Genomic DNA, 103,603 nt, shown 5'->3' with positions numbered 1-103,603 from the left:
TGTAACGGCCAACAGCTAATATTTCAGGTTCTGTTCCCTTTCATTTTAGGTTCATCAGTTTTAATTCTTTTAATCTTTCTGTTAATTCTGTAGCCATGTAAACTTCACTAAAGCTCAACAGTCATTGAAGTTGCACATGGCACTACATCAGAATAAGCTTAAGCAATCTAGCCCTAATGTCCATACAAGCTTTTTCCATACAAATGTGCAGATTTTTTCCAAGTGGAATTTGTTCCCCATCTGTTTGTGTCTGGCGTCCTCCTGCAGTCCACACTCAATACTGGTAGTTGTACGAACGTATGCATGAGTGGTTGTCTGTCTTTCTGTGTTAGCCCTGCAGCGTACTGGTGACCTCTCTGGATGAAGCTTACCCTTTTCACACTCTGTCAGCTAGGAATGTCTCCAACCCTTCCACGGCCCTCTAAAGGATGGTTGATGTCCAATTTGGGATTGCGCTCTTTGGTAAGACATAAAATGGCTACTTTGTGAACTGACATGGTGGGACAGTGAATAGCACTGTTGTCCCACAGCAATGGTGTTCCACGTTTGAACCTGCTCATGGACTGAATGTGTCTTTATCAGTTTCTATGTTCTCTTTGAACTTCATGAAGGTTCAGCATAACTGGTGACTAAAGGTAAATGTATGTGTGGGTAATTGTGCATCTCTCTGTGTTAACACACCTTCATCCTGTCCCAGTTCAGAACAGCTTTTGTGATCCCCTCTGGATCAAGCACATCTTTTAAACTAGAATGTCCCCGTTTTGAGTCCGGATTAGGTCTGAGGGCCTCTGCTTGCACGATATTCCTGTTCGTGTGTGTGTGTGTGTGTGTGTGTGTGTGTGTTAGTGTGTGTGTGTGTGTGTGTGTGTGTGTGTGTGTGTGTGTGTGTGTGTGTGTGTGTGTGTGTGTGTGTGTGTGTGTGTGTGTGTGTGTGTGTGTGTGTGTTAGGTGCTGTGTTTGTTTTGTATTCTCTTTTTTATTGTCTTCAGCGATTTAAGTATGATTCATTTACAACTGTTTGTTTTCAGTTCTGCGTTGTTTTAACGATTATTCATGTGCAACATTTTGATTTTAGCCGTGGTTGTTTTTCAAGTGCTATAGAAATAAAGTTGAGTTGAGTCAGCTCCGTACACTCTGATGAAATACTGCAGGAAGGATCAACAAAAGTTTGTTTCATTATTTTTTCCTGATTTGAAAAAAAGACAAATTTTTGTAGCATTGACACCCTTAACAAAAAAACCCCTAAAAAACACATTATTACAGAGCGGTGGACGGGGGACTGAATGTACACAGAGAAGGCACAAATAAGCAGAGCAGACCTTTTACACCTCTTGCAGCTAGAATATTAATTTATTTACCAGAGGTGTATCTAGAATGTGATATGCTCTATTACATAAAAGTAATTGTCAGATCAGAAACATTGTTAACTTTTTAGGTTCTGCTCGTTCTTTATTTTATTTTTTTTTCAGATGTGCAAAAAAACAAAACAAACTAAAGAGTGCTCCAATGCTGGCAGCAGAAATGTTTTGAGAAAGAAATATGGCATGTAAGAGTAGCTACAAGATGGCTTTTGTAAAAATGTGAAGGAAAAAAAAAACACTCTCAATGCGTCGTTATCCTCGAAAAACGCTGAATGAGATTATGACTGAGATTTTAGAAACACCACTTGTTTGATAACCGTTTCAATTTAGTCCCGTGTTAAAACAAAAACCCTGATGGGATCTAATTGGTATTATATGACGAGGATATGTAGCTGAAAATAACCACACTGTGGATGGCTACCTGAAATACTTCTAAAGATAAAATTAGCTCCACAACTTCATATTTTATTTATGGACCTCAATATAACAACACTCTAGGTCTTAAGATTAATAGATTGGACTGTTTTGGGCATCGTGGCTAAAAATGACATTTAAACAGCATTGTTTGTTTAACCCTCCTGTTGTGTTCGGGTCAAATCTGACCGATTTACAACTTAAAACACTCATAAATATTGTGTTTTACATCTGATTGCCTCAAGGCCTTATGATATCCTCCACACCATGCACTTGAACATATAAAAGAGATGATGACCTCTTTCATTGAATTTTGAGTGTTTTAATCAACCTTGTTACACCTGTGGTGTTCCCGGTCAAAAGTGACCGCCATAGGAAATGAATGGGTATCCAGACTATATTCACCCATAGTGATTCTCCCACGTGAACCAACTTCCAGACTAATCAATGTATCATCTTTACACAGACCCCATATATATAACTTGATGTTTGCCTTGCACTCCTTTGACTCTGAGCACAATGAGTAGGCGACTGACCAAGCGGTTCTCTGTCAAAGAGGTTCTGGTCCAGCTTTTTGGACAAGATGAAGAGGGCACTGAAATTGAACCAGAGATGGAGGAGGATGGCTTGGAAGTGGAAGACAACACAGATTTTGATCCAGACTTTGAGGAGATTGACCAGTCAACAGATGGAGAGGCAGAGGCACCTGAAGAACAGGCACCTGAGGAGACATTCCAGTCCAAGAATGGACACTTGCTCTGGTCTTCATCCCCCCAGGACAGAGGAAGTAGAGCGAGAGTGGAAAACATCATAAAGATGACGTCAGGGCCAACACAGTATGCGACATCTCGTGTGGATGGCATCAAGTCCAGCTTCCAACTCTTTTGACCAGAGTCTATTGAGGGAATTATACTGGAGAGGACAAACCTGGGGGGGAAGCGTGTGTTCGGGGACACCTAGAGAGAAATCGACCTTTTAGCAAATGACAGCCCTCTGGCCAGTGGCACTGTTCCACACCATCCTTGATGTGTCTGCTATCAGTGCATATGTGGTGTGGACAGCCATCAACCCAACCTGGAATCAGGGGAAGAGTTTGAAGAGGAACCTTTTCCTAGCAGAGCTGGGGAAAGCTTTGGTGACTCCTCTTATTCAATGGCACCAGCACATTCCCCGCACACCAGCCTCTGTCTGGTTAGGAGTGTGTGAGCCCCAGCCCCAGCCCCAGCCCCAGCCCCAGCCCCAGCCCCAGCCACTGCCCTGGCTGCTCCCCCCCAAGAAGGACATGGGCAAGAAAAGAAGCGCTGTGAGCTCTGTGCCCCGAGAGAGAACAAAACATGCCTGAGTGTTGAGTTTGGTCTTCCATTTATCTTTTACATTACACGTTCATTTTGTAATCCATTTTCTATAAATTTTTGGCCTATTTGTATTTTCACTGCAGTTATTTTATGTCTAATTCTATAAATTCATGTTAAACACTACTTTAAGACATTGTTCCCAGCTAAAGAATGTTGACTTAAAAATTTTGTGGTGAAAAATGTTTTTTTGTGGTAATTTAAGAGCAGTTAAAACAGAACACTAAAGTAAGGGGCGGGAGGCGAACACAACCGGAGGGTTAAAAAACAAAAGAGAGAAAAAAAAGATGAATCCAGAACTTTTATAGTAAATTCATATTTCACAATCGACATTGAGATTTCGGTTTCCTCTGCACCACAAACTTTTCAAACCTTTCTCTGCCTTCGACAAAGGTTGCGAAGTCTGAAGTGGAATTACAGTTAAAGTTTATTACTTTTCATTTAAAGTTGCAAATATGCTGATTGAGCTGTATCAACTGAATCAATGCACGCCTTGTGTTCATGTTCCCAAGTCAAAAGAAAAGGTGTGCCCAGTTGAAATAGATGTTTTCATGTGTAACTCTTGCTGGTGTGTAGTACAGATGAAAACTTTCTCAGCCCCACACACTCTTTTCTTTTTGCCCAGGGTTTTAGCAGGTGTAGAAAAGTGCCTTGGGCTAAACAGCAAGCACAGCCAATTATGTGAGATCACAGCAGGTAGCTGCAGTGTGTTGAGGTTTTTGATGATGATACAGTGACGACCTGGGAGGACGAGAGAGAGAGAGAGAGGACAGAGGGACACAGGGAGAGAAGGGTTGAAGAGAAAGAGAGATAATTAACGAAAGGGAGACCATCGGTTTAGGAACGAGAATCATAGAATGAAAGAAAAACAGACATGGCTTAATCAGAGGACAAGAAAGCGAATCAGAGGAATAGAATCATATAGGGAAAGAGAGAAAAAGAGAATCAGAGAGAGAAAGAGACGGTTTGGAGAGAGGCTTTGAGGAGTATTGGTTGCTGGGAGACTGTTGTCAAGGAGACGAGGAGTCCTAGAGTCCTTTGGCATCTGAAATGTCCTATATTTATGTAGATTTTTCTTCTTTTTTTTGTTTGACTTGACTTTTCTCTCACCCGGCCGGTGATTAAGAGATCGACAGGCGATATGCACAGACGGAGGAGGCAACTCCTCTAACTGGAATGATACACAAAACGTTTCACAGAATGAAAAATGACACATGAGGATTTGAGTACACTTAAACAGGTCAGATAACTGTCATATAATAGCATCCTTGTGACAGCGACACAGAAGCCCACAGGAAAAAGGACGAGGGAGTTGAGGAATATATGATAGAGTTTGTCTCTGTGACGCCCTGTCAGTCTCTCAAATCCTGACAGCTATCCTCCCTCTCTGTGTCTTTCTGTCGCTGACTCATTCTGCAAGCATTTACTGTGATTTTCTGCAGAATGAATACTTGTAGAGAGCAGGGGGAAGACAGAGGGAGCTTAATAGACGATAAAGGGGCCTATTGTGTGGCAGTGAAAGCCTGTCGAACTTGCTCCTCGCTGCACTAAAAAAAGACTGTTTTCTATCAGAGCTGGTGCCAACTTCAGGTCAACTTTGGGCTTTCTTCCAGCATGCTTGCTTACTCATAATTTTGCAATTTTTTTTTTTATAAGAATTTGAATGATACGAATGGGATAATTGAAGGGGAAAAGTAACATTTATTATATCAAAACTGTTAAGAAATACATTTGAAATATGTATATAATTGTATTAATCACACACATGATGGTGTCAGGTTCTACAGTGGCAAACTCTAAATAGACCTTTTGACAGCAAATGAGAACAAAGTGTTAACTTACTTACTAATAATGCCATTATAGAGAGATAATCAATGTTATTCACTTCACCTTATAGGCGTTTGTTAGTCTCGCACTCAACTGACTACTTGATGCAAAGCATTGCAGGTGTGGTGGATACCAGCAGATCAACATCAATCACATTCCCCTTCCATCTGGATCCACAGTGTCTCTACTGGTAGTGCCGGTGAGTGAAATGATAATCACCTTGTCCTTCTATGATGTTACATTTGCTTGATTACTGGTAGCATGGTGTATTTGACTCAACGATGCTGCGGGAAGCAGAGGTGTCGTGCTGTAATATACAGCTCCAACCGTGAAGTTCATCTGTGGTATCAATCTATCTTCTGCCAGTCACTGGCTGGAATGAAATGCAGCAGAATGTGCTCTGGAGTGACGGATGATACTGTGGGTATATGACGGTAATGTCAGTGACAGGGCACATGCATGCAGACACACACACACACACACACACACACACACACACACACACACACACACACACACACACACACACACACACACACACACACACACACACACACACACACACACACACACACACACACACACACACACACACACACTATGACAACTAGACAGTGAGTGACATTGGAAGGAAGCTTTTGCTGAATCCCAGTGGAATCCATGTGATTTGTTTTTAAGGAGCTCATTGTAACCCAAAGGTCATCGTTCCCCCGTGTGCACAGAGCCGATTATACATGCATGGAGCTTTAATAACCAAACAACAAAAGAGAGCAAAGAATGAGCCCAACCACAAACTGAATATCGAGCTTGGAGTGAAACATTTGTTATCAAAGGTAGTTTGGTGGAATTGAAGAGAGGCCGGGTGCTCCATCCAATGGTGCGGATTAATAGCAGGTCAAAAGTTGGTAGCAAAGACTTGTGCTCCATAAAAGATGATGAGATTCAATAATCGACAGTGAGATTCGTTTTGATATGACCGACAGTACAAAGTAAAATATGAGCCACAATTAGCTGGCTTTAAAAGGATTGTTTCTTAATTTCAAACAATATTTTAATTCATTTTATTTCCGATATTAGACATGATAACAGAAAACCTTAGATGAATAATGTTCACTATAATATTTTTAATTACCTTAGACAGACAGACAGACGGTAGAGCAGGTTGTTCTCCAGTCCCACAGCTTGTTTTCAACCTCTCATGCTGTCCATGTGTCGATGTGTATTTTGGCAAGACACTTAACCCCAAGTTGCAACGAATAGTGTGCAAGCACCTCGCGAGGCAGCTGCCATTATCTGTGTCTCAGTGTGCATGGCTGAATGCGAATCAAGTAGCAGTATAATGTAAGCGTAAGGTTCACTGAAGACCCCAAACAACAGACATGTTGAAAGCTGAATATTGTGCAGAAAAGCTCAATTATTTTCTTGCTTGTCTATGTTGGTCTGATTCTAGTTTGCCAGGTGCATCACCGGCTTCAGAGCTGCGTCACTCCAGACCACACAGACCGGCCAGGAAATTATGCGGGTTTATGCAAGATGGAGCAAGAAAAAAAATATATATGTATTGATAAAAATGATCTGCCTGCTCCAAGAAAATACTAAAACTCCATTGTTACACAAAGTTGTGGTCATAAGCAGGAGTCACCAATTGTCCTCACATTATCCTCTTGTACAGGGAAATCATGCAAACCCCAGAGAGAAAGGCCCAGAAGCCCGATTTGAACTGGGGACATTCTGGCTAAGAGGTAAGAGAGCTCAATACGATACAGAGGGGGGGGGGGGGGGGGATCTAAATAAGCCCCCACTCGAACACATTAGCCTGTTATAGAGTTTTATATAATACGGAAAAAAAAGTCTACTAAATTGTGTCTTTTTATTTAAATCAAGTGCTCAAGTCGCTCCAACGTGCAACACTGGATCTTTGATTCTGACCATTTGGTCTTGTAATCATAATGAATAAATATGCTGTGAACATTCCAAAGCAACCAGACCTTTAGACTATAAAATGTGCAAAGTCGAAAGTTTTGACTTTCTGTTCTGCCGGCACAAAGATCAGCAGGGGTGACCTAAAAACTTTGGCCCTCTGGAGACTGTTTTAAAAGCATAATTTCAAATCACCTCAGTTGTGCGGATGGGTGTTGCATATTAAAACTACTTTCCTCATTTACGCGGACTTCCTTTATAGTTGCATGCCATAGAAATGTGAAGAACATTGAACTAATGAAGGTTAAAAAGAATATTTGTTTACCATTTTCCATTAGTAATTTTTGCCTCTTATTGCTGAATGAAAATAAACAAACCGAAATGATGCAGTACAATACAAAACAAATAATTCCTTGACTGACAATAACACACACAACATACCACCTGCTCACACTAATGTTTAACTGATATTCAATCATTTTCAACATTGCTTTGTTCATCCTGGGACTCGGGGTGCTTGAGCCAATCCAAGTTTACTATGGTTGAGGACAGATTCCACCGAGGACAGATCACCAGTATATCTGGGAGGACATGCAAACTTCGGAGGAAAAGGCCCCCTAGTCCAACCATGACTCAAACTGAGGACCCTCTGGCTACGAGGCAATACTTTAAACAATTACCTTTCCTGAATTAATGTCCTTATTTCATAGGTTATACCTGCATTTTGTTGTTACTTTGGCATCACCAGCTCAGTCTTGCTCATGCTGCAGTGTACCTTCTCAGTCCCATGCTGTTTCTCCACAGAGAGGCACCGGCCAGATAAATGTCTCCTGTCAGATCAATAGATAATCAATGACTTGTGTCTCCAACAGGCTGTACGACACATGCTGCTCACTGCTTAGAAAGACTTTTTTTTTTTTTCATTCTGTTTCCATGAATGAGGAAGAACGACGTTCAGATAAACTGAATTCCAGCTTGAACGATGTTCTGATAATTATAAGACACACTAGGAATTGGGGTTAGGCAATCAAAACCGCTTTATGGTCCGTCTTTATCGTTAGGATCATTATTCAGTAATACCAGCTACAAAGGAACTGGTTGAACGCTGCAACAGCTGTAAATTTTCTGGTCAATGTTTCTGTGTCTCATATTGTCCCACATTTCAGAGTTGCCATCCTCAATTTAAGACCTGGGCTTGAAGGAGAGAATAAATGTTCCTCTAGTGGCCCCTACAGGCCGAGCTGCTTCTTACGTTCAGTCATAAACAATCAGTACATGATGAAAAAGTTATTTTAGATTTCATTTTTATTTTTTTATTGAATTACAAAAAAAAAAAAAAAAAACTAAACACTGATAGATAATACGTATGTGCACATTTTATTCAAGAATGTCACTGAAAAGCTTCCTCTTCTTGGACTCGCCGGTCTGTATTTCCTGCCAGTGGGCTCTTCTGTGTACAAAGTGGGAGAGGGCGAACTTAGCCCACACGTGACGGGCAAACTGATCGGACCTCAGCTGGCTTTCACTGGGAACTGGAAAAGGGGAATGAACGTCACAAACGAGACTGAGCAATTAGGAACTTGTACAAGAGAGAGTTCATGTCAGTGTTACCTAGTTCCTGTGCGATGTTTTGCCTCTGACTGACCGACGCGCTGTTCCACACAGCTTCGAGGACACGGCTGCCCAATCTGGCGCACGCCATCTGGACATACTGACCCTGGAAGGATGAAACACATCAGTTAATAATTCATAAACTACAGTTTATCAGTTCCTTCCAAAGTTACTCTGCAAATGAACAATGTACAATCAATTTGGCTCTCCAGTAAATGTAACCCATGTACCTCCAGTCTCTTCAAGATTTTGCCCCTGCCCTTGTCACTGGACATGGTGATAAGGGCCTGAAGGACGTGGCTGCCTGCGGGGTCAGAAGCCAGCGTGAGGAGGTCAGCCGGGCTCAGAGTGCGAAGGCTGCTGAGGAGAAGCGAGCGCTCCTTGAATCTTGCCAAGGCCTGGACCAGGCGTGAGCCGTGGTAACAGATGGAGGTCAGTGGGACCTGGATGGCAAACATGATTAGGTGTGCTTCAGTGATCGAGCAACTGTGACCCAACATCTATTCATTAGTGCAGAAAGCCGTTTTAGGTAGTGGCCTGCACTGCTGATTCAGCTGAAAAGTCCAGACTACACACAACATTCAGCCCTACATAATCCGGTTACATTTTTCGGCTGTTTACCTCTGTGTCGATGTTGCCATCTGCTGTCTCAGAGTGGTAATACACTTCATAGGTTACCAGGGACATGAAGAGAGGCAGGCAGTGAATGTGTCGAGAGCCTGGCTCAGCGCAGTGAAAAGCCTGTCAGGCAACAGCAACACGTCAACACAGTTTCAATTATCTACAAATCAAACACTTAACAGTGGATATGCACCACCAAAATTTCAGTCATAAAGCAGATAGACTGACTGAAAATGAGGGTGGTGGGGTATTGATTTGATATTGTGTTTCCAATGAAAGTTTGAAGCTTACTTGGAGCAGGCACTGCACCATATCGCTCTGTTTCTCTCCACTTTCTGCGCAGCTTTCGGCCAGCTGAACGATCACACCCATGTGACCTGCAGCCAGGATGGCCTCCACACCCGTGATCAGCTCATCGAACAAACTGAGGAACTGTGGACAAGAAAGACAACAACAAAGGCGACGTGAAACACTGGGGGGGGGGGGGGGGGGGGGACAGTTCCTCCCTTCGGCTCAACCTACAGGTGAAACCCTACCAGCTTGTGTTTGGCCGTGGCCGCTGTGAGTCTCTGCACGGGGAAGTTGGCGATGGGATGGACCGCGAGGTCGACCAGATGACCCTTGAGATGATTCTTGTAGATGTCACGGAGAAGTGATTTGTGGGACAGCTGTACTATAGTCTCTATGAGGTGACTGGAGGCTTGGTCCTTCAGAAAGACCAGAAGTGGACTGGTGGGGGTGAAGGAGCATAAACAACACATACATTTGAGTAATAAGCCAAAAAGCATCTTTAACAAAATCCAAACCAATGAGGCACATGCGAATGACACAGACCTAACTCCGGAAGCAGCGCTGCGGCCTGTCAGGTACTCCATAATGCGTTTGAGGAGCTGTTTGCAAAGTTTGGTTCGTTTTCTGTGACACACAGTCAACATGGCTTGAAACACTGCACTGGCAACCGCATCCGTCACGCTTACTGGAAAGAAAACAGATGCCTTTGTAAGAATTCCTGCGGACTTTAAGATGTCACGTGTCAAACAAAACCAAAGCAGCACTCAGGAAACCTACACTTTAAAATAACTGTGCCGCAAACATAAACACCCAATACAAAAGTATTAAATAATCCAAAGTATTCTAACAGCTTCCTCTGCACTTTTTGGTTCTGATGTAGGTTGAGCACTCGGGACTTTTAGCTGTATGCCGGGATCAAACTGCCTCACGGGGGTTTAGGTTTAAGTCAAGTGATTGTGGAGTTCAGTTGGTCTAATGCAGCACTTCATCGCTGCTACTTGGTCAAACTGCTCCCACAGAATGAATGAGGAAAGCAGCTGCTAGGTGTATGAATTCCCAATATTTAATAGGATTCACTTATATGATGTATGCTAAATTGAAATTTAATAGCTCCCACAGTGCCAAGATTTCTCCACTTCCTGGTAAGATTAATGGGGTGGCTACAGTTTAGAGCCTATAGTTTAAAGCAGAGCGGGCATGTGTGTTTTAATAAAATGGACATACCGAGGACAAAACAGAATCTTTTTCTGTACCTGTGCCAGCGAACTACGCTAAAAGCCACTTAGGTTTTTACCCCCCCCCCCCACACACACACACACACACACACCCCGAGGTGATTTATCGACCGTTTTGTTTTGTTTTGTTTTGATAATGAAACTGCAAGGCCAACTCTGTCATATATAAATTCTAAACACAATCTACACGGCATCCTATTTTAAAAAGCTGCCCTTGAGCACTTCCCTTTTGACACTCCTGTGACTCCCCACAGGAGGTAAATGAAGCCAAAATAGCTTTAAAAATTACTCGTGAAGTGTTTTGGTAAAGCAGACGTACTCCATGCTGTTAATTTTTCAGCACGCCCAGGCAGGCTTGTCAGGAATAATCAAAAACATCACTTATTTAAAAACCCATACCAATAAATGCTTGAATACAGTTTTAAAGTTCTCTAAGTTGAACCCTCTGTTAACTTACTCATTTCTTCTCGGTTTTTCTATACCGACAATAACGGGTTAACGACAATCACAAAAGATATGATGAATATTGCTGTGGCATATGCGTTTTAAATATCTGAGTATTTTAACAAACCAGGACAATTCTGCTTTGAACTTTTCATGTTTTAGTCCTTTACCTTGAAGGCTAATTCGTGCTTAGTGCACAAACACACCTGAGCGATCAACTATGAAAGACTCTGACACCGTCTTTAACCACAGAACCCTTGTTGCAAGTAACAATACTCATTAAAACATACTTAGCACTCACACGGCAGTGGCATAAGCCACTTTTTGAAATATTATAGAAATCCAGTCAACAAGAAGCATTTCCACGCCATAAAACATCAAAGATCAGCATTTTTACCAGATTTTATAACAAATAAAGAGGACATCCTGGTTTTAATCTTTTACTTTAAAATGTCACGGCTGAAAGTCGACCATTAACAAATATTCTTTGAATTGAAATATTCCACTTCCACGTGAGGGTTAAAATGTGAGCGCCCACGTCTCAGGCCTACAGTGCGAAAGCATCGCAGTACAAGCAGTTTTATGTTCGATAAAACACTCAAGACATTCAGTCAATTCAATATGGGGAGAGGAAGGCTGAACTGCTGGAGTTCAATAAAGCACGACTCACAGTTTACGTTTTCCATCAAGGTCTCGGTGAGGTTTTTCATCTCGTACCAAAACGAGGTGGGAATCTCAAAGTCTGTCAGCTGAGGAGCGACGCTTCGATCTTTCACACCTGCGAGAAAACAGGAGTCGCGAAAGAGGGAAGATGACACAAACACAAGCCTGAAGTGACTACGCCTGCAGGTTTAGAGTTTCCTCATGCAGCACCTGAAAAGCAACACCGAAGAAAAGTCAAGAGATCAGAAGATGCACTCTCTCCTGGATGCCTTGTAGGAACATCAGCTTGAAGAGACAAACCAAGCTAAATGGGAAGAAATCACATACTTTCTCAAGTAAACTGCCTCCCAGGGAGCTGTCACTGCTTTTGATCATTGTCAGCCAGTCTGAAGGCAACTGAGCTACTTTAAAACTTTTTGCTGCCGTCAGTGTCGAAACTTCAACTCCTTTGTAGTTTTAACTGTATCATTTTGAAAAAATAGAAACGTTAGACTCTTATCATCTCAATTCTGCGCCACTGACAAAATCTTAGTAGAAATAAACAAACAGGAATCCATAAAAATTACAAGCTCATCTTATCCAGGAACTTTTTTCCAGTGTGAATGTGTTGCAGTGACAAACATTTTACTTTTAAGGATGAAAGAATGTGAATAACATGTACTGCTTTGTATTGTAAGAATTGTATTGTACCACAATACTGTTGTTACCCGGAGTATCTCATTTTAGGGTTTTGTTTGACCTCCTTTGGAGGCTTGTTTACCTGGACGGGCGTCAGTGCGAGGCGGTCCGACGCAGCCTCCCAGAACATGCAGGAGCGTGCGGACCACATGCGACCCGTGAACATGTCTGATGAACTCCGCACTGTTGTCCCTCACCACCCGGCCTAAAGACAACACCTGGGCTTCCAACACACCGCAGCTCTCCTCCTCTTCTTCTTCTGTAGCAGCAGGTGAATCTTCCTGTGGCGAATCTGTGGAGGACAGATTCACTCGACTCGGTCAGCTATTTTCGTCTGATCTCACATTCTACCTTCATAACAGTGATCTTTTACAAATTGCCTGTGCACTGACCTGTCCCCCTGGACATCTGTCTGACTGCACTCTCCACCACGTGACCCCCACACTGGTCGCAGGACACCGTCTTAAACTCCGAGCCCGATTCTCCCCCGAGTTCGGCCATCACCTCGGCCACCTGCTCGAGGCTGGCCAGCGGGAGCAGCCGCTGCAGCGTGATGCTTCCTGTCCGGTCCGTCGCCACCAGGGCCGCTTTGCCTTTTACCTCAGAGAGGACATTCTCCACAAACATTCCTGCGGGGAACACCAGGACAGAGTTTCAGCAGGGATGACAGTGGATGATGCAACGGAGCAACAATGGCAGACAGATGGAGGCAGCGGAACCTGCTCATTACATTTCAGGTAAAGTGATGCAACAAGTCTGCAATACAATGAAAACAAATGAGTGCGAGGCAAGAACCTGACACGTCTCGCTGTCATAGCAAACTAAGGATGCAACACAGAGCATAACTTTAGACAAAAAAAAAAAGTCCAGTTTTCATTAACACAACAAACCGACTGAACAGAATATCTGTGTCAGACATAGCGAAAGTGACACTTTTTAAACCTTTTTCGAAATTGTGACAATAATGGCATCCAATTTAAAAAAAAAAAACAACAAGGACATTATACAAAATATTCTCACATTTTCAATTATTTTTTTCAAGACTTAGTAGGTAAAAATTATGAATGATAAAACGCATCTGATCTTTAAGTTGCTTGTGATCAAATGATGTCTTTTACAAGCAAGGACCAGCCAAAAATATACAAACTTTACGAATCTTATAAACAGTTTATGTGAAAGAAAAATTTCAATGTATAGGTTTATTTAAGAAAAGAAAATTGTGTTCCCAGTTTTTGAAATGCACTTTTCCAAAGTTGTGAATAGAGAATAACAAGAGATTCCTGAGATGCTGTTACTCCTTTTGGATATTGATTCACATAAATAACATAAAGAGTGAATTACTGAATTGGAAAGGTACATAGAGGTTTCATGGAGTCATGTAACTTTTATGTTCTGTATTCAACATTAGTTGCAGATGGAGCAAATGGCATAAAAAATGAATTATGTAATTTATGGCGCAACAAGTTTTTGTTAAATTTTGGGGGGATTTCTTGCACACATGCATGGTGAGCAACATTCAACAGAGCCATTCTCATTGATTGTGTCTTCTCAACAGATTTATTATTAAAATACACTTACAGATCTCTTGCAGATAAACTACTATCAAACTATAACTGATAGCTCAGTTCATTCATTCATTAGGGTTTTTACAGAATGATGGATGTTTTACTTGGGACCCAAACTAGCTGATTGTTCAGTTATGATGTTCACCTATATAGTTTTGATTTTAATATATTGATAATATACCAGTAGTACAGAGCTGGACAGTGATGAGCACTCTGGTCTTTACCACAAGAACATATCCAGGTCAAATCCAGATTCATAATAAATCAACACTCACCTCTCTCCTCATCATCTTCAAAACCTTCGCTGAGTCGTTCTCCAACTCGGCGGAAATACCCAACACTCAAGGCGTCCAGCCGCATCCTTCCACGTTCTCCCTGACTGTTTTGTCCTTCTTCACATTCCTTCCTCTTGCTCTCTCCCCCTCCATCTTCATCAGGGTGCCTCCTTTTGTTTCCTCCCGCCTTCTGCGGTCTCCTCTCCTCCGTTTTGGCGAGCATCACAGAGTATGCAGCTTACCTATAAAATACTGTTTGTTAGCGGCGTTGCTCAATCTGATCTTCTTGGTGAAAAGAGAGAATGAGGCAGAGACGACCTCAAGTAACCACTGAAACAAAAAAATAAAAAGGAAAATAAAGGGGGGGAAAGGAAAAGGTAAAAATAAAGACAAACAAATAAAGGAAAATAAGGAAAAAGAAAATGAAAAAGGGGACAAAAATAACGAAAAACAAAAGTAAAAAAAAAAAGGGGGGGAAGTGAACATTGAGGATTTAAAATATTCTTAAGGTTAGTAAACATTTTTTCATTACATCAATAGTATTTAAATCAATGATTGAAACACCTACTTTAAAAAATATTGCTTTTTCTATTGGTTCTTTTTACTTTTGTGAGACAAAGAATTCTCCTTGCAGTACAGCTGTTCTGATGATGTTGGAACTATTGCTTGTACAAATAAGAGATGCATATGGCATTAATATTGTGGGAAATAAGGTTTCAGTGGCTACAGTGCATGAGCTGGTAAATGATCTACATAGAAACCAGAGAGAGACCCAATAATTACAACAGGAGATATTTATACATCGAGGACGAAGAAGTTGTTGATTCTAATATTTTGATTTTATATTTTACAAAATGTGTGAAAAATGGTTGATCTGATGAGGAAAAAAAGAAAGCTCTCACAATAAATTAATAGGTAGTTATATTTTCAAATATATTTATTCTATTCTCATACAATGTACTAGTAGTAAAAGAAGAAGAAGAGGAAGAAGAAGAAGGATTTAATTAATAAATGAATGTCAGCCCTTCAAGGAATAAACATTTAACATTAACAAAAATGTACCAGTTCCAACAGACCAACCCATGATAAACATAATTGATTTATAGCTTTATCAGAGTAATTAGTATCTCATTTGGACTTGTTTTCCTTCCGTTTGTCCCAAAGTAATAAATCTGAGAAAAAAAAATTAGAAGCACTTATTTGTCACATGAGATGAATGCGTGATGAATTCATTCCACGCTAAGTGTTGATTAAAATGTTCTTGGAGATTAACTTTAAGGCCGATTCGCCATTATAAATTGACAATGTGGACGAGATGTCCATATAAACTTAACGCACGTGAAGTGCATCAAAACAAATGGGCGCCGCTTCACAAATAGTTCAAGTTACATCCGTTAAGGTTTTCGCCTCGTCTGTCCTAAAATAATGCCCGAAATCATAAAAAAAAAGCCGGAAATCATGAAATAAAACACGAGTTTTACTCACATGTAGTCCGACAAGGTAGGGATATACTGTCGCGTGATGATGACGTAAGATTGGCCGCCTCCTGAGAGAAACCATGTGATTAAAAAAAACAATCCTCGTGTGATTAAAAAAAAATCCTCATGTGATTTTTTGAACAAACCGAAAAAAAAAATCATTTGAGCCCTAAAGTACTTGCGATCGTTAGATTTAGGGGGAAAAGCCTAAATAAAACGTGTCACATCAGAAATATGTTATACCTGAATTAAAACAGCAGAGGGCGACGTGATCTCTTTCCTTTCATAGACATAAAACACACAGACATAAAACACATTCCTTCAGTTGTTCATGACTGCTGATTGAGCAGAGACGAAAAAGCCTGAGGCCACGGGACAAAATACATTCACAAAATACATATATATATTTTAGTTAATAATTGTTTCATATCAAATTCAATGTGCAGCTCTGCCTGGGCAATACGTTGATGATTCTTCAAATGGTGGGTCCTGCTTTGTGATTGGCCATATATTGGTTATTCATATATCTGTGGATATTCTCATTCATTCTGGTCATAACATAGCCAACATCTGTCCAGATCAAGCGATAAATCCTGATGCTGGGAGGTCACATGTTTTGCTTTGTTTAGTTTTTTATTCCAAGCAAGTCTAGTTGCCTTTGTGACAAGATTTATATTAAGTAGGTACCCTTTTTTTCTGTAAATTCTCATCAGAATCTAAAGCTGATAAAACTTTAGGAAGCTTTTTGGCTCCACAAAAGAAACCAAATGAGTAGATATTTAATTAAAGTTTCCCTTAAAACTCTTCTCTAGACAAAGGTGGGTTCTTGTTTGGTTAACGACAGTATAGGGTGCATAAAGAGTTGTGAATCACAACCAACCAGGTCTCGTGTCTGAATCAATTCGTTCTTTATATTTGACACTCCTGTGATGTTGTCACAGCCTGACATTGTATTGCAGAGGGACCTCTTCAATGTCGTAATGATAAGGGTGCATTTCAAAACAAAATCAAAGTCCTGGTTGCAAAGATTGGGATGAATCATGCATGAAGTCATTTAAGGTGTTGTAATTTCTAATTGGACAACAAATGGCATGTAATAGTTTCCAAAAGTGGCATGTCGAAGCAGAACGTCTTTTTAATGGAAAAAAGTACTATGACAGGGCCACAGTGAGTTGTACATTACACAACCAGCAAGGAATACAAACAAGAATGATGAGATTAAGGTGAGCAATTCAGATCTATATTTTTTTTTTCATCTTAAAACTTTTTAGATAGTGTTTTAGTAAACTGAGAGAGCTCCTGGGATAATCCTCACGTACACACACAAGAAGAACATGTGAACTCCACACAGAAAGTCTTTGTAACTCTTCCTGGATTTAAAGTGGGGGCCTTTTTGCGGCGAGAGGTGAGAGGCATTAAACAGCAATATTTATCCAGGGCAAATGATGTATTGAGAGCAGAATCATCTGTTTTTAAAAGTGACAGACGGTCTGGACCTTGTCCCCTCCCTGATCTCATCCTATGTCAACAGTGTATTTCGTAGTGTACACAAAAACTGAGAAGTGGAGATCAAATAAAGCGAGACCACAATAGTCTTGAATTGAAATATGAAGTCTAGTTTCCCTTAAACAGAATGAGTTACCATCCTTTTTTTAGAGGAAGAAAAAGTTATTCTTTCTAAATACACAGAGGGAAGAATAAGTCTTATCTGCCCAAGGTTTTTCTTTTAAATGGCGACAACAAGCAGATTGAAAGCAGAGACGCAAAGCAACAGACAAATCATTTGTTCACCAGCCGAGCTTCTGTTGGCTTTGTCTGTTTGTGTTCCATCTCCAGAGCAACAGCAGCAGTGCATGAATCAGCTCCCGCATAGCCCACTGTGAATGAACGCTGCAGACGATGAACGTCTAAGAGTCACACCAGTGTATGCAGACAGATTTCATCACAGCGTTGCAAAACACACACACACACATCACTTCTGAGGTGACTGGCGTGAGTCAGACCAATAACTGAAATCTGAATGTTGATTTCTCGCCTCTCTCTAATGATAGGAATCTTCTTGTCCCTTCATGAGTTCCTGAGAAGAGAAAAGAGCTGTACCTGCCTGGAGTAGATTAACACCCCCAAAGGCTGCCAAAGTCAACAATATTTGTTCTTCTATGAAAAGAATTTCTCACTGATGTGCTCTCTACTAATCTGATCTTATTCCAGTTGAATTGCAAAATAACTGGACTTTATAAGCCTATTGTACGCAGTTTGCTATCAACACAAAACAGCAGTTTGTCTTAATGTTCAGAAGAGACATTTATAAATATGTCTGACTTTACAAGCTTAGATTGATTCGTGCGCGGTTCATTTGCATGGAAGCAGCTGTGAGTCATCTATTTTCAACTTTTATGTGGGGTTGTCCGTTAGAATTGTAAACTGATTTATCTTTTTGTTTTAAATATCCAAGATATCACTTTTGTTTAGCTAGTTCTGTATAGTTCTTATAGCTGTATTTTTACCTAACCAACAACATGTCTGTTTATTGCACGTGAAAACACAGTCACACGCTCTTAAGGCACCAGGAATCAATGAACTTATCCTGAAACGATACAGTCTATCAATGTCATTGATTATGTGTTTTTTGTTCACTTTTTCAGTTTGTTAAAGAAACAAAGTGCAATTTTCTTTAGTGGACTTATTTCTTGCTATGTTCCTTACTCTTTATACTGACCTTATTTCTATTTAGCCAACTTGTCTGTCTGTATAATTTGAGCCTGCTGCAGCCTGAAAAAATAAAAATACAAACTTTTTTCCAATAACTTGTTTGCAAAGATGAAATAATAATGTCTGTGAGTAGATTCATTAATTTCCCTAAACTTCAGATCGAGCAAAGAGAACTATTCCCCTCTGCTCCCAATGTGCTTGCCTAAGCAATTCCAACGAGCTGCTAATATTTAGTATGCATTCAAAACTGTTGCAACTGCATTATTTGGGCATATATAATGTATTTTTTTTTTTCCTTTTTCATCTAGAGCCTCGAATTTAACTGAGTGCATTTGTACTTTGTTGAGCTTTTTCCAATCCCCCAAACGGAGAACGGTCAGAGGAACCTGGTTATTATTTAACAGGGACGTGTCAATACAGCGCATTCCAAAAATATTCTCACTGGCACTCCTTAACAGAGACAAACCTACTGTATGTTTCCTCTGCAAATCGGTGCTGATGACAAGTTTTTCTTCTTTTAACATACAGTCAAACCAATTTCTTTTTTTTCTCCTTCTTCTTGTAAGATTTAGGGTCACAAAAAGGGATCAGTTTCCTCCAAATCCTAATGTGTCTCACCCCAGAGTGAGGAAGCTTCCCTTTGGCCTGCTGCTGACTGTTTGGTTTCCCACGTACGGTGTGGGAGCCAGGACCCAATCCCATCTGTTATGCTCAGGTACTCCGCGTAGCCAAGTCACCTTTATGTTTCCTCTCACGACCACCGCACTGCAGAAGGCACAAACACTGTCCGCCTCATTTATCATGCCGCCGTCAGGCCAGCAGCATCAACAATAACACTGGTAAATGGTGTGCATTTTTCAGTTCACAAACAGCCATGTCATAAACCTAACGTATGGCTCTAAGCAACAAAAATCATTTTACAGATGATATTATACCACATATATATATGAATCAATTCCTCAGAATTGTCTCATTATTGTTTGAGTTGTGTATGAGCGTAGGCCTTTTTTTTTTTTTTTTGCTGCAGATATTTTGACTTGGCCTTATAGGCTTAAAAAATTGGAAGCCGTTGCGGTGCCATTTAAATACCTGACAGTGAGTTATGGTGAAAGATTGAAAAGTGACAAGAGTTCTAGTATTTAATTTGTGCAGTGTCTCACTAATTCTTTCTCAAAATATCACAGTCAAAGCCTGCAGCTATTAAAAGAAGTTGTTTGTGCCACACACTACATTTAGTAGTTCCCTGTTAGTAGTTGCTCCATATATTGTGTGTTTAATGTTCCCCTGGCCGTCCTACAAGTCTTTTCTAAATGATTCTTTCTCACTCCAATCTGGACTGCTTGCTGTGTGCTGGAAAATCATATGGCAATAAATCAGTCTCCGCCAGGACAAGTGGTTTCCTCTCTCGGTTTAATTTGATGGACATTTAACTATCTCTGAGGCTGCTAGTATACAAAACACACCTCGACATATAAATTACAAATGAAGAGAAAATTCCCGTCATGATTACTTATACTTCATGGACTGCAACAAAATGTGGTTACAAGGCTGGTCACTGGAACATGCACACGTATGGGTTTTCTCTGCATTCCCACGTTAAACCCGCAGTACAAAAACGTGCATTCGAGTCGAAATGGTGACTCTCAGTGTCTCATAGGTGTGAGTGAGTTTGTGTGGATGTGTCTGTGTTTGCTCTGTGATGGACTGGTGACCTGTCCAGGGTGTTAGTCGACCTTCACTCCCAATCAGCTGTGATCTCATCCAGCACCCAGCAACCCGGATGGATGGCGTAAGAAGAATTATATCAACGTGTCATTCTCTTGCTCTTTTTTAATTAGGAATCCTTTTCTGATCTGAATGTGTTCATTCCTTCAATTGTAAATCATATCAAGCTTGTAAAATCTCATTCACATCAATCTTAGATCGCCAATACACACAGCGCCCTATAGGGATTATTTCATGTATCCTAGTTTCAGTTGCATTTATTCATAAATCACTACAAATTGTGGGTTTGCCTCTCATCAAAAGGCAATGAAGTAGTAGTGCACAGCATTAATTGAAGTAATTCCTTTGTGGTTAAGACTTTAACTTGTGTGTGTGTGTGTGTGTGTGTGTGTGTGTGTGTGTGTGTGTGTGTGTGTGTGTGTGTGTGTGTGTGTGTGTGTGTGTGTGTGTGTGTGTGTGTGTCTGAGCTAAAAATGATCAAAGTCAAGCTGCAACTCACAGAGGTGACAACTGTAAAAGCTAAAGTAGTATTACTGTATTGATTGCTCTTTAGAATAGTGAAATTAAAAACAAACTTAGTTAAAAAAAAAAAAAAGTAATTAAAGAAAGTAAACAAAAATAAGGTCGTGAAAAAGAATAGCAACAAATGAAATCTCATTAATTGACTTCATCACAGCATCCTTTGAAAACACAGGCCGGTTCACTGCAGTCCGTCACACTGTTGGCTCTCACTGGTTGCCGGGACCAAGCATGAATCACGCGGAGTAAACGTTACAATATCTTGTGTTTTTGTCCAACGTTTTAGGCTGATATCAACTCTTCTGGGAATTTGTCAACAAGTTTCAAATTCTCCTTTCACTTTAAGTTGATCTGGATGTGTCTGTTGGTTTGAACTCAGGGCAATGACTATACAGAACCAGACCTCAGGGTCTGTCCTTTCATGTTTATTTTTTTTTTGTAAGCCAAGCAAGAAAGCAGAGCAGATTGGGGAAGTTAAAAGCCGCACAGTGGGCGGATAGTGACAAAACGAAAACGTAGGGAATTTCCTTTATTTTTAAGACTGGAAGTTCCGCAAGGTTCAACTGTGGTTTGAGGTTTATTTTGGTGTTCGAAGAGCGGTGACATCCACCATATCACACGAGTTAAATCTGATAACAAAAGTGAAATTAACAAATTACAATCATACATATTAGTTTAAGTTAAGAAGAGAGCCGGTAAGCCATTGGTGGCATTAGAGGCCTGAAAAGCTTTCGCTCAGACGTTTGCAGGTTCGAATGCCACTACAGATAGATTATCACTGTAGCACAGAGAGAACAAATTTTGGAGGTATATTAATCATATCTCTGTGAAAACAATATCTATTTTTTTTATTTTTATTCTAATAATACATGCTGCCCCCTGTTATCACTGAGTGGATGTTTTCAGGTAGTAGTAATGTAACTCCACCTCTACACCTTTTAAAGTGGTAACTATAACTGCAAACATGTAATTGGAAAGTAATGCCACAACTTCAGATTCAAAGCAGCAACCGTGAACGGCGACTGTAGTAGAGGGTGTGATCATTTCCTTTTGCTGAGGACTTTCATTTGGCCAGGGCGCTCCTTGTGTAACAAGACACAGTCACTTTCCCCTCCTGCTGATAAGCTGTATCCAGTATGTGATCACTGAAGTTAGTAGAACGACACAATGCTTTTTCTTTCCTTTGCACATGTTACCCTTTTATTTAAGGACTTTTTGAATAGATGCTTTCTGGAGTCACATCATCTCACCAGTCAGTGCGCAATTGCGCATATGGACTCAGCTTTAAAGCATTACATTTAAGTGTGACGTAGTTATCTTCTCCTCTTCCGCTCCCTTCCCGATCAGAAAAAGTACTTCAGAAACATTGCGTAACACGCCTTGAATCCCCTCCGTTGCTCTGTTTGCGGATCATTACTCACCACAAAGTGCGTGCGCTATTTGACGCACCGGGGCGCGCTCCTGAGAGCGGGACCTCCTGGTGGGTGTGAGAAACTTCAGCCTCGCTCAGGGTAGGGCGGGGGTGGGTTGAGCCGAGGAAGACTAGGGGTGTGTATCAGCTCCAAGTACAGGCTTATAAGTATTCTGGCTCCGTGAACCGAGAGCGAGACGAGACGAGAAAAAAGTTGCCAAAAGTTTTCCCAAGGCTGGGGGATAATTTGTTCAGGAGGCAACCGAGGTTTCACCGCTGAACCAAGACAGAGAGCACACAGAGAAAGTAAGATTTTTAATCTCCCCGGTGTTTTATTCTTCTTGGGGTAATGTTAAGTGGAGTGTGAAAACCGAAAGTGTTGTGCGCATGACCTAACGGTTTCCTCCTTTTAGTCGCTCTACAATTAAAGTTTCACAGGGTGATTCTCCTCCATAGAGGTTCGCAATCTAAAAAGAAAGAGACACACTTCCATGTTTGTAAAACTAGACAGCAGCAGTGTGTCGATTAGTTGAAGAATGTTGCTTCATTTTATTCCTCAATTTTAATTTAGCTATTTAATAGAAACATATTAGGAGCAAATGAGATGTGAAATTAAAGGGCCAACAGGTTCTAGGTTAGAAGGGGATTTTTATTTTTTTTTCTAAAGATTTGCTCCTCGTGAGGTCACTCAGTGTGAATTTTTGCATTTATTCACTCATTGGTTGCATAAATTCTTGTTGTTTAGATGATATCATTTCCTAAAGAGAACCCATGATCATTTTCATTAATTGTGATAATGACGTCTTTCATTGCAGCCCAGATTTCAGTGACTCTCTAATAATCATAACCATTATCGTATATGATTGTATTTGAATTCATTTCAGCACCCTCCCATCACCTGGTTGTCTTGTATCTCTGAATGTGTTTTACATTTGACTTGTTCAAGCTTTTCGGCAGCAAAAATGTAATTAGACACAGATAGTAAATTGTTTCCTGGAGGCTTTTGAGAGAGAGAAGGCTATTATTCATTCCTTCAAACTCCTGTTGTCTGAGGCATTTTCTGTGTTTAGTTACAAACAGTGAGTTCAAGCCTACTCATGCCTTCAGCTCTGTTGGTTGGCAGCCAACAAGCTGCAGAGCTTCTTCCTCCTACCCCCCTCTCAAAAAAAAAAAAAAAGAGATCCTTGAGGATATGCTTTGCAGGATGTAAACAATTTCTTGATGCTTTTAATTTTGGTGTATGCGTGCTGACATTTTAGGGCTATACGGTGACATTTATTAATAATCAATTAATTCCACATGGGACCAACATTGCCTGACAAAACAAGCCCGGCCATTTAAAGCTGATGTTGATGCCTGTGAACAGACGACTTGAATTTGCTGCACTTATCTCAGGGCCCAGTCGGCATACCGGCTCCACCGGCATGCCAACACTAACTGACGGAATAGATGTGCCGGGTAGCAAAGGGAGCCAGCACAGCACAAAGGAGGAAATGATATATGTAGTAGTGATAGGCAGAGGAGGGGAAAGAAATATGACAAACACTTAATTTCAAGCTTGGCTGATGCCTGTATTAGAGATCCATTTAAGTTGTGCATTATAGTGTGAGGGAAGAGCAAGGCTGCCAAAGAATTAAGATTGTGGGATGGCTTTTCATGGTTTTAGTGGGTTATGAATCTAATTGGACAATTTTGGGCCACCTACGTAAGTGCAGTGTTGAGATAACGCTGCCTTTTTTTTCTTCCAAAAAAGCTTGTCAAGACACAAATTACAAACAAAACTGGCTGAAAATCATTTATTTAGTGATGTTTTTTGGGAGAGTCAATATTTACAGTGTTATTTAGCCAATTAAAGTGGATGTGTATCTTCTATTTTATCACCCCAATTATTTAGAGTCTGAACGTCTGTGAGCTAAGAGAAAATGCATCATGAGGATGGAGTGTGTAAACAAAAAGTCGAGTATTCTGCATTGTGTTTTCTCTATTTCAACATTTCTTGTTTTTAACTTCAATCAGGAGGTCACATACTGTAGTTCGACTTTGGGCGTGGGTGGTGCGCAAGTATGTTTTAAAACACAGCCGATTCTGTTCATTGTGTCTGTTGCAATTGTTATGAAAGTAACTGCCAAATATTGAGATTTGGAAACCTGTGAAGGGAGGGGAATGTCATATGACCATTGGATGACCTGAGGAACTCCCAGAGCTGAAATATTAGAAGCATAACATGATGTCAGGTGGACATAAGGCATATGGTGCATTCTTCTCACACATGGATTTGAAGGGTTTGGTTTTATGAGACACCTCTCCTCATGAACTCTTCCTCAGCTGCTGTCTGACCTTTGAACTGCATCGCATAACTTCACCATCAATCAATACTCCATGCAAGTGTTTGAACACGAGAATCGATAGCGAAGCAGCTACATTCCAGCAAAAGCTCTCATTGTTGTTTTACATTCGGGAACTCGGTAAACTTGAATCTTATAAAATAAAAATTAAAAGATGGGCAGATATGCTATCTCTTCTCCAAAAGGTCTAGTCACTGCTCTGTAAGCTTCATCAGACGATTGATCGTCTTATCTTCAGAGTGATTAGTACAAACTGAAACAGTGCTTATCAACTCCAAAATAACTCCAAAATATATTTAAAGTGAGGAGCCAAGTCTTTTGCTGGTTTTATTGTTGCGTTATATATGAATTTGTTCAAATTTTGTCCGTTTGTCAGTTAATTTTAGGAAGTATATGCTCAGTTTACCCTGCTACCTGAGATTGTTATCGAAGCATAAATCTTATTGTTGTGTTTGTGAGTACTATTTACAAGATATACATCGCCTCTAAACATTCAAATATGCTGCAAAACAGTCTTTACTGTAGCTTTAAGTTGCAGTTCAAAACTAGTCCTTCAGTTATATATATATGTGAAATATAGCTATATATCCATATTTTAGGGGTGCAAAAGTCACTATTCACCACCAAATGCCTGTATTAGAGATCCATTTCTTGAAAATGACAACGAAACATATTATATATATATATATATACACAACTATTTTGTAGATTTAGCTGTAATTTTCTTCCATTGATATAACTTTTGTTACTGTGTTTTACCAGTTTTGTACATTAAAAATAGAACTAAATAGACACCTTCATTTGTCATTGATGATTGAAAAGCTGTACCCAAGTAGCCAAAGGACCAAAGGTTATGGGGTGTTAGTGAAACTAAGCTCAGTCACTCAATAAAATAAGACTCTGGGTGTTTACTTAAGAATGTTAAAATTGTCCTGACTGCGTACATTGTCGCACCTCATTAGAGTTCATGGGTGTTTTTACAAGGCTAACAAAACCTCAATGATGCTTTAATGTTTGGGTTAAATAGATGTATTTCTGCGTGCTGTGCCAGAGCCCTGTGTGGCTTTTTAATGACGAGACGAGGCAGATGGTAAGAAGAAGGCGGGCATTAGATGAAAGTTCTCTTCACTTCATTTTTTTTTTTTTTTTGTAAAGTCATGTTTTATTCTCCGAATTTTCCATTTACCTTCTTTATTAGATTTGTAACTTTTCACCCAAATTCTTAAAAGTGAGTATGTTTCTTAAAAGGATGGACTTATCTTTGACAAACAATGTTATTTATTGTACAAGAGTGGGGCTGTGACAATGTGATTACGGTCCATATGAAGCCCAGCACTGGACACCAACATGCACAATGTATGTGCACACAGAGACATCACAAGCACAGAAACTATATTATACAGCAGCAGCTGTGGTGCAGCAGATGGGCTCCAGCTGCTTGTAGGAGTTACTTCATTTCTCACAGGGAATGTATTCAGATAGGGTGAAGGACTAAATACCCCAAAATGATTTGAGAACGCCGGATGGCAAAGCATAAAGTCAGGAATGTGGTAAGTGTGGGAAAAAAAAAATGGGAAAGTTAACTGGCTATATTATGAAAGAGATGAAAGTAAAAACTGGAATTATAATCACTGAAGCACAAGGCCTAACCAGTAACCTCTTATCACAAAAGTTTTATTAAACAATTTTCTCAACAGCCCTCAACATTTCCTTTAACTCTGATTACAAAACGGCCCATTAGAGCCATAATTTCTTTGTACGTCAAAGTCTTGTTGGGATCAGAGTGGCGAAAAGCATTAACTGTGTAACTCAATGTAGCTTCTAGTGTGACCTGAGCTCTGCTTTAGGGTTTGGATTGTTTGCTGATAGTTGTATGTGTTTTTCTTATTGATGACAATTGGAGGGACCAAGTCATAGATCGTGCATATTATTGTGATGAAGAGCTGTTTCTATCTATGTTTTCTGTTTCATTCAATATTGTTCCAAACTCAGCTATTTTGACTTTTTGGAGGTAAAGGCAGACCAGATGTTAGAGTACTTCCTGATGACAAAATGGTACTGAAATGGTATTTGGCTCCTTTACTGCAGAGGGTATATCTTGAGCACAATACAAAGCTAAAATAGAAAACATCATGACTTTTCTTCTTCAATTTAAACAATTTTCTATTCTTCTTTTGCATATGTGTCTTTTTTCTATATATACAATATAACACAATATATTGCAAATTTATCGTTATCACAAAATGCGCAATATGCATATCATGAAAACATTACTCAACTGAAATAAATTATTTGCATATTCTAAAAGTACAATTAGTCACAATTAATTCACAAAAAATGTGCACTTTACTAACTGAAATACCTGTGTTTTAAATCGATTATAATTATCTGGTGACGACAAGAAATTTACTAAAAGCAACAACATCACCAAACTTCTCCAGCCACACACACACACACACACACACACACACACACACACACACACACACACACACACACACACACACACACACACACACACACACACACACACACACACACACACACACACACACACACACACACACACACACACACACACACACACAGTCCAGTCACAACTAGTGTAGGCAAGGCAAAGTGCACTATTATTATGAAGAGCAAATCTCAAAGCATAGATAAATTAAGTGAAATATCAGTACTTGTACAAATCATACCCCATCATGTGCAGTCCTAGTGCGTCGTAACAATGTGCTTAGATGAGGCCCATGTTTTCAAGTAATATGATAAAACAAATAGTTCTTTTGAAGAATAGATTAAAGTTTAGGCTGCGCTGAGCACTAAAAGTTGATAAACTGGATGCGACAAGCTGACATCATCTCTTCATTTCTGAGAAAACATAGTCAAATTGTTGTTGTCAGGTTGTTGTTTTTTTGTCCAGTGTTTTACAATACTATATTGAATAATGATTAAACATTTTCCCCCTGAAATTGAAAGATCAATATTATTTGATGTTTCCTTTAGGATGCCGGGTGAACGTTTAACAGTGCGAGGGACCTCAGAGATCGGACGATTTCATGGATCGTCCCCACCCACCAGGGTGGAGGTCACCATTCAGAACGAGGGGGAGAAGAAAGAGGAGGGCGGCTGCCGTCGCTGGTTCAGGAAGATGTGTCCGTGCTGCTGTAAGCGCCAGAACAGCACCTCCTACGATGTCACTGATAAGGTGGAACTGACCAAACTACCCAACCCCGCTCCAGTAATCTCAGATGCCACCAAGCCAAAGCCTGAGAACGGAGAAACAAAGGAATTTGAAGGTAATGCCACAGACTCCAGCTCTCTGGGCATCTCGTTTGAATCATCAGAAAATATAGGAATACAGTATATAAAACTTACCAAATGTATGTCCTGCACACTCTCAGAGATTAAGTTGTCGGTGTGTTCGGTGGACCTTTTGAGCTCCAAGACGGGTCAAAACAGACAAGAGCATCACACCGACCTCTTTGACGGAGACGAGCTGATCATCCGCAGAGGACAGACCTTCCAGGTGGAGCTGGAGCTCAACAGGGCCTTCAATGCTGACACTGACAAGCTGCACTTGGATCTGAGAACAGGTATGATGTTGGTAGAGTTTATAGATCACCATCCCCTCTATCTAAACCAATTGGGTTTTTTTTTTTTTTTCTCTGCTAAATGCCTGTACTGATCATGGTGGTGGAAAAAAAGAGGGAATCTAAAAGCAGAAGGCTTGTGACGGTTGGCATCAAATTGCTGAATGTAGAAGAAGAAAGAACCCAGCGTTTGCCATGTCAGCTGATATATTTGAGTAAGTCGGGGGTAGTTCTAAAAAAAAAATTTGATAGAAACCTTACAGAGAAGTCCGACTCATTAAGACATAAGAAGAGATGTCCAAATAAATTGTTAAAATAGTGGGTACGATTCAAAGTCATTTAACATAAAAGATAAACAGCTAATGAGATAAGAGTAATGGATGGAGTGTGTCTATAAAGACCTGAAAGGTGAACAAGGATAGTTATGGACTACTAAAAGAACTGTCGGTCGGTAAAAAGTCTACATGAATATAGATGATCACAGTACAGAAGTACTTTCACCTCATAGCAAAAATGTCCCCGGTTTGGCTTTTCTGTGTGGAGTTGCAAGTTCTACCTGTGCTTGAGTGGGGTTTCTCATACAAGTTTCCTGTCAGACTCCAAAACAGGGATTTGTGGCTAATTCTTCAATCTTAAATGAAGGATAGAAACAAGTCAATGTTTGGCATATCAATTTGGATGGCTGTAAAATGTATCTGCTGTAATATAGGTGGTGCAAATCTGAGGAGGGAGGTTTGTGGAACAAAGACATTGGAAACACCTGCTTTGGAAGCATAGCAAACCTCCATTTGTTTTCAAAGGCTACCCACAATCAGCTGATTGCCCTGTGTACAAATGGTTTCTCCATTAACCATTATCGGCTGCATGGGAAATCAGAAAGACTTTGAGCATGAGAAATGTGGTCCAAATGCTAAGCATAGCTGGAGTGTTCAAAACAAGCAGGAGTACAACCATAGCCACACCACAAGTTTTGGATTCCACCCAGCAGCTCTCAGTGTTTAACAGTTTCCAGACCTCAGGACACCGGACACCTCCCACTGGCATTTCTACAGGACTCATTGGACACACTTGGGAAAGAAAATGGCCATGACATCATTATTCAGATGCGCTTTTTTTGTCACCTGCTCCTGAGCAGTTAGATAATAAGAGGGCGGGAGAGAAAAAAAACAAGAAAAACAATGGACTTTCATAAGTATCTGAGTTATGACAGACTGTGATTCCCGTCACTTTCACGGTCGCAATTGTAGAGACAAGGTTATAAGTGCTGCACTAAAAGCAGGGGTTTGTGTTATTCAAGCTCTCTAAGAGGTTATATTCTTCAGCTATGAATGAAATAACGATTTCAAGTCAGTTTTCTTTGAAAATAGTCACTCCAGAAGCAAAAAAAAAGAGACTGCGTTCTTCATTGATTTCCTTTAGAACGAGCACTGAGAGGTGAGAGAGGAAGGGCGGGGAGTCCTGGATGCGGCTGCATGGAGAACAATGGTTTCTTGGTAAAACGTCACATTTGCACCAGCTAATTATGGCCCAGCAGGGTTTGGCAAAAAGATTCCTGTGAGTTTGAATGCTGCTAGTCGGCTCACTAGCCCATAAGAAACTACTGAGTTATCTAAACAAAAGGACATTTCGGTTAATTGTTATGTAGGAATGTGTTGTGCAGTGTAGGAGGTTTTTGTTTACTCAGACAACCATGCATAGCGGGGTGAAATGATGCACACGTTTCCCTATTTGTTTCTGTGCGATATCTCCATATAGAATTTTAATATTGCTTCTTCACTTCTACTGTCCCCATGTGATTTAATCAAATGGAAACTTTCAAGTTTTCACTATAATTCGAAATGAATGAGGAAAAACTTAAAAGCACTTTGTGATGCAACTCACATCATTTTTCACCCACACGTTTCATGCAAAATGTTAAACACTTTGGTTTTTTACAAACATCATTTTAGTAAAGGTTTCGAATTTCAAATGTAAGAAAACATTGTTTATTTGCAGAGTGTTTGGTGCAACGGCTTTCTAAAGGTCATTATTGATGAATCCTGCACTCAACATTATTGACAGCCAACTGAATGAGTTGACAAAATGGATAATTGTTTACATACTGTATGTCAATCACTTGCAAGGCAAGTTCCTCAAGATTAGTTTACAGGCTTTATGTGAGGTGAAACAGCAGTTGTACATTTTAACTTTGTGTTTTACAAATGAAACACAGATTTCAGGTCACCTCGGCTAACTATGAAAGACAGCAGTAATAGTGTATCAAAAATGTGAAATGTCAAAAAACCCTAAGATTGACCTTTAAAAAAAAAAAAAAAATAAAATAAATAAATGAATAAAAAAAAAAAAATATATATATATATATATATATACAGTATATATGTGCTATTTATTTCTGTGTTCACTACTTTGTTTTTTATAAATGAGGATGGGTTGGATTGGAATTGGACAAAACAATTGCACTTCTTATGCATATAAGCTTGTGTTGGATCTGCTTCTCCTTGGTTTCCATCAATAACATACATATGATTCAATTGGTATTCTGACTTGCTATAGCTCTGAACATGAACAGATGCTGTTTGAGCACTAACATATGTCCCCCCTGAGTGATACAGTCAAAGATTTGAAATCAACAGAACAGGAAATTCAGCTGCAGTGATGCCTGACAGTGGTAGGATGTTATAAAAGAAAGTGTCATTTGCCAAACAAAACAAAACAAAACAAAATCAAATGGCAAAACAACCACTTTAAAGTTTAATATAAGAGCGTACTTGTGCTGCATGGTGATGGAAATGTAAAGACAAATCGTTCAAAATGCATGATATATTCAGTCAGGCTCATGAATTAGGTCAGGACAGGTGAAGTTATACTGCTGCTTCAGGTGAAACTTAAAAATGAAACTGGTAGCATTTGAATTGGGACGAATACATTTTGAGAACTTCCAGTTTCTATCATCACAACATTGAGAGACATAAGGTGTTCTAGACTTGCTCTTAAACGTAATCCCCTTGCTTTGCAAAAGATGTCATTATGTTTCCCTGTTTCTGGCATATCAACGCTGCATTATGATCTATCTGGTGTAGGTCCACTGCACTTAGTGTCCAAAGGCACACACGTCATCATTCCACTGGTGGAGAACCTGCAGAATTCACGCTGGGAAGCAAAGATTATCGAGCAAACCGGAAACAAGATCAAGCTCTCTGTCAACTCTCTACCCAATGCTGTGATCGGCCTGTACGGGCTCACTGTGACGACCAGCCCTGTGAAGGGCGAGGGGGCGACTACATTCACCTCCAGCGAGAACATCACCGTGCTCTTCAACCCTTGGTGTGAAGGTAAGCTGGAAACAGTAAAGGGTTTCTAAGGATAGAGGGCTGGAATGTGAAAGAGAGAGGAGGAAGCAGACAAATCGTAGGTGATAAGAAAGAAAAACGATGCAGGAAAAATGTCTGGAATGAATCACATGCTATCTGGATTAATATCAGCTTTTGAGACAGACAGCCTTAAAAAAAAAAAAAGGGGCAATATTGTTCTGAGAGAATAACTTTTTGCTGCTCAATTGTGGGAGAAAATGTTCCCATAACATAACTGCCGTCTTACAGACGTCATTCTGTCAGACTGATAGCAAATACTTGGACAAACTAGATGTCTGTTTAGCTATTTAATCTCTGAGAGGGATTCTGATATAATGTTACACAAGGGTGAGGAAGGCCAGTCTCAATCCACGAGTATGTTGCTGTCCGTCAAATAGCTTCAGCGTGTGACTGTGAGAGTTATATAACTTTTTGTTTTTGGCTCTAATTCAAAACTTCTGGCACGCTTGTGTTGTGGTCACTTAAGCACCACTTGATCCAAACAGTCTGTGTGTAATATGAAACAGACCTTCAGCTGCATCCTTTAAGCAATGCTTATGTATGACTTGACTTTTAATCTTTGTTTGCGGAACAGTTTTCAGGCCTCCAGAAAACATCTGCCTGCAAAAATGCAAGGCAGTTGAAAAATTGCAAATACAAAATACATAAATCAATAGAAAGATTTTGCGTACTTTGTGTACTAGTTATATCTATGAATGTTGCTGTTTGTATATCAAAACACCCCCAAAGCAGTTTGTTCTGTCAATTGTAGTACTCACCGTTTCTAATCCGAGCACGTTTCAGAGACTGAGAAAATTAGGAAAATGTACACATATATCTACAATCAGTGGTGGCAGTTATGCACACGATCAAAAGAAGAGATAATTATCGTATTTGTTGAGTAAATCAAACATATTTAAAGTAACCAACAAATACATGTGTTTGTTAAACCTCCATTTGTGTAGGAAATGTTTGCTGGAAAGTACTCAACAGTTATGAGATAAAACACATGAACTCTATTTGACTGGAATCTAAACGCAGGGGAGACAGAGCATAGATATAATGTTTTTTGATAAGGGGCTCAGATGTGGCAGTGATTCGTCAGTCACACCGAGGAGAATTTCCCTGGATAGATGAGAATAATTGACACCATCAATATTTCTGGACATTTCCAACCGATTACAGAGCTTCTTTTTTTGTGAAACGATCTCACTTGCAATGATAATCCGAACTTTTGAATATAAAGTGGTTTTGTTTTGCTCTTTGACTGCTGCTGAATTGTACTCAGCAGCAGATTGCTAAAGCTGGAGCTTTTAACTTATAACAGCTGCTTAAATCCACGCTATAAGGAGCAGCGAGAGTGCAGCAGGATAATGAAAATGCAGGCTGTGAAACCAAAAGCAATTAATCGGGGGGAAAAAACCCTCACGAAAGCACTCCATAGACCTGAAAGGATCTTGGACATTGAAAAATAATTATAAGTGTTTCGGTATGTCTCTGTGGAAAACACAATTGAAATTTGTTTATGACCAAAACACAGTACCTCTTGAAGTTTTCTAACTCAACCTACTCTTTAATTTATTTATTAGAGAAAGTTCCTCTGATATGTTGATAAAGAAAATGGACTTTATTTATATTGTGGCCAGTATGTCATCTTTTATGATGCATAATTATTATAGTCTGTGATAGTTATCAAAAATAAATACATTTGCAACACAGTCTATTTAAAAGAGCAGCGCACCCGAATTGGATTTTTTTTTTTTTTTAAGACCGCCTGTCTCTCATTTAAATTTCTGCTCTTTTTGGCAGCATGCCCATTTTTTCTTTTTCCCTTCCTGCTCTCAATCTCTTTTTCCTCCACAACCAATCTCCCTCACGCTCATAAAACTCTAAATCCTGCTGTTACTCTATGAAATACCATGGGGTGAGTTTTGAGTAATCCTTGCAGCTGGTAACAACCTGTCCTCTCGCTTGCTTTACTGCCTCCGTGTGTATTTCCTGCTGTTTTGTGCCTTTCCCACCCAGCTTTACTCCCTTCTTGCTATCCACTGACCCAACCCTTACGTCCTTGGTGAACTGCTTCACTCCCCAGCCTCCCGCTCAAACCCGCCTGTGTGTGTCTGTTTCTTTCACATTTCAGGAGTTTCAAGCAAGAAGTGAAAACTACAATTATCACAGCCGCCAGAAACTGTCAGGTTCATCCCTTTTCTTTCGCTAATAAAAATCCCAAGCCACTGTTATTCTTCACTCGCCCCCTCCCCCCCGCCTTTGTCCTTCCAAGCATAACTTCCCCTCTTTCTCTAAGCTTGTGCCCCCATGACTTCTTTAAAACTCTTCCTTCCACTTGCATTTCTCATGTCCATCACTGCTTCGTTACTTTTGCGGACTTCCTTTTCGTCTCTTGTTGACTCGTTCTTTATTTTGATCCACAAGTAACTGCAATAGATAAGTTGTGGAAAAAGAGATAAACAGAGATCCTCATGTGAGGCGTGCACGCCCAAGTCCGCATTGCTCATGCCACTCAAAACAGACTGTTTCCCATAAATGAGTGTGGGCCCCACTGCAAGGTCCATGGAGTCATTGTGTTTTTCTTAACCATTTCCTCGCCTTTGGGACTTTTTGCACATAGTATGTGAAAAGAAATCACATTCTTTGGAGGTTTTAGTCACTGAAGTGGTGACTGGAACAGAGATTCTGGGTCAGGAAGAAAGACAGACAAAAAAAAAATCTAATTTTTACTGTTCTATATAGCTAACTAATTTAATGCCTTTTTCCCCCCTGCATCAACCAGTCCTATTTCTAGGATGGTGAAGGTGCAGCCAAATTACGGCTCTGCAAAGGGTGGTTAGAATTCGTGAACTCCCAATCCCAAGTCCACTTTTCTTAACTTTAGGCCACCTCCACTATTTAATTTATATTTCCTATAATTGAATGGAAGTTCAGAATTACCTGGAGAAGTTGTAGAAAACCCCCACACCGAAGGCTATATTCTGTCAGTATAAAGCCAAATGAGCGTGTGTGGATTTGATGTGTTTTATGTGTTTTTAGTGGACACTGTGTTCCTGGACGACGATGAAGAGAGGAAGGAGTATGTGCTGAACGATACTGGAAGGATTTACTACGGCACTGAGAAGCAAATCGGTGCTCGCACGTGGAACTTTGGGCAGGTATGGACTGGACATTGTTGCACGCTTCAGTGCATGAGCGATCATTACAGCATCATTAGCCCTCGCCACTCTCGTCCCCAGGGTTGCCAACTTTCTCACTCTCTGGCCACACATGCTTTCTCTAACACCAGGCTACAGTTTTTAGCTCAATTCTCGACTTCTATTGGAAATCTCGAAGTAAATTTATTGTTTTCCTATGTGGTATACAGAACTTTAAGTATTGGAGTGACTTTTATTCCACATTTATTGCTCACAACTGTTATAGGTACCAAATATATGACTTTAAATCATAGACTGCTTTGTAGCTTTCATTGTGTCTTCATTACATCTATCATAATACTCATAATGCTGATTTTAGGGATGTCAGATTGTTTCCTCTGCAGTTCTTCATGATTAACTGACATCTTTAACTATAATCTGAATGGTGTGTGTGTGTGTGTGTGTGTGTGTGTGTGTGTGTGTGTGTGTGTGTGTGTGTGTGTGTGTGTGTGTGTGTGTGTGTGTGTGTGTGTGTGTGTGTGTGTGTGTCACTTTGAGTCAAAAGTTGGCAGGTCTTGTCCTAATGAAGTCACTATAATTTTTTATTGTACTTTAACTGCCCAGATATATGGGCACAGCCGTTACTGGTTACAACAGCCAGGTGTAAACACTGTGTTTGTTTGGGACTCGTTTGAGCTGTGGATCCATATATATTTGGTGCCCGAGGGACCTCTTCCAGCAATACAATGGTGTTTGTGGGACAGACACAAAATATACTCCAGTCTCAGTGCAGCACCTGTGTGCTTATACAACTGCTTTGGGAAACAGCGGAGCATTCCTATGATGCACAGAGGAATACAATGAATTAGTTTTAACTACACAGACAAAACTTGTCGGTGGGATCAACGTATTGTTAGTTTCCTTTCTTTCTTTAAGGATATTGATAGGAAACATGCATTGTGATTTTTATTTTCCTGGTTTCATTAAAACTGATTAGACGATAGAAAAGCAGGGAAGACAAAAAGTCTTTATGTTTGCTGCTGCATTCCTGGGGTTTTTTTTGTTTTGTTTTTTATAGGAGTTGTTTGTTGTTTATAGCATGTGTGTCAAAATGCCAGAGTGTATTTATGGCATAATTTAAACTCCCTTTATTTCATGACTAGTTTCATGAGGGGATCCTGGAAGCATGCTTGTTTATCTTGGAGAAGAGTGAAATGCCACCATCTGGTCGTGGGGATCCTGTCAATGTGGTCCGAGTCTTATCCGCCATGGTGAGTGGAAAAGAAAAAGAAAACATCGTTTTTTTTATGGCTCTAAATAAGGACTGTATAAAGATAATGACCCATATTTTCGTTCAATTTGTGGTTGTTACCCTCCTGAATCAATAATCATGTCACAATGTCATTTTCAGATAAATGCTCAGGATGACTTTGGTGTTCTCGTTGGGAACTGGTCAGGGAATTACTTGGATGGCGTCTCCCCTGCAGCGTGGAGCAGCAGCGTGGAGATCCTGAGGAAATACCACGCCTCCAATGGCACGCCTGTGTCATACGGCCAGTGCTGGGTCTTCTCTGGGATCACTACAACAGGTCAGCCTTGAGGACAAAAATAGCACAGGGGGTCATGTGAAACAGTGTGCAAATGAGTAGGGCGTGTTTATGGAAGCACTCCAGTGGATGATTGAAAACTGAAAGACTGTCGGCATGCGAAGGGACTGCACGATATGTGTGCATGTGAAAAAAGCCATGAAGCCAATTTAAGTAGGAATCCACAAATTATTGCGATCCTGGCTTTTGGCTCTATCAGGCCCTTTTCATTAGCTGTAGCTGTTATTTGGTTGCAGAACACTTCATTCATTGTACGTGCATGTGAGGAACCTCACATGATAGCTAGCTGACCCCAGCACATAGCGTTACCCCTGATAGCCAGCCATATCTCGTACACACCCTAAATTCCGAGCATTGGCATTCCTGTCATATATCCCACTTTTGTCAAAGATCAAACCTCTTGTGCATGCAGCCATGCAAAGGTCCGAAAAGAAACATCTGAAGAATTGCCATCTGCACATTCAGCTCAGTCATTAAGTGGCTTGTAAAGTTCTGCTTTAATTCGTGCCTCTGCTCCGTGTGTCTTTGCTTTCAGTGCTGCGCTGTCTCGGCATACCAGCACGTAGTGTGACCAACTTCCAGTCCGCTCATGATACCGACGTGTCCCTCACGACTGATGTGTATTTTGATGAAGATCTGGAGCCAATCGACTACCTCAACAGTGACTCTGTATGGTAAGATGTGAATCTTTGCACAGCCCAGGTGCCCGGCTTTGAAAAAATTGCCAGCTGCTAAATCCATACCTTAGGAATGTGCCGTATATATAGATCAGCCTCTAAAGCACCTCTCTAACTTGGAACTCCAGAGGTGTCAGGCAGTTTCAATTATCTGCAACCCCTCTGAAATTGCAGCGGCTCAACTTATATCGGTGGGTTATCTGGGAGCACTGGTGTCCTAAAATTGCTTTGAAACATTCTCGCCATTTTTTATTCCTGTTCGCTTGTTTACACATTTTTCCCTTCAAACTATGAAAAAGGGACCTATTGTAACTATGTATAGCCATCTACGTTCAGTTTTGATGGTGTATTTGTTGGTTTTTTTATTGCCGTGTTGAATTATATGCCACAGATCTTCATAAAATGACACCAATACAAATATAAAGTCAAACATTTTCTTTAATCAAATTGAAAGATCATATTGTTTACTGAAGAAACTTACTTCCTGATTCCTTTTGTGTGATTTTATTTAGATTTCTCAAAAAATAGGACACTTTGCATTTTAAAGTTGCCGAATGAAAATATTCAATTTTAACCTCCTCTTTATTGATAGAGGATTGTCTGAAGTTACTTGATATCATTATGCATAAAGCAATCTGTCCTTGATAATTAATTGTGCACTAGCTCTCTTTTTAAGCGTTATTAGACAATTGTGGATGTGAGACAAAAGTGGACGACTGGGCACCCTAAATCACAGTTTCAGAAGGAGACATATACTTCACTCATATTCATCCTGCTCCATCCTCAGGAATTTCCATGTGTGGAACGATTGCTGGATGGCCAGACCGGACCTGCCTCCCGGTCATGGCGGCTGGCAGGCGGTCGACTCCACCCCTCAGGAGACCAGTCAGGGCACCTTCCGCTGCGGCCCGGCCTCCACGAACGCCATCCGCTCCGGCCAGGTCTACCTCAAACACGACACACCTTTCGTCTTTGCTGAGGTGAGTGCTAGAAATGTGCATGAAGACGTGACCTTTGACTGAGTAACTCCAAAAAAGGTGCCGTTTAGATTCACAGACTTGATTTAATTTGTTTTAAAGATGTGGTACTTCCAGCAGACATAATCTCCAGAAGCCTCAATTTAGGATCATTTTACTTGAATAGACAAATGGTGACAGGGAATTGAGTTTAATGGCTTTCCCATGTGTAAGCTGTCAGGTGAACTTGATGACTGAGTTGATCGTGTTTATTTTCCTGCCAGGTGAACAGTGATAAGATCTACTGGCAGAGGAACCTGGATGGTACGTTCACTCAGTTCCATAGTGAGAAGAAAGCTGTGGGCCACTTTATCAGCACCAAAGCCGTGGGCTCCGACGAGCGTGCAGACATCACGCACCTGTACAAACATTCAGAAGGTATGAGATTGATTTTACAGAATCAGAGAGAATATCCTTTTAGTTCTTTCAAACTATCATGAAATCTCACAAAAATGATCATGTCATTCTGCATGAATTATTATTATGGACATACCCACACCTAACATCCCTCCCGTTCTTCACAATATTAGAATATGCCACACTGACATGTTTGAAAGGACTGTGCTTCATTATGTCTTCAGAAAAACAAGGTGTATTAAGCTTCTTTTTTTTTCTCCAACCAGACTCAGAGGAGGAACGCATTGCTGTGGAGACTGCGAGCCGCTATGGCAGCAAGCCAGAGGTTTACGCTTCTCCCATAGCTGAGGATGTGTCTGTGGAGGTGAAGATGGAGGGCGAGGGGCCCAGGATGGGCACGGACGCTCAGTTGAACATCATGGTGAAAAACCTGAGCTCAGAGCCCCGTCAGACAACGCTCCACAGCCAGGTGGCTGTCATGTACTACACGGGTGTCCTAAAGGGAGCCATCAAGAAGGAGCAAATTTCTGTGGAGCTGTTGCCCAATGAAGGTTCGATTTTCCCTCATTAATTCAGTTTTTCCATATGCTGACATCAGCTTGTCACAGATTTTTTTAATTTATTTTTGCTTCTTGCTGATTGCGATAGCTCTCAATTCTCCACATTCGCTGCCAGAAGATGGTTGAAATTGGACTGAGAGGCGGTATACAGTATAAAGTGATTCACCCATTAGTCTGTCTGCTCTATTTGCCTGGAATTGAACAGAAAGTCATTCAGTCACGTTAATCTAAGCTAGGCTAAGAAGGAAAGCAGCGTTAATCTTATCATCGAACCAGCAGCAGGTGCACATCCCAAAATATACAACTCGTTTTTGATTCAACACGATAGCGAAAGTCAAATTATTCGTCCCCTCATCTCTTTGCACAGAGAAGTCGATTGAATGGGTCCTGCCCTACCAGGAGTATCAGAACCAGCTGGTGGATCAAGCCGCCCTGATGCTGACTTTGTCTGGAAAAGTCAATGAGACCAAGCAAGTGTTGGCCAACCAGACGACTTTCCGACTACGAACACCTGACCTCAACATCACAGTAGGATCTCACATTGCATTTCATTTTTATCACGTCCCTATACCAACATAGATTTTATTTTCTCATAGAAAATTGTAGTTGTACTAAGATGAGTTTGTCCCGCAGCCTCTGGGAGAAGCTGTGGTCGGTAAAGAGATGGCAGCAAAGATAACCTTCACCAACCCGCTGCCACGCACACTGAAAGACGTGGTGTTCAGAGTGGAGGGCCTGGGCCTTCAGAAGGGCCATGAAGTGGTTGTAGGGTAAGAGCACGTTGCACTCTCATTTTCCTTCCTATATGTCCCCTTCCCCCCTTTTTTGTTTTGTCCCATTTAATTGCTCCTCGCCTCTCTTCAGGGATGTCAGCGGTCACTCCACCGTGACACTAACGGAGCACTTCATCCCATCCCAGCCTGGTCAAAGAAAGCTGGTGGCCTCTCTGGACTGTAAGCAGCTCACACAAGTACACGGAGTGGCTGACATTGTTGTGCTTGAAAAATGAGAGGGAGCCAAAAGGTTCCTGCTTTTCTCAAAAGACTGTTCCATTCTACCGAGAGCCTCTAAATATATTAAGTGTGCCAAGTATCTTTAACTATCGTTTTTATTTAGTATCTAATTTTTTTTATATCCCAAAACTATGAATGAAAAATTAACAACTGTAGTATTATCAGTATTATTTTGTAACTTTTAATATTATACATTTACTCCATTGCGTCACTGTAGTTAAATTGGAGCGCAGCAAACCACACAAGTGCATTTCAACACACTGAAGAAAGCATGTGAAAGTGCATGAAGTTGGGTTATTTTGTGATCTTGTAAATACTGCATGTGTATCACTCCTACTGTTAGTCATAATGTGAAAGGTGAAGTCTGACAAAATGAACCTCACATGGCTCAAATGAAGGAAGGATTACTGTGAAATGTTTGGAAAGGGTTTAAATTGGAGATTACAATTTTTTTTTTTTTTGAATATTTCAACCCAGATTCAGCAATTCTAAAAACTTCCAAGCCATTCCCTTTCGAATGTTGCTCTGTATTTGTGTGTGTGTGTGTGTGTGTGTGTGTGTGTGTGTGTGTGTGTCTGCGTGCAGTTACACTGGCATCAGCTCTACAGCAAAGTGTGGTTCACCAGCACATCTGAGCAAAGTGACCCAATTCACCTGAAGTAATATCTCTAACTTCAGCACTGAAAGTACAATGTGAAGGAAATCCTTTTACCACTAAAATATTATTTATCGACATGGAATTTTTTTTTTTGTATCACTTATGTTGTGTTAGTAATAAAGCTCATACTTAAACGACGACCCGGCTGCCGAGTCCTTTCTTCTTTCACGCATCATTAGACAAGTCTTTACTTGTTCGACGGTGAGGCAGAGGAAGATCATGTAATCAAAGCGTCACAGCAAAAAAGCAATTTAACCATCTCTGCTGTAGTGAGTACAGTGGTTGACTCAACAATGACTACATTTACTGCATGTCTGGGTGGGTGGCACACCTTTTATTCCACTTCCGTCAGGATGACATATGTCTTCACAGTTCAGGTTGACTGCATACAAGTGCAGACATATATTTTCTGAGGAAATACTGCACTCCAAATGCTGTGACGTCAAATTGAAGGCTTTATAAAAACGAGTGATTGAATTGTAAATATTAGTCAGTATTAAACAAATATAAAAAAAAACAGGTATTTCCTACAGCTCTTTCATCAGCATTGTGAGAACTCAATCTTTCAAAGTGGACTTATTTTTGGTTCTCAGCCCCCACAAGACAAATCTTAATCCAGCTGTTTCACAGTTCTGGTCCTGTATCTCTGATCTGGCACGTCTGATTCAAATCAGCTGGGTCATTATCAGGTTTCTGCAAAGCTCCACGGCAACCTAGTCATTTGAATCAGGTGAGACGGAGCAGGGAGCCGTCAATGCAGTCTCTTAGGAGTTGGACTCAGAGACAGATTTCAGATAATATCAATAAAACTGGCAGATTTGTTTACCTATTTTTGCGACTTATTCCCGCTTTCGTTTGCACTTTGACATGTTTACTTTAAAATGCAAAGTTCCGTTTCTGCCACCACTGCCAAGTAACTATATATATATATATATATAGCAATTATAAACGTACAGTATGGAGGGCACATCCAGAAAGGATAGACATTAATTCACCTACTTCTGAAAGACAGCTTTAATACGCCTAGCTTAGAGTGAGCATGGCAATTTTATGTTAACCTTGAAAGAGCACTCATGAAATAAATTCTATGCTTCACAAGTAGTCAAAGTGTGAATGACTACCATTTTGTGTCAATTATCTTAAATACAGTTCTGTTGAAATGTTTTTAAACTGGTGAACCTGAAACACAATTAACCATTCTTAGCATTAAAAAAAAAAAAAAAGTGACTGGAATTCTGTTCTACACACGATAAACTAACATTATCCCACTATACAATCTGTTTCTTTGGTTGTGCTCAAGCATGTTTCCCCTTTTTCTTTCATTTCAAGTCAAATAAATCAATCAAGTGCACTGACTTGGAGAGATGTTTTCGCAAAGGTAAACGTGGCCAAAACATAACACAGACTATCGAATCATGTTTTTGATGATTGACATGCATTTATATTTAATAATTTGGAAGAATCAGAAGACCTCCAGATGTCCTTTGGTAAAGGGTTAACATTTTTTCTCTGCTTCATTTTTACTAGTTTACGTGTGCATTTATCCGATTTACTCTCTGTATGAGTGTAGAAAATATTTTTGTCATAAACACACTTTATCTGGTCCCTGTTGTGAGGCATTTAACTTGATTATGTCTCCTGACTGTTTAAGTATTTATGTTAGTTTGTAACCATAAGGTATACGTTTCATGTGGATTTTTGTGTGCTTGCTTAATACAATCATATCAACAAAATGCATGTATTTTTGGACATCTTTACTTTACTTGTTTAAGTCTCTTTCCTCACATATTTGACATTATTAATAAAAGGTTGTTTGCATTTCTTACCTTTTTTATTACTATTTTTGCAATTTAAAAATGCCGTTTAAACAAACCGATTCATTTCATTTTGCCTCCCTCTGTTTATCAACTTCTACTCACCTTCATCACATACAGACAGCACCTCTAAACATCACATATTACCGCCCTCTACTGGTTGGGCTATAAAGTGCAGTGCGTGGGGGCATTTTATGTCACGTGTGGTTTTATTGCTTTCACATATAAAATACAGACAGTGGGAGACACACATAAGTGAGAGGCAGTGAAAGAAATAATGTCAGGCACAAGTTAAAGACTGACTCAACCGTCATGTGGCCACCACTTATAAACAGAGTGAGTGCAATATGAGATATGTGCATGGATCAATAAAAAACAACATAATACAATGCTGTAATGAGGTTAACAATTGAGTTCAATGATGTTATAAATAAATCTACATACACTGGCTTACATATATCAGAATGCAGTTCTACAGCAATAATCTGCATAACTTGTCACAATACAAAAGAAAATGTAATTACATTCAAACTCATTCTGTCTAGATATACCCCGATACCAAAACCCTCCGGCATGCTTCACATGCAAAGGCTGAAGTGCTAAAATGTGAACTGTCTATACCCGGTCAGTGCTCATATGCAGAAGACACACTCACAGATGGTCAGTCAACTGTTTTACATATATTTTCCACCACTCTGTTGAACTCGTCTGGTTGATCTGCATACACGTGGTGAGAGGCTGCATTTATCAGCTGCAGAAGGGAATCGACACAATTCAATTTGAAGCTCAATATTGTATTTCAGACAAGACAGTTTATGTATTGACGGATTTTAATGTTTGGATCTCCTCTCACCTGGACTCTGGTGTGGCTCTGACCCCTAATCTGGGCCACGCTGTCCCCTGACGAGCTGTCCACCCAGGACTGTGCACCATACACCATGGTGAGGGGCATGGTCGGGGGCAGTAGATGAACACGCTGCAGCATGGGACTTTTTGCCCAACCCAGGGACTCGGACATGGCTCGGAAACCCACCTCTCCACTAGGAGGCAGAAGGACACACGGTAGGACATCACTAGTTTGTAGCACAGCTTTTTCTAAGCTGATATTATAAATGTATTTTTTTTTTTTTTTTTTTTTTTTAAATACCTCGGTGTTTGTGCATTGCAGTGGTAGATGTACTGTGTCATGGTGTCATCGTCAAACAGATCTTCAAATTTTCTCTTGAAATCAGGACGAAACCTGTTCACCAAGCCTGGACCTGAATGAAAGACAGCACAACGTGAGATGAGGGGGACACACAGATCATTCTGCTACTATATTCACCATAACATGACCAAAGGCAGGTTACCCCATGGGCCTGCTGCTCTAATGACGGCCAGCGGGTTGAAGAGTGAAACGACTGCTGCGATGGCTTTCACCCAGCGGGGAATAGACCTCTTCACCACCTCTGTACCCTGGCCTTGAGCATCTTCGGGCTGAGGCTGGGGTCGCTCAGGGAAACCCCAGGGATCTACCAAGACGAGGTGAGAAACTCTGCAAAAAGATACCCAGACACTACTGTGATGTAGAAACTGATATTGATTTGTAATCATCTCACATGTAAACAAGGGTTTTTAGGGTTTTTGCTCTTGTCCAGACAAATGTGGAAGCACTTTATATAAGCACGATCCAAAAATACAGTATGGTTTTATCTGATAGCTTCCTGTATTTTGGTAAAAATGCCATCTTAAGAAATATTCATTTACATTTGCAAACCTCTTCAGAAGTAGGATAAGCAGTAAAAATATATAAAATAAAACAAAAGCTGCTCAAGCAAACATACTGGCAAACATTGATCTTTTTTATCAATCCATCAAACAACAGCTTGTTCGGTCTAAATGATGCTCTCCAGAGCCTGAAAACACAGCGAGACCAAACCAAAACAGAAAAGTTTCATGACTTAAAAGCAAAATAATAGGCTGTCAAGAGTTGAGAGAAAGTGCAAAGCTGGGTGGGTTTTTTCTTTTGCCTTTGTTTCTGCAACAACGGGCATAAATCAGAGGCACTATTAATGTTTTCAAAAAAATATATATATGTTGCTGTAACTGAATGTATTACCTAAAAATGTTTTGGGAATCATGTTTATTTTTGAAAGAAAACCAAAAAAAGTGCTGTTTTTTCATAATGTCAAAATATCTTTTTTTAACAGCAGGATGACGCCTTTACCATTCTGTTAGTGCCACTGCCAACACATAAATATGACTCAAGTATAATCTCTGACTTCAGTAGTGTCTCTCTACAGAACTGATTCACTGATGTCCGGAATCCTTAAGCTTAACGGTAAATCACTTTCTTTTACCGTCATTCAGTGTCGCTGCCCTTGATGTTTTTTGTTTTTTTTTGTTGCCATTTTTCCATAAAATATCTCATCTGCTTTATTACCTAGATGGATATTGGATGGCGTAGGAGGTAGCCAGGTATCCCCCGAGACTGTGTCCCAGGAGAATCATGTTTTCCAGGCCAACAGACTGCCTCCACTGTTCAATGGAGCTGACAAACTGCTCTTCTGCCTTGGCAGCGTCTGAGGGAAAGGGAGGCCTGGAACTCCTGCCGAAGCCCAGGAGGTCGAAGGCGTAGACGGGCCGTGACCGACTCAACGCATCCAGATTCCTGATCCACAGTCCCACCCCTCCACCAAAGCCGTGTACCATTACCAGGGGAGTCTTGGGTGCTGGGGGGAAAGTAGGAACGAGAAAGACATCAGAGTTATGTCGTCTGGATTATGATGTATGCTTTATAGCTCTGTCGGATTTCTTTTTGGAAGAACACAAAAGCTGAGAAAATGATGGCAGAGGAGAGTACCTTGTTCTGCTGGTTTGCGTGCCGTCTTGTTGGTGAGGGACAGGGTCCATATCCGGTCCTGGCTTGGTAGGGTCACAAATCTGGCCCATAGGTCATTTTGAATACCTGACACACCAAAGAAGAAGAGTTTTCTATTTACATCCACTCCTGGGTATTCAGTATAATCAGGCAGCATGATGCCAGTGTGCTCTTACAGGTGAGGATCTTGGACTCCGCAGTCTTCAAAAGAGACATGGAAGTTGGACGCCAGGAAGGCCACCAACTCCCGACTGAACTGGACCTGACGGAAGCAAAATGGAAAGAAACGTGAGAAGAATGAAAGGTTGGTGGCTTGAGGGGAAATGCAATGCAGGATCAATGCATCCGGCACAGGTCCAATGTTAAAGCCACTGTAGTCAATGTTAATATTTGCATTGTGCACATACAAAGGTGTCACATTGCATTGCCATCAGGCTGGCTGTCCGTGCCAGGGCAAGGACACAGCATGACCGAATAGTTGATTGTTTTCCTGGTTGCCCATTACCACACATTAGTTTTTTTTTCCACACAAGCACACAATGATACAAGCGTCTTACCAACGTTTGGTTGTTGTAGTGTCTCTTCTAAAAAAAAAAGATGGGTTGAAATTATCTCACATTTCTACCTCCACCATCAGTGTACAACAGGTCCACCAGATCTTTCACCTGCTCAGCTTTCAAAAGGAGCACTTTAATTTTGCTGAGTCATTTGAGGAAGTGTCACAGCTGCCTCTCCCTTTCCAGATAGTGACTAAATCAAAAACTAAATAATATCCTGTTTGTCAGGAGGGTAAATTCAACACAATATCATTTAATCTAGAATGAGCCACTCCTCCAGGCTCCACGTTACCCCCCTTACATAACATAACAGGAGACCGGATGAAAGTTGACAAATTACATAATTTGCGGCAATTTAACTAATTTATTGTAGTGTGGCTGTAAAAAAAAGGTCAAATACAGAACATGTGACGAAAAAACATAGCTGAATACAATTAAAACTTGCTTTATGTGTTCCAAAGTATATTGTCCTACGGATGTCTAAGCACAAAAAGTTCTGTAATCTAAGCCTATTAAACTAGAACAAGTAGTCGACACAATGACAAAGCACCCACACCCCCTCCAAAAGAATGTGATGCAAAGTCAGTGAAATAAAGTCTGAGTTCATCCAGTTTGTAAAAGTTGAGCTGACATGTGGTTGGAGACAGCTTGTGTTGTGAGAGCCTGTTACTCACTCGGGTTCACAGTCGTTATGAAGAGGATCTGAGGTCGTAGCAGGATCCATCGGTTGACATGTTCCGGGTGCTGCACTCACACGAATTGAGCTTGATCCCTCGTCGTAATGTGTCTGTGTTGTTATTACATGAACGGAGCTATGCTAGTTTCTGCTGTTTTGTAACTCCTTCGCTCCTACGTCACCTGACCGAGTGCAAAGATCGCTTATTGAGGCGATGGGTCACCCACAACTCGCTCAAAGGGCGACTCTCGTCGTGTTTATCGTTCGTGAGTGAGAGGAAAATTTGAAATAATAAGAAAAAAAATGCACCATATTTTCTATCAAAACAGAAAACCTGGCTCGTTGTCTACATAAAAAAAAAAAAAAGTGGTTGGAAATTAGATTGAAGTTGACCAACAGCTGCATCCCTAATAACTGTTTGGAGTTCGTCATCTTTCCGGATGTAGCATCTTTGCTATGTACTGTCTATTATATCAGTTTTCAACATTTTCGCAATTTAGAAAAACAGCAATAAAACCGAAGTAAAATCTAAATTAGAGGGGGAAACAACGTATTCATCAACGATCTATATAAATTAATTAAAAAGATGCGTAAACAAAAAACAAAAACAAAAAATATCCTCCAGGGTTATTTTTAAGGTGGATGAATAGATATTTATGGATCTTGATAAGGTCTTTTATTCGATCAATCAACCAATTTGAAAAAAAGACCAAAGAGACATTAATAGGATACAGATAGAACAAAAGTGGGAAAAAAAGGTACTTTAAATGTAAGCAGTGTGATCATTAACCCTTAAAGGAATTTAACTGAGTTCAGTTGTTTTTATGATTGATCACTTTGATGATTAATATAGTATATCAATAGATTAATAAATGCCCACCATCAGGATGAAAAATCTAGTTTAAAAGCCAGATGAAGTGAATTAAGTAAACGTAAAATTTAGATGTTTCTATTTTGCATAAACTACAGGTTTTTTTTCTTTTAAAAACAAAACAAACCGAATACATAGATTAATTTCAGGTCATTCTACATGTTATTCATTTTTAAATAATTTCACAATTATTGAAAAAAGTACCCATTATGTCCTTTATTCCTTTTACCTTTCCAACAGCACTTAAAAGTGGAAAAAAAATGAAGCAGTGGTTTGTCCTCTTGTCCTACAACGAGAAGGTCATGGGTTCAAATCCTGGCCAGGCTTTTCTGTGTGGAGTGTGCCTGTTCTCCCTGAGTGTGAATGGGTTTCCTCCAGCATCCGCCCACAGTCCAAAAACAGACATTTCAGATTCATTTGTGACCCCAAATTGACAAAAGGTGTGAATGATAGTGTGTGTGGTCGTCTGTCTGTGTGTTTACCCTGTGATGGACTGGTGACCTGTGGACGAAGGTACGTGGTCCCTGTGTAACTTGCTTTCACCCATAGTTATGTGCGACCCTGCACTGAATAAAGTGAAGATGAATGGATATACTAAGATAAAAATCTTAATGTTGAAAAAAAAAGCCAAGACATTGAAGTTGTAAGTCTGAGATGCTTAAGGCAAGGCAAGCTTGCTTATATTGCACCATTCAGACACAAGGCAATTCACAATGCTTCACAGAGAAATAGAGGAAATACTATAAAAGTGAATAAGAACAACACATAAAGGAGAGTAAAAGCTTTATTAAAATAAAGTTATCAAAAACCCGTAAAACCTCATGTTTACTGGAAAACCTGAGCAAATAATAGTGTCCTGATTTAAAAGAAGTGAGAGGTTGTCAGCAGGCCTCGGGTGTTCAGGGAAGAGGAAAAATTCAATATTAAGAGCAAAATAGAAATAACAAAAAAGTGCGGATGCTCACAATAAAAGTGAAATTACACGAGCAAAAAAATTGTCAAACGCTTTTACAGTCATTGCAAAGTCGGACCTGTGATACGGATGCTTTTGTTGCTACTCGGAAGTTGTGTTCGTTGCAACGAGGGCGGTTCCGGTGTGTGAGGACACGTCACTGCTTTGACTGGGAAAGACGCCGCTTTGGAGTCACATTGTACAGTTGAGACGCAGAAACCATGTCGAACTCGGTGATCTCTGTCATCTCCCGGTTCCTGGAGGAGTACACCACCACGACGCCCAACAAGCTGAAGGTGGTGGACGCTTATCTGCTGTACATCCTGCTGACGGGAGCGCTGCAGTTCCTCTACTGTCTGCTCGTCGGAACCTTCCCCTTCAACAGCTTTCTGTCCGGATTCATCTCCTGTGTGGGCTCCTTCATCCTCGCAGGTGAATGTCGACTTGGTTAAATGTGCATATGGAAGCTGTGTGACTGTTGGCCAGCGTCAGTTAGTGCTTTTATAGTCACATGAGGGTCTCGTGCCTTTATATGCTAAGTTAGCCACCGAGCTAGCACGAGTTAGCACCAGAAGTTGTAATACATTTTTAAGAATAAATTAATATGATGCACTTTTAGTGTGGAGGAGTGGCGGATGGTGCTACAACGGTGTATAATACGTGTCCAGGTGTGGTTTTAGGCACACGTGGCAATTGCAATCGTTAGTGTTGTAGTCAAGACCCTCTGACCCGAGACAAGACCAAGACTAGAGCGTCTCAAGATGAGACCAAGATATTAACACAAGCATCCCAACTCCAGAGCAAGATATTAAGAGGTCAAGACCAAATCAAGACAAGACATGCCATCCCAAGGCCAAGACCAAGTCAAGACTTAAGAGCAGAACATGTCAAGACCAAGACCAGTCTTCAGTACTAAAACACTCGTAATCGAAGGCAAAAACCATGCAGATTGAATTGGGCAACATATCAGCACATAATAGCACATATTGAAGCTGCAGTACGAGCTGCAGAGGCCATTCCACCACTCGTCATCAAGTGTGATCACGCCGCATCCAGTGGAGAGTTACACCTCAGCCCTTAAAAGACAGTAAAATATGCTCATGGTGCTCAATACAGGAGCCAGTTCCTACACTCCCTATCAAAAGTATTGTGACAGGACAGTTCTTTCATTTAAAAACATTTGCTTTTGGTGTCAAATGATAAACATTAGACAAGAGATGTACATTTTAGCTTATATTTACTGCATTGTACATCTGGACCAGAAAATAACTTGCTGGTACTTTTGGACATGCAAATATTAGAGCAGGTAAATATGACGTGAATGAGACTTGATATCTAGTTGCAGATTCATTGTTTTTGTCAGCATCACATTTTTGGTCTCCAGACTTCTGCCACTGCCTTTTACAGTTGTTTGTTGTGAAAGGGTTAATCTGTTAGGGCTCCTATTCAGCAGGTAGCTTGGATGCTCTATAGGGTTTAGGTCTGGAAATGAGCTCGATCATTTTCGAGATTTCCACTTCTTATCCTGCATTAATTCCTGACTTATTTTTGCAGTGTGTTTTAGGTCATTATCTTGCCGCATGATGAAGGATCTTTCTTCAAAACGGCAGGAATAAAATGCCTGTAGATTTCTGAGTTAAATCAAATGCTGCCATCATGTGTTGCATCCTCAGTAAAGGTCAATGAGATGTTAAAGAGCCATGACACCCCCCCCCCCCCCCCCCCTGTAATTCATAGGTTAGCTTGTATATATTGAGCCATCAGCAAATTGTGTTGTTCTGAACATGTTAACTCTTCCATCACTTTAGCAAAAGCAAATTATTGTCTTATCAGTCCATAAAACTTAATCCCTCAACTTTTCAGGCTGCTCTTGGGAGTTTTTGCCAGATTTCAACCTTCCTATTCTTCTTTCTGGCTTTTGAGTGGTTTGCCGCTTCTGTTGTAGCACCTGTGCTGTCAGCAGATATATCAGCATAAGTCCTGCATAACAGGGTTGTAATATTCTGTAATAATAAGTATTTTTTTAAGCAGTAGACTATGATACTGTCACACCTGCCCTCTGAATGTTGTAACTAATATACACAGTTTGATATTTGATTGAAAACAGGACTTCTTCTTTTAGCATTTTTGAGGTCTTTAGAGCGGATCATCTTCTTCCAATAGTCTCTGCCTCCTGTGTCCTCACACCTCACCACCCGCATGTCCTCCCACACTGCATCCATGAACCTCCTCACAGGCTCCTGCTCCTTCTCCTCTTGCCAGGCAGCTCTATACTTGGCACCTTTTTCCCTAAATAGCAATTGCTTCTACATACACAACCAAAACAATCCCAGTGAAAGGCTTTATCTCACCGGGTCTGCAACCTTGAGTTAAGCTACACAAAATAGATGGTACTCCCATTCTGTGACACTTTCACTTCAACTTGGCTCGAAGCCTTCTATGACACAGGCAATAAGTAGTTTAACTTCTCTTGTCCTAGTTAGATGCTTGGAATTTGAAAAAAATCTGATATGTCTTTATTTTTAGTACATGTCTGTAATAATTGCTCTGCTTTAATTAAAAGAAAAAACTGATTCTAGTGATTCTGTGACCACTGGATTAGTATTGCTCGTCCACCCTAAAAGGGGAGGTTTATTTTAGAACTATAATTATGATAAAACATTTTTAGCTATGTTGCCCGTCCCCGTCTTTATCTGAATTAAACTTAGCAGTTAAATTGAACCTGTGGAGAATATTACAACCCTGCAATGCAGGACTTCTGCTGATGTAACTGCCGATCGTTGATCCAAAAACATAGTAGACAAGTACTGTTTTAAAAGTGATACAAAACCTTTTTTTTATCTTTTTTTTCTTTCTTTAGTGTGTCTTCGTATCCAGATCAACCCACAGAACAAAGGAGACTTCCTGTCCATCTCCCCCGAACGGGCCTTCGCTGACTTTCTATTCGCTCACACCGTCCTTCATCTCGTTGTGATGAACTTCATTGGCTGAATGAGATCGATGTCCGTCTCGTGTTGCCCTGCCCCCTTACAGAAGGTAAGACACGTGCTTGTTAAATGCTTCAGAAATCTTGTGTATTGTGAGAAGCAACAGGCTTTTTATCCTTCAGTCTAAAGAGAAATGCCATGGCAGGCAGAACATCCATATTTTATTTAGAGTTGTCCAGTTGTTCATATAGATTGGGGGGGAAAAAAGTGGTTTAAATGTTAACATTTTCAAAATGTACCTGTATTTTTTCCACTATAACAAAACTACGGGTGCTGTCACACAGGATAGTCAGGACTTCGATTCGGGCACTTTTGGCATAGTTTGGTTCACTTTCACCCTGCACTTTGGAAAGTGGACCCAAACTACTGCAACAAAGTCGTACCGTGACAAAAGCTGTTCATTTGCGGTGCTCTTGCTCCAAATTCACACGCAACAAACAATGGAGCAATTAAAAAATAAAAATAAATCATTGTTCTTGTGCCTTTCTGCAAGCAAGCAGTATTTAGTTATCTGACCATGTGTCGACACCTCGTCATTACTCCAATCATTTTACAGATCCGTCTATAGCAGGTTTGTCAAACTCATTTCAGCTCAGGGGCCACATGCAGCCCAACTTCATCTTGTGTCTAAAATAGTTCCAAATTAACCTTTAAATTTAAACTTCAAAGTCTTTGATTTGTTGTGGGGCCAAGTATAGGTTTCACAACAAACATTTCACAATTAGTAACAAAAATTACTCCAATCTCAAAATTAAGGCAGTTTTAATGATGCTTTGTAGTACAAAATATGCATTTTAAAGCCTTTTGCATTCCTCAGAAAACTCTTTAAAAGTCAAAGGTTTCTTCATAGTTTCTTTCAATTTGCTTGGTTGTTTCTCGGGCAGGATTGGAGCCCGTTTTGGCCCACAAGCCTTATGTTTGACACCCCTGGTCTATACAATTACACCCAGAATATGCAAATAGGAAGGCCTGAACCGTCGGACATGAACTTGGGATGTTCTTGCTGTGAGGCGAGACCACTCCCCTATTATGCTGAACACTTCATGGATTCATTTTGATAATGTGCTGTCAGCTCTTCCGTTTCATATGAACGTTTCACAAACAAAGCTGTTGTAATGTCAGAGGAACATATTAAAAAGCATAGCAATATCACAATAAAGACAAAATGCTTGCGGCTGCCTGTTGTCCCCCGTGTTACTTTGAGGCTGGAATCAATTTGGGAGCTCAGAGCTCACAAACCCACGAGATCTGTCCACCCTTCATCACTGATGAAGTCTGTATCAGCAAAAAAGAACACCAGTTAGTTTAAAGAATCATTCAATCGCTGTCATTCAGTGAGGATGAGGACCTCTCAACATGGATCTGCACTCTGTGTCTTTCTCTCAGCGGGCTGTAAATACATGTATAGGAAATACAGCATTGTCCTTCGGGTGCTCTGTCACATAACTCTTCGTTGCCAGTTTATCACTTGATTCTCTGTGGAACAGCTCCACAAAGTGTGTGTGTGTGATAAGATGTCTCTCTCGGGAGGACTGCATCATGCCATATATTGCCTTGGCTTTGCTAGAAAACCCTCATATTGAATTTTCAGGCTCGCCAGCGGCTCGGAAGGTCACGCCGTATTGTCTTGTTTCTTTGTTGTCTGTGAATAACTACTTCTGTGACCTCAATGTCACTAACTTTTCTTTTACTGCCACTTTTTTTCTTTTCTTTCCACAGATCACATCAGCAGGAGTTATTAAAAAGAAACCTCTGAAAGGACGTGATACTATGTCGCTTTTTGTGCCACTGAATTGGACTGTCCTATCCCACCATAAACACTGAATCACATGTAATTTGACACGCAACAGTGCCAGATCTTTTTTTCTCTTACTGGCGAGATACTAAATCCTCTCTTCATTTTTTTTATGTTGAAGTTTGTAAGACATTCCAGTTTTGCACTGACAGAAATAAAAACAACTGCAAAAATGGCCTTGTGAATGGGTATTTCTTGAATTGAAATGTCTCTTTATAGTGTGATATTGTGGCTACTCAGGTTTAAAACATGCAAATCTGTTTGAAAACACTTAATATATAGCAAAAAATACCCCAAAACATTTAAAAGCTTCATATTTACTGCAGGTATTTCATATTAATCTGGCCGGCGTTGTTCTGTCACCAAGAGCAGGCTGCTACAACGAGAAGTGAATTCTAAAAGGCAGTCGAGAGGAAAGATGCGTAACCTCCGAGCGGCTGCTGAAAGGCTTCGGCGTGATGGAAAGTTTAGCACATCTTCAGAGGTTGTGCATTTTCGCTCCACAGTCCAAGCAACACAATTCTTCCGTCATGAGGCTCTCGTGCCTCTGCACATCCCAATTCAAGAGGAAAATAAGGAGCGCATGAAAACGGCTCTGCTTTCATTGGAACGCATTCACTCCAAAATTGATAAGTGTGTGGGAGTTGAATTCCCTTTTTTAAAAGGGCAAAAGTGATATGAGCCATTCACAGTAGGTTGGATATAATTCTTTTTTAGTTTTGCATTGAAAAGTGCCATCACACTTCACATGGCTTCACCTGTGGGACCCGCAGAGGTCGGCACATCTCGTTGCGATGCGCAGTGAGACCTTCACCTCGGACACTTCCAGCTCCAGCTGGTTTGCGGGGTCTTTCAGCAGCCTCTGGTCCAATTTCTTTTAAACCTTCACGGTGTATTGAAAGACTCCCACACTTTTCTTTCAACATGGATCTAATCCCGCTTGGAGCATTGCTTCGTAATGCAATTGCCTTTTGTTTTATGTGAAATTACCAGTGCTGAAGCCTCAAGACAAAAATATTATTTCATCCTTTTGAACTAAAAAATACTCTGCTTGTTCTAATGCGAGAGTCGACCGAGAGCCTCGGCGCCTAGTTTAACATTTTTGAGACCATATGGTTAACAAATAAAATATGATGTTCCATAATAGATTAAACTAACAGCCCAACAGATAAAGTATTTCACATGAGCTCCACCTTAACCATCTGCCTCATTAATGTCTTAATTCATTTAGTCAGAAATGGATTAATTTCGGCTGTTTTGTGAAGGATTCTGCATAATGAGTACTTTTGATGTATTATGTACATTTTCAGAAAATATTTCAGTGGGGAAAAAAAATCAAATCTTTTGGTTTTACTTTGTCTAAACCTTTCTCTACTGCTGCACTCACTCTGTTGACATTTCTCGGTAAGCCCCCCCCCCCCCCCACCCCCCCCCAGACTGAATCATTCATTTTTAAAGTTGAAAACGGCAACTTGGCAGCAGCTTTATATGCCACCCTATCAGTACCGAGAGAGAGCAGGAGTGAGAACATTAGCCCCCAGAGCAAATGGCGAGTTCACTCCTATTACTTGTTCAAGAAGAAGTGATGGAGTCCAACACGTTCCTCCAAAATTGCTTTAAACTGTGTTGAGCCAATTCGTGCCTACATTTGTCACAGAATGCACTGACCCGAGGCAGTGTTGGAGCTGGTTTGACTGTGGAAGAGGAGGAGTGTGAAAACACAGAGCGGTGTGAACTGGAAATAAAATGCCCCTGCATGCAGACAAGAGCGATGGACCTAATCGAGTTTGCCATCCCAGTTTTTTTTGCTGCAAAGGTCAGGTCTGAATCGCTCCTTGTGCTGTTTTAATAGCAAGCAAAAAGGCAACCTGTCTCCCAACCATCAAGCCTTCTATATAAATGCAATCATCATTATGTTGCTCTCATTATGTCCTGGGTGCAGGGAGTGGATGGAGGCGAGGGAAGGATGCAGTCTGCAGATAAAAGTTGAACAAATAGTTTTCTTGCATTCACGTTTTATTTCATCTAAAAAACATGGAAGCAGAGGAAGAATAATTACATAAGCTATCAATGGATATGACATATCTCTATTTTTTTGTGTTTGTGTGTTTGCTTGAAAGTGGGGGAAATCCTTTTTCCTAGCATGTTTTTTCTTCTTTTTTTTCCAGACAATGAGGGTATTTATTACTATTAATTATGCAATACAAAAAACAAAAACAATTGATTCTGGTTGCATTGGATTGAATAAAAAAAAAATGAATTAAACCTTTACAATAAAACCTCAGGTGTAACATATGACAGTTGCAGACTGTGTAGAAAATAAATCAGATGATTCAAATTAAAGCCACCTAACAAGCAAAAGAATTATTATATATTTTTTTTATACTGATGGATCCCAACAGCCCACAGTAATTATATGTGCAGCTTTCAAATAAAACTGAATAGTTTGCATGAGACAAAGCACGTGAGAGTGAGAATTGGGCGGCTGCTTTGCGGTGCATGCTGAAAATCCCAGATTTTTTGGGTGGACATACACTGTTTTAATATTATCAAGAATGGGGAGTCCATCATTATTCCTGCAAGTATGTACATTCAAAAGATTATCTTTTTTTTTTTTTTACAAAAGATCGAACTGTTTTAAATCTCCAGTCACGGAAAGTAACCGATATCTAAAACCAATATTACACAATGTTGAGGAAAGTGACTTGACCTGGCAAAAAAACCTAACAGACGGGAGGAAAAAACAGTTCAGTTTCGTTTCTTTAATCTGGGTTTTCAAAGAAAGAAGTTCCCTTTCCCCATTTGCCAAAGTCTTCCCATGGAGTCTGACCATAAAAAGCTTTTGTGGTAAGAAAAACAAAAGGGTGAAGGACTTCAGGGACACTCTTCACAAAGCAAAACTGAAGGATTTGAATAATTGCTTGGTAATTCAGTGGCTGTAGGCATTGTGTGTTGGAGCTTAATCCAAAAAAAAAAAAGACTGGACCTGATCCAAGGTTTCCAGGCATCAAAAACAAGTAATTTCGTTGTTGCTTGCCAAATAAATCCTCTGCAGCCCTGAAATAAAATGGGTGTAGTTGTATGTGAGAATAGGTTATTAAAATGATAGCAAAGGTTAAATATGTCATGTTCTAACTGGCTGACCAAAAAAACTTTAAAGGAGCAGTCAAACATTTTGGGAAATGGGCTCAAGTCCTGTGTGTTTATGATGCACACTGAGCTGCAGTGCAACTGGAAGACTATTAGACAAACTGTTGGTTCCAACCAAAACATGTAGATTGTCAAAACATTCCGTCCCTTCCTACTGATATCTTATTTTGTGAGAGGGATAGTTTCTTAATATATACCGTAAAAGGCATCTACATAGTTAATATTCACAACATCTGGATCCAACTAAGGGTCATGTGACGGTGGGGGGAACTTGACTATACGGAAACTGGACTCTTGTTTGTACAGGGGAGAGACTCTGCAAACCACAAACCATGAGCGGAAACATGCCGCGACTCTTCTTACTCACCCTCGGCATCTTATCATGGATCCCAGGTAAAGCAAAAACGTAAATGCTGAGGTTTTCTGCTAACCAGAGGTGGACGAAAACCTCTGCGGCTGCTTTTTTCTGTTGACAAGCGCTGAGAAGAGCATGAGTAACGCCTGCTGCCTCCTCCTCCTTGTTTATAGAGCTTTTGGCAAATGCCAGTGCTATAATGAAAACTCTTTATGCTTCATTTCTATTTACTATTTTATTACTTTTCTGTATTAATCATCTGTTGAAGACAGCTCCTGTTTTCTGCTGGAGAGAACACAAAAACCCCTTTGTGTTTTAGTAAATCTTCCAAGCTTTCGTCCTGTTTGCCTCTTGGCAACACCCATGCTTGATGTTTATTTTGTCAAGCCTTCAAAAGCCTGTGTACTCCAGGGGCAGTACAACTTTGAGTAAGTATGGAGAGGAAAGTTAAAGTGGGAAACGTTTTGTTGCAAACGAAACCAAAGCCGTAAATGTTGTACGAGCATTGCTCAAGGCCAAATTCTCAATTCCTCAGTCACAGTCGCAGATAAGAATTGTCCTCTGTGATAACTGTGTTGTTCTGGCTGCAGGATTACTGAAACTTTAAGTTCAGACATGCATTCAACATTCAGTCATCTGTACTTTTTATTAAAATCTTTTTTTTTTTTTTTTTTTTTTAATCAGTCTTCCTCTGCAAGATTACCACTGAGGAAGAGCTCGCAGTCCTGGAGGGTCGTTCCCTCACAATCCCGTGTCATTACGAGCCCCAGTTTACCGGCTATGTGAAGTACTGGTGTCAGGGGAGAACCAGAGAGTTCTGCACCAGCATCGCTCAAACTGACGATCTTCAGTCAACTGATCCGTCTGAGGGCAAGGTGAGTATTTTTGACGACCCCGTGCAACTAGTGTTCACAGTGACCATGAACGACCTGAAGGAGGACGACTCGGGCTGGTACATGTGCGGCGTGAAGATCGGTGGTGTGTGGAGCGCCGATGACTCTGCTTTCACTCATATCAATGTCATACACGGTGAGTATTGAAGGGGGATGGAATTAGAATTTATTCTTGCGGTGCAATTAGAAAGGCTGTTAATGCTGTTTCCACACTGTTGTTTGCAGGGATGTCAATTGTAAACAGCAGAGTGAGCGGAGAGGAAGGCAGTAGCGTTACAGTTGAATGCCTCTACAGTGAGAAATACAGGTAATGTATTTTGGTTCCAGTTCATTGTCCATCATTATAATCATAATCCTTTAGGCTCATTGGTTTTAAACCAGCATCATTTATTGAACAACTTGTGATTATTTGTGTAAATCCTGTAATCCATGTCCACTGCTGGCCAACAGTCGGCTTTCAGTGACTCCTTGGTGACTACCTGCCAACAGAGAGAGTGAGAAGAAGTGGTGTCGAAGTGGAGACTGGAACTGCCTGCTGACGGGCTCTGACGGGGGCTACGACGACGCTTCAGTGGCCATCAGCGATGACAGAACTGGGGCTTTCACTGTAACCTTAAAGAAGCTGCAGATGAGAGACACTGGCTGGTACTGGTGTTTTGCAGGGCAGCAGAAGATGGGGGTGCATGTCCTCGTCACAGAGCGGCCCGGGGCAGGTAGGTTGATAAAAAGTCCCCAAACATCCGCTTCTTGCATTTGTCGATATCGAGACGAGTTGCGATTTAATCTGGCTTCAATCTGAGTGAGTCTCGGACTAGTGCACAGAGATTTGCCGAAAACACTTTTTAAAAAAAAATTCTAAATGGTGAATGGAGAAGCATCTCATCTAGTCTCAAAATGTGCAGAACCATTTGAAATGGTTTGCTGAGGTCCTAATGTGTTGAAATGGACAGTCACCTCGAAAGTTCAAAGACCAACATGACTTCTTTAAAAACTATTTTGAGAGCTTGTGCTGGATAAGTTACCCGTAAAACCCAATATATTATATTCATGCAAATGCCCAGTATATGCATTTAAATTAAGATACAGTACTTAAGATGTTTTGCACATTTGATTTGAATTTGATGATCTAATTGCATCCCAACCAATCATCCTCATCACCCCATTGAAAGAATCTGCTTTTGCCCCGACGTAGAGTCAGTCAGCTTCACCATCTGATTGTGATCCTGTTTGTATTTGCAGGAAAGTGACTGGAGAACTTTAAATTTTGATCCAGGCGCCAACACTATATAAAAAGTCTCAGAATGTTTTCTTGGGAACCCATCATTTCACAGACACAATATTTGGACAAGGTTTTATGCTTTTATGCAGCTGATGCATTTTACTGTCAGAAGAAAACCAAACAAACAACCAAAAGACTGTTCAATGGTGCGGTGTGTGGAGGTTCTTGCCCACCGTGACTGGAAAATAGAGCGACGGGAAAAAATTGCTTGATAACACGTATTCTTGATACTCCCCATTTCCATTTAATTCTATTTTAATTGAACCTCGCCAGCATGGGGAGAAAGCAAGCATCTGCAGTATTTTTTATTTTTTTTTCTTCCAGCATGCAATAGATTAAAAGAGAAAAGCTGCGTAACAGATCAATATGTGTTTGTGAAGATGGCAGGCGCTCTCAAGTCTCCTGCCGTACAAGGCATCGATTATTACGAGTCACCTATCAAAAATATTGACGCTATATGTGCTCTGCCTAAACTGCGACAAACGCTCTTCTGCTTATCCCAGTATATCATTTCAGCTCTATGTATCACACCTTTATCTTCAGCAACTTCAGTGTCCGTGACATCTTCACCAACAACCAGTCAGACTGTTGAACACCTGCCCCCAAAGAGATCCATCACCAACTGTTGGCACTATCGCAGGTACAGATGAAGTGCTCCTCTATGATTTATGTCTTCACTTTAAATTGATGTGGAAGCTGAAGTGCCTGCTCAAACGACTTTGTGTCTGTGCTTCAGTCCTGCTTGGGTGCCTATGGCGGTGTGTTTGACTCTCCTTCTCCTTTGTGTGGCCATGTTGGTGAGAAAGCTGTGGAAGCCGCGCAGTAAGAAAAACCTTTTTTTTTTAGTTATCTATTAAATCTGGGTGGGTTTTGTCAAATCAATAAATTTCTCCATTTAAGGTGAGATAATTTGCATTATGTTCAGGTTAAATACTTATTGTTTCTTTCTAGTGAGGGATCCTTTGCTGAGAAAAGCTAATGTGATGACCGGAACATATAACGTAAGCTCGCAACTACAATCCATCTTTGCTTTCACAGATTGTAGTTCAAAATCACAATCATCAGGGATTATCTTTTTTTGATGATTACTTTCTTCATCATTCTTACTGTGTCCCCACAGAAAGATCCAGGAGAAGACCTGCAAAATGTCATTATCCTCAGCAAGGACGCCCCAGATCGACACATGTACTGAGATCAGTCTGGAAAGTGTGGATCGTTATTCTCTGAATGTAACTTTTAAGTAACCTGTACAAGACAATAATTACTTTCTTCTGTTTTATGCAGCTTACAGTAATTGTGCATTTCTTTTGTTTGCTGCCTTCTCAATGCAAATGACACAATCTGCAGATCTCACATGTGTGAAGTGCAAGATTTATCCAGCACATAAAGTCTATTAATTATTGATAAAGTCCATTATATTCAATAGGGTATTCAGGTGAAGTTTTCTGCTGTGAGAATGATTTCAGCTTTTCAATAAATAAAACATCTAAAGAAAAAAGAATGCATCTTTGACATGTTATTTCTTTCCACATTTTTTTACATGTTAAAACACTTAAATCTATGTTTATTTGGATTGAGAGAACAGCATCATTACAATGAAGGAACTGGAAAATAAGGTAATTACTACTGCAGCTTGAGTATTGATGGCTACTATGTTATGTGATACCAAAAAGCACCCGAGGATCTTTCAATTTTTAAAAAGTTTACATATGTTGACACAACTTCAGTGTTTTGTTGGTTTGGCACACTTGATAGGCCTCTCCAGAAATCTTTCCTCTTGGCGTTCCTTATGTCATGTCCTATGAAGTTAATGTGATATTCCGCTCAAGCACATGTTGACAAACCTGAAGCGTATTCAGTTAAATTTTTTGTGTTGTGACGTTAAAAAAAGACACGTATTTTGATGTACTTCAGTAAAAGCAACAACATGTCGGCTATACTTAGTTATTTTAAGCATGTTATGTGTTGTATTGCATTTTTGAGTTTAAAGCAGTAACTTTATTTTTTTTAAAGTAGCTTTTGAGTATTTGGACTCTCTGAATGGAGGGTAAAGTTAGAATGTGTTTTCAGTAGGCACTTACTCTAACTATCTGTACTTTCTCTCGTCAGACTACGATGAAGCTGAGATCACATATGTCTGTGTGAAGCATCGATCCTTTCGCCAAGATACGTGGTGAGTATTAAACTTGAAAACTGATGACGTATGTATAAAATGGACATTCATGATGAAATGACAGGTAAGTCATTATTGTTTATGAACTTTTGGATATTATGTCTCTTGATGCTGCAACATGCCCTGCTGCTGTAGAACCATTGTGCTTTGTTCACTGCTGGACAAAGGAATGAAAAAGGCTGTTGCTGAGGTTTTTTTTAAGGTTTCTGAGGAGTCATGTATTATCCATCCGTCCGTCCATCCATCCATCCATCCATCCATCCATCCATCTAAGCTAACTATTGTTGAAGGTCTCCAGTCCATCAGAGGACAAACGCGAAGAGACAACCAATCACACATACACTCACATTCACACATAGGACAACATTTGGTGACTAGTCAACCTCACACCCTGTTTTTGGACTGTGGGAAGAAACCAGGGTAAAAAAAACAACAACAAACATGCCTAGGGGGGAACATGCAAATTCCAGACAGAAATCCCTGCCATGTATTTGACTTTCCTGACTTTCTCACTATGAGATGGAAGTGATAAACACAGCAAGCCACCATGCAGCCCATCCCAAGCACATTTTTAATGTTGTTGTGACCGGTAGTAATAAATAGATTTTATTGTTACTTTTGGTCATAAATACTTTTTATTGGTAAATTAATGTTACTCCTCACAATAATGGTAGAGCTAATGAATAGGCTAACTCTCTCTGCATTCTAATACCAGTGATAAATCTTTTTGTGTTAGGTGCTGGAGTGTCTATTATATGGACACGGAAAATAAAGGTAATTTGGGTTTGAGAGATTATCACTTTGTTGTTCACAATCATTCTTGGAAGCAGTTCAATTCATAATCTAATTTGTTTTTCATACATCAATCATTCAACATGCCATAGAAACTTTAACAGCAGAAAAAAACAGTTTGTCCGAAAAGATATTTTACATACGATGACAAGACAAGAGTCTGTGATTGAGTGAAGATAGAGCTTTATATGGAAGAATCAAAGCTCAGGTACTTTGCATATTCACAGTAACGGGGGATACAAACTACTCTGGTCTGCGCTACAACTCATTGACATGCACCTGTGTCTCAATTAATTACATTTCTTTTACTCCTTTTAATTTATGTGTATATATTCATTGCTTTTTTTTTTTTTTTTTCTTCTTCATGTTTGGAGTCAGTACCTAGAGAAAAAGTTACACAAAACAATAATGAATATGGGTTGTGTGGGGCCCGTGGGTGGTGCCAGCAGGGGAAGTACAGATGTGAAATGGACTATGAACTCTACAAAACAGCTGTTACATTTGACAAGGAGTTTCTGAAGTTATAATTCAGCATGTTGATGTTCCAGAGATGCTCTTTCTGCTTTGTTTAGATGTCCATGTTTTACTAATTGTAATGAAATTGACAGTCTATATAAGCAATGTTGCCCATATAATTATTTATATTTTAGCTTTCAGTTACAATGTCTTTTTGGCTTTGTGAACATGAGAATGAAAAATAAATCCCAACTGACAGGAAATAAAGTACAAACTAGTACATCTTGTCTGCCTCGAAAGCCCATGGGACTGACATTGGAATACATTTTCATTTTTGTGGCTGTTATAACTACAATGTTTATTTAACTCCACAATAAAATGGCCAATTAACAGAGTTAGGCTGTCAATATATGTGAGAGAAAAGATGTAAACGTGTTGAATGAACGTACAGATCATGGCAGCATAGTGACGAAATGGACCCATTTGAATAAACAAGAGAACAAATGAAGACAGAATGCATAACAAAGTGTCCACAAATTGGATCTGAAGGAAAGAGCTTCACATTTCATGGTTGGACTGGCCGTCCTCATGCTGAACCGTGAATGACGTGTTAGAATTGTAAATTGAACGAGCTAATGAGACAGCCAAAACAGCTCTGGAGCCCAGAGTCAAGTGAACCTTGAACAGCGTAGTAATAATGTTTTGGTTTGTCCTCATTTGAGGAAGAGACCCCCCAAAAAACCCCAACAACCTTAAGTTGAGTTTACTTCTTGTGGCCATATGCACCTGCAGCAAAGTCCATCTAAACTCTATTAAATTGAGGTCAGTGAGGTAATGCTTTTCTGTGGATTCTTGATTTAAAAAGTACATTATTGATATTTAAAGCCACACTCAGATTTTCAGACAGAGATTCAATTTGAGGTGGTGGTGGTGGGGGTGGGGGGGGGGGGGGGGGGGGGGTTGTCGATATTACTGCAACTGTCAGGATAACAGTGACCAACAAGTGTCTGTGCTGAGTGCAGCAGGAATCGTCAAGGTTTTGGAGGACGACCACAATTTACACTTTATTCTAGTTTGGATCTGCGACTGAATTAAGCTTAATCTTGAATTTCCATGAGTTTGACTGGACCAGTTTGGTGAATTGAAAATTGAAAGAAAAAGTGTCGTTTTGAAGCAAAAAGAAAGGCACCACAACTGTTATAACTCAGATTCCACAAAAGTTGGGATGCTTTGCTAAGTGGAAACAAATAAAAGAATCCATTGTAAATGTTATGCATTTCATTCCAGATGCACTTTAGATATGACATCAAATGTTGGAATGAGATATGTTATAATTTCAGGCTAAATGTTTTGAATTTACGTTAGGAACACATCTTAAAAAAAAAAAAGAAAAGGAAAGGAAAAAGACAGGGACATGTTAATCATTATATAGCATTCTCACTTCTTTTATCACATTTCCAGTTGTTGGAGTTTTGGATGATAAATGTTGCTTCATTCATTTCCAATACAGGATTGCAGATCCTCAACAGTACTTGGACTTCGTTGCTGGAATTCTCATTTCACGATGTGCCAAATGTTATTTATTGACAGAAAGTACGGACTGCAGGCAATTCACTTTGCACCTGGACTCTGAGTAGCCATGTTGTTGTGATGGATGTGGTATGTTATTTAGCAGTCTTGATGAACAATGCGAGGCTGTCTGTATGGGAACATATGTTGCTCTAAAACGTCATTGTACAGCAATGTTGGTGCTGTTCCAAGGCGTTTAAGCTACAGGCACTAATGCGGCCCTACACCATTAGAAATTCTGGCTGTTTAACTGCCCACTGATCACATGTTGGGTAGTCTTTCCCTTATATGCTCTCCAATTATGATTTAATAATTGTGATTCATCTGACCACAGAACAGTTTTTCGTTTTTTCCTCTTTTCCTCGGACTATTTTTAATGAGCTTGGGCCAGAGAGGAAGTTGGTGTTTCTGGATCATGTTCATAGCTTATTCTTTGCATAATTTGGTTTTTCAACTTGCATTTGTGGATTGTACGATGAACTGCGCTCAAACTAGAGTTTTTCTGAGCTCATGCAGGCATATCTAGTAGAGAATGATTTCTGTTTTCAAAGCATCGGTTTGACCTTCGGCTTGATAATAGTCACATATTTACTATCAGCAAGATTCTTCATTTTTGGACCCAATTACCTGCAAATTGGTGAATTCCTGCCCATCTTTACATTTTAGAAGCTGTCCCTCTCAAAAACATTCCTTTTATATCCAGACAAGTAATTGTCCTTTTGTTAATTTACAAAATTTTTGTTAAACATGCCTCTCTCGCTCTTGGCCAAATGTTTTTGGAGATGTGCTGTTGGTATCAAATTCAAAATGGGCTAAAGCTTTCCATGAAGCGGTAAAATGCTTGAAGGTCTGATATGCTCTTTGGGTTCTTTTGGGATTAAAAAAAGAGTTTATAATATTTGAAAATGATTGCATTCTGTTTTATTTACTTTATTCAGCATCCTGATTGTTTTCATTTCCTTTATGTATAATAGCCATGGTCATTCAAACTACAGATATTTATTGGTATGAGTTATTGATTCCTTCCAGAAATAATTAAAATAATTGTGGTATGTTATTTTTTTATGTAATGTCTGTTTTTTTGTACGTTCTTCCATTCTACTGTGCTGTCCATTTGCTATGTTATATATATGGCGGCTTGTCCTCTGCAGCTCTCTCTGTCCCAGATGAGTTTCACAGCAGTTTCTTTTTTTCCGCCTCAACCTAAGAATGACTCAATCATTAATCTTAATGCATCTCAAGCAGAATCAGTTCTGCCACTAGATGGAGGTCAACCCTGTATTAAATATGTTCTCTCCATTATGTATTAGTGAGTGTGTATTCAGGATACAGAAAAAGGTTCCTCTGTTGTTGTTGTTATTGTTGCAAAAGTATTTATTTTTGCACCACATATAGTTTTGTATGTGAATCGAATGCACAAGTCCGTCAAATACAAGGTTTTGCTATCCAGAAGCTCATATGTGTTTTTTAATCATTAAAAAAAATAAAAAATAAAAAAAGCATTTCAATAACTGCTCTCCATATTGCGGCAATTTGAGGGCATCAATAATCAATACATTTGCACTTACCAAGTGGAGTGTTATATTACTGCATCAGTCGGAAACATGTGGAGGTAGGCTGAAGAAAAGTACTTTTTCCGGCTCTGTGACAGTTGGTATGTAAACCAGGCATTGCGCCAGCATACAGCATACACGGCACCTATTAAACACTGCACTCTTCTTGTTCACACAGACCCAAGTGGGCAGGAGGATTAGAATGCGTCTCAATGAGGATGAAAACATTGTCATCACTATGGGAGCATAAGAGCTTGAGTCATCATGCTGTTACCACTGGAAAAAAAACAACAACCCCCCCCCAAAAAAACCCCTTTATTATTGCATTATTTTCAATAGGAAAAGTAGCTTTGTAGTATGGCTTTGTTACTGGATTTCTTGACGATGGCCCCATGGAGAAAGAGGCTGCATTTTCGTCAGTGTTTCTATAGTAACAGAAGAATGAAAACTAAATAAAAACTAAATAAAATAGCACCTAGTTACCACATCTGAAAGATCTACAGTGACTTCACAAAAGAAAGGGGGGGGGAATGAGTGGAACACACATGTACCTGAATTAAATCGTAACTGCTATACATCTTATATGTTATGTTTCTATTTTCAACAGTATCATGGTGAGCAAAGTGTGATGTATGGTTTTCATTTGTTTAATCTTCAAGGTCTCAATGAACAGACATTCGGTAAAGAATATCTGGCGCTATCGCTTGACTCTTTCACGATGTTTACTTTATTGCTCTTTGCACAAAGGAGAGCACCTTTGGATAGCTATTTTAGAAAGAGCATAAAAATCATACACTCTGCCTCAAATTAACATTACGATTGAGCTGAATATTTCATTTAATTTCATTCATAGTGTCAGTTATAACACAATTACCTAAGGTCACCGTTCATATGAGCAAGCGTAGGCATTTGTGAAAAGGAGAAACTTTCTTTCATTATGAGGATAATCTGAGCAGATTCCATCTGAGAGGTGGTCCCCGAGACTGCTGGGGGTTAGGGAATATTAAAAAAGATTAGAAAGATTAAAAATTGGATAGGAAAACAACAATCAATGTAGCATAATCTAATAGACCCCACAGATCTGGATCATTCCACTCCAAAGCCAAAGGCACCTGCAGGCTGGTAATGGATGAGAGGGCAAAGGGAAAAAAAAAAACATAACCAGAAAATATTACAAAAACTAAATATTCTGTAACCTTCACATAAAACTTATCTAATCTTACACTATGAATAGAAATGCTTGTTTTTTTTACCATCTGTATTTATTGGTGTAGTAAACGGTGTCCTCCTGCCTTTCAGCAGATGATTATTGGAAGGATGAAGTTGTAGGTTTTATTATAATTACATTGTTTATTTTTCAATTTCTTAATGGTTTTACTAAAAAAATACTGTCTGTACACATTCATGAGTTATAGAGGATCTTAAACGAATCCCTTTATTAACACCGAGCATGCTGCAAAACCTAAACCTTTTGATGGCAGATATTTCTGTCTTTTTTTCTGCTTTTTTCCATTTTAGGGTCTCAGGAGGCTGGAGCCCATGACACAGGGCAAACACAGAGAGACAGATAATCACACATTCACACTTACGAGCAGTTTAGAGTTACCAGGACATAGAAGCACATCAGAATACATGCAGAAAACTATCACATGCATGAGGGAAACACGGAAACTCCACAAGCCCAGACTCCAATGGGAAAGAAAACCTCCCTGTGAGACCAGAGATGGCACATATAATGTTATAGCAGGGATGCAAAAACTCTTTTGTTGGTCCTTGAGGGATGCTACAATATTGAAGAATTGCTACATATGCAACACTTTATAAATTAGGACTCTGTTTATAGAAATATGAGCATCTTCAGTGATCACTGTTGAAGAAGCATAGTGTGAAACACTCCAAATAAGTGTTAGTTTAAGTCTATAAATTAATTATATTATTTGTGAGACTGGTATATTGTCATCCCAAAGGGTCTATTGTGGAATAACAATAATAACTGTCTCAAAGAATGTAACCCTAACAATTTATGCCTGAAGAGGCTATAAAATACTGAATATCATTGTCCTTTTAAAAGGCATCTATAGAGAATAAACAAAAACAAAAAGTTTTGCAACTATTAGTGTTACTGAAGTGAATTGCAGAGCATTAAGTGCTACATCAGGCAAGTTCAAATTCCCAAGGCACATTTAAATTAAAACAGTGTTACAGAATGTTCCCGGGGTATAAAAGAAGCGGTACAAAAGCTGCTTCAATTGGCCAGTTCTGGGAAATGCTCGGAGGAAAAAAAAGAGATTGTTGACCATTTAATGATTGTGCTACGTCAGGGTTCAGCCCTGTCAACATGAGGATTGTGATTTTAAATGTCATTGGCAGCATTAAGTAGCATTCCTACAATGTGGCTCAACTGGGTCGAGAAGCATTTTATTCTCATCGTCTGCAGAAAATACACAGAGATAACGACGGGCACTGAGGGTCGACAGAAGCCTATTACGCATACAATGCTGATTATCTGTAATTCCCAGAAAAAGGTACAAAGGGATAGAAATATTCACAAACGGCAGTCTCTCCTGTGATTTGACATTTATTTTACATTCACGTGTATCTCATGCAGAATGTTAAAAAAAATTTAATAAAAAAAATCTAAAATCTTTCCGCACAAAATAACATGAGTCACATGAAATGTCTTTCTTCCAAATGAGTTCCACACTCAGAGAAGATAAACACCTTCCGGTCCAGTAACAATCTTTTTGCATGAATAGGCATCATCGTTGAATGATGCAGATAAATGATCTGTAAAGCTTTTATTGAACTTTAAAAAAATTGGAGAGTTAAAGTTTTATCCCCTCTGTGCTTCAGAGTCGAAATCTGACTAGTTTGAAGTGAAGTACTGAGCGTGCTGCCTCTGATAATGTTAGACTTTGGAATCCCATCAAATATATATGAATCCCTGACATTAGTTATTTGCATTTAAAACTCTTTCTGCTCCAGAGAAATGGCTCACTCGTCCTAGACTGTACACAGTTTCAGGAACAGATACTTTTTGTACAAAGTGCCCAATAATCCCCAAAACTTTCTGTACTGCAGACTCAGTCAAGTCTTAAGCATCCACTTTTAAATGAGTTGAAGTTTACCTACAACACTTAATGACATTATTAGAAAATAAAACAAAGTATCAGTGGTGCATGGATGAGTAATTACCTTCGGTTATATAAAAAGAACCTCACACCTGCAGCTCCTGGTATGGAGAAAATAGAAGATCAATATCTATTTCATGCTTCTATAGTACTGTTGGTACTATATCATTTATTGGTGCAACAACTCAATTTTGACCCACTTTGTGTGTATTAAGGGGTATTAAGGTGCGTTTGGTAGTTTAGAGACTTATGATGCCAGTGGGTTTTGTGTTACAGAGTAAACAAAGTCATTATTGACTTATCGTATGGCTCGGGCTGAGAAAGGAGCTATTGTTTTCTGAGACAGAGAACTTTCTGCATAACCCATCATATAGTTGAGATAAAAATCCAGCTGTAAATCTTCACTGTGATGTAACGTTTTTTTGGGTTTTTTTTTTTTTTTTTTGCAGTCTATCACAACGCTTGTAGAGTGGGCCCACCTGAGGAACATCTCTTAACTGTTATAGTGCAATGGAGTATTACATTTTTTTTTGTCTCTCTAAAAATAAGTTCATTTTGATGCTTCCAGTAAAGCAGCTAATGTCAGTCAATCTGTGTGTTTTCGTTCACATCGTTTATGCTTCTACAGTTTTAACCCTGTCCAGAGAAAGCTTAAAGAAAATATTTTTTGAAGAGTGTGTAAAAATAATGTCCTCCGGACGTGTACCAGGAGATAAACTTTAAGTGGAACCTTCATGTTTCCCGAGGGTAATTGTTTGTTGCAGTGTCCTGTGATAACTCAGATTTGCTTTTGTAATGCTAATGGGCCCATTGACAGATTAAATGGTGCTCTGCGTAATTAGAAAATCACCTCTCTGTGTTATGACATCTTTTCAAATTAATTTAAATTTAAATAGGATCATTTCGATTTAAACACAGCTGTATTGTTCTGCTGGAACTAACCTCTTGAAAACTGCCACTCTAAGCTAGACCAGTATACATGGTAGATGATTAAAAGTGGCAAATTTTCAGTGACAAAACAGATCAATTCACCGTGTCGCTTATCCTTCAAAACATATGGATCATGTTTGTGTTTATGGCCCATTTATGTTGTAGCTCAACAATTAGACTCAGATCCAAAGGAGGGCGGGATCCCTTCTCAGTGGATGGTGGCACAATACTTTGTAGGTATAAGCAAGGCTGCCAAGCTCTGTAATTCTGTGAGGCTATTCACATTTCACTATTTGACATTTGCTGACTTGGGGATGACGTGAAGGAACCAGCCACTGTGACGGAGAGGGAGGAAGGACACTGGGTGATTGTGGAAGAGTATCACTCAGTGTCAAAGCTGACAAACTATAAGTTTCTCATATTGCCAACTTTTCTAACAGTTGAAAACCATGTACTGTGCAATAGGAAATGATTTCATTAGGCTATTTTCATACCAGTGCTTTTCAACTGGTTTAAAATTTTTAACGGGATATGAATGAATCCATCCATCCATCCATCCATCCATCCATCCATCCATCCATCCATCCATCCATCCATCCATCCATCCAGTCCAGTCCAGTCCAGTCCAGTCCAGTCCAGTGGGCCTGAGGTCGACCTGCAGGTCTCCTCCTGGTGAGACATGCCTGGTAAATCTCCAATGAGAGGTGATCTGGGAATACGTCAGTCCAGACGATCTCTACTGGCTCCTATCGATGTGGAGAGCAGCAGCTCTACTCCGAGTCTCTCCAGCATGAAGAAACACCATAAGCATTGAGAAAGAATGGTACTAATTATAACAATTATTAACAGCTAGGAGAGCATTTGACAACTATGTGGGTTAAGTGGCAACAGGTCAGAATTACGCGTTGGTACAAGAAGTGGTAGTGCACATTTGGCTCGTCGATATTCAACGTTGTCCAATTTTTCCACTAGGCAACCACATATATCCAAATCCAAGTGCAAAACCTCAGCTAAGATGTTACCTGAATGTGCCATTCAAATGTAAATGAGTCACAATTGTAAAATTAACAAAACGCATTCATCAAACAAACAAAACACCTCTTTCTCTGGCTTCATGGTCAAAAAAAACATTGATGTTGATTTACACTCACCTGCCAGGCAATTAGGTATAATTAAAAAACGTTTTGTCTCAGTTGCCGACAGCGCTGTCATGGGAAAGACTCCAACAGGGAGGCTGTCACGAGTCGGGCTGGGGAGAGATGCATCACTCCTCTGAAAACATAGATCTAAAAATGCTGAACCGTTTGACAAAAATGTTTCCCGTCACAGGATTGTGAAGACTTCAATGTCCCATTTTCATACAGACAATACTGTGTCGTAAACATCTGGAGTATTCTGCACACAAAGCATAGATGATGATGATGATGATGATGATGATGACAAAAAAGATCACTTGAGAGATATTTATTGCGTGAATGTCTTATTTTCAACATCTGGCATGTTGTCTGTGTACTGTCGTTCATTTAATACAATTATTGATTTAGGATAATCTTAGGTCATTGCATTTTACTTGTACCAAAGCCTTTACCAATTGACAAACACATTATACTGTTTAAAGTTTGTAATCCACAATATGAGTTCCTGTAGTTTTGGAACATCTGCAGAGTCTATTGCTTTAATCTTTAGCTACAAACTGGCCTTTGTTCAGAGTTTAGTTTCTCATTTTTTTAAGAATACTAATATAATATTAATAATAACGCTCACAAAAAAGTATTTAGTTGGGTCTTACATTTGGTAAATCATTACCAAATAGGTCCGTAGGACTAAACTCTAGATGCCCATGGAGGCCTTGTAGCCTGCAGGCACCTCTTGAGTTGCCCACAAGTCGTAATGATAATCATCAATACAAATGAGGTAATTAAAATATCCAATCAGTCAGCAAATGTGTAACAATTAGCCCTTATTAGGTGGCACCCATGAAGTACACATTAAGATTCAATAAATTTGTTAAGACCTTTGGCAAATACAGTATGACATGTTCATTTGTGGTACGAGGAAAAAACCTATTTGTTTTAAAAGCAATACAAAACTTTTTTCTTTTTTTACTAATTGAGTTGCCTTAAAGATGCCAGTAATATTGTGCACACTGTCATTTACTCATTCACTGTGTAGGCATTAGTGTGGTTGTGCTTTTCCTGCGATAAACAAAATGGCAGAGTTTTCTTATATTTTCTTGGTGATCTTTTCACATTATCTACTGTCATTGAGTGCAGCCAGATTATAGTCATTCATTTAATAGTTATGGTTAAAATAAATGCTCATTTCAAAGACTCCTGACAGCTTCACATTTCCACTAAAACACCCACAACCTCAGTGAAAGTCTCAATAGCGCTGGGTTTTGCTCTCTGTATTGTTGACTCACAGTGATGCCTGTGCCATTCAGTTGAATTAATGAAGGGACCTCTAGAACAGAGGTTGGCAATTAATCTTCCAGAAGGACCACACGGAAAACTAAAAGTGCTGTGGAGGGCCAAGCCATAAGCTGAATTCAATTCTGCTCGTTATGATATGTCTTCTGATAAAAATCACAATATCAGATATTTTTGATGACCTTCTGTTCCAGATCAGTATCAGAGAAGATCTTGTATTCGTCTCTATGCTTTCATGTTTTTATCTCATAATGATTATTCACATTTTATTCACTGAACAAAGCAATCTGTTCTCCCAAAACTAAACAAATTGCTTTACCTTGGACTTCAGTAAATAAATACAGATTTTTTTTGTGGTAAAGAATGTTAGCAAATTTAGTGATCACAGTGAAAACAAGCAAAGGCACAGTTGTACACTCACAAGTGTTGAGTCAACTCAGAAAAACACTTTAATTTGTGATTTCTTGGCAGCACAATGCTCAGATCTAAGGACATATAAAGATATATCCTTTTGTTTTTGTTCCATGGGTAGTTTAATTAGGGCTGCACAGTAGTGTAGTAGAGAGCCTTCTTGTCTTATAATGAGAAGCTCCCTGCTTCAAGTTCAAGTTGTATTAGGAGGCTTTTCTGTGGTGAATTTGCACATTCTTCCTTTGTGAGTTTTCTTCAGCCTAATCTGTGACTCTAAACTGTCCATAGATGTGTGTGTGTGTGTGTGTGTGTGTGTGTGTGTGTGTGTGTGTGTGTGTGTGTGTGTGTGTGTGTGTGTGTGTGTGTGTGTGTGTGTGTGTGTGTGTGTGTGTGTGTGTGTCCCTCTGTGTTTGCCCTGTAATAGACTGGGATCAACTCCAGAACCCCATTATTTTCAGCTAGATAAACTTTTAGAAGCTTTTTGGATGGATAAATAGATAGCTTTATAATTGAAGGGCTCACAAGATAGAGAAATCTGAAACCTTTATGTTGAAATGGTCCATCTTCATGGTTTCAACCTGCCAATAGTCCAGTTTAGTCCAAAAAGCCTCTTCAACAAGAGAAGATTGCAGTACATAAGTAGAAATGTGTACTTATGTGATATATTGGGTTGCTACAAAACAACCCTGTTAGATGATAGAATGCTCTCAGTGCAATTTGTTTGTAAAATCTGTTTCAAATGTGAAAGAAAATGGCTTTCAATTATGTTTTTTTTTTCCCCCTGATGTTGAAATTCAGAGTCTTGAATAGTCCGCAGCTAAAACAGTTCTTTTTTTCTGATACCAAGTGAACTCCCAGGCAGGAAAAGACTTCATCCATCAATCCATCCATCCATTTCTCTTCATCACTTTCTTTCACTAGGTCAGGATTGCAGGTAACTGATGAGCTTATTTCTGCCGAAGATGGAAAAGAACACCTTGGACTGATCGTTACGCTGTCACAGTGGCAATCACTCTGCAGGAAATGTATTCACCAATTAATCTAACAAGGATGTCTTTAAGTTCTGAAAAGAAGCTAGAGTACCTGGAAAGAAATGCCAGCAATTACAGGGAGAACATGCAAATTCTAAGTAGTTTTGCTGTGAGGGAAGAGTAAAACTCCCCCATCGTGCTGCATGAAGGATCAATATAAGGTGAATCAGTTATGTTTGACTATTCGTCAGAAAAGCTTCTGTATGTCAGCTTATTAATTAAAAACACATGATGAAAAGGTCCAATTTTTCAGTGACATACCGACTAATAGAATAGTTGAGAAGAAAAATATACTTCAAGCTATTTAAATAAAGTCTCTTGAGACCATAAACACACCAACGTAGCACTGCTCTGGCTTCATGTGCATTGCGGTGGATTAATAGCTGTTTCTCCACTCACTTCCAAACAAGTGTTTTTTCCACTGGTGACCAATTACTGTGATGTTTTTGCACTCAGATCCATTAGAAGGGGAGGCACAAGTGAAGGAGAGGAAATTGCTCTGAAGATGTCAACAGGAGACTCAAGGTTCAGCATGATTCATTGACTGTTTTTATTTCCACAGGACTCCACTGGCCCTTTCAGTGGAAATAGGACCAACAGAGAGGAGTTTCCTTGCATATATTTTGTTATTTTGACAGATCCGGCAATCGCTTAAAATGCTGACCTGAATTTCTCCAACTTTTAATCATACAATCCCAGCCGAATGCTCACCAGACATTTCATGTCTGAAACAAAATTGGCCGTGTATAAACTGCGACATTGAGGGGAAAAATTGGATTTTCTAATGGCAGCTGTAATCAAGCAGTGTTGTTGAAAAACAAGACATTGTAAGATTTGATTGAGCACACAGGGCACTGATTGCTGTTTCTTTTTCTTTCTCTGCAGGTGCAAACAATCTTCAAATTCCTGCTCCAGCATATATTTTACAGTAATACACCTGTTAAATATAAATAGACCTGACTGAGAGCACAGCGTCAGGCATAATTTGACATCATTCAAACATAGCATCAAAGCTGCAAAACTTCAAACCACAAAAAAAAATAAAAAAAATAAAAAATGCAGAAAGCTAGTGACTCTGAACATTAGAAAGGATTTGGTCCAAAGCTTCCTTCTGGGAAAAGCCCTTGTAGAGGGCAGGCAAAACACATCAATTATTCAGTTGCAGATATCCCATATTTGACCTCATACAAAAATTCATTCCCTTGTGTTAAAGCAAGTTTGAAAAGCGATGAGAACAGATACTTGAAAGAAGTCCACATGTGGGGGGGAAAAAAAGAAAATAATAAAGAACAGTATCGGTATGAGATACATGATCCCTCTGCTGCATCCTCCCTCTACATGTTGATTGATGGGATCACGGGCAACCTTCAGTAATAAAAGACAGGCCAAAATGTGAATAGGGACATGTTTGCATCACTCTTTAGAGTACGCATTGTGATGGGAATGTATTGCCAAAATTTGATCATTTCCCCTGGCTTCCTGTTTTTTAATAAGAAGGGTTGAAACTTCAATGTTGACAGCTGTCCTTGAATGCCTTTGAATGGTTTTAATACTCAAAACCAAAACTGCAATCTCCCAGACACTTGTATAAAACATATTGAGGTTTTAACAGTGCTTTCCAGAATGTTAACAATGAATGCCATAAACTTCCCTCTGCATCTGAAATGAGCGAGTGATCCATTTACACATCCCATATACTCTGACCTATGTTACATTACGACGTGGCAGTGCATTTTTAAAAAAGGTAAAACAAGCGCTCTGCTACTCAGTCGAGGCTCTTAGCAGCCGCAGTGCATTAAAACCTTCATTTCCATATTACTGCTATCATTAGTGTTATTTCTGCATAATTTTCTGGCTGTTAAATCAATTATCGAGGTCTCTAATCAACAGCACACCCTGCAGGTATCCTGGTGGGGATCTTTGAAAAATAATTTCGAGTGATTAGAGAAGGTGCACACTTTTCAAAAATGAAACAACGGTTTTGTGCAATCAGCACGTATCCAGTGACAATATAACAAAAGCACCTCCAAAAATGACAAGCAGGCGCTGACATATTTGGATTTACTGCAGGATTATGTATAGTCTTGTATCTCTATCCACCCGCTGTGAACCAGACTGAGAAAAATAAGACTCAGCCAGTGACAGCAACATTAGTCTGCTTACTTACATGTACCGAATCCATTGTGCCCATGACAACCATTGAAAGATGGGCTTTGTTGGACATGTAATGACACAGCCCGACAATTGTGTTACAGTAGGCACAAAGAAAATCCATTTGCTACTTGGGATAGCTGGAATAGGAGGATTTCACAGTTCATTGTGTGAGATAGACTGCATAATATATCCTCAACTGTGATAAGGAGGTGCAGTGATAGGTTTTAGTTTGGTCAGACAGTCATGTCTGTATGTCTGGTTTCGGGAAGGTTTTTTTTCTTTTTTTTCTCTTTTAGTGTTGGAGAAATGTTCTCCTTTTGTCCCTCGTATTAGCTCAGATGTTATCATTGAGGCTGCTGCTTGTCAGTCTGGACATATGGCGTAGTCTGAAATCTAGGGCAGAATATATTTGTCTTTTGAATAGAAAACATCTTGAGATCAATGTATCAAACAGGTAAATAATAGGCTTGAAATACACAGTTGGGTGTATGTTTGAAAGTATCAACTTTTTATTTTATCTTGGCCTGTTTAGTCAAACTTGGTGATCTGATTTTCTCAATTATCTTTGCCACTCTTTATTTTAAAGTTGCTGCAATTTGTGCAATTTGCATGATGATTATCTCCGTTAACTAAAAAGAAACATGTGTTGGGTGCTTATAGAACTGATGTTGGGTGTATATATATATTAATATATATATATATATATATATATATCAGTGGTGACTGGTGATAATGAAACATTATAGTTCTTTAAAAAGGCCAGTGAATAGAGAGCACTTATTAAGACTCTTTTATTAACAAACTTGTAAACAAAAAAGCATTTTAGAATGCTTTGAAAGAAACCTTAAAAAAGGAAGTGCAAAATAAACTGCTTTCTTTAAGCTCTTACATTTTCTGTCATTAATGAATATGAGCCTATCTAAACATTAACAAACCGGGACACATTTGCTAAATTGTTTACACATTTCTGTTTGTGTGCATTTGAAAATAACTATACTGGAGAAAGTTGAACCTGACCTGTAGCTTTTCAGCCAAATTTTTTCTTTCAAACTGTGAATTAGAAGAGATGTGACAGAGTTAATAATGTTGTCTTCATCTCAACATCTCACAGAAACGCGCAAGAACAAACAAGAACTGACTTTAAGCCAATCACCAAGCAAATATAAAGATAAATATAAATAAAATCTAAACAGAGGGATATATATATCCCTCTGTTTAGATTTTATTTATGTTCATATTTTATTTTTACATTCACCTTTCTATAAGCACCCAACATCAGGAACACCATAATTTCATCACATTAACAAAGATAAGCATATTGGTGAGACTGTCAGTGTGTGGTGGCGTCATAAACCAAAGCTGGCCTAAGTCGCAGGTTATTTCAAATTACATCCCCAAAAAGACACTAAGATGCTGATCCTACCTTTTGATTCTCATTTCACATGCAGCATTATGTTTTCAGGGTTTGAAAAGCTCCACACCTGACTTTCATCTTCAACATTACTGCTTTCCGCTGTAGCGGCAAAATATCTATAAATGTCTGCTTTACTCATTACAGTTAGTCAAACCAAGTGACCATCAATTTTCTCTCTTCATTTAGAGAAGATTTGATAAATGACACTCTGTGAAGGTCATGGCATTCAGTACAACGACTCGCCAGAGTGTATCATCACCTGCAAAAATCAAAATAATAGTTTCCCTATATGTTCAGTAACTTTTCATTTTAACATGTGTATTGTTCTTTAAATCAGAATTAGATTTCCACAGATCTGAAACTTTGTATGGACTTGAATTGAACACTGCTTGTGCACCTGCTGTGCAGTTTCTTTTCCTAACATAACTCTCATGGCAGGCTGCATTGTAAGAACAAATAAATGTCCTTCACATTTTTTTGGTATTGAGTTCCGTAAAAGCATTATGCCATGTTTACAGTTGTTAGAAAACTGCTTTTATAGAGAAAAATAACAGCTATTTTAAAACGATATTGACAAGTTTTTGAGTGAAAATCGGTATGGCTGGCAGCCTTGGTCTGGCTACTTTGGCTTTTGAAAACACCTTTACAATAGCAATCGTCAATCTTCCTCCACGAATAGCTCTTAAAGCATACCTAATTATGTACAGTGCTCAGCAGCAAAGGCCATTAATAGAATGTTGATGAACTGTTAACCTCTCACAGACTGACCTCTACCCTTTGGTTGAAAGCTGCAATCTCTCTATATAAACTTGTTTTTCGCTTTCACCTGCTGCATCTTAAACGTTTGCTGGGAAAATCATTTCAAGAGTGCAGCTGGCATGGTAAACAAAAAAACAGCTATGTTAACAGGATTAAACGACCTTGTACAGAAATAAACACAATTCTTTCAAAGCACTTTTTTTTTATTATGTAGAAACTGACAACGTAATGTACAATTTCACATCAGAATGGTTGTATGAACAGTTTCTTTTCCAAAGACTCAATTTGGGCCATGAGAAATGTGAATTCATTGTTGTATGGTTGCAAAAAACAAATAGAAAAAACATGACAAAACATGACACATTAACATCATACAATGCAATACAATGCCGTGACTACATTGCTATGGTGTAAACATAAAAAAAAAAAGGAGTTACTGTCATATTCCTACCAAACCTCTTTGAACTGTCCACTCCCCTACCCACCCACACTCACTCATTCATATGGGTAATGATGCAGTATGTGGATTTCTTCAGATCTACTTCTAATGGGATCTGTGACAGAGTCCACAAAACAACCGTACTTCACAGTGAAACTTAGCTTAATTGTATTTACACAAAACACAGACAAAACACAAAAAATAAACCTTGTTAAGGAATTAGTACAAAATGTGAATTGTTCTAGCTATCATGTGCTGCCGTCTCAGTGTCTTTTATGATGATTTTAGCCTTAATTGTCTGAGTAACTACGTCTGATAAGGTTAGTCACCTGTATTCATCGTTAAAGGGTCGTTTTAGAGACAGAGACGTCTGGTTAATTGTATTATTTTCCCTTTAATTATCACAGTTTATCACCTCTGACTCATTCCAAAGCCAGTCAATCAGAGAAGGATTTTGGGGACATTGGATGCGATCCAGGTTCCTCCCAGCAACCACTAATTGACACTCATCCCTCTTTTGAATGCCAGATAATAATCTGATGCTTCAAATCACTGCGCCAAGGTAATTTCCGTTAATGTCTTTAATTAGATATCTCAACGTATTGTTTTATGCCAGAGCACAATAAAAACTCCTTAGCAGTGGATCTCATAGGCAACTTGTGATCCGAAGAGGAGACTCTGACTGAGGAAAAGCTCTTCTGGGTCTGTTGTTAGGGGTCCCTCTCCTCCGTCGGCTGGGTTTCTGCGGAGCCCCATCCCCCCTGACCTTGTCAGTGTCTGCACCATTTCGTGCTCCAGGAGAGCCTCCTTCATTCCCTTCTGTTGAACGAATCCGCTCATCATGGGGCATCTGGATGAAGTGGAACTCGTGACTGGCTTGGCCCGATTGAGTACGTACATCTCGTGACCATGGTCATCTCGGTACTCCTCCAACTGTGCAAAAGTTGTCGGTCCATCAGAGTAGTCATTCACATAAAGGATACTCTCTTCCTTGCTGGTACAATAGGATCCATTGTCCTCTTTCTGGTACTGCTGGTGACGGGTATAGATCATAATTAAGAGGAGAACTGCAGTGAGTGCCAATAAGGAGATGCCAATTGCAATTGCAGTCTGTGTGGCAGGACCCAAAGCATTGAAGTCCATGCTGTCCTGTTCATACAGTGGTTCCTGGCTAACATCCAGAACCTCTGGCTGATAGAAGGAGTTAGACGAAACATAAGAGTGTGCGTTTAAACGAGGCCAGAACTGGGACGAGTATGATGAAGAGGACATGTTGACCGCCAGGTGAAAAGTAACTCGAGCAACACCGCCAGGGTTCCAAGCTTCACACTCATAGCGCCCAGCATGTGCTACCGTCACATTGCTGAGAAACAGCATGCCACTCCCCATGTCCGGATCAAAGCTGTCTCTCTCACCGCCCTCCTCAGTACCACGAACAAGTCCGTGTATTCCACCAACTCCTCCCACTTTGATGCCTCCACCGCTGGGTAGAGCAGTTACCACTCCACCGGGTCCAGGTCTGAATAGCTCCCCGTTGGGTCCCAGCTCTTGCACCAGGCCACGAGGTGACAACTGTGCTTTACCATGGGAGGCTTTCTTCCAAGTGACCTGAGGCTGAGGGTACCCTGATGCCTGGCAGGAGACTCGGAGGCTCTCTCCAAGTCGCACGGTGAGGTGGCTGGGCTCCAACTGCACTACAGGAGGGATGCAAACCAGACTGTTTGGAGCCACTTCGACGAGGCTGAGGTGGGAGAGGCGAGGGGGCTCGGAGCACATCAAACGACGCTGCTCTGCTGAACTCAACAGGCGCTGCCCATCCTCACTGATCCAAGTCCTCAACCAGCCAAGAGCACAATCGCAGCGCCACGGATTCTCTGGAGGAAAGCAGACAAGGATACTTGGATTGAAGCTTCATTTGTGAAAAAGTACATTATTGTTGTCAAAGATGATTCAAAAGTTGTTTTTTTTGAGAAGTGTATGAGCAGAGAGACTAGCCAAGCCTGATTGGAGTATCATGAGACAGTAATTGTTTTCTACATGAGGTCACCTCATCTATTTCCTCAATATGCTTTTCAAAGTGATGTCTTCGAGGACTTTTTACTTGTTTAAATCTGTTCTTCAAGGAAATCCTTTGAAATGTAAAATATGTTTAAGTGTACCTAATATTGCTTGACACAAGGCTGTTTTGTTAGATTTGTGAAAATATCAGGATATTGGCAGTGCATCAGTAAAACGCTCTCATTTGTGCAGAATTGTGCCTTGAACGTTGTTTCAGGATACTTGAATTAATATAGGTCTGATACTATTATATCATGTTAGCGTAAGAAAGGATATATTGGAGAAAATTTGCCTACCTGTGACACGGAGCACCTGCAGGCTGACAAGCGGTTTGAGGGACGAGGCTCCCAGGGTGCGTAGGTGATTCCTGCTGAGATCCAACAGGGCGAGGGATGACAAGCCCGACAGAGCCTTTTCTGCTAGCATCTCTATGCTGTTTTCCTGCAGGTGGAGTTCCTGCAGACGCTGCAAAGAGGCAAAGAAGATAGAAAGATAAGAGCAAAAAATGCTCATTAAAGAAGAACTGGAACTGTCAGATACAAAGTCAGAAGGGTGAGTCATTTCCACCAGAGTCAGTCTCCATCATATGATAAGGATTAGTCAGACATATTGTTAGAAATTTGATTAACAATAACAATGATACTCATAAAAATGGTTTTCCATATTTAGAACATGCCAATCAAAGTGTGCATTAACCTTCTCCATATATCCATTCTTCCCTTTATCTCAGCTCAAACCAACCAACCTGCAGTCCCCTGAAGGTGTGGTCCTGAACCCGAGTGATCTGATTGCCAGCGAGGTAAAGGATCCGAAGGTGCTCCAGGCCCCGAAACATGTCAGGGGTGATGAGGTGAATGAGGTTACCGTTTAGGGCAAGCTCTAGCAGCTGCCCCTGGCTGAGAAATGCTCCAGGCTCCAGGGCTGAGATGCTGTTATTCTGGAGGTACAGATAATGAAGGCTTCCCAGGCGAGTCAGGTCCTGAAGACGGATCTGCACTATAGCGTTGTCCTGGAGAAAGATGGTCTGGAAGACGGGGGAAATGAAGTTTGCAGAGTGATTGTAAATTTGATTGCATCAGGTAAATAGAGAACAAGATGTAATGTTCAAACGGGTGTTGTTGTTTTTTTTGCAAGAACATATGAGTTGCTGTGCTTGACTCAGTGAGGTGAGAAATGATTTAACTATAAGGAGAAATTGCATTACCAACAGGGCAACCCTGTTAACTATCTCATCGAGCTGTGCCGGGCTTTAGATATATGTTAATGTGAACATTCCAAACAGTGAGGTATAAACTATTGCCCAAGATCATAACAACTGCCATGTGCATGATGCAGCCTGTGTTGCATTTCCTGTTATGTTGTTCATTTCTCTAGCCAAACTCGGCGGAAATTACAGACCCTGTCAGTAAACATATTCCAACACAACACGTTTGATTGATTGGAGCTGTATGAAAAGTGCTCTATATGTTTGATCCGGGATGCGTGGCTGTCTGCTTGATTGGTAATGTGCATTCATCAGGGATGTTTTTCACAAAGGAAAAACACTGGGCCATGAGGTAAAGTATGATCGACGAGCTGGACCTGGCTGATTGAGGTTAATGGAACAATTTATGTGGGACATGCTTTTCATTAATATTCATGGGCTGCAGTAATGTTGGGGGGCCTGAACCCAAGAGGAAAAAGACGGTGTAATGTTAAACATCTTCTCAACAGACGATCAGAGGGTGTGCGAGAGTCACTTTCTGAGCAAGAATGAATAATTACACAGCCAACAGTGCAGCCCCTCCCTCAGGCTTACATCAAAGAGGGTCATAGCGAATTGATTAACCACAATCATTTCAGGGTAATAAGAATGGATCAGAAAGGAAGTCAGCTGCAAACTGCTGCTGTGGTATGGGGGTCAGCTGCGCCACATTGACATCTATTGCCCTAAAGTTTCACTGATTGGCCCACTGACCTCAGTGACGGATGAGACACCTTGTGGGATCTCTTTGATCCCCAGTGATCCACACTCCACCGTGAGACTGTAGCAGCGACAGCCGGACGGGCAACTTTGACACAGCTCAGGGATAAGGACCAGGATGATCAGCATGAGAATGAACAGGCCCATGATGGTTTAACAGTTGGTCTTCAGAGACAAAACCTACAGAGAGAAGGCAGAAGAGAAGAACAAAGTTAACATCATTCACTCACGAGAAACCAGTTTTTTTTCACCCTTTTCGGTAATGTATTTCACCCTTAAAGCAGTTACTGACTGCAGGTGCAGATATGTTGTATAAGCAATGGTTTTGAAATGGCAAGGGAAGATTGACAGGAAAGCAAGGGAACATAAACATATCTCTTCATCCCCGGTTGTTTTCCATTCAACTATGCCTATTCAGTGGAATTGCGGTAGCTTCTATTATGGGCTTCAATTAATTAAAGATGTGATAAAAGATGTGCAGGTTGCCTCAAGGACCTCTCTCTTGTCTGTTTAATGCATGCGCAAACACACTCACACTCGCTCCCTATTTCTGTCTCTCTCTTTGTCTTGCAAACACACATGTGCAGAAAAGAAAAAAAAGAGGCAGTTTTCGACCCTGTAATCTCAGAGACGACACTGACTTCCTCAAAGCAAATCTCAAGTGCTGACCAGGTCTAATAATCTGATCAAAACCATCAGCATTGTCGAGCTTGCTGAGCATAACGGGAATATCTTCCTTTGAATGAACACATCACAAAGCAATTCATTCATGTACTTTTTTATGTTAAGTACATCTCAGAAAGAATAAATTGTTGTCGTTAGTTGTTCACATCAAAACCGACTCAGACTCGCAGTACAATGCCATGTAGCCCAGCAGTATTCACAATAGTACATTGGCAACAGATCACATGAAGATACCACCGGGTTGGAGATATAATGCATGCCGAAATGTCACACTGTGCCCGTCATCCAGCTACTGTGACAGCAGGTAGATTTACTGCTCTTTGCTGCTCTGCCTGCTTTGTCCTAGAGAAGCTTCTTTGAGTAGAGAAGCAGGATTGATCCAATCTACAGTCTCACATTGTTATAAAACATTTATGCGCACCCTGGCCCCGTCTCTGTATCCCATTAAGCCTAGCTAACTTGAGAAAATTCTCGTTGGCTTAGATAATTGATAACATTTTCACATCTTGCTGTGAAAGATATGACAGTCCTTTAATTTAATAATTATTAGAATATGCACAAATCTGAAAAAAAGTCAAGTGATGAAAGAGGGTTGTGCCTGAAATAAACTGTGGCTGATAAATATTTAGTTTGCCAAGTCTTTGAACTGCTCTGTCTGTCTGATATCGAGCATGTCCCATTTGTCGTGTTATGATCCTGACCAGTGATTTAGCACCTAAGTGGAAAACCACTGGGATCTCTAGTTCACTGGCTGAGAAATAATTCTCAGCACGGCCTCACTGCATTAATAAGCAAACAAGGAATGAGCTGGATTCTCATATTGTACTTTTGATTTAGAACACGTTTACAAGGATAGCCAGCTATATTAATACAATGTGACCTACATAAGCTGTTCAATTGTCGTCTCTCAGCAAAAACAGAGAGACAGTTATTAACAAAAGCAAGCCATTTGCTCTCTAGAGCTCTCCAAATAAGCAGGGAGAGAAATTATGTCTTCCTATTGTATGTAAAATAAAGCGCAAAAATTGAATTTTGAAAAAGGCCTTGGTCTGTCATTGAGCTTTTGTTACTTCTCACTGTGAGATGACTTCTAAATAGCTTTGAATTGCTTGGAAAGTGTCGGGAGGGAACCGGAGAGGAAGACACTCGCCTGGCCTTGGCTAAGAATATACACAGAACAGGATGCACCATCTGATATTTGTTGTTAGAATATGAGACCAACATCAATGCAAATGACACCCTGCCACGTCGAGAAAAAATAGCTTATGCATTTCTCAGTTCAGTCTGAGTGACAATAACACTGCACATGACGCGCGTGGACAGTCTGCTGAGATACACAAACACGGATAACCTATGAAGTCATCAGTTCTGCAAACTAAATGTAGACAAAGACAAAATGAGAAATAAGAGGGATTCTTAAAAAAACCCGCTGCTGACACTTGTTTTACAGCACAGCATACAGTGTGCTCTTCTGTTTCAGATTCAGCTTGCTCTCACTGTGCTCGACTCTCATCGTTTGTCACAGTGATGTGGGATTTCAGTGGTAAGAGGTCAATTTGTTCATTTCAGTCTCAGTAATCCTCTGTGGAACATACGTAATCTGCACAATCAGATGCTCGTTAGCTAAGCCGCTCTCGGCGCTGTCGACATTTTTATAGAGGCAGCTGCTTTTGTTGGGCTTTCAAAAAACGAGGTCAGCTATATATCTTTATTGACGGTGTTAAAATGTGTAAATAGGATGATTAGAGCTTAATGTTGTGTACATAGATCTGAGTGTCAGAGAAGAGCAACTGTAAAGACCTGTCATGGCGGATGTCAGTCAACCAATGCCAAAAGGAAATCTCGCAAACCTCACACCACACAGCCTGTTCAGCATGCGCTGTCAGCCTCGTCCACTGAGCATGCATCCACACACGTCTCTGCAAACAGTATTTTGGACTGGACTCCGGATCGGATTGGAGTTTGTTTATTTGGACATTTCTGAAATTACAATTGTCTTTTTTATTCTTGACACAGCGCCCTGTTTCCACACACCAAACAAATCATCGGCTGCTGAACAATCACAGCCCGGCTCTCCAAACATTCAAAGCACAGAGAAATGCTCTGCACAGAGCTGTTAGGTTTTTGTTTTGGTTATTTTTCCGAGGAGGGTAGGTGTTGTTGTGTTGGAGGTGCAGCAGACAGCCAGAGTGCTAGAGGCAGAAGCAAAGTTCACGTCCCTGTGCTGCCACTGGTGCAGGTCGGCCTCATCCGTTGTTATGGTAACTCCGGTGATGAGGGAAGGTCTGCTTGTGGGGCCCGAAGGCTAGCCACAGTTCCTGCAAGCGGGTGTTAGGCAAACAGCTCTGCAGAAATAGAAGTTGTCATTTCCAGGGTGAAATTGCTCACAGGCACTTGAGCTATGTGATGACCCAGAGCTAAATTGTAAATTCTCTTTTTGTCCAACTTTTTTTTCTTCTTCTTCAAGTTTTTTGTTGATTCTCCCATCCTTCGTTTTGCTCTCCTGTTCCCTTCACAGTTGTCTGAAAGCCTCCATCATTTTTCCCTTCCAAGCTTCTGACCTCCCTCTTTTCCCATCTCTCGTCCTTCTGCACTGACTGGCAGGTGCTAAATCATTTGTCTCAGAGCATCCTTTTGTCCACAAATAGACTCAGGCCAAGGCAGTGTGGCACGAACCCAAGAGTAACACACTGACTTTGAGAGATAGCCTCAACCCTGAGTGCAAAAAATGCACACATGCACTCATAAACATGCAGCACACGCATGCATGTTGCACTTGTACACAAGCACCAGCCACCGATATTCACACACACGCACACGCACACGCACACGCACACGCACACGCACACACACTTACTTGACTGACAGATTCACACACACCGAGGAAAACAGAGATGCTTATGCACTTGCACTACTTGCCTCCATCCAGCGGCAGCCATCATCATTCACGGACATAAACCAAGTCAAATGTAAAAACTTGCACATATTGTTTGGGTGTGAGCAGTAAAGAAAGCACTGCTCACTTAATAAGTCTGCATTGATTCCTTTATTTTTCTACTACTTCTCTGTTCAGTTCGGCTCTGTAGACATCGATTTTTACTGTGAAGGCACATGGGAGGGTGGCTGGCATTTGTGAATGTCGACGTCGAGCAGAAACAGAGTAAATGAGTACATGTTGCTCATTGCTGGGCAATGTGTGTGTTTGTTTTCAGCCCGTTGTCAGCATGCCTCTGGCAGAATCACCCTCTGAGCTGCGGCAGCTGCACTCCACCGCTGTACTCCCAGTGGAGCAGTTCGTCTAAAACCCTCACTCAGTTTTCTCGTATTTAGATGAACTCGATAAATCTTTGCTCTATAGGAGTTCACTTGATAAACTGCTGTGACACATCTGTCTGTGAGGTAGAGACTGGTGTTGGTAATGTAAGCTGACCCACAGAAAGGCTTGAAAGTTATCGGCTTACACAGCAAGGTGACTCAAAAAACATGCTTTTCTTGGATGAATGGAATGCTTCACAAGCTGTAACTTTATGCGAAGAGCAGCAGGGCAACCTCAAAGATAACGGATTAAGAGGAAAATACACACTGCATATTGTGTCATTGTGCTCAACAAGTTTTTGCGCTGGAATTCTTGCATGGTAATTTGATTTGCGGTTGATAATTGAGAACTAAAACCCAGTGGCAACTGTGTGACTGTGCAATCAATATTCCATTTTCCATACAAGATTTACTTTTATGCCTTTGCTGTTCATCATGATTACTCAAAGCTTTAAGGAAGATTTACAACCTCTTTTAGCCTTGTGACTCCCCCCCCCCCCCCCCCCCCCCCAACAGTGTGCTTCCTTTCTTTCAAATCCAGTTCTTTATCTGCATGATGAAACAGAAGCAACACTGCACAAGCTATGTAAGAAGATGATGATGATTTCATAACATCTAAAGCATTATGCACTAATATTATATTGCCTTTGGAGAGGATTTTATTTGACTTCATCCAGATGAGGATAATGTAATGTGAAAAAAGATTTCACTTTTTCATACGGCCTTGTTTTCAAAAGAACACAGTTTACAAGTCTTGCTTAGTAAATGTCTGAACATAATGCTTGAAGAGAAAAAGCACACACAATTCAAGTTTAAGCCATTGTTATGGCTCTCTAGCTATTTACATAATAACAACTAAGATCATTTGCAACTGTCGTAAGTTGTTTACAATGTAATTATCATTACAGGTGTCTCGTTCTGTTACAATTTTAAAAGGGAATCTATCAAGACGTGACCCCCGGCTCACTCAGCTGGTAGAGCTTGAGACTCACAATCGCAAGGCAGTGGGTTTGTGTCCCACGCCGGGCGCCACCTTTCCGTGGGCTCACCACCTGCAGGAAAGGTTCTTAATCGGTGGAATGTGATCTGGGTGACAGTGCTCAGACTGCCACCCCCATGACCGGGAAATGGATTAGCGGGAGAAAATGGATGGATCTATCGAGATGTTTACTTGACTCTATTGAGGAAATATGGCCTGTGGGACAATCTTTCAAAGTGTAGAAAAAACAAGTATACATTAGTCAAGCAGAAGGTCCAGTTTACTAAAATTATGAAACCTGTGGTGAAAGAGCGGTTATCCAGAGCTTGCTATCTTACTGCTATAAAGTAAAATCAAGGCATTAAAGACATACCTGGTGAAGGCTTCAGAAAGAGTACATACATATATCCACTATCCTACTATATCATTTGCACAGAATAACTATTTTGTTTTTTGTTTGTCTATTATATATTGAAATTCACTGCATAATCAGGTGCAACTGTGAGGAAGTGAAGGGAAATAGGTGGAGAACAACAACAACCATGACAATGACGCATGTCCCAATGTTTTGCCCGCGCTGTGGTGATGAACTGGAACCAACATCAATTCGTTATTCGTGGTTAGGCATCTCTCTCCTCCTGAGCTGTGCAAAAATCTATATTTTATTGGTGACTAATGTAAAATCATGTGTTTAGTTTAAACTATAGAGTTGGACTTTAGTTTGTTTTTCAAAGTGATTTTGAATATATTTTCTTTTAGGTTGGACTATTATTGACTTTTAACTTTAGTATGAGTGTTTATTCATGATTACGTTTTACTATTAACTGTGCTTGTTGTGACTTATTGATTTGGAAGAAACAGGAAAATGTGAAAGGCTTAATAAACAAAATCTATTGGTTGGACTGTATAGAAGTCAACTTTGTCTTGGATGAAGTTACGACCATTTGACTCTATATTCTATATGAGGTATCAACTACGTGGTACTAATTGCGTACAATAAATGCAATTTTGTACATTTACAGCTTTGTGTTTTCGTGCATTATGCATAAGTTTCCATCCCTACAATTTCAACACTTGCTTGATCAAGATTAAATGTGTATGAGGTTTGAGCCAACTAATGCTGACTCTGGGTACACCTAAACATGTCTTCAGTCATTGTAATAGCAGAACGTGGTACCTAAAATACCTTTACTAACTTCTTAACTTTCTTTATGAGACATCCAAAGCATTGTAAGCCTCATAGCATAATTGCTTAAGTTCTATTTTAAGTGTTCGAAGAATTTTGCAATCACTCTAATAACATGTACTTCAAATGACATTTGTTCATGTTGCAAAAAAGGTAAAATGGAGATATTTAGTTCTGAAGTATCAATTATACATAGCAACATCAATCCATTATTTGGATAATATGTTATGCTCATTTCATAGTTAGAATAAGACGAGAGGATTGCCATGGCTTTGAGGCATGAATGTGGCATCATATAACATTTGGCGAGAATGTAAATCAGCAGATTTCCCCAAATGTCACTTACTTTATGATTATAATTATGCAAATCTTGAAAAAGCAATACCAGTGAATGGAGCATCAGTCACGTCTGTGTTTGTGTATTCAGGTCTGAGTCACTCATTGTTTTCAGGCATTTAGTCGACAAGCTGGCAGCCGTTTCATAAATGGTCTCGCCTTTTAAAACATTACTGTCAGTGTCTTCTGCCCTTTTCTTTTCAAAAGAATCTACGTCAACAACACCTGTCAGACACTTAACTCTGCTGGGTTTCTTTTCACAATTCCTTGTGTCACTCCTTTCTAAATGCCCCCCCCCCTTCCTCTCTCTGCCTCTTGTACAGTGTCCCCTCTAATAGTCAAGGTTGGTTGACGCAATCGATCAGAGCAATTTCATTCACCGTGGTCTCTTCTGACAAGCTGCAGAATTCCGGGGATTATGTTAGAGCAAAATGAACGGTTTAATTTTTATATTTCTTTTGCTCTATTTTCATCATGCACACATGCAAACACGCTTCCACGCATGCATGCACGCACGCACGCACGCACGCACGCACGCACGCACGCACGCACGCACGCACGCACACACACACACCAATCACATTTGATCAGTGAAGGTTTGTTTTCACATTTTTAGGGATGAATGATAATCAGACAGGTTAAAGAAAATTAATGCTGTACAGTCATTTTCTATTGAAACTTTAACAGTCTCTTCCAAATTAATGTTTCATAACAGAAATAGTCACCTGGATGGAATTTTATTTGTTTCTGTTTTCTTTTAAACTGATGCATTACTGAGTTTTCCATTGAAGTTCCAGATGAGTGACTCTGAATTGTATATAATGCTCCATTTTATGGCAGATCACTTGGAGGTGTAGGTATTACTCAAGCAGCAATAAAAGTGTGTGCGAGAGCTTGTGTGTTTGTGAGTGTCTGTCTGTGTTTCCAAAAATAAAACGAAATGAAAATGATGCCGTCGATAACGTCCGCTTATCATCCCGCTATATTGCATTTCTGTAATATTGGGTGCTGTCTGGAGAAGGAGTCATTGAATCCCCATAAATTATGTCTCTTTGTTGCCATGGAAGTGAAAGTATCTGCTGACTCCATGTCATGCATGTCAGATGAATGTCAAATTATAATCTGTCACAAACCCTACATTACAGTTATCTGTGGGGTCTAGCATATAGTTGAGAAATAATGAAACTGTAAAATAATTCATTTTTTTCCACCTCCATTTTCTTTCCTCATGCATTTCATTTTCCTGCTGATCTTTGCCATCTGCCCATATCTTTCTCAAGTCAGGCCAGAATTGAGGGGGGTTGCTATACAATTTCAGCCAAGAGAGATTTCAGTCATCATTGTCTGGCAGACAGTAGCCAATGAAAAATTAAAGATCTCTGCAGGCATAAGGAGTCAACTTGTCCATACGGATCCGTCCGTGCAAGGCAGGCTTGCCACCATTGGAGTTAAACAAACGAGGTCCTATCCAGGGGCCCGCTGTTTGGCTCCACAGTGCTTCGTGTGCAGAATAGCAATCGACCAGAGGGAAAACTCTGACATTATGAAGAAACAGTGATGCTGAAAATCCATAATGACAAAACATGGTTGTCTTACTGTAGGAACATATCATATTAATATGTATCTAGTACTAACCTAATCATAGCATATTGCTTCTGGCAACTCCTGAAGTGTCAGTGTAATATTTCTGCCAGATTCCTACAGGGTGCGTGCTGTGCTCAGCAGTGATCTTATTATACTTCATTTTTCTTATCACAACAGTATCACTTTAACATTCCCATGCGATCTGGTTTTACAGCGGGTCTGCAGTGAAATTGGTATAGTTTATCTCTAAAAAGCATTCAAAGATCGAGAAAACTTATCTGGTAATGTAGTACTGCAGCGTGACGGATCCAACTAAAGCCCTGGATGCCTGATGTAACTTGCTATCCCACCCCCCAAATTAACTCGCATCTTGAAAAAAACCAAAAAGAGTTCATGTGGGAAACAGCATGAACATTTGACAGCACATTACCACATTTGGTCGAATGGAGGACCCAGTTGTCAGTGTATTTGGTAGAAATTTGCCAAGCCTCACACAGTGCAAAACAACAGCCCATCTGCGCAACAGCTCCACATATGTGATGGTGGTGGTTTTCTGCTGAAGCTGCTTTAGACAAGAGTCAATTCAGCCTCACGCAGACTGTCGTTTGTGCTGCTGTTGAGGTTGTGTAGTTCATTATTTATTTAAATGCACTCAGTGGCCCATTTATTAGGGACACCTACACAGCCTAATGCCACGCAATGCAACTGCCCTGATGTAGGAGCTGTATTTATCTTGTAAAGTACAATTTTAGTGAAATATGTTACGTTTTGTCATGTTTGTTCTTTCACATACATGAAACACCTTTATCATGAAGTGGGAAAATTAAACACATCTTATAGACTTTAGGGTATGTATAGAAAATAATAACAATAGTTGGCTATACAATCAAACAATTTCATACCCTACAAACTCGTAGAATAATATTTTCTAACATGAAACAACACTATTTAGTAGATGTTTCTAAAATTCCCAAATTGAAGTCTTGCTTCGTAATTGATTATTTGATAATGGAGAATATTCATTTGATCCCCCTCTATCTTATCAGTTACATCTAAATAACTCAAACACATTTAACTGCCATGTGTTGTGTATGAGTTAAGTTTACAAATAATGGAGGTAAAGTGTTGATACTTATGAGGCTTAGTGTGAAGCTTTCCATTGCTATCCTATCCATGTATGGAAAAACAACTTTACGCGTGAGCTTAATCCAGCCCTTAAAAAACAAACAAGTGGCGGCTTTTGTTTCACTTACACCAATACACGAAAGTGCACTGCGGCCAGTTTCCTACCACTTCAGTGCGCATCACCGAAAACACATGGCTGTACGGACGGCAGATAACATTTGAGTAACACTATCCCGATTGCATACATCGTTACATCCGCCTCCTAAAAACACAAATGCAACCTACCGATTGCTTGATCCCGGCTGCACTTCAGAGGAAATAGAAATGATAACAACAATAAGATGAATCCTCGTTGAAATCAGTGCGTGGAGATGCGCCGGGGCATTGTTTCCTTCCTCCTGCCCCGTTCGCTCCTGGCTGGGAAGCTGTTCACAGTCCACACGGGCTCATCTCGTCCATTGTAATTGGAGCCGGAGGAAACTGCTCGCATCTGCCGACACTGGACGTCAGCGCTGTTGTTCGCAGGTTCAAACTCTTGTCTCGCTCCTCTGATATTTTGTTGTCGGTGTTGCTCCTGCTTTGATTCGTTCTGCTTCTTGTCATCTGCCTCCCTACGTCGGAGGCAATACTGACCCACTCCTCTAATTATCTCTGCTTGGATGGACTCTCTCTCTCTCTCTCTCTCTCTCTCTCTCTCTCTCTCTCTCTCTCTCTCTCTCTCTCTCTCTCTCTCTCTCTCTCTCTCTCTCTCTCTCTCTCTCTCTCTCTCTCTCTCTCTCTCTCTCTCTCACACACACACACACACACACACACACACACACACACACACACACACACACACACACACACACACACACACACACACACACACACACACACACACAGCCTGAAAGGGGGAAGTGCACCAAGGGGGCGGGGGGTCCTTTTTCTCTTTGTTATTTTCTTTATCTTCATTAATTTACTTTCGAAACATGAATTGTGTGGTCTAGTTCCAGTGTGGTGTCTGCAGCCGACGAAACGAGACTAAGAACAGCGTCCCTACACTGTGAAACAACATATCCAAGGAGCGCACGGTGATTTCAGCACCACGGACAGCGGCCTTGTCTTTTATTATGTGAGGTTACAGCCGTGTAAAATGCGATCCTCCATGCTCCGCTGCTGAAAGAGAAACGCCACTAGTTATATCCCGGGCTGTGGCCACGAACAGTAATAAGAAAACTCGGGGGGAAAAAAAAAAAGACGGGAGAAAAGGGCCATTTCAGAGTGGCCAAGGGCATGTGAATTCAAGCTGAACCACTGGCCTTTTTAGTTCCAACAAAAACCACATTGCTCAGTCATAGCGGACAGTCACGGTTCATTACAAGTCATGTGGAAATAGGATGGATTTTACCCTTAGTTATATTGTATTTTCGAACACCTTTTGGCACTCTCATTGCTGATAGTTCAACCTTTGTAACATGTCTCTGTTGTGTATTCTTTCCTGTGTTGTCTTGTACTTGAGCACCTGTACCTATTGTAATGTCAACAATTCTTGTATTGATTGCGCATCATATGTCAACAAGTTTGCAAAGTAGCTGCAGAGTAAGTGAGACATACTGAATCATATAGCGAATACTATTTGTTTTCACTAGCCATTTTACCAGGTATCCCATTTTGCTTTGGGTGGCATTTCCTGTGGATGTATCTGTAACTGAAGGAGGTTTTATGAAGGTAGGAAGTTGGGTACCACTCAACCCCTAACCTGGAGGACAAGACAGTTATGAACATAAATCGGGTCAGACTGGAATTGGACAGATTAGTTTAGGATCGGTCAGAGTGGTGTATTCTTGTGGATGCCCTATGCTCCTCTTAGGAACAATGGGGTTAAGACCATTTTGTTTTGAGAACTACCTATTCCTTGGTGGCATAGATTCAACCAAGGCCTGGAAACATTCCTCCATAGTGAAATGATAGCATCACACAGTTGCTGCAGAGTTGTCCTTCTCCACCACACCCCAAAGATCTATTGACTTTATTGGATTCAAAGTTGGTGACTGCAGAGGCCATTGGTATAAACATTAAACTCATTGTAATGTTCAAGTAATTACATTGGCTCGACTTTTGTGGTTATATTGCGACAATACTCTAGTAGGCTCTGGTAGGCTGTGATACTTAACAAATGCTTTATTGATAGTAAGGGGCCAAAGGTGCGCCAAAATAATATCACCACACCACTGCACCAGCCTGAACCATTGATACAAGGCAGAATGAAACCAAAATCTGATCCTACCTGGCAGCAAATCAAATCAAGAGTCATCAGACAAAGCAACATTTTTCCAATCTTATGTTGTCTAATTTTGGTGACCCTGACCAAACTGTAGCATCAGACCTGCCTGTCAAGTACCAACAACCATGTCCACTTTTTTTTCTTCTCATGCTCAGTTTAAAATTTGGTGGGTCATCATGATCATGTCTACTTGATTTTATACAGGGTTCCTGCCAGATATTTTCTGAATAGATATTTGTGTTGATATGTATTTCACAAGGTATACCTCATGAAGTTGTCGGCGAATATATATATCAACTTCATCCCTAACTTTGCAAACTGCCCTAGCTGAAATTGATACCTAAATTGCAGGCACATTAGCTCTGTCAAATATGTTTGGAGTTTGTCAAGCCGCTGAATGATCATTTTTCATTCAATCGGACAAAAAGAAATGATGAAAATAACTTCAAATATGAAAAACATAAGTATCAGAACCATATTGCGGTTCCTTCAATTGAATGTATCTGTCACAGGCAAGAGCTAGTGCCACTTAAGAGTAATGCTATTGTTGGACCAGTCTACAGGCACACCCTCAGCCTGTAGCAATGGCTCATGACCAAAAGGACGAGATCACAGATAAAATAATTTGACATTATTTTTCTCCAGCAGGGTGGAGACCTTTTCAACTCTTTAAAAGCAAAGACTTTTGACTTCTGAATTGAACTCAAAATGATGCTGCTTTTCCTCTCAATAAAAAGGAACAATTTGAAGATTCTTAGGCATTTTTTTCAGGATACCCCCAGGTTATTTTCTGCTTGAGGGGTACCAGGCATGGCCAAGTAGGACAGCCCCAAGGACAACCCAGGCTCCATTGAAGGAACTATATCTCTATTTCTGATGGCTGGATGGATGAATGGATGGTTGATTCAGGCTAACATATTCCACGATACTGCCTCTTTACCGCCAACCTACTGATAACATGTCAACAAAATTAGCAGCTTCCAACAAATTGCAATCATCCTTCTGCTGTTGAACTATTTACTTATTACCTTCAGCTAGCTTAGCTGTTCAAAACAAGGTGTGCCTGAGAAACGGATCATTTATTTTCAAACACAAGTTCAAGTGTCTCAGTAAGAATATTTTTTGCACAAAGACGGAATTTTCGTGCGTCATAAGACGTTAACAGCAATCTGTTATAATACAATCACATCACATGCTTTGCAACCACTTCTAAAGTTCATCAGAGGTAGGCGGTCGTTGTCAAACCTGCTGGGGGATCACAGAAGCTGCATGCATGCGCCTCTGAGCGTGCGCGCCTTTGATGATGACTTGATCACACACTAATCACACGCCGCAGCAGTTAAAACCATACTGACCCACATTTAGTTTGGCTTGATTAATCACATTGTGCCTGTGTGCGCGGGTGTGTTCGAGCCTGCACATGCACACCAAAAGATGATCACTGATGCATAGCTACATGTGAAAAGGTTCCCAGGCATGAGCAGGTACATTAGTTTGTGTCTAATTGCACATCTTTGTAATGCTGAGCGCACCACACTGTGCGTATTTGAGCTCAGATTTTAATGATCTCCTCCTACCCCCTCTGGGCCAGCATGAGTCTATTTCGACCCACATCAGAATAATTAATATCACACTCAATGTCTGTAAGAGCACAAGGTTCCTTTTACATCTTTCCTCACATCCTCCTGTTCTTAAATCTCCATTTTTGGCTCACGGGAGAAGCAACAAATGTTAAATTACAACACATGGCTATTTGTATGCATGCACAGTCCCATACGCATTTTATTTGCACATAAATTGCTCCATAAACTTTGCTAACAAGTTGTGTTTTCCTGGCGTAAAAACCAAAAGTGCCTTATTAAACAGCACTAGAGAGAGCCAGTTTGGTTCTTGGTCACAGTTGCCAGTACGAATCCGCAGATCTTCAGGGAAATCACATCTCTACGCCCACTCCCTGCACTGCCCAACTGTCTAAGAGCACCTGAATGAGTCACAGTTCCATTAGTGCAGCTCTGAGGCCAAACTTAGAGGAGTGAGGTTTTCTGGGATGGTTCCAGGCCTGTGTGTGTGTGTGTGTGTGTGTGTGTGTGTGTGTGTGTGTGTGTGTGTGTGTGTGTGTGTGTGTGTGTGTGTGTGTGTGTGTGTGTGTGTGTGTGTGTGTGTGTGTGTGTTTAAGTAAAAACCCTTCATCCCTTTGCAGCTACTCCCATAGGGATTGACTGTAATTAGAAATGTTCTCTTTCTCCACTTGTTGTAAATGAAAACACCTCGGTATCAAAGAGAGCACATTGGATTCAGCTGCGCTGCCGCGACTTTCCCACCTCTGATCTTCAAATGTCTTGTCTTTGCTGCCTCTTGGTCTCTTTATTGTCCAGAAGCTTCATGGGAATGTAAACATGTCTTTTTCTTTCTTTTATTATTTAAATTTTTTTTATTAACAGCATGTGAAAGTCATTCAAAAATGCGAGGCTCAAGCTGGCACAGAAGTATACACAAGCTCTTTGTCATTGTGAGAAATATCATTGTGACTGAATCTTTCATCTCTCTGTGACAATATTTGAAAGGTTCGAGCAATTTGGCAAACGAGAATAAACTTCGACTGATGACTTGATTCACAGTCAGAGAGACAGATGGAGATAAGTGATACAGACGAAACCAAATTACCTACAGGGCAGTATCATTTCCATTTCCATATTTTATAGAGCAAATACAAATGAGGAGCATTTCGGGGGGGAAATTACCCAGGTGAGGAGAGCGCCTTTTTTGTTTTGTGGTCTGTTTGGGTGAGAAGCAATAACAAGCACAGACAGATGCGGGAGAGATAACAGTGATTTAAAGCATGTGTGCACACACACACACGCACTAACGCACGTGCACACGCACACACATACACACACACACACCGTGTAATGAGATGATCCTCCGTTGAAAAGCATGCAGGACATGAAAGCTTTACAAATGGCCGACAAAACAACAGCTGTAATGTGACAGGCAGACATTTGTTCCACTAATCACTTGGGGGATTGTCAAATGCAGCCGAATGGAGGCTAAGAGAGTCTTATGTTATTAGGCCCTGCAGCCATGACTCCACGGCACAAACACACATCACATACACGCACACACGCACTGTGGATGAGTCTGCTGTCCATCATCCTCTGGCTCGGCCTTCACACCTTGACAGCTGTCAGTGACTCCGACGTGTCCGATTGCAGAATGAAAGGGATTACACAGATCTGTAGAGAAAAGGTGTGTTCTGGCTGGATATCACAGAAGGAGAAGGCCACTCCAGAAATAAACAATTGTGGTGTATAAAAGCTTGCAGATAGATTAATGTTTTAGAACATTATTTTCAATGAATTAATTTTGAATCCACTGTCAGTCTACATCAAACTCTCTTTTAACATCATCTGCCTTTAACAGCTGGTCATGAATAAAACTCCAGGGAGAGGTTTTCTTTTTTTCTTTTTTTAGGTTTTAAACACAAATAACATCATTAGACAATTACACTAATTGACCACCAGCCACCTACACTCACACATTACAACCACTCATGTCAATTTTTTTCATTGAAGTCATTAAAAATCAACACATCCAAGTTTCCTAATATGGTAATGTATAAAAATGTACATATGAAATAGTTTAGTCATAGTCACCATAGCTGCTACCTTATAGAATCAAAAATGATTGAAACATTTTGAATTAAATGTATCATAGCTTCACAACATGATCACTGAATACATGATTTAATAGTTGTGCTATAAAATTGAAATTGGTAAAGCTTTGATCAGTTTTTGAGAATTTGTGAAATTAATGACTTTTAATTTCTCAAAATTACAAACACTGTCTTTTGCTGTAACCCTTGGGGCGCTCACTCAAAACATTCGTAGAGAAAGTTGCAACCCTTAGGGCTAAACGACAAAAAAGGCACAACTATTTACCATTATATGCTATTAGTTTGTGATTTAAATTTATTTTTTTTAAATCACATATAACTCAAGATGTATTTAAAAAATGTCCACATATTTCTCTTGATTTCTGATGTTATGAAATATTGTTGACACATTTGCTAAATAAACATGTCACCAGAATGAAATAAAAACATTTTATCAAATATGTTACTTTGCCCTATAAAGGGTCAAATAATTATTGCTTTGAAAAATTGGATACATTTTCTATACTATCATATATTGTACTATTTTATTGCGTACACTGTGGCATTAGTCACAAAAGGGTTCAAACATCATTTTTTCTTCTAGAAATAAGGTTTGCGGTTTTCATTCTCAAAATTCCTTCATTATGTTCTTGGGATGAGAAGATTATGGTTCAGATTGAATAAGATGATCACATGGTTTACCCCTGAAGACCAGAACAATTTTTTTTTTTTTATTATTTCAATCTGAAAAAGGGTCCACAAAGATTAGGCCACTGGTAACACCCTCTGTCTTTTTGGATTAGAGATAAGAATTTGAAATCCAATAAGGTTTCTTGTCCACATCAGCAGCCCAGAGTGAGATTTAAAAAGCCCTGGCAAAAATACAGGTTTATTACTTTATCCTGACTGAAGCTGCAAAGTAGAGCGTAAACACTACCAATACAGAAGTTGTTATAGGAAAGGAAAAATAACTCAACTGCAACTGTACCAAAGTTGATGTTGAACAGAATTGAAAGGCAAAAATACAATTTCCGCCTTTATTTAGCAGCAGTAGGTGGCTTCTTCACTGGCTGTTGCTCTTCTCACAGTCTTAAATTAGAAGGAAAAAAAAAAGTGGTAGATTGCAGTTCTGTAGGAGATACTGAGGGTTCCAGAGTTGAAGGTTAACTATACTCCTGGTTATGTAATAATGTTGACACACCAGTTATCATTACCAATCAGGTAATCAGGTGGAACAGTGAGCCTGAAAGAAGGTGACTGTTAATCACCATATCAATGAAATTCAATTCATATCTTCTAATAACCTTAAGAAGTTATTGTTCATTACAAATGTTGTTGACAGCTGCGGTCGATGTTGAAGGTGCTTAACCTCCATTGGGAGCAACTTCGGGTACAGTGTTGTACTTCGACACATGGACTTGATGAGATGCTTTGGACTGTAAGGCAACCCGCCCTACCAGCTCAGCTCCAGCTGCACCTTGAATGAGATCTGACTGTATGTGGCATTAACATGAGCCTGTGTCCTGTGATGGCAGCATTTCAGAAACATCGGCTTAGTCTGATGCTCTCTTTTTATATTTCCAAAACCACTAAGATCCAGATTAAAGAGCGTCTTGGTCCAACAAACTGACAGAACTTCAGCAGATGTGTGAATCATTGGAGTGACTGACACAATGCTGACAGCTCAGCTCATGTGTCACAGCAACACTACAACGATACTATGAACACATCCTAAGTTATTGTCAAATAGTAAATGTACTTCACTCGTCCGGCACTTTCTTTTACCGCTTCATCAGTCCCGAATGGCTCCACATTGTTAGCCACCATTGTTGACGGCTGCCATGCGAACTGTTCAGCCTCCAAAGGGAGCAGATTCAGTGTTTAGCTTAGTGACAGTTTGACATATGGACAGGGCATGATTGGAGATCGAAACTGCAACCTTAACATTGAAAGACAATTCGATGGACCAACTGATCCACTAATTAGAAGTGATGCAAGACTTTCTTTGAATATATTTGGTGTTTTCTTTAACTCGTGAACTAACGATGATGGGAAATAATCTAATATTGTAACGATATGGTGAAGTAATTTGTTTTGGGTTTTATCGCTGACACGTCAACATAAACCTCGACTTGCTGCCTGGCACACAGACAGTATCGAAACAGATAACAAGGTGCTAAAGGACAGGGGAGTGGTGTCTCCCTTCTTCCTGGATATCCCACGATGCCTTCTCATCTGAGATTTCAGGAAGTCCATTACTATTGCAGACGGGTATCGTGCTTCTGCACCACAATCAATACTCTTCCATTACGGTGATGAACGGTCTGTTTCCCCAACCGTCTGCAGTCAAGACAAATTCTCAGGACCCACTGATCCGAATCAGTCAATGTGGGCTTGACAGCACAACACCCTGCTGATGTGAGGGGTGAAGCGAGGGACTGAACGGGGAAGTCTGGCCAGGTCGTCTAATCCAACACCTGGATGTCTCATGAGTAATACAGACTGTCCTTTACCTTGACGGCAGTCAACTCACTGTCATTTATTTCTGGAAGCTCAAGTGTGTAATTCACTTTTATTAATGGAGTTTCTCATGTTTTTTTTTTCTTTTGCAGATTCCACACATTTAATCAACAAACAAATGATTCAAAATGATTCACATCAAACAGAAATTTTTTATATAACATGTATCAGGTCTCATGTAAAATCTTTTATTGAGACAAGAGACATTCTAAGTTTGCGTCCAATGTTGAGAAACATTCAGTAATTTATGAATTCTTATTAAGTAAAAAGACAAAGTTCAGGAATCCTTTCTAAACAAATTGGTATGGTCGAACCTTTCCTCCTATTGTAGCATTCCAGAAGGTGATTTGATAACTGACTTGGCTCCAGTCAAAATTAAAAACTTTTACTGTGCCAGGGAAACATTCTCCCCCATTATCCTCCGTGAACACACTCAGCGCTGACAAAAACACTCACTGTCCTTTAATTCACAGATGAAATGCTCAGTCACCCTTCAGGAAACAGAAATTAGCTTACTAATTTCCTCCAGGATGGACACGCTGTGAAAACCTTGGCAATGACGCGCCTGTGTTAATTTAATAAGATCCGTGTTGTTAGCTTGCTCCCGAAAATGTTTTCTTTCAGTTTATCAGCTGACGTGCCCGGCTATCTTTTCCCAGGCAAAATGCTGAGCGGCAAAGCAATTACTGGGTGATTGACAGGCTCACAGTCGGACATTCAGCTCAGCCAACAAAGCAATTTCTGCATAATGATCAAACAGACTTCAGCTCTCTCTGCAACATGGACAGAATGAGGTGGGCATCTGTGATGAATGGTATTGATTCCAGCTTTACATAAGTGAACGTATCAAATTAGAGCTAGGACTTATGTCTCCGGTTATACTGACTGTGATTACGAATAGTCAAATTAAAACGAGGCAAAAACGAATGATGCCGTCCTGTTAATGTTGCACCCCACTCATATCACGTCAAGTAGAATTACCAACAATGACATGTACGTTCAAAGTTATGAACACGGGCGTAAGTACAGCGCTATTTGTAGATCTTATTCAGAGAAAATTACTCAAGTAACACTTCACTTCACTACACTTCTTGATTCAGCCTAATTACTGAGGGACTAAAGAAAAAAAACAAGCTGCTACTGCTGATTTTTTAAATTACAGACTTCACCAGTCATCAGCAGTTAAGTTCGGCATCAGTTTTAGCTGCTGTTTGGCAGGTGCAGGTAATTAGGTTTCAGTCTCATTTTTGGCTGTTATTTCAATGTTTCATCCATTTGTTGGGCAACTGGCCGCCTGTGGGTCACACGAAACCTCTTATATACATACTGTGTGGCCTGCCAGTTAACTTCTGTTCGACCCACTGACAGGCAATAAGACTTTTTTCATAAAACTAGCTGACGTAAGTGTCATAAATCCTGTTGGTGCTCTCTCGTCGAGGACTCCTGGTAGTGAGGAGGAAGTTAGACGGTTGAACATTTAATGCAAATCTGTTGTTTGTATGAAAAGGCAGCTCCATCTTTTCCTATTTGACAGCAGAGTGAGAGCAGGTAAAGTTTCACTCTATAAAAACTGTAAACCTCATTTGACTAAAAGTCATTCAGGCCAGGATTGAAGATAGAGCTGCCAGGGCAATTGGACTCCCTCACCTTCGTTCTCCAACCTGCCACCTTCCTGATTGCATCGCCTTGGTGAGTGCAGGGTTTATCAACGATCCCTCCAAATGGCTCCCCTGCTGCTGAAACCACGATGCCTGCAGGCACCAGCAGCTCTTGGTTCACCAGGTGGTTGTGCCATTGTTGCCTGAGCCTTTCAGTCACACTTTACAGGAAACGCAAACCTTTGTTCTGTTTTTTTTTTTTTTCCCTGGAGCTTCGAACACCACAAAGTCCCACCTGACCTTGGCTTTATAGCAAGATAAGGGGATATTCTTTTGAGTTCAATATTGTTTCTGGTAAAAAATGGAACAAAACTAAGTGTCACGTTCATTATCATTTGCTCAAGCCTCTTATGTGTGAAGCTAACTACAAGAGATTTGTGGATAACAGTACAGATGTTTTCATTCAAAACAATGGAAAGGAAAACTGCAGCATTCATCCAAAAGGTTGTGGTTAGAGAGTAAATCCAGGAAGGAACAATTGGTTATATTTGCTGTTGAGTTTGTATTTAGGAACTTTCATATGAGAAGAGTTCCAGGTCTAAATGTTTTGCATCTGAAATTGTTGGAATATTTTGACACCTGCCAATTAGCATAGCAGTTTTTTGTTTTTCCTTTCTGAAACTTCTTGATTAGAATATTTTTTTCAAAATCAACAAAGAACAGATGGGAAACCACAACACCAAGAGTAGTCATAAACAGTAATATTAATACTGATAACACAAATAGATATTATTATGAACTGAAAATCTTCCCAACAATATGTCACGTTCATAAGACGGGGCATCACACTTGCTATCGATTAATAATTAAGATTAGTCTATTTCACCAGCTAAATAAACACGCCATGTTCCCATCATTGTTCTCATTGATCTTTCGAGCATGTAGCTGTTTAACAATGTTGTCAACGGGGCCGTTGTAGGGCATTTCTTTTGGAGCCAGTGTCTTTTGATGGCTTTTTTTATTCGCTGCGAGCAAAAACTCAAAGAGCCAAACACCACTTGGATCAGTGCTGTCAGGAATTATCCCCAGATCAAAGTTCTGAATGTCGCAGAGATATTTATACCCAGAACCTTTGAAATAATTCTTGCCACCTTAGCCCAATAAAGCTGGATGGTGGGGCAGAACCAAAAGATGATTAGCCATAATCTCTTCACAGGTCGGTCGGGTGTCAGTTTGTTTTGATTTCTGTTCAGGGGCGATAAATGAATCTAATTAGAATTTCAACAATCGTCTCTACAGGATTTGGAGTTGGTGGCGAATAGCTGTCGCACTCAATTCCAGGCACTGAGCCACATGTCAAGTGTCATTATTATGCCCAACTCTCTCTCCCATTGTTCTTTTACACAGTCCGTGGTGTCCATCTTCCGAGGTGAGGCTTTCGTTTAGCTCACTTTCCAGCCCTTTATTATTGCTTGAGTTATGAGCATTTAGGAATGTTTGAGATGGTTTTACAAACATAATCCCATAGCTGCAAATACCTAAAGAAATCCTGTTAGTCCAAGATGGAATTAGTATAAGAATACACTGGCCATCTGAGTATTTTGACCTCTTTTAGGAAGCCTTCCATCACATCCTTCCATGGCCTCAGGAAGATTTATCCATTGACTTGTTATCTGTGATGTCTGCTGAGCTTTTCCCACACAACCGCGCAGCGATTGTATTGATCTGTCTGTTAAGGATAAATCAGTTCTCCATTTAGCTACAAGCGATGGATTACACCAGTAAACTAGAGGGTCTTAATTGTGCTGATATATAATAGTTCTTCAAGAAGGGTTGAGCCATTCCCTTCCCGTCTCCTCCGACAGCAGAAGTGAGGTAATTTCCTCTCTTGGTCTCTTTCTGATGTGTTTGTTCCACTTCCTGAGTTGTCTCTATTGTAAGTGGTAAGAAGGAATACAATAGCCTGAGAAAAGACATTCATTTTAGCAGATTGTGCTGCAGAACTCGTAAACGAGCAAGCCCCGCCCCCTGAAATCATCCTCACATCATTTTTTTTTAAATAATGGGTACAAAAAAGTGTCCAAGCAGAGGGGATTTGACGCTATATGCTGTCATGAGGGTTCCTTCCTCTATTTTGTATGATTTATCCAATCCAGGGTCATGGCTGATTCCAGCGAGCAATGGGCAAAGGCAGAGTTGATTCTGGACAATTTGCCAGTTTCTCGCAAGGGGAGCGCCAAGAGACAGACAGTCACACGTTCACATTCATACCTTCCAAACTCCCACAGGAAGCACCGAATAGTTGACCTCAAACACATGTTGTTGGACTGGAAAGGGGGGTATTTGGGAAAAGCACTAAACCGTACGCCACCACACTGTCTTTAACGGTATTCTTTCTCCAGAAATTAGAAAAATCTACACAAAGTATTTCTATAACATAAAAAAAAAAAATCAAAGCTGTTTGATTGAATGCACAATGAACACTG

General features: G+C 40.2%; 6 protein-coding genes across 8 annotated transcripts; 3 read left to right on the top strand and 3 right to left on the bottom strand.

The window, feature by feature from the left end:
• Positions 1-8,192: 8,192 nt before the first annotated feature.
• nop9 (NOP9 nucleolar protein) lies at positions 8,193-15,803 on the bottom strand. Of its 2 annotated transcripts, none has more exons than XM_080471714.1 (12): positions 15,743-15,803; positions 14,258-14,499; positions 12,810-13,046; positions 12,500-12,709; positions 11,747-11,854; positions 9,941-10,082; positions 9,643-9,835; positions 9,398-9,538; positions 9,107-9,226; positions 8,716-8,928; positions 8,486-8,591; positions 8,193-8,406 (listed from the first exon to the last, which is right to left on the bottom strand). In XM_080471714.1, exons 2-12 carry the CDS (start codon positions 14,478-14,480, stop codon positions 8,252-8,254), a joined length of 1,848 nt encoding a protein of 615 aa, XP_080327840.1. In that variant the 5' UTR covers positions 14,481-14,499; positions 15,743-15,803; the 3' UTR covers positions 8,193-8,251. The 2 variants fall into 2 exon arrangements, with proteins under 2 accessions (XP_080327840.1, XP_080327841.1); XM_080471715.1 differs by having other exon boundaries at positions 14,258-14,587; positions 15,743-15,777.
• A 6,317-nt stretch (positions 15,804-22,120) lies between these two features.
• On the top strand, positions 22,121-40,561 carry tgm1l1 (transglutaminase 1 like 1). Its single transcript, XM_080471681.1, has 14 exons — positions 22,121-22,408; positions 27,451-27,743; positions 27,849-28,040; positions 31,118-31,369; positions 34,436-34,554; positions 35,697-35,804; positions 35,945-36,122; positions 36,676-36,814; positions 37,605-37,797; positions 38,058-38,211; positions 38,457-38,741; positions 39,118-39,278; positions 39,384-39,520; positions 39,615-40,561. Exons 2-14 carry the CDS (start codon positions 27,452-27,454, stop codon positions 39,757-39,759), a joined length of 2,355 nt encoding a protein of 784 aa, XP_080327807.1. The 5' UTR covers positions 22,121-22,408; position 27,451; the 3' UTR covers positions 39,760-40,561.
• Positions 40,562-42,167: 1,606 nt separating this feature from the next.
• On the bottom strand, positions 42,168-46,772 carry abhd4 (abhydrolase domain containing 4, N-acyl phospholipase B). Of its 2 annotated transcripts, XM_080471751.1 has the most exons (9): positions 46,327-46,512; positions 45,653-45,679; positions 45,272-45,357; positions 45,078-45,182; positions 44,658-44,946; positions 43,585-43,769; positions 43,383-43,494; positions 43,089-43,275; positions 42,311-42,986 (listed from the first exon to the last, which is right to left on the bottom strand). In XM_080471751.1, exons 1-9 carry the CDS (start codon positions 46,374-46,376, stop codon positions 42,897-42,899), a joined length of 1,131 nt encoding a protein of 376 aa, XP_080327877.1. In that variant the 5' UTR covers positions 46,377-46,512; the 3' UTR covers positions 42,311-42,896. The 2 variants fall into 2 exon arrangements, with proteins under 2 accessions (XP_080327878.1, XP_080327877.1); XM_080471752.1 differs by lacking the exon at positions 45,653-45,679 and having other exon boundaries at positions 42,168-42,986; positions 46,327-46,772.
• A 725-nt stretch (positions 46,773-47,497) lies between these two features.
• On the top strand, positions 47,498-53,108 carry dad1 (defender against cell death 1). The gene is made up of 3 exons (XM_080471793.1): positions 47,498-48,583; positions 51,012-51,187; positions 52,858-53,108. Exons 1-2 carry the CDS (start codon positions 48,373-48,375, stop codon positions 51,140-51,142), a joined length of 342 nt encoding a protein of 113 aa, XP_080327919.1. The 5' UTR covers positions 47,498-48,372; the 3' UTR covers positions 51,143-51,187; positions 52,858-53,108.
• Positions 53,109-56,339: 3,231 nt separating this feature from the next.
• LOC308114685 (polymeric immunoglobulin receptor-like) lies at positions 56,340-60,098 on the top strand. Its single transcript, XM_080471772.1, has 8 exons — positions 56,340-56,476; positions 57,123-57,467; positions 57,557-57,638; positions 57,821-58,044; positions 59,154-59,250; positions 59,347-59,432; positions 59,562-59,611; positions 59,731-60,098. Exons 1-8 carry the CDS (start codon positions 56,416-56,418, stop codon positions 59,800-59,802), a joined length of 1,017 nt encoding a protein of 338 aa, XP_080327898.1. The 5' UTR covers positions 56,340-56,415; the 3' UTR covers positions 59,803-60,098.
• Positions 60,099-77,600: 17,502 nt separating this feature from the next.
• On the bottom strand, positions 77,601-91,828 carry LOC308114667 (leucine-rich repeat-containing protein 24-like). Its single transcript, XM_080471738.1, has 5 exons — positions 91,367-91,828; positions 81,867-82,052; positions 80,655-80,933; positions 80,206-80,374; positions 77,601-79,725 (listed from the first exon to the last, which is right to left on the bottom strand). Exons 2-5 carry the CDS (start codon positions 82,017-82,019, stop codon positions 78,485-78,487), a joined length of 1,842 nt encoding a protein of 613 aa, XP_080327864.1. The 5' UTR covers positions 82,020-82,052; positions 91,367-91,828; the 3' UTR covers positions 77,601-78,484.
• Between the last annotated feature and the right edge of the window lie 11,775 nt (positions 91,829-103,603).

This window comes from Lipophrys pholis (genome assembly GCF_963383615.2).
Source record: "Lipophrys pholis genome assembly, chromosome: 1".
Classification (NCBI taxonomy): Eukaryota; Metazoa; Chordata; class Actinopteri; order Blenniiformes; family Blenniidae; genus Lipophrys; species Lipophrys pholis.
Note: the sequence above shows the minus strand (reverse complement) of the source record. Positions and strands in the feature narration are given on the sequence as shown.

Bases quoted from the DNA above. Each gene is read 5' to 3' on its own strand.
- LOC308114685 (XM_080471772.1), top strand. From the start codon at position 56,416: ATGAGCGGAAACATGCCGCGACTCTTCTTACTCACCCTCGGCATCTTA. The intron at 57,639-57,820 runs GTAATGTATTTT...ACCTGCCAACAG, and splicing joins CTCTACAGTGAGAAATACAG to AGAGAGTGAGAAGAAGTGGT. The intron at 59,612-59,730 runs GTAAGCTCGCAA...GTGTCCCCACAG, and splicing joins TGATGACCGGAACATATAAC to AAAGATCCAGGAGAAGACCT.
- dad1 (XM_080471793.1), top strand. From the start codon at position 48,373: ATGTCGAACTCGGTGATCTCTGTCATCTCCCGGTTCCTGGAGGAGTAC. The intron at 48,584-51,011 runs GTGAATGTCGAC...TTCTTTCTTTAG, and splicing joins GGGCTCCTTCATCCTCGCAG to TGTGTCTTCGTATCCAGATC.
- tgm1l1 (XM_080471681.1), top strand. From the start codon at position 27,452: ATGCCGGGTGAACGTTTAACAGTGCGAGGGACCTCAGAGATCGGACGA. The intron at 38,212-38,456 runs GTATGAGATTGA...TTCTCCAACCAG, and splicing joins CCTGTACAAACATTCAGAAG to ACTCAGAGGAGGAACGCATT. The intron at 38,742-39,117 runs GTTCGATTTTCC...CTCTTTGCACAG, and splicing joins GGAGCTGTTGCCCAATGAAG to AGAAGTCGATTGAATGGGTC.
- nop9 (XM_080471714.1), bottom strand. From the start codon at position 14,480: ATGCTCGCCAAAACGGAGGAGAGGAGACCGCAGAAGGCGGGAGGAAAC. The intron at 11,855-12,499 runs GTAAACAAGCCT...GTTTTCTCGCAG, and splicing joins TCGCACTGACGCCCGTCCAG to GTGTGAAAGATCGAAGCGTC. The intron at 9,539-9,642 runs GTAGGGTTTCAC...TCTTGTCCACAG, and splicing joins CCACGGCCAAACACAAGCTG to TTCCTCAGTTTGTTCGATGA.
- LOC308114667 (XM_080471738.1), bottom strand. From the start codon at position 82,019: ATGGGCCTGTTCATTCTCATGCTGATCATCCTGGTCCTTATCCCTGAG. The intron at 80,934-81,866 runs GTCAGTGGGCCA...CCCGTCTTCCAG, and splicing joins GTGTCTCATCCGTCACTGAG to ACCATCTTTCTCCAGGACAA. The intron at 79,726-80,205 runs GTAGGCAAATTT...GCTTTCCTCCAG, and splicing joins GCAGGTGCTCCGTGTCACAG to AGAATCCGTGGCGCTGCGAT.
- abhd4 (XM_080471751.1), bottom strand. From the start codon at position 46,376: ATGGATCCTGCTACGACCTCAGATCCTCTTCATAACGACTGTGAACCC. The intron at 45,183-45,271 runs GTAAGAGCACAC...TTGGTGTGTCAG, and splicing joins GGAGTCCAAGATCCTCACCT to GTATTCAAAATGACCTATGG. The intron at 43,770-44,657 runs GTAATAAAGCAG...ATCTTTTTGCAG, and splicing joins GCCATCCAATATCCATCTAG to AGTTTCTCACCTCGTCTTGG.